The sequence below is a fragment of the Rosa chinensis genome, chromosome 7, assembly GCF_002994745.2.
Source record: "Rosa chinensis cultivar Old Blush chromosome 7, RchiOBHm-V2, whole genome shotgun sequence".
Classification (NCBI taxonomy): Eukaryota; Viridiplantae; Streptophyta; class Magnoliopsida; order Rosales; family Rosaceae; genus Rosa; species Rosa chinensis.
The window spans coordinates 44,643,518-44,787,696 of NC_037094.1; the positions used below are offsets into that span (position 1 = coordinate 44,643,518).

At 38.6% G+C, this 144,179-nt stretch overlaps 3 protein-coding genes, 4 long non-coding RNA genes and 1 pseudogene across 8 annotated transcripts; 3 read left to right on the forward strand and 5 right to left on the reverse strand.

Annotated features, from left to right (window-relative positions):
- Positions 1–23,643: 23,643 nt before the first annotated feature.
- Positions 23,644–27,988, reverse strand: LOC112180207. Its single transcript, XR_002928150.2, has 5 exons — positions 27,740–27,988; positions 25,478–25,645; positions 25,318–25,392; positions 24,907–24,943; positions 23,644–24,400 (listed from the first exon to the last, which is right to left on the reverse strand). It is a non-coding gene; the product is annotated as an uncharacterized LOC112180207 (long non-coding RNA).
- Positions 27,989–31,278: 3,290 nt separating this feature from the next.
- LOC112180095 (pyruvate decarboxylase 4) lies at positions 31,279–39,680 on the reverse strand. The gene is made up of 6 exons (XM_024318607.2): positions 38,811–39,680; positions 33,496–33,659; positions 32,302–32,952; positions 32,027–32,147; positions 31,708–31,896; positions 31,279–31,588 (listed from the first exon to the last, which is right to left on the reverse strand). Exons 1-6 carry the CDS (start codon positions 39,522–39,524, stop codon positions 31,424–31,426), a joined length of 2,004 nt encoding a protein of 667 aa, XP_024174375.1. The 5' UTR covers positions 39,525–39,680; the 3' UTR covers positions 31,279–31,423.
- Positions 36,149–46,275, forward strand: LOC121050396. The gene is made up of 3 exons (XR_005802849.1): positions 36,149–37,458; positions 45,813–45,898; positions 46,181–46,275. It is a non-coding gene; the product is annotated as an uncharacterized LOC121050396 (long non-coding RNA).
- A 12,747-nt stretch (positions 46,276–59,022) lies between these two features.
- Positions 59,023–62,119, forward strand: LOC112180877. Its single transcript, XR_002928541.2, has 3 exons — positions 59,023–59,310; positions 61,222–61,491; positions 62,008–62,119. It is a non-coding gene; the product is annotated as an uncharacterized LOC112180877 (long non-coding RNA).
- Positions 62,120–92,301: 30,182 nt separating this feature from the next.
- On the reverse strand, positions 92,302–95,614 carry LOC121050433. The gene is made up of 3 exons (XR_005802958.1): positions 95,365–95,614; positions 94,503–94,578; positions 92,302–92,671 (listed from the first exon to the last, which is right to left on the reverse strand). It is a non-coding gene; the product is annotated as an uncharacterized LOC121050433 (long non-coding RNA).
- Positions 95,615–101,043: 5,429 nt separating this feature from the next.
- LOC112180024 (phospholipid-transporting ATPase 2) lies at positions 101,044–118,852 on the reverse strand. Of its 2 annotated transcripts, XM_024318515.2 has the most exons (26): positions 117,030–117,140; positions 116,903–116,951; positions 116,606–116,809; positions 116,101–116,314; positions 113,844–113,960; positions 113,286–113,378; positions 112,958–113,132; positions 111,042–111,208; positions 110,615–110,719; positions 109,963–110,060; positions 109,717–109,859; positions 108,753–108,849; positions 108,503–108,612; positions 108,256–108,420; positions 107,793–107,947; positions 107,547–107,627; positions 107,283–107,403; positions 106,724–106,830; positions 105,659–105,790; positions 104,666–104,819; positions 103,767–103,884; positions 103,459–103,632; positions 103,264–103,315; positions 102,337–102,464; positions 101,936–102,086; positions 101,044–101,591 (listed from the first exon to the last, which is right to left on the reverse strand). In XM_024318515.2, the coding sequence occupies exons 3-26, from the start codon at positions 116,728–116,730 to the stop codon at positions 101,256–101,258; spliced, it is 3,318 nt and encodes a 1,105-aa protein (XP_024174283.1). In that variant the 5' UTR covers positions 116,731–116,809; positions 116,903–116,951; positions 117,030–117,140; the 3' UTR covers positions 101,044–101,255. The 2 variants fall into 2 exon arrangements, with proteins under 2 accessions (XP_024174283.1, XP_024174284.1); XM_024318516.2 differs by lacking the exons at positions 116,903–116,951; positions 117,030–117,140 and adding an exon at positions 118,800–118,852.
- Positions 118,853–121,057: 2,205 nt separating this feature from the next.
- On the forward strand, positions 121,058–126,760 carry LOC112177037 (annotated as a pseudogene).
- A 601-nt stretch (positions 126,761–127,361) lies between these two features.
- LOC112177038 (histidine biosynthesis bifunctional protein hisIE, chloroplastic) lies at positions 127,362–131,589 on the reverse strand. Its single transcript, XM_024315204.2, has 7 exons — positions 131,491–131,589; positions 131,020–131,073; positions 129,982–130,166; positions 128,454–128,699; positions 128,270–128,365; positions 128,011–128,162; positions 127,362–127,797 (listed from the first exon to the last, which is right to left on the reverse strand). Exons 3-7 carry the CDS (start codon positions 130,150–130,152, stop codon positions 127,593–127,595), a joined length of 870 nt encoding a protein of 289 aa, XP_024170972.1. The 5' UTR covers positions 130,153–130,166; positions 131,020–131,073; positions 131,491–131,589; the 3' UTR covers positions 127,362–127,592.
- Positions 131,590–144,179: the final 12,590 nt, after the last annotated feature.

Here is a 144,179-nt window from a genome sequence, read left to right on the forward strand (position 1 = left end):
GAACCGAGGAACCGAACTAGGACCCGAGGAACCGAAGAACTGAAGAACCGAACTAGGAATCGAAAACCGACCCGAATATAGTCGGTTCGGTTCTACCTCGGTTCTTGATCCCAAAAACAGCAAATCCGAACAGATAAGCAATAGTCGGTTTCGGTTCCGGGTTGAGTACTGCAAACTGCAGAACCGACCCGAGGCCAGCCCTACTCAAATTTGGCAAAACAAACGTCCATTTACTCTATTAAAATATTGAGTTTTTTACTTTAACAGTATCTCAACTCTTCGAAGACTTTTGAAATGATACTTGAATTTTCAAAGTGATCAAGGTGATACCTGGACTCAAGTTTTCTTATCAACATAGTACCTGCATCAAAATTTCGTCACAGAACCGTTAAATTTTGCACGTGTGACGCACGCGAGGCAGAAAAAACAGCAAAAAGACTGATTTGCCATAAATTTGTTATTTTTTTGTTTTTGTGTTTTTTGCTTCTTTTTTTTTCTCTCTCTCTCTCTCTCATTCCATTAAATTTTGCATGTGTGACGCACGCGAAGCAAAAAAACAGCAAAAAGACTTATTTGCCCTAAATTTGTTTTTTTGTTTTGTTTTTTTTTTGCTTTTTTGTCTCTCTCTCTCTCTCTCTCTCTCTCTCTCTCTCTCTCTCTCTCTCTCTCTCTCTCTCTCTCTCTCTCTCTCTCTCTCTCTCTCTCTCTCTCTCTCTCTCTCTCTCTCTCTCTCTTCTTCCTCACTAGTTTTGCTGAAGAGAATCATCTCCGAAGTTGAACAAGTTTCCTCTGTTGCCATGGCCGACCTGAAACCTATAGCCGAATGCATAATCTCCTCCGGTTAGGCCAAGGAGCGCGTTCATATTTAGAAAATCATTCGAAGCTCGAAGTGGAAGGATTCGCCTCTTCTCAGATCCATAAAGAGGTCCTTAAGCTTAGACGACGCTGCTGCTTTGGCTTTGGCTTTAGCTTTAGCTTCGACATACAGTCGATGGTTCTGACTTTTGCAAATACCAGCAAATAATTGTTTCAAATACGAACAAGCTCTAGATCTTGAGAATTAACTTATACAAATACAAACAAGTTCGGATTTTCAAGAGGACTGCTCCGAGTATGAACAACTTTGAATTTGGGGATGAATTGCTACATGAATGAATTGATTAACTCAGGAGTTGGTATGAAACAAAAGACAAAGGCTTTACCATATCAATAGCAAGTAGCATAAGATTCATTCTCTCCTTGGAAACACAAAGCCACCAGATATATCTATTCCTTTTCCTACCTCTCACCATCGAAGCCACCACTTCTCCATGATCATGGGCTACCTATTGATTAAAGACCAGTGTGAGAAGGAGATAATATCCAATCATCGGGTTCAGGTTGATTCTGGGGATATGGTGGTGTAGCCGAAGGAGGAGTAGTCGTCTAGGGTTTGGGTGGTGGCGGTGATGGAGAAGGTGGGGCTGAGAGGTTGAGGATTCGCGTTGTTTTCTTCTTGTAGTCGAGGAGGAGGAGGAGGAGAGTTTGCATTTGGATTTTTTTTTTTTCCGAAAAGAGAGAGAGAGAGAGAGAGAGAGTCCAATTTTCCTTTTATTTTATTTTCTAATAATAAGTTAGAGTCAAATGACAATTTTATCCTTCAAATTCCAGTCACATGCTCATATTTAACTGTTTTGTGACAGAATTTTGATGTAGGTACTTCGTTGATAAGAAAACTTGAGTCCAGGTATCACCTTGATCACTTTGAAAGTTCAGGTATCATTTCAAAAGTCCTCAAAGAGTTCAGACACTATTGAAGTAAAAAAACCCTAAAATATTTGTATCTCTACTTAATACTTACCCCATTTAAAAGTCATTGGAGACTTTGCCGAAATCTGGTCACCGGTCCATTATCAAAAACAGTTGTTGGTTGAATTTATATCAAAAGACGGATATTTTAAAAACATCATCTCAATAAATCAAAATCATTCAGACCACGGAAATGTGTGTGGCATCGTATAACTGGTGTTCTGTGTTTCGTTTTCTATAGTAGTGATACCAAGACAAAGGCAAAATTTTAACATATTAGCTAATTTCTTTGACTAGAGATTAGTCCAAGGACGATGATTACTATAAAGTCTATCAAGAGCAAAATAACAACATTTGCGTTTAAAAAAAAACCCTAGCCGCTCTGCGACTAGAGTCCCCAAAGACAGGAGTCGGTTTTTCTATAATTCCTTGCACATCGGGCCTCTAGCCTCGCCGACGTTGTGCTTTGCTGCCGGACGGGTGTTTTGGTGCTATGGCTCGAAGGAGGCTCGGTAGGGAGTGTCGTGCTCATAGTTAAATGGAATTGATTGGTGTCGGGCTTAGATGCAATTTCTCGAGGCACTGGGTCGTCTTCCATGTGCAACGCCAGCTCTTAGTTTCTACAACGTTTGGTTGTTCTAGTGATTCAACCTAGTTGGGTGCAGATCTACTGGAGGTTTCCACCGTTTGTGTTTTTGGTGGTCGATGGCATCTGGTTTAGCGATGGTGGGTCCGGGTTTCGCAGCGGCAACGGAGGAGAGAGCTGAGTAGGGTAATGCTACTGTGGTACGATGGTTTGTGCAGAGGGAACATGGCTGGGCCTCGTTTCAGGCCAGTTCTATTGAGCTGTGGGTTTGGGCTCTTCCTTATTAGGTTCCACTAAGCTACTAGTTTTTTAGTTGTTTTTTTTTTTCAATTGTTTATTGACAATAATTTCCTACCTTGTTAAGGAAAGCTATGCACTTTTGTGCACCTATGTCTTTTCATTTTTAGGCTTTCTATTTACTATGTCTTTTCATAGTTCATAGGTTTGCTTTACATAAGTGAGCCTGAATGTTTTTAATGAGTGGTGCTATCTTATATCCTGCCTTTTCTTATCTGCCTATCATGACAGTAGAAAGGTATGTAGCGTGCAGCTCTGACTTGAGATAATGAGAAATCGTTGTGATTCAATTAAAAAACAAACAACAGTTGCACACACACACACACACACACACACATATATATATATATATTCATGCTAATTCATCCCATGGGTTTTGGGAGTTTATGAAAAAATTGTGTTAATCAGTATATCCTTGATTCTGGTCTTACTTTAAAATAGTACTTTTTATACATTTGAGCATATTCTTCAAACTGACATAGTTAGTTAACTCAAGTTACTTTTTGTTAACCATAGTTACTTCTCAATTGTATATATAGGAGTGATGTAACTCATATCCATTTTTCTGGTGGTAGAGCATTAGGTGTGCATCTGCATGCACAGACTGTTGCTCATGTATCTATTAATGAACAAAGACTATATGGTTTATAGCCTGCAAATTCAAATTCTTCTAAGACATATGTACATCTGTTTTTCCCTTGGCTAGGGGCAAAAAGAATATCTTCATTCCCGATTGGAATGTAATACATATCTCAGTCTTTGTTCATTATATATATATATATATATATATATATATATATATGAGCCCAAAAGTAATTTTGGCGATATCCTTTAAGAGGATTCAGCATAGCGGGCCGATGCCTACGGCCCAAAAATAAGTCTACTTGGGTTTGGGTTATAGCTTCATCCATTCTGAAGTCCATAAGGAAAGCGAGCCCTTAAGGGATTCGAGTAGTAGAGACCGATTATGAAACTTCAATCAATAATCCTTCTATGGCAAGGAACCGTCGAAACCCTAGTGATAAATACAAGTTTTAAGGACAGAACAACACACAACTCAACGATTATCAAAGCCTCTCCGGAGTAAACCTACCTTTAACCTAGTTGAAAACCAGCGAAGCAAGGGTAAAGCCCTCACAACCTAGTGAAGCTAAAGTCACGCTTTAGCAAAACTCGTGCTTTCTCCTACTTCCCGGTGATTGCTCTGCTTAACCTACAACGTTAAGTATCAACTTGATGACGTAAGAGATCACACCACAAGTCCTTATCCATAAGGCAAGAAGTCCATTTCCGAAAGGCAGAGAAAAGAACCTGGTGACGAGCTTGATGCTTTCCTCGTCCACATCGTTTGAGAAGAAGTCAGGTCAAGGGATGCCCCGACAACTACACCGCAAGGTGTTGGCACGCTCACGCACTCAAAGGAGACAGTTTGCTACCCAGACTGGTTTTGGAGCCAAACATTTTGACACGCCTAGTGGGACCTAGCATTAGAGTTTCTTTGCGTTCGCCACCATTGGAAAGTCAAGCGGCAACCCTTACCAAAAGGTTTACATTAACTGCTTAAAGTATAAGACCTTCAGTTACAGGCCACACTTCCGTGTTGACTGTTGTGGTCTTTCTGAAGAACAGGTCATCCAAAGATTTTCTTTCAACCCACCATCATCCGAGATGTCGACTGAACAAGGAGGAAATCAACATCCTACCACTGAGAACGGGAACATTCCCACCACCCAGCCTAATGAGGTTGGAGATGCGTCTGACGCCACCAAGGTGGTTGAAGACGAGGTGATAACGGATAGCTTTGTACCCATCCCCATCCCCGAGAATGCGAGCATAGAGGAACGACTCGCCATCATGCAACAAAACAATACTGCATTTTGGGAGAAGTCTAACAAAGGATTCGAGAACAACGACAAGCCACTCTCGAAGCAATCTAGAAAATCGAGCGTGATACATGGCAAACGCATGGGTGTATGGAGCATATGATTCGACAAGCTCAGGATAACCACGAGCAACTCGTGGCCATGATAGCTGACCAGGCCGACCAGAGAAAAAATATCGCTACTGAGGTCGCGGCTATGCTCAAAGAGGGATCCAGCCTCGCTACTCAAGTTGCCATGCAGAAAGCTGACTTGGCTCAAGCTAAGGAGGTTATAAGCAAGACGTTGAGAGACCCTAACGCCATCCTTGGTGCCCTCGGCTAGCCTACCAAGTCCGGAAAGTATGTGCTGCCAAACGCTAGAGATAAAGCTAGTAGTAAATACTGCAATACCCCCCGCAGGTGCTGCTACTTCATCGGCCAAGAGTAAGGATAAGGCCCTAGTAATTGGCAGTAAAGATAAGTCTGTACCACAGGTCGCACAGAGAAGCAAGACCCTAAAATTCGGTGAAGGTACTCTACCTGATCCTGTCGTGTTTGCCCAATACGATAGCGATGGAGCGGAGAATGTGTACCAGGAGCTTCTAGGGAACTATTATGGAATCGACCAAGCAGGAAATCTAGTCAGGATAATGGCTTTAGCGAAGGATGTGTCTGCGCCGACTCCTACTCTTCAGCAGTCGCATACCCCTCGTGTTATCCGTCTAGGAGAAGGGACAATGGCTGCTAGTCAACCTGTGCCTACTTTGCAGACTAATTGCCAGACTGTGGCGACACCTCCTCCTCCAGGACCAGACTATGTGAGACGTGAAGAGGTAGAAGAGATGATCAGATTGGCTAATCCAAGGGCCAATTTTGATGAGGTATATGAAGGGCCTTTTCCGCCGAACATAATGCTCGCGCCCTTTCTCAGGGCTACAAGAACATCATATTCTCCACCTTTTCAAGAGAGGATACAGAGAATGCGGCGACTCACTTGGCCAGGTTCAAAGTGCAATGCGGCCAGTATCAGAACGATGACAGCCTCAAGTGCAAGATCTTTGGCACTTCTCTATCAGGGGCTGCTTTCACCTGGTTCTCCAAACTACGACTGGGGTCTGTTCCCAACTGGCCCTCGATGGAAAAGCTGTTTCAGGAGACCTTCGGAGCTATAGAACCTGAGGTTGATCTAGCCTCTCTTACCCAGATGGCTCAGCAGCCTACTGAGTCTGATGTAGCTTATCTTCAACGGTTCCAGATTCAAAAGGCCAAGCTGAACATGGTACTGCCTGAAAAAGAATTGGTCAAGTTGGCAATCAAGGGCCTAGAGCCACGCCAACAAAAGAAGCAACATGGCAAAATGTTCAAGTCCATAGGGGAGTTGATCACGGAAGTAAGCAGCTTCGAGCATTTCCTCAGGGAAACGGATGCCAGGAAGAATGCATCTAAGGGAACATACGTTCCTAGGAAACACCGGATAGTGGCTGCTCTAAACTATCAGCCAACCACATATGATCCCTATTATCACGGTGAAGAGGTGTTTCCAAAGGAGGATGAAGAGGAGGAGAACTATGTCTCTACCTTCGAGTTAACTGGAAGGAAGAGCTCTGCTCTTAAGCAGTTGAAGTTAACCAAGGAACCGGTTAAGCTTAAGTTTGTGGCTTTCACCAAACCAGAATTTGCGACCTATACATATGATGCAAACAAAGCGCATGAAATTTTGGATGAGATGATAGCTACAAAGATGGTGAAAACTGACTTTGGGCCCTTCCCCAGACTAGAGCAACTAAAAGGAAAGAAGTATTGCAAGTTTCACAATCTGTGGAACCATAACACAGCTGAGTGTGTCAAGTTGAAGGACCAGATCTAGGTTTGGCTGAATAATGGGAGTCTACAAGTCGAATCCCCAACCACGGCAGCTGCCTTAGTAGATCTAAACCCTTTCCCTGACACAGGGGTGAACATGGTTGATGTGGCCTGGAATAGAAAGGGCCAACGAAAGCCGACTCTCGACTTGACTACTGAGGGCAAAAGTGGTGAAGAGGAAGAAGCATCTGCGAAGAAGAAGCTTAAGCCTGTCAGCAAAGCATCACCAGTTGTCCTGTGCTCTCGATGCAAAGAGGAATGTGGCATCCAAGTGTCGCATGAGGAGGTTGAGCAGACATTTTGCTTTGGCTCATTCCCACCGATTAAGTGGGCTTCACCCTCGCGAAACTTCCAGCCTTCTAGCCCTAGAGGAAGAGATAAAGCTGAGGCTCCCTCTTCTCCAAAAGATTCCAACCTGTTCAGGAAATTGAGAGTCGCGGAAGAGGAAAAGAAGCAGGATGAGAAGGACAAATACGAGTGAAAAGATATTCTGACTAAGCCATACATCCCGCCTGCTTCAACCTCCGCCATCAAGGAAGGCAAGTGGTATACTAGGGAGAAAGGTAAGGCTATAGAGATCAGCCCCTCCAAGAAGAGAAAGCTGCAGCGCAGGTTCGGAGAAGCCAAGAGAACATTAGAGGCTCTTGATCTGGGCCTAATTAAACCGTCGCAATCGGTTAAATCTCTAGAGCAGTACCAGAAACAGATGGAGGCGCTAGCTGCCAAGCCATTAGTGGCTCCTTGTAATTTCCAAAAACAAGCAAGTTCAGCGCCTGGTGAACCAAAGCCCAGTGTCTTCTGCAGAATTACCAAAGAAAAGACGCCGCTACCTGTAAAGAAAGAAAGCTCACCAACCCTGAGACCTAGCATCAGGCGCAAGTTGTTTCGCGACGAGCCTAAAATCAAACCCTCAGTTTTTGAGAGACTGGAGGGCAAAGAACATAACTAGGAGAGCTTACAGTGGAGACCTAAGAAGATTTAGAGTATAGTGGTCACTGCTTCAGGGGATGCTCCAGCAGAGAAGCAGAGGCAAGACCCACCAAAGCAGGTTTTCACTCTCCGAGAACAAAAACAAGAGCAGGCGTTGGTCCCCATATAGGAGTCATTGGTCGAGTTCGTCGCTAAGCAGTTCAGCGCAGAAATTCCCGCTGATGAACCCAAACTGGACCTTGACGAGGACAGGGATGAGACAGAAGTGATGGACACCACCTGTAGCGTGGTTTACGTACTACCCGCCAAGTACGCTCTACCGGTCGAGGTGCAGGAATGTGTAGAAGCTGAAGAAGCTGGCGAACAGCCGCTGCAGATCACCTCAGCAGCCACGATCCTAGTGGAAGAAGCTGTTTTCCTAGAGACTGAAGACGCCAATAGTAGGGGTTTCTTCATGAGCTTCACTAGGCCAACACCGACCATGGTGCAACACATGAGGCCTTTGTATATCACAGCAGAAGTTAACGGCGTCAAAATTAGCAAGATCATGGTTGATACAGGTGCAGCTATAAATGTCATTACTACAAGAACCATGCAGCTGTTGGGAATCAAGAAGGAGAAGATCCAGTCCACCACCCTTACCCTCAAGAATTTCACAAGAACGGTGACTAAAACTTTGGGATTGCTTTTCTTGTAGATCAAGGTGGGCCTAGCTGAGGGCGTTTATGCTTTCTTTGTCACTGATTACTATGCAGCTTACAGCTCCATCTTGGGCAGAGACTGGATTCATCGGAGCTATTGTGTTCCGTCTACTCTTCACCAAGAACTGATCATGTGGAACAGGGTTACGGATAAGGCAGAAGTAATTAAGGCTGATCCCAGGCCTTTCCCTGTATTCGCGAATTACGTAGATGCCAGGTACTACTTGGAGCCAATCACTCCATTGCAAGTCAGTGGCATCGACAACAAAGGCCGCCCCACAGGGGTGACAGCCTCCAAATTGGCACAGTGGGGGCTTACGCTTGCGAAGGAAGACCTGGAAAGGCCTGGCCATGCTGTGTCTCAATCTTAGATTAATTAATGAATTACGATGTTCCAGAGGAAGGGGCAGAGGCCTTCCACTCTTTGTATGACAGGTTATCTTCATACTTGGTGAAGAAAGAGGCCTATGATCGAGTCACAACACTAGAGTGTGTCAACGAAGAGTTCTCTGACCATGAGGAGGAGGAAGAGGTAATTCAATTAGCTCCAGCCACATTGGATGATATTCCCCAAAGGTTAGGGACCCCATCGAGAAGGTCAATTTGGGAACGACCGCTGAGCCCATGAAAGTGGCTATTTGTGCAAAACTTAGAGCCTAGTAAAAAACATAGGCTTATTGACTTGTTGCAAGAATACAAGGATTGTTTTGCTGAGAAGTATGAAGATATGCCAGGCCTGTCACCTGACTTGGTTTGCCACCAGCTGCCAATGTTACCTGACAAGAGGCCGGTAAAGCAGGATCCTCGGCGAATGAACTTAGAGACCTAGGTTCTTGTCAAAGAGGAAGTTGAGAAGATGCACAAGTCAGGAATTATCAGGGTGGCCAAGTATAACCAGTGGCTATCCAACATAGTGCTTGTTCGCAAGAAGAATGGCAAAATGCAGGTCTGCGTGGACTACAGAGACCTCAATGCCGCTACTCCCAAAGACGTCTACCCCATGCCTGTTGCGGATATGTTAGTGGACGCAGTCGTAAAACACGAGCTGTTGTCCTTCATGGATGGGATAGCAAGCTATCACCAAATCCCGGTTGCAGAAGAGGACAGGCACAAGACTGCATTTCGCTGTCCTGACTTCTTGATAGTCTTTGAGTATGTGGTCATGCCCTTCGGTCTCAAGAATGCAGGGGTCACATACCAACGAGCCATGAACCTAATCTTTCATGACATAATAGGGAAGATTCTAGAAGTTTATATTGATGACTTGGTCGTTAAGTCTAAAAAGCGAGGAGACCATATCACGGACCTAAGAAAGGTCTTTAAATGCATGCGTCTGTACAAATTGAAGATGAACCCAGCAAAATACGTGTTTGGAGTCTAAGCTAGCGACTTCTTGGGTTTCATCGTCCATCAAAGGGGTATTAAAGTGCCCAAAAATAAGGTGAATGCAGTCATTAATGTGTCGCCCCGGCGGACGAAGAAGGAGTTGCAAAGGCTGTTGGGCAAGATCAACTTCCTGCGGTGGTTCATCTCTAACTCCGCTGGCAAGATTAAGCCTTTCTCTCCACTATTGAAACTGCAGGGGCAAAATGAGTTTGTTTGGGAACCTAAGCATCAAGAGGCCTTCGACAGAATTAAGGCCTACCTTGCGAGCCCACCAGTGCTCGTTCCTCCTAAGCCCGGTTTTCCACTCAAGCTTTACATCTCCGCGGCTGAGGCTTCCATTGGCAGCCTGCTCGCACAAGACAACAAAGAAGGAGTCAAACATGCTATCTTTTACCTCAGCAGGACATTGACGGATTGCGAAACGAGGTACTCACCAATGGAGAAGCTGTGTCTGACTCTATACTTTTCAGCGTGTAAGTTGCGACACTACATGCTATCCTTTACTACGTGTATTATAGCTCAGACGGACTTGGTCAAATATATGCTTTCGCGGCCTATCCTTAGAGGCCGCATCGGTAAGTGGGTGTTGGCTCTTTCAGAATTTTCCCTCTAGTATGTTCCCCATAAAGCGGTTAAGGGCCAAGATATCGCGAACTTCCTGGCACATCACCCTATGTTAGAGGTCCCAGGAGTTCGTGATTTGGAGGTCGCAATAGAAATGATAGATCAACGGGACTTGGCTTATTTACCTACGCACACCGCGTTATACCAGGCCACGGTTTCACTTCAGCCCTGGGTGCTATACTTTGATGGCTCCAGAACTGAAACAATGGTCTGGCTTGGAGTAGTTCTAGAAAATCCAGCTGAAGACTGTTTTTCATACTCTTTCCAGTTAGAATTCTGGTGCAACAACAACCAAGCCGAATATGAGGCCCTCATTATTAGCCTAGAGGTGTTACTGGAATTGGGAGTTCGGGATGTGCAGGTTCTAGGAGATTCACTGCTGGTCATCAACCAACTTAGCGAAAAGTTCTGGAGCACGAGTTTCTTGCTTGCCCCATATCTGGATCGAGCACTTGAACTGCTTGCCCAATTTGATGACGTAGACCTGGAACACATTCCTTGCGAGCACAATTCTGCTGCCAACGAGCTAGCCCAGCTAGCTACCGGCATAACCTTAAAATATGGCGTCCGCAAGCAGATTTTGAAGGTGGAGCTACGAACCTTACCTTCGTGGCTCGCCAGGGCTGACCTACCAGATGAACCCACGGTGGCGATCTTGGATCCTATAGATGTAGATTGGCACATTCCTCTGATAGAGTATCTCAAACACCCAGACCAACCCATAGACAAGAAAGTCTGTTTCCTCACACTTAACTTTTTTCTCAAGAACGATGAATTACTCAGGCGAGGAAAGGATGGCATCGACTTCAGATGTGTTTATGGTCGCGAAGCAAAGAGCCTAATGTGAGAGGCACATGCAAGTGTGTGCGGGGCTCATCAAGCGGGCCCAAAGATGCGTTGGCTCATCAGAAGACATGGTTATTATTGGCCAAGCATCCTGAAGGACTGTATCACGTTCGCGAAAGGTTGGCAGGATTGCTAGGCCCATGGGTCAGTCCAGCATGTTGTCAATATTCCTATGCAGCTTATCATTAAGCCCTGGCCTACACGAGGTTGGGCACTTGACTTGATTGGAATGATTCACCCCCACTCCTCTCTCCAACACAAGTTTATTATCGGCACCACTGACTTATTCACCAAATGGGTTTAGGCGGAGCCTTTGAAGGAAGCTTCTAGCGCTACAATCCGGCAATTTATCTTCCATAATATTGTTTGTAGGTTTGGTATCCCGGAGGTTTTGGTGTCTGACAGGGGGGCAGCTTTCATGGGTGGTGAAGTTGAAAAGCTCGTGAATGACTTGGGCATACAATTCGTTCATTCCACTCCCTAGTATGCTCAGTCTAATGGCGAAGCGGAGGCCAGTAACAAAATTGTCATCACTCTCATCAAGAAGATGCTCGCAGAAAATCCTCGCCAGTGGCATGAAACATTATATGAAACTCTTTGGGCCTATCACACATCCAAGCGCAATCCTACAGCCATGACGTAGGAGACCTGTACACACCCAAATGGTCTCGCGGAAACGACTACAATCGTATTCCGAAAATTGGTAATGCGCACCAATCTCCTTATATCCGCTTGGGGTGATGCAATATCGCATGCAACTATGCTAATTCGTCTACGACCCCCGCCACTCAATCTACCTCTGCGTTATAGCTAGTGACTGGGTACCAGTATCTTGTACTTACGCATATTTGAGTGTGCCATTTATGTGCCAATTGCGCCTCCACAACGCATTATGATGGGTCCTTACAGACGAATGGGCAACTAAGTTGGATTTGAGACTTCAACAATCGTTCGCCACTTAATGCCCTTGCTAGGCGATCTCTTTACTGCAAGATTTGCGGATTGTCACTTTGATGAGATAGTCTTCTAGTCGTTAGGGGGAGATAAGAACACGGATGTTCAACAGGAATGACATGAATTGTCGTGGTCTGTCCCCACTATTTCTCATCTCGATCCCCTCTAAAGTAACGAGATCATACATATCTGCTGCAAACATGCCTGCAAGGATGGACGTCCCTATGAGAGGATGTAGCACCACCCTACACGGAGGTAGGCATGGCGCCAACGCCATAGAGAGTGGCATTCTGACGTTACAGGCCATGGCCCTAGCTAGGATGCGTGGGAGGCTCGTAGGTTCGAAGGATACTTTGGCACAACCCAATCCTTGGATCATCAACACTCAAAATCTGTCTCATGAGAATCTTCCGGATTATGGTTATCGTTAGGGGATGCCTCAATGTCAGAACCTATTCCTAAGAATATAGAGCTCTATGAAAATTACACTAGTGTACATGGGACATGGGATAGAAACTCTATCATAATTGATGATGTAGTCGCGCATTTCATTGCGCATGAGTTTGTTGAGTCCGATGATATCGAACCACGCTCCGTTGATGAATGAATGTCAACGTAGAGAAATTTGGCCTAAATACGCATGAGTTTGTTGAGTCCGATGATATCGAACCATGCTCCGTTGATGAATGAATGTCAACATAGAGAAATTTGGCCTTAATGGAAAGATGCGATCCCGGTTTATTTGGATTCTCTAATGAAGAGGAAGGTTTATAGAGCCAGTATGCCAACACCTCCTAAAATAAAACCTATTGACTAATGGGTATTCATTAGAAAGCGTGATGAGAAAAGGAGATAGTAATCTCGCCTTATGGCACAAGGCTTCTTACAAAACGCCATGGAATCGACTATGATGAGATATATTCTCTCGCAATGGATGTCTTTGCACTCCACTACGCTGTTAGTTTGGTAGTTTTTGAATAACTGAACATGCAGCTTACGAATGTGGTCACTACGTATCTCTGTGGCGATATAGATACAGAATATACATGAAGGTTCATGGTGAACTTCATTTACAAGTCAAGTGGCTCTAGACCACAGAGCGCATTTGCAATGAGGTTGAAACGCTCACTAAGTGACTACCTGATTGGGAATGGATATGTAAATGCCCGCGCGTTTTCATAACAAGTTCCGGATTCTATCGCAGTTCATGTTGGTGACATGATCTTCATTGGAAACCCTAAAAGAGTTAAGGGAAACCGCTAAACACTTGAAATCCGAGTTTGAGATGAAGGATCTTGAGAGAACATGATTATGTCTTGGTTTGGAACTTGAGCATCGTGTTGATAGATTCTTAGGCATTTTGAAAAGGTCAAGCCTTCAAGCACCCCCATAATCGTCCGTAGTCTTGATCCTAAAAAGGATCCTCTTCATCCGAAGGATGATGACGAAGATGTGCTAGAAGCAAAGGTGCCCTACTTGAGTACAATAGGCGCATTATTGTACTTAATTAGCTCAATGCATAAGAGTAGACATCTCATTTGCCGTGAACTTGCTAGCTAGACATAGCTCTGCGCCAACATGACGCCATTGGACTGATTTTAAAAATATCTTTCGATACCTAAGTGGTATGATTGATATGGGCTTGTTCTATCCCTATAGAGAGATGATAGATTCGGACCCATCACATGATAGGGACGCCACCAATAGTGGTCTGCGTTCCCTCTCCCCATCCCAAAATGACATAAGTGTTTTGGAAGGTTTTGCTGATGCTGGGTATCTCTCTGACCCACACAAAGGTTGTTCCCAAACTGGTTATGTGTTCACCATGGGTAAGACCGCGATATCTTGGAGGTCCACTAAACAGACCCTAGTCGCTACTTCTTTAAACCATGCAGAGATTTTTGCTCTTCACGAAGTGGTTCGTGAATGTATATAGCTTAGATCCATAGTGACGCATGTTCGAAGCAATTGTGGTCTGAAGTCTACCACATATGAGCCTACCAGCATTTATGAGGATAATGCTACTTGCATTGAACAAATGAAGCAAGGCTACATCAAAGATGACAATACCAAGCACATATCACCCAAGTTCTTCTATAATCAGCAACAACAGAAGCTCCTTAAGATCAAAGTGAACCAGGTTCGATTTGTGGACAATGTGGCGGACTTGTTTACTAAGTCACTGCCTAAATCCACGTTTGAGAAACATGTTGCAAGCATTGGTTTGCGGAAGTTATCCGAACTCCCATGATCGTAGTCATCAGGGGGAGACGCAGACATCAAGGGGAGATGTCTACATGTTGATCTCGAAACATGAAGGGTGTGTTGTGCTCCTTTTCCCCTTCGACCGAGGTTATTTTTGTCCCACTAGGTTTTTGTTACTCATCAAGGTTTTTAATGAGGCAACGAGTGGAGCACCACATTTGGGCGACACAAGGGGGAGTGTTCAAGTAAATCCAGAATATGTGTCTGACCCAAACTCTAAGTTACTTGTGCAAGTTGTAATAGGGTTTATGTTAAAGATATTCTTAGAGACATTCGTAGATATCCAATTATGTGAGTGGTGGATATAAAAACGCATGTACAAGAATGAAACGTGAGAAACAAAGATCAAAACCAATTCCATATGATTAAACTCGATTCAAACCCTATAATTGATCATCTAAGTCATGAGAAAGAGGTTGATCATGTCAAACATTCGACCCAAGTGATTTCCCATATTTTACTTTCCTTTACTAATTAATCTAAGTGAAAGCACCTAGATCAATCCTATTAAATATGCAATCAAAGTCTAGAAAGCTAGCTAATCAAAACATGTTCAACGCAAGAAGCATAGAGACAGGCTATCAACTTAAGTGCACAACCTAGTATGAATAAGTTCACCTATTTGCAATCCTCTTCAATTGAATTAGACATTTGTCCAAAGCCTTTATGTGAGTGGTGAATGGCTCTCAGAAGGTGATATTGATGTAAATTTGGCATTGTTTGCAAGTGCAGATCCTGTACTTTTTGAAGAGGCTCTTGAGAGTGACAACTGGAGACAAGCAATGGACTCTGAAATCAAGTCTACAGAGAAGAATGGAACTTGGTTACTCACTGATCTACCTAAAGGAGCAAAGCGAATTGGAGTCAAGTGGGTTTATAAGACAAAGTTGAACGAACATGGGGAGGTAGAGAAGTATAAGGCTCGGTTGGTCGCAAAAGGTTATGCACAAAAGTATGGTGTTGATTATTTGGAGGTTTTTGCACCAGTGGCTCGTATGGACACAGTCAGAGTGATACTTGACCTTGCAGCGCATAGGAGCAGGAATGTATACCAGCTTAACGTCAAATCGGCCTTTTTGCATGGTGAGCTGATGGAAGATGTGTACGTTGAACAGCCTAAAGGTTATGAGAAGAAGTAGGAGCCTCACAAAGTGTACAAACTAAGAAAGGCCTTATACAGACTTAAACAAGCTCCTCGAGCTTGGTTCAGTCGAATTGAGGACTATTTCTTAAGGGAGGGCTTCGAGAAATGTCATAATGAGTAGACACTCTTCGTCAAAACAAACAATCGAGGTAAACTTTTGGTTGTGAGTTTGTATGTTGACGATTTGATCTATACTGGTGATGATGAGGCAATGATTAGTGATTTTAAGAGCTCAATGATGAAGGAGTTCGATATGTCTGACTTAGGAAAAATTAGATATTTTTTGGGAATTGAAGTGTAATAGTTGACATATGGGATTTTCATCAGTCAAAGGAAGTATGCAATGGATGTTTTAAGGAGGTTCGGGATGGAAGGAAGTAATGAAGTGCTAAATCCTATTGTTCCAGGGTTCAAAATTTCAAAAGATGAGAGTGGAGTGGAGGTTGATGGTACTTTCTGTAAGCAGCTCGTTGGAAGCTTAATGTACTTGACTTCTACACGTCCAGACTTGATGTATGCAGTAAGTCTAATCAACAAGTACATGTCACAACCTACAGAGCTTCATCTCATGGCAGCTAAGAGGGTGTTAAGGTATGTGAAAGGGACCGTTTGGCATTCTGTATAAGAAAGGAGGAAGTGGTGACTTGACTGCATATTCCGATAGTGATTATGCGGGGCATTTGGAGGATAGGAAGAGCACTTCGGGGTATGCATTCATGATGAGCTCAGGAGCGGTGACTTGGTCATCCAAGAAGCAGCCAATAGTCACCCTTTCTACAATTAAAGCCGAGTTCGTAGCTGCTACAGCATGTGATTGTCACGCAGTGTGGATGAAAAGGATTATGAAAAAGCTTGGTTATGAGGGTGATGAATGCACAACCATCTTCTGTGACAACAGCTCAGCGATCAAACTATCTAAGAATCCAGTAATGCATGGGAGGAGCAAGCATATTGATGTGCGTTTCCATTTCTTACGCGATCTGTCCAGGGAAGGAGTAGTACAGCTGGTTCATTGTGGATCACAGGAGCAAGTGGTTGATGTGTTAACCAAGCCACTCAAACTTAAAGTGTTTCAAAAGTTGTGTGGTCTCTTGGGAGTATGTGAGCTACCAGAATAAACTAACGTGCATGTGCGATTAGTTTAAGGGAGGGAATGATATGATTGAGGGTCCTTTAACTTAGGGTTTTAGTTTTGTGTTAATAAGCTGTCTATTATCTAGGGTAGTGCTATTAGTGTTTGAACGTTTCATGGTTTAGTTTACCACGTACTTTGTTGCTTACGTGGGCTGCAAGATTTTCTCATTCTGTTTTGTAAAGGCTATTAAATAGCCAAAGTTGTTTTACAATAAGATAAGTCATTCATTCCAACTTGTGTTGTGCTTGGTCTAAGAATTCATATTCTTGTTTATCCGTTCATAACAACTTTTTATGATAAGAACAATTTTTTGAGATTCAAACCTTGGCCAGTTAAAATTGAAAACACAAAACTTCTGCTGCACTAACATTGCATTTGAATTCTAATTGTGCAAAAGAATTAAACAACTGTATGTAAAAATTCTGTTCTCCACAGGCCGCCAAGAATGGCGGCCTAAGACGGTCGTCTCATATTGCATCCCACGGAACTGCCCTATCATGCTAAGAATGGGTGGCAAAGTCGAGAAAGGCATCTATCAATTTTTGTTGCATTCTCCCGTAAAGACATTACTGTGAGGTTAGACAAAATCTATTTTCACGATCTGAAACGAGAACGTCTTCCATGCTCCGAGCAAGTAATGCTCGGCCTTTTTGGGTCCACCCACATGACTTTCACGTGCCTCCTTATTAAGATGAAATTCACATGGGAAAGGCCAAGCCTGTTCCCGGTCAAGTTTCTCGATTGAGTTTTACCTAGGGTGAATCGATTTGGGTGAATTGGGTTTTACCCAGAGCAGACCCGAGTGTGAAATGATAAGCTAATCTCTACACCTGTGATTACCTCTAATGATAAAAGGTAGATCTTAGATCAAGTTATGTAGCCTGAAAGTGCTCATCACCGTGCTCGTCACCCATCACCACAACCCATTCTCTCTACCTACATTCTTGAAAACTTTTTCTCACCTTCAGCTCTTTAGTTTCTAGGACGCCATCTTCTCCGGGCAATCCATGTGTGGGAGACTTGGACGGGCAGGTTGATGGGGTTGAGATCCGGCATGAGGGGATTAAGGGCCGATCGATAAGGGCGAGGTTAGGTGGCCGAAGAGATCGACGCAGTCGATGGAAGGTGGTGGTTGGGTTGAGGATGGTGGGACGACGGCGGGAGAATTCCGGGCAAGCTGCTGGTCGTGCGTTCCTTGCAGACCTCAATCCTTCTAATTGAAGAAGAAGAAGCGTAAGGGAAATAAATAAATAAAATACACGGGTGCAGGGTGCGTTAGCTTTGTGCTTAAACGAATTTGGTTTTTTTTTTTTTTTTTTTTTTTACACCTTATTCTCTTTTCCTTTTTTTTTTCAACATATAATAAACTGAATTTGTTATGATTTATTAGTTATTGTTCTCGTTTCGACCACATTAGTGACATAGAAATAAAATAGAAAGAAAGATTAAAAAATTAAATTTTCTAATAGGACGTTGACTTGATTAAATTTTATTTATAAATTTAACATTTAAGTATTTAGAAGAACTAACCGCGAAGATCAAGTCCCTCGAATTTTTGAATATTATGGTTGACAGAGTGGATAGCTATTTAATCGAAGTCGAAAGAGGATAATATTTTGAAAATGGGCATAAAATATCTCAATCAATGCATCCAATGGTCGGTTTTCCCAAAGTCTTATGTCTTGATGGGGTTGCCCTTAGAGGAACGTAATAAACAAATATAGTGTTATTAAGGTGTCATTGCTTGACGATATGGATTGATTTATTAATTTTTAATTTCGATTTTTTAAATTGCACAAAATCCTTATATGTCTACTAATGTGGTCCAACTTATTTATTAGTTGTATAAGAAAATATACCGTCCATAAACAACAAGGTGGCGGAAATAGATTTTATCGAAATCGACTGTTGGATGTTAACACACTATAAATACATGGGTTGTCTCAATTTTTCAATTTCCATATTTCGAATATATTGGTTGCACAAAATCATTATATCCCTACTAATGTGGTTTTAACTTGTTTATTAGTGTATAAAAAAATATACCTTCTATGAGCAACAAGGTGGAGGAAATAGAATTTATCAAGATTGACCGTTGGATGTTATCATGATAAGAAGAAATGGTTATGGTCAAAATTTTAGCTATTTTTGTCGTCGTTTGGATCTCGATCTATTAGGTCAACCCTAAACCCTAAATACCCTATAAAATTAATATGCTCATAACTGCTCACTCACAACTTCTTTTTTTGATCCGTCAGTTCTCACACTCTCGTGGCTATGAGTTACATCAACTAATGTAAACATTTCAGAAAATTTATCTACTCGTGGTTAAGCTCCGCTTAGGGAGCTGTAAGTGCATAAATGGTTGACCGCTTTATTGGACATCTAAATAACAGTGGATCGGGTTAAATTTTTTATACAATACCTATCAATACACTACAAGTAGATGGGTAATGCCAAATTTATCAATTTTAAGTTTTAATTTTTTGGATCGCACGAAATCTTTATATCCCCACTAATGTGGTTTTAACTTACTAGTGCATGGAAAAATATACCTTCTATGATCAACAAGGTGAAGGAAATAGAATTTATCAAGATTGACCGTTGGATGTTATCATGATAAGAATAAATGGTTATGGTCAAAATTTCAGCTATTTTTGTCGTTGTTTGGGTCTCAATCCATTAGGTCAACCCTAAACCCTAAATACCCTATAAAACTAATATACTCATAACTGCTCACTCGCAACTTCTTTTTTTGATCTGTCAGCTCTCACACTCTCGTGGCTATGAGCTACATCAACTAATGTAAAAATTTCAGAAATTTTATCTACTCGTGGTTAAGCTCCCCTTAGGGAGCTATAAGTGCATAAATGGTTGACCGCTTTATTGGACATCTAAATAACAGTGGATCGAGTTAACTTTTTTATACAATACCTATCAATACACTACAAGTAGATGGGTAATGTCAAATTTATCAATTTTAAGTTTCAATTTTTTGGATCGCACGAAATCCTTATATCCCTACTAATGTGGTTTTAACTTTGTATATTAGTGTATGGAAAAATATACATTCTATGAGCAACAATGTGGCGGAAATAGATTTTATCAAGATTGACCGTTGGATGTTATCATGATAAGAATAAATGGTTATGGTCAAAATTTCAACTATTTTTGTCATCGTTTGGGTCTCGATCGAATAGGTCAACCCTAAACCCTAAATACCCTATAAAACTAATATGCTCATAACCGCTCACTCATAACTTCTTTTTTTGATCTGTCAGCTCTTACACTCTCGTGGCTATGAGCTACATCAACTAATATAAAAATTTCAGAAAGTTTATCTACTCGTGGTTAAGCTCCCCTTAGGGAGCTATAAGTGCATAAATTGTTGACCGCTTTATTGGACATCTAAATAACAGTGAATCGGGTTAACTTTTTTATACAATACCTATCAATACACTACAAGTAGATGGGTAATATCAAATTTATCGATTTTAAGTTTCAATTTTTTGGATCGCACGAAATCCTTATATCCCTACTAATGTGGTTTTAACTAGTTTATTAGTGTGGAAAAATTACCTTCTATGAGCAACAATGTGGAGGAAATAGAATTTATCAAGATTGACCGTTGGATGTTATCATGATAAGAAGAAATGGTTATGGTCAAAATTTCAACTATTTTTGTCGTCGTTTGGGTCTCGATCTATTAGGTCAACCCTAAACCCTAAATACCCTATAAAACTAATATGCTCATAACCACTCACTCACAACTTCTTTTTTTTTATCTGTCAGCTCTTACACTCTCGTGGCTATGAGCTACATCAACTAATATAAAAATTTCAGAAAGTTTATCTACTCGTGGTTAAGCTCCCCTTAGGGAGCTATAAGTGCATAAATGGTTGACCGCTTTATTGGACATCTAAATAACAGTGGATCGGGTTAACTTTTTTATACAATACCTATCAATACACTACAAGTAGATGGGTAATGTCAAATTTATCGATTTTAAGTTTCAATTTTTTGGATTGCACGAAATCCTTATATCCCTACTAATGTGGTTTTAACTAGTTTACTGGTGTATGGAAAAATTACCTTCTATGAGCAACAATGTGGAGGAAATAGAATTTATCAAGATTGACCGTTGGATGTTATCATGATAAGAAGAAATGGTAATGGTCAAAATTTCAGCTATTTTTGTTGTCGTTTGGGTCTCGATCTATTAGATCAACCCTAAACCCTAAATACCCTATAAAACTAATATGCTCATAACCGCTCACTCACAACTTCTTTTTTTGATCTGTCAGCTCTTACACTCTCGTGGCTATGAGCTACATCAACTAATATAAAAATTTCAGAAAGTTTATCTACTCATGGTTAAGCTCCCCTTAGGGAGCTATAAGTGCATAAATGGTTGACTGCTTTATTGGACATCTAAATAACAGTGGATCGGGTTAACTTTTTTATACAATACCTATCAATACACTACAAGTAGATGGGTAATGTCAAATTTATCGATTTTAAGTTTCAATTTTTTGGATCGCACGAAATCCTTATATCCCTACTAATGTGGTTTTAACTAGTTTATTAGTGTATGGAAAAATTACCTTCTATGAGCAACAATGTGAAGGAAATAGAATTTATCAAGATTGACCATTGGATGTTATCATGATAAGAAGAAATGGTAATGGTCAAAATTTCAGCTATTTTTGTTGTCGTTTGGGTCTCGATCTATTAGGTCAACCCTAAACCCTATAACCGCTCACTCACAACTTCTTTTTTTGATCTGTCAGCTCTCACACTCTCGTGGCTATGAGCTACATCAACTAATGTAAAAATTTCAGAAAGTTTATCTACTTGTGGTTAAGCACCCCTTAGGGAGCTATAAGTGCATAAATGGTTGACCGCTTTATTTGACATCTAAATAACAAAGGATCGGGTTAACTTCTTTCTACAATACCTATCAATACACTACAAGTAGATGGGTAATGTCAAATTTATCAATTTTCTGGAGCGCACAAAACCATAATTAAATTGGTTGAATTTTTTTATCACATCCTTAAAATAACGTAATACACTCATCTAACGGTCAGCTTCTCCAAATTAAGCTTTCATTGCTTTGTCACTTTTGAGAGTCCACATATTCTTATATGTAATGAACATGTTATACTACATTAGTAGACACATTGATATTACTTTCTAATAACCAAATTGATAAGTTTTATTTTTGACCTTTTAGATGTATCGACCGAGTAGTTACACATGTCGTTTGAAATTATTGGCATGGTTGTTGGCGAATACGGCATCGGTCAACCTAATAGTTACAAAATTAACACTTTAGTTACAAACTTAATAATAAGTCTCGACGAGGTTATCCTTCGAGTAATCTAATGTATAATTATAGTATTGTTATAAAATTATGATAGATTAAATTGATCGAAGTCGATCTGAAAACAAAATTAACTGAATTTTCCACAATAGACATAAGTATTACAATTATCTCATCTAGTGATCGGTAATCAACTAATTACTGACTGGAAACCAATGTACAATCAAAATCACATGTAGTGACAATCATAAGTCCCCGTTTGTCTAATATTCAGTACATATAGACGCTTTAATCTGGTCATATCAAGTACTTACACTAACTTTGAAGTTAGGATAAGCAAAATAATGAAAACAGCCATTTTCCTCTTTATACAATGTTTTTCTGTAACATGTACTAGAATTGAAGTTCTTTACCTCCAAATGCAATTACATATTATCTGCAAGTGTGCAAGTTCAACTCTCGGTCAAACTGTTACATTGAGTGTATACATATCTATGCAAGGAAGTGGTTTATACACAAGTTCTATACAATGAAGGTAATTTAAACATGATTTCTACAAGGAACTCTCACAAAATTTCTATTTACATGCAAGGAATAGATCCACAACAAGATCAAGGAATTCTATATATGGATTTCTGTACAAGGTTTATGCCTGTAAGCAAGGAAGTCTTGAACAACAATTAAACATGAACATGTCCCATCCACTTGCCCTCTTTGCTCCCCTATTAAGATGTATCCAGCAATTAGTACCCACTAAAAATTAAAATAAAGCAATGCTAGGAAAAACTTCAGAATTTCTGACATTTCCAAAAAATTTCCAACCAACATGGTAGCAAGATTTTGATAAAAAAAAAAATAAATAAATAAAACATTGCAGCAAGACATGTCAGAGACAAGAACGGTAGTAACAGCAAGAAAAGTAACAACAAAAAGCTAGTGCTCGAACATCATAAGCTAGTAGCATACTAAATACCTAGAACTCGAAGAAATCAAGGATTAAGACCATGTATGTATGAGCATTCATTATCATTAAAATACTGCTTTACTACTTATTTGTATAGTTTCTGCAAGACCCACATAATACACATATTGAACTAGTTAAAAAGAATATCCAAGAGAACTATTGTACCTGGATATAAATCACTCATGCTAGGAAAAGATGGATATAAACTCATTCACCATCATTAAAAGCTGTGACCTGTAAGTACCATTTCTTTTCTTGTTGGGATAATTATGGTTATTGCTTTTCAATTTCTGTTCAAAGAAAGAAAAGTCTGAATAGGAAAAGCAAACACGAATAAAATTACAAACAGATACCAAATCCTAAACAAGCATCAAAATCTGTAAAATTTCATCACCCTCAATGTTACAATGAAAAACAATTTTGAAGCAGATGATGAAATTTGGTTTGGCTGCATCAGATGAAATTTTACAACATACCAAATCCTAAACAGTTAAAATCTACTTTGTCTACAGCAGACATCTGGTTTGCAAGAGAAATACCAAAATCCTACTTCATGGAAAACAATCTATCCTCTCTTCTTACTAAATTCCATTGTTTGGTTGCAGCATGTTGATGCAATTTTTTTTCCCAGTTTTAAATTACTATGACATAAATACATCGATATCGGCTATGTAGAACCTCATATTGGAGATAGTGGTTTATGTTGCTCAGCTTTATGATCCTGTTGAAACCGGAAAAAATCACGAGTCCAGAAGTTATATGGTGATGGTCTTTCAAAATTAATTGAAAAAAGTGGGAGCCCATTACAACATTCCTACAAGCTGCTGTGAAAAAAAACAGACAAATACATTCACAAACCAATTTCACACATGAGATGAGTTTGTTACGTCTTTGACTATTTCAAACGGCAAACAAGGTGACTAATATCTTTAACACGTTCAAATGATGCCAAGTTAGAAGAGATAATATTCTGTTAGCCTTGATTCAAGTCTTGGTCAAGATATTTGATTAATTCAAAAGATAACAAGTGATGAAGTTGAGCTGTTATCCAAATTCAAATACAAGGCATCAGCTATCCAACCACTATTATATAAAAGTGGGCACGCTGAAGAGAAATACACAGAGGGAATAGAGAAAAGAAATAAGCAAGCAAACGGCTAAAGCTCTGCCAAAACCGAAGCAGGTCCATCAGCAATTCAAGCTCCAAAGACGAAGTTCAGGTATACAACACACTCACGCTATTCTCGTCTTCTTTGGCAGGGAAATATATCGTCCAGAAAGCTTGTTGTCAACAAAAGATAGGCTGTTCATGAACAACCTTCCTTCTTTTGTTGAAGCTCTCTCAACCCACCGAGAAATACATGGACCTTCATGGTGATCTGCTCCTGCGTTAAGACATATATGGTCGTTCAAGAACGACCTGAGTCTTAACACACTTGGCTGCTGCAGTTTCCAGCGTTGGAACATAGGGTCGTTCATGAACGGCCGAGTTCCAATGCTATTCACCTGCATAAGACGCCACATTCATTCCTCAGCAAAACCCATCACACAAAAAAGATTCCCATTCTGCCTCGTGTTCCTTCTTCCACCACAGCGGAAGCCTTGCACCACTGCTTCCAAGAAAACAAGCCATACAAAGCCAGGAGAGCAGAACTGTAGGCCACTATTTCTTTGCGATGCTTACCTCTGAAAGCTGACAGCAGGGCTTGGCGGTGGAGACACCACGATGCCTGCATAACACAAGAGCTTTGAAGTGAAAAGGCTAGACTAGCGTTCATGAATAAAGAAAAAAACAGTCAATGAATGTTTTGTGAAGCGGTGTTATTAACCAAGGCAGAAGTGGCAGTGTGTCCGGTTAATTGAGCAGCTATTGTGATGCCGTGATGTGATCAAATAAAGTCAAAATTGTAGTTGTTGTCTATACATGGTCAGAGGCAAAACTCTTTTGAAACGGTGGAGACCAAAAATAATGGAGGCCATATTAACTGTCTATATAAGCATTGAATCTTGAACACGCATGAACTAGAGGACAAATGATGGCAAAGTTTAATTATATGGTTTCTTTAAAACCGTGGATGCAAGCTGGGAACACATATAAACTCAATTGTTTTTGTTGTTTTTGGAATCATGCTAACAAGATGACAAAACCATGGCTTTCATGGTTCAATCTGGAACACGTGGTGGCAATTACAAACTCAAAGTGCAGCAAGGCAAAGTGTAGTGCAAATAGCTTCACCTTTCCAGAATTTTAATCAAGGAGAAACGTCCAAAACCTGCAGACAATGAAAAAAAGGCTTTAAATATAGGCCTTTCAAAATATACTCCAAAGCTGAGCCTTCAAATTACATAATTGAATATATGTGCTGCAAGATAAGCTTCTAAGCATATATAATTAATTATTGAGTCATGGTGTGCTGTAGGTCTCTTTAATATGCAAAAGACAAAGACCAGAATATTTGGCATATATGAAAAGAATGAAAGGCATGGCAGGAGTTTTCAAATATGTATATTGCATGATGATCAATTACAAACGGTGGTCAAATTGGTCTAATAAACAAGAAGACCAAGCTTATTGAACGTGTGAGGCGGTGGTACATGGTCAACAAAGGAAGACTAATATATTGGGGCATTCACAGGAGGGTCGTACCAGAAGTAGTGTGGCACCAACTTTTCGTTCTTGTTCACCAACTAATCGATCGAGTGCCATAATGGGGAATTGAACCTGCAGCGGCAGAGAATCAAATTTGAGAGTTTAGTCAGTGTTTTGATGGATCGTAATCCATTGAGAAGAAAGATAGAGGCCTTACCTAGTTCGTAACTACAGCATCACAGGCATGCAACCCGCTATTTATGCAGAGCCAAGCTTCAAGTTTCCCTCTCCTAGACGAATTGTAAGAATCCCACTTTTAGCTCGAGGATCACAGGCATACACGATCTCTGTTAGCTCGAGGCAATGACGAAGGATCCCACTTTTTCTGATGTGAGGATAGAGTTATCAGTTTAGTCTCATGGATGGAGTGGGCCTTACAATTGGGCCTAACACATATTAAAGCTGAAGGCTTGGAAAGGAAATTGGGTGTCCAAATCATTTGGGCCTGACTCAGCATGGAGCTAAAGGCCCAGAAATACAGATCATCTTTTAAGTCAGTTTATCTTGATGTTCAGGCCCGGCTAAATTTATTTGCCGACAACACAAAAGCCCATTTACACGACCCAGTAAAATATTCAACACATCAGGGTGCCCAAATTAAATTCCGGTGTCTGCAGAAGAAATACATTCGACGGATTCAAAATAAATATATGTACATCCGCCAACACAAAAATTCTCCTAACACCAGAAATACAAATTCTTCAAGAACTACAACGGTTTGATCCCTCCCCGAGGGTATGTAGGCAATCTAGCGACCCCCTAGATGCAACCGCAATTCCAAATAAAATCCATGACTCCCTGGTTCGTCCAATCCGAATCCCTGACCTCATTAGTCAAATTCTGCCAAACACCAGGAAACGTCACAGCCTTTCTAAATAAAATCCCTGACTCCCTGGTTCATCCAATCCGAATCCCTGACCGCATCAGTCAAATTCCGCCAAACACCAGGAAACATCATAGCCTCCCCAAACAAATCCAAAACAAATCGAATCCCTGGTTCACTCACACCAAATTCGTCCAAACACTATTCCTATTCCAAAAAGCAATACCCTCCAATGGGTCATTCACCCATTGGAAATCTTGAACTACGAGTGGCTTGATCCCTCTCCAAGGGTACTTAGGCAACCCATTCAAATATCCGGGTGCATCCGCAAAAACAAATAGACAAACACACATCCACAATTGGTTTCTTCATAAATGGAATCAAAGGGTGTTCCCTATAACAAGGGAATATAATTAAGAGACACATTCTGTCTTGAATGGGTCGAACCCGAAATAATTAAAACTCTATTCACTAAATGAATACGAGTGAAATTATGTTGGGTGACATTTACGCTCACAGTGTGCAGATTTTCTCTCAACAGATCCAAAGGTCCTGATGACTTAAAAGTCTACTCTAATTCTTGAAATCACCATACTTGAGTAGTGGAATTTTCTTCAAACTGATAGCTGATTAGAGTGAGCTATGAATTGAGGGACAAAAACAAAAATACCAATTGAGCCTAGCACCTCAAACAAAAAGAAAACAACTTAGTTTCTTCAAACAGCCTATACAGAAAATCTCATCACTTGCCCTGTAGCCACTGAACAGAGAGAAACCTTAATGTCATCCATGCATATCAATAACTAAATCCAGCACATAGCATATCAATAACTAATCCAGACATGATCAATTATTAAAGGATCAAGTGCAACAACTAAATAGATAAAGAATGAACAATAAAAAGTTAATTTCATTTAACAAAAACTGATTTACACTCTTGTAGTGCGTTACCAATTAATTGGTTTTGATATCAACAGATCGACAGGAATAACATAGAAACTAGCTAAAAGACCAAGCCAAAAGTTGAAATTCCGATTAGCATACAATACAGTTAAATTCAAATCAAATGTCTGAGAAAGATATGGAACACCAAAACTTTGTGTTGTCGAGAAGTTGCATCCCAAGAAAATACACCATCACTTATTGCAAAAGATTGTTGTTGCTGCATTATAAACCTCCAACAAAAGACAAAAAGAAAGAATGTTGGTCATAACTTAATGCCATTCTTTCCATTACAGAAACAGCAGAAAATATCAATTCATTGTATAAGCCAAAAACTGTAACTAGCAGTAAGACCAGTGCTATCAGATTGTAATTTTACACTCTCCATCTCCTGAAGAAACTCGAATGAATTCCATTGCATAAATAAATTTAAAGCATACCCATTTAGCAACAATCACACAAAACCCACAAAATTGTAAATCATTTGCAATGCCGATCTAAAAGATCTACTCTTTAGCAATCACACAAAATCCACAAAGTTGTAACGAGCGGAAAAATTAGATGAGATTTGTAAAATGTAGAGCAGAAAATTGAGGTAGATCGAGAGTCGTAAAACTAGAGAGTTGAAATTTATAGAAGTTAAGAAGAACTCACTAGGCTAGCTGCTGCTGCGAGTAGACACAAAACTGGGGCTCTGAGAAAGAGTTTCGCCGATGTCAACCAATTGGAGTTGAACCCATTGTGGAATTGAAATAGCCTAAAATAAATTTGGAGGAGGGAGATGAGAAGGATGCCGTTTCATTCGCTGGGATATCCATGGCTACCCCATCAGCGATGAAGAATGCCCAGTTACTGCATCAGTTCTCGTTCTAGGATTATCTTTGACAACGTGGATTCCCAAATCTTTTGATTGTTTACTAACAAGTTTAACTGTTTAAAACACAGTTATTTTCAACCAAAGAGAATAGAAGAAGCTAGTCACCCGGTTGATATTTTCAACCATTAGATTTTAAGCTTCATATCCAACGGTCCAGAATAGGCTGACGTGCCCAAGCATGGCAAGCTCGGAGCACGGAAGAATTTTCGATCTGAAACTCTTAAAGGAGAATATCTATAGATTTAGTGAAAAGCTTTGTACCTTTGTATAAAATATTTGTACGTACCCTTATTAAAGTGAATTTATTCCTTACCTCTTAGACATTTACTGGTTTCACCTTTAATCATTATCTTGTCACTCTCTTTGTATCACATGCAAAGATGTCTAGTGTTGTTATTGAATTGTAATTTAGATCAGATTTGTAGTTTGAATAAATTTTTGCTTACTCTATTATCATCCAAATATATATATATATATATTGCTTACTTTTGCAAATATATAGCTATAGAGTGCGTTATAGAAGTAATGTATTATACTTGTAATGACTTCAGAATGAGTTACTCTTAGGGGAGATGGTCGTGCCACGCGTGAAACATAAGTTGAACTGTTCGATCACATGATAACAGGGAATATTTATGTTGGGTATTGGAGATTTATGTACATGTACATGGCACGGCTCAATGCATGACCTTTTCCCTTCAAAAGTTTTTTTTTTTTTTTTTTTTTGGCTGAAGAGAACTTTCATAGATACCGAGAACCAGAGAGAACAAACAGAGGCTTCCCAGAACAAGGAAGCAAGGAGAAAACAAAACGAAAGAAACTAAAAGCAGAGAGAACAACAAAGGGAAAACTACAAAGGTTCCGCTTAAACAAGGCCTTAATGGGGACAAGGAAGGCCATCATACAGGAGAACATTTGAGAGAGAGGAAGGCGGATGTGACACCCAGTTCACAGGGCACTTCCCACTGTTAACAAGACCAGCAACAAGGTCTGCTGCACGGTTTGCTGTCCTGCTGGTCCAATGCCAGCTAACATGCCGGATTTGAGCGACGTACCGGGCTTGTGAGATTAGATTTGCAGCTTTCCAATCGCAAAGGGAGGCATGTGAGCATAAAGAAGAGACAAGGGTTTGGGAATCAGATTCCATCATGATTGGAACATCGGGAAGCGATAGAGCAACATTCAAACCCACACTGATGGCAAGGGCCTCAGCAACCAAAGGAGATAGCGCTTTTAAAATTCGGGAAGCACCGGCCACCAGCTTACCACAATGGTCTCTAACTAATGCTGCAACACCACATGAGAGGGAAGAAGCATGCCAAGAAGCATCAGTATTTATTTTTAGAGAGAGGGGAGGTGGGGGAGACCACCGGGGAGAAATGTGGGGAGGGGATGTGTCTGAAGGGGTATGGGAAGGGGGAGGGTGGGGACTTGATCGAGCATCCAAGAACTCTTGGGCAGCAGATGCTGCCGAATGAGCCACATGAATCGGGTTTGGGGGCTGGTGTTTGAAAACAGAAAGACAACGTTGTTTCCAAATTCGCCAGGGCAGGAAAGAAATGTGAGTATAGAACTCAGAAGATAGAGGAAGAGAGCTGAGATGAGAAAGCCATGAATCAAAAGTAGGAAGCTGGTTAAAAGGGATTTTGTAACTAAACATGTGGGCAAACCAGGAAGCTGCAGACCAAGGACATGTAAAGAGAACATGTTCAATCGTTTCTGGGAAAAGATTACAAATCGGGCATAGAGGAGATCTAGCAATATGCCGATGAAAAAGATTGGCCTTAGTGGATAGAATATTATGAGTTGCTTTCCAAAGAAACAACTTGATTTTTGGCAGAGTTTGAAGATTAGAAATCCATTTCCAAAGTAAGGGGGAAATGACATGAGAAGTTGAAGGATTGGAAGTGTGAACCTGATGTATTGGGCTCTCCATATTTCTTCTTCGGTCGACACTGGGCTGTCCATTGAGTTGAGTAGGTTTGGCACGGGCTGGGACCGCATGTCAATTTTCTAGGCCCGGGACAAAGCCCGAATAAACAAATTATTCATTGGCTAGGACCGTTGTAAGCCCAAAAATTTTCGGGTCGGGTCACTGGGCTTTCGAGCCCAAACTGGCCTTAAAAAAAATAATAAAATAAAAATAGAAAGCCTGAGAACGGAATCGCGACGAAACCTACGATCAGAAGCACAATCTGATAACAAATCCTACAATAACAACCCAGATTCTAAGGGTTTTGGGTTGTCTTTGAACTTCACGATCTGTTAAAGTTTAAACCTTTATTTGCTTCGATTAGCCGTCACCGAAGCTCAAAGACAACCTCCCCGTGATTCTGAAATCCCTAAGCCCTTTCAAGCTCAACCAAATTCAGCAGTGGCGAGGATGGGTATCGAGAATTCGAACCCCATGAGTTGGAAAGCATATTGAAAGAGCATAGCCAATTCAATCCTCGGAGAATTTGAGGGTGGATAATGAAAGAGAGGTGCTTTACCATGGAAATATGAGACCAATTAGGACTAGGGTTTTGGAGGGGAGAGACCCTCATGTGGGTGTTGATGTATCTGGGTTGTCGAAGATGGATATATTTGGGAAGAGAAGAACTGAAGAGAAGAAGAAAGGGCTTGAAGAGAAGAAAATCTGGAGGAGAAGACCTGTGGAGAGAGAAGGAGGAAAAGAAAAAAAGGTAGAAAGACTAATTAAAAATATTAAACAATATTTATTAACTACAAGTCGGGGCCAACGGGCTTTTATATATTTCAAAACCTAGGACCAGGACCGGACCGGAGCATTTTAACAAATTTTTTTTGAAAACCCAGACCAAACCGGACAAAACCGGCCAGTCCGGGCCGATTGTTCAGGCTTACGGGATTTTTTGCCCACCCCTAGAGTTGAGTAATAAGGGCTAGGGCTGTCAATGGGTCGTGTCGGGTCAAAGTATATGTTGTATCACAAGAGACAACCCTAAACTCAACCCATTTATTAATCGTGTCGAAAATTTAAACTCAAACCCAACCTATTTATTAAACGGGTTACCCGTTTCAAACCCGCTTAATCCATTTAATAAATAGTTCGTGTCGTGTTGGACAAAATGACTCATTCAAGGGTTAACACTGCGACCCATTTAACTAAAAACATGTATAAATTGATTAAATTCACTAAATATTTCATATGACGAAGAATATAAATAATTGTATATAATTCATAAATAATTAAATCCAATAATGATGAAGCAAAATATTGTCAAATCCTAGGATCAAATACTCCCAACGTCTAAAATTTCAAGAAGAAGTACAGCATAATTTGGTTATACGGGTTCACTTCGTGTTGGCGAGTGATCCGTGGCCGACCCGTTTATTAAATGGATCATGACGGGTTGACCCGCTTTTTAATCGTGCGGGTTCAACCCGCTTTATTTCTTGCGGGTTTCGAGTCGTGTCGAAATTGACAGCTCTGATAAGGGCTATCTAGGTGGGCGGCCATTGGCAGCAGCAAATCTAGTCCCGCATGCAAGCAGCTCTTTGCTAGTATCGTCCTTGTGAAGAATCACCTCAATGAAGCACAAACAATCCTTCTTGGCTCCAGTTGCTGTCTCTATCGCTTCAACCAATTCCTCTTCACACCGCACCTACGATAATAGAAAAATTTGATCCGTCATCGTCGACAATAATAGTTCATGCATGAGGAATGTAAATGACAATTAAAATATAACTGATCGATTCGTTAATTAACTAACTGATGAATCACCTTGGCTGTCCAGCACTTGCCCTCCTTATTGTGGATGGCATCAACTAATCCAGTGTAGTTCCAGTTCTTGATCACATTGTAAGGTCCATCATGAATCTCCACTTCCACGGTGTATCCACCATTGTTCATCAGAAAAATGATGTTCCTCTGCCCATTTCGCAGCATGGTCGACACGTCTTGGGCAGTCATCTATAAGACATGAATAATAAAATTAGAGCACATCAATAGATATATACTGTGCAAAGAGTTGTTCTTGGCTTCACTGCACATGTATACATTAGGTGCTAGAAAGAGAGAAAATGAGCCAAACTTAACGCACCTGGAAGCTCCCATCACCAACGAAAGCGATCACTCGCTTGGTAGGTGATGAGGCCTGAGCATAACCAAGAGTGGCTCCAACTGACCAACCAATCGATGCATATAACACCTGGAACTCACACCTGCAAACCCATTATCAAGCTTAAAACTACTCATCAACGTACTTCATTACCAAAACAATGGTACTAACGTAATTTTATTGTCATCTTTGAATTATAAGATACTAATTTCATTGAACTTCCTAAAGAAGAAGAAATCATCTCCATGAGTACTTACTGGCAACCTGGCGGCAATTTCAGTTTCACGCAATTCCACCAGGAATCCCCGGCTTCAGCAACCAATGTTGTTTGACTCGACAACATCTTCTGGATGTGTTGGAACAGAACGTTAACCCTCAAAGGCTCATTGGGAACACACTTCAGAGGTTTCCCCTCAGGAACAAAAATCCTATTATAGTTCTCATAGGAAGTGCCATTACACTTCAACCTTTTTGCTAGAGCTTTTAGGAAATCCTTCATGAGAACGGACCCGAATTCATGCCTGTTTGCTATTATAACGCGGTCGAGCTTCACGATGATGGATTTACTTTTATCAAGAGGAAGTGAGTTCCCGACAGTGGTGAGGTCGTCAAAAATTGGTCCAGCAAACAAGTATGCATCTGCGGACTCAACTATCTCAGAACAAAAGGCGCTGCTAGCAACACCCCAGTATGTACCAATAAATTGGGGGTAATTCTCCGGCACAAGCCCCTTTGCTGCTGGCAGAACAGCCATGGCATAACGAGAAGCTTCAGCCAGTTCAATAAAGGCATCGCCAGCCTTTGCAACTCGGAGTTCGGGACCACCTACCATAACTGGTTTCACTGCCTTGTTCAGGAACTCTGCTGCTGCCTCCACTGCAGCGTCTAAGGCCATCCGATTACTTAATCTGTATAATAGAGTTTATACGAATAAGAACATGATATCCAAGAGTTCTAGAGCTAGCGTATGACTTAATCAAATTTGGAGATTTTCTGGCTGCGAAAAAGTGGAATTGTTAACATGTCTTAGAGAAACTCCAACAACTTTCCTATATTTTGATTTTTCTCTAGTTTAGAGAAACATAAGTCTGTTTTGCTCTAAACAGATTTCCTATAACTATCCCCATTTTAGGGATAGTGAGGAAAGAGAAAACAAAATTTTCTAGATTTACAGCAATCTCTAAAATTTAAGAAAGAATTATGGAGATTTTAAAGATTGCTGTAAAATAGGGAATCTGTTAAAGTTAGAGAAGAAAAATTACTTAAAATTTTGACTTTTGATTCTCTATAATACAAAATTATAGAAAAGTTGTTGGAGTTGCTCTTAGAAACATTTACCTATTTCCTAGTTAACAAAAGTTTCTGTTTTACAATTGTAAGTTTTGATCTAAATCATTTGCAATCTTTCTAATAAAAGTTTCAAGTAGATGGGAAGGTCCAGAATTAATTACCTTGGAGGCAATGAAATTGGAAAAAGCTCACGGCTAAAACTAGGATGAGGAATCCCAACCAAGTTACAACTTATGCTGATATAAACTGGCTTGCTTTCTCTCAGGGCTGTTGAAATTGCTGTATCGATCCTTTGACGTGCATGTTCAAGATTGTTTATGACAGCCTAGTAATTAAGCCCACATACAAATCAGATTATTACAAACTCCTAAAAATTAAAAATTAAAAATATTCAATTGCAAAAGCCTTTACGTTAATTAGTTAAGCACTCCTTTATTTCTTTGAATGCTTTAAAACCTCACAGCTGTACATGTGTATGCATACTTAATCTATAAATCTCATCCGAGCGTTAATGACTCACCCAACTCTTATTACTCTAATGGGAGAATTCCACAAATGGTCACTCAACTATGACTCATTCGACACTTTGGTCACTGAAGTCTCAAATATATCACTTTGGTCACTCAACTATTACACTGTCAATCACTTAAGTCACCCAAATAGTATTTTTTATAATTTTTTTTAGCCAAAAAAATTAACAAAGTGACTTAAGTGATTGATTGTGTAATAGTTGAGTGACCAAAGTAATATATTTGAAACTTCAGTTACTAAAGTGTCTGAATGAGTTATAGTTGAGTGATATTTGTGAAATTTTTCCTACTCTAATATGTGTGGAAGAATCGTTAACAGACGGATGTTCTAAAGAGACAATTTAAGTTGACTATATACAACCGCAGGTGTGTGTGTATTAGTCACCCTCACCCAGATTGGCATGTTCCTATCCATTAACAACTAAAGCAGCCAGAAAGTGTCTCTCTCTCATGATGTGCATTATTTCTGTCTGCCCATTTTGCCCTTTTATGTCTTTTTCGTTGACCTTTCGTGCTTTTACTTTTCTACCATTAGCCACACTCGCGGTCACCGCCTCAAATCCCACAGACCCTACTTCGACCGCCTCCGCCTCCTCCGCGGAGCCCAAGCTCTGAGATCACTTGGACATCCACCTGGGATTTCTGGGACCAATTTTTGTTCTCTTCATCTCGATTGAGGAGGTATGGGAGGCCACGACCATTGACAGAAAAAGGAAAAAAAAAATAAAAAAATTATGGGCTTTCCTGTATGCATGGTTGGAATTTGAGTACTCCATCCATGGACATGGGGTTTTGCTGTGGAAGACCATATCTTATTGTCCTATTCTCTCCTGTCTCCTCACTTTCTTCTATTATCCATTCTCATCATCATCCATTGACGAACTCGATTGCTGTAATTGGCGGACGCACGTTGGGGCCCCCAGTGAAATTTTTGTTTTTGCTAACTTGGGCTTCATTTTAATACTGGTTTACTGTTTGGCCCCTAGTGAAATGTTTGGTTTTGCTAACTTGGGCTTCTTCTTCCCCCAAACCCACGCCAGTGACGCCATCACCTTCGTCCAGGCCGACTCCTCCAAGTCTCAACTTTGTCCAGGTCGTGGTTTCATTCCAAAACCAAATCCATTTTATCCTAATGCAAATTAATTGGACTGGCACAGATTTCCTTAAACCAAAACCAAACAAAACCATATATTGATGATTTTCAATCTAAAAACAAAACCCGCTAATTGATTCACAAACACTGGTGCTTTATCATGGGATAAATCAAGCACAGAACCCTTAAATGTCTTTGTTCAAATGTATTTAGTTCTCGATAACTCAATTATGGTAATGGTTGTTTGTCATGAAGATATATATATATATATATATATATATATATATATATAATGTGTGTGTGTGAGGTTTTGAGTTTATAGATTCTTTGGACAATGGATGAATGGCTGGGTTTGTGTAGAAGATGAGGAGGTAGCCGCAGGTCGTAATAGAATCATGATTCTGTATTTTTCTTGTTTCATGATTCTGTATTTTTCTTGTTTATTTTTTTTAAAAGGATTTAATGGAGTCATGCTTCAGTAATAGGACAGATTGACATCTTTTTGGTTGTTGACAGAATAGAAACAGGTAAAGTTGGAACATGTGATCTCCTCCTTGCGAAATGCATTGTCAAAAATTTATCTTTTTATTTGTTAGAAAATTTATTAATCGAAGTTTTCTTTCATTCATTGAAAATGTGTTTTGTGATTCTTCAAGGTTTTTTTTTCGCCCCTACGAACATAAATTCCTGCGTCCGCCACTGACCGTAATCAGGGAAAAGGCCATTTCACCTTCCGGGCTTTGTATCGAAGATTCATCGCTCCCTCCGGCGAATCATTTGACTTGGTATGCAATTGCTATGCCTAGGACGGCGCTGCGGGTTAAGAGCAAGTGCACCCGTAGTCAAGAAAAGTCAAAGTCGAGAAGTCAAGAATTCGACCAGTCAAGTTACTATTCACTGCCACTGGACATAGGTTTACACCCGTTATTTTTCTTGCCCGGTCAACACTGTTCATTATTATATAATTTTAGGGGGGTCTCGAAAATCGACTTTTTACACATACATAATTTGGGAAAACTTCCTTCATGAAAGTTATAGAGATCGTCGATACGATCTCGTGCATACATGGAACGCAATATTCGGAGTTTGTATGAATTTATTATGAATTTTTAAAATCTGAAAATTTTCTATAAATAACAACAAAAAAAAAAACTTTAAAGGACGAAAATTTTTCTTTTTTGCATTCCCCCCCCCGGTTCTCTCTCTCTCGCAGCTGCTCAGAAACAAAGACCCAACACATGAAAAAGGCCGAACAAGAACTTAATGTCTAACAAATCCTACTCTTGGTTTGTTTTATGAATCTTTCATCTCTTCCTTTTCACTCCCGTTCCTTAATCACAACCCTCATCCACTACAGTCGTCAAAAACACCTCCAAGACGGCAAAGCTGCACCAGACCTGTCGGGTTTCGTCCGACCCGACCCGGATTGTTCTCCGTTTTCCGGCGTCCTCCGGCCAAGGACCCGGCCCCCCCGAGGTCGCCTCACCTACTCCGGCCGCTCCGTGGCGTCAGCCCACGCAGACGCTGCCCCAGGCCAAGATCGAAGCAACCCAGGCGGGTTTGCTTGCTGTTACTGCTTCAGTTCCACGATGGTGCTGCCCCTGAGGTCGGCTCACCTCTTCTCTCTCCTCCTCCTGTCACCCACGTTTGGGTGTGGGTCGAGCTGGCACAAGCCTTGGCTGGGCAAGGAAAATGTCATGGGTATGACTATTTTCTTGGCTGTAGTCAAGAGGGGGTGGGTTTTGCCCGGTCAAAAAACCAACGGTGCAAGTAGGGAAATTGAGAGCAAGGTCACCACATCAGATTTTTCTTGACTATGACTATGACTATGACCTCCGGTGGACTTGCTCTAAGGTTCAAGGGACTGTACTGGCAGACCTCTGTGATGGCAGCCAACAATTGTTTTATCCATTGTAGACAGTTGATCGAGGACCAAAAATCAGTTTAATAAAAACATCTGTGCACTTGTTGTTTCAAACGGAAAAGACACAAAAAGGCAAAATGGGCAAAAACAAATATGCACATGATGTGAGAGGTACTTGCTGGCTGCTTTAGTTCTTAACTGATAAAACTATGCCACGGGGGTGAGTGTGGCTATTACACATGCACCTGCGGTTGTACATAGCATTGCCTTTATATTTATGATTTGCATGCCTGTGGGGCTGTGGGCAACTGGGCATGGGAGTAGATCACAGACCATGTCCCACGAATTACAATTTGACAACTATTAAACTAACCTAACACTCCTTAACTCTCATTAAAAAATAATAATAATAATAACAAAAATAAACCCAGATTGCTTCAAACCAGCCTTTTCTTCCGCTAGCTGTTATAATCATCTGATCGATCAAAATCGTCTTCTATTCTTTTGTAAAACTAGGCTTACCATTTCTTCCTACCCAGCGGATTGAATAGTGAATATTATGAATTTAAATGCTTCAAGACTATCCAAAAGGTGGGCAAAGTGTGAAACTTCAATCCCGGCCAGGTTACAATGAAAGGTACGCAATTGAATTGGTTTAAGATTGCGATTAGAGTGAGTAGTGGATTGTGGGTGATGGATACTCTCACTTTTAGTTTGCGAGAGATTACATAAAAGTGAAGTAGAGGATTGATTTGTACAGAATGAGAGAGCCAACTCTTTCAATTTCTCTGTTACTCATCTTTTCACACTTCGAATTGATTCGAGTTTGCCTGTCCATTCAGTTATTGAAATTGATACCTTTTGAAAGCTTAATTTAGGATTATGTAAAGGCTTCTGCTCTTCTATTCTTCACACTTTACCCACCTTTTGGATTATCTTGAAACTTTTGAATTCATAATATTCAGTGTTCAATCCTTAAACCTTGGATTTGGTTTATGTGATCTTGAAGAAAAAGAAAGAACAGATATGTAAGAACTTAAATTACATCCCTTCTACAAGTAAAACGTATTCTTTCATCTATGTCTAGATCTCGCGAATATAAGGAATGAATTACATTGAACTCAGATGATTTGGATATGAAAATTTTCTTCTGGGCTCGATCAAAATGAATAGAGAAAGAGAAAAATAATTTTTTTTAACGGGAGTTTAGTGGGGTGTTAGGTAGTGACTAGGTGTCAAATTGTGATTCATGTTCCTTCGGGTGAGTATTTTTTTTTTTTTGAAAGGATTTGATTTTATTAGATATCAAAGCCATGAAAAACAGGCCAGAGTCTAACAGAACTTACATAAGAAAGCCCGGGACAAACCGGATAACATATTTAAGCCACTCTAAACTCATTAAGATCTAAGGGACGCTCGATGAACAGCAAGTCTAAGCTAAGCAAGAGTAGTCTCGCTCTCTAAGGAAGAAATATTCATTTAGTCTAATCTGCCAGTCACACAGTTGTGGTACAAATATCAACTAGACACGTCTTAGGAAAGCTTATAGAAATTACCCCTACTTCAAAAGGCTTGAGTCCAGAATGATCAAAAGCCGAGAGAACTTAAGATAGCACTAGTTCCACACTTGCGGAGGCATGTTGAGAATATATAGATCCCACATGGGAAAAATAGGACCTTGCCTATGAGTTTATAAGGGTTTTGGTCACTCCATCCATTGTCAATTGGTTTTGGGTATGAACCCTAGATTACTTTATCAAACACAAGTTACAAAACATGTCCAACAGTCAAAACATGTGCAATGAAACAACTACAAGATGATGCCTAATAGTAAATTAAACAACTAAGCGAGTTTTTAATAGTATCACTTATGGAAAACGTACGGTTTCCTTATTAAAACCACAAGATCCTCTTTTTAGTAAGAAGACTAGGACGTCTTTAGAAATGACAGTCACAATTTCATGCATGGTTTTAGTTAATAGTACTAACCTGATAGCAAGTGACGGTCTGAAAACACCTAAGCTCTTGGCTGAAATCAGGTAACCCAATAGTATGGTGAAGAATATTGTTAGTCGACTCTCCATAGTCATTGGAATTTGGTCCTCCAACTATACAAATCACCGGTAAATTCTCACTGTACGCCCCGGCTACGGCATTTAGCAAACTGAGTCCGCCGACCGTGAAAGTAACGACACACGCGCCGATGCCTCGGGAGCGTGCGTAGCCATCAGCAGCGTAGCCAGCGTTGAGCTCATTGCAGCAGCCAATATTCGTTAGCCCAGGTTCGGCGATGAGATGATCTAGAAGGATCAAGTTAGAGTCACCGGGAACAGAGAACACGTCTGCAACACCGATTTGGACTAGTCGCCGAGCTAGGTATCCACCTAATGTGGCATTGGACAACATGATCGGGGAAGTGGAGGAGGAAGGGATGCTGTTTTGTGGGGCGCCAACAAAGACGTCACAGCTTGTTGCGAGTTTGGACAGTTCTATCACTTCATTTCCAATCTTGGTGTCCATGGATGATTGACTAGGAACATATTTGGAATTAACTGCCATACATCGAAGTTTAATTGAGATAGGATTTGGGTGTTGATAGAAGAAGGTTTTCAGTTTCGGCTTTGGTTGTTGTTGAGAAATGAGTTTGATGGGGTTTGGGAATAGAAGTGCAGAGGAGTGAGAGGACACCATTTTGATGTCCATCGATCTTGGAGACACTCGAAAATGGGGCTGTGATGAAAAACGTATGAAGCGTATAATGATGAACAAGAAGGCTGGGGGTTTATTTATATAAAAAAAAAATAAAAAATAAAAAACTCACTTACTAGAGTGGTTGCATGGTAGGGTGCCTTTTTTTCTCACGATATCCCTCATATGCATTTAACCATCTTGATATCTCATAGTCATGCACATTTATATAGGTCACACTAATATCTGACCATTATGCATATGTATATCTCATGTCTGACTATATTTATGTCCAACCATATGTCTTCCAACTACACATGTACCTTCCAACTCTAGTCATGCACATTTGTATAGGTCACACTTATATCTGACCCATTATGCACATTTATATCTCATATACCATTATGCACATTTATATCTCATATCTAACTATATGTACAACCATATGGCTTCTAACAACACATGTGCCTGCTTCCAACCATATGTCTTCCAACTCTAGTCATGCACATTTATATAGGTCACACTTACCATGACCATCAGCTTTATTAACCATATAACGATCAAATAATAATCATATATTAGAAACATAAAACCGTTAAACCATAAATAGAGTAATAATCACAAAATGAAAATAACTCCCAAAATAAATAATGAAATAAATAAAATACATTTCAATTTTAAATCATAAAATTTCCAACAATCTCCTACTGATTTAAATTAAAATAAATTCATTTAAGACAAAATCAGTGAGTGCTTTTACTGTGCAATCGGTATAGGTACCTTTCAGGTTTGAACCTAGCTTAGTGTTGATAGTCTTCATTTGAGGAACCTAGCTTAGTGTGCAAAGTATTGAACTCAACACCTTTTACCAAACTTAAACATATCACACACACAATACAAGTAACTATACAGGTAGAGTGCTTCTTTGTAACGCCCCAAGCTGCACCTCACCAGCTTAAGCACGTCACAGTGGCGCGAGTCTCTAAAACATAAACCGAACGCTCGATTTACATCCTAGAGAACCGGTAGGCATTTTGTTTGAAATTTTTTTTTTTTTTTTGTACAAACATAGCGGAAGCTACAAATGTTTCTGAGGTGAAAAACTTGAGTTGCTGAAATCTATTTCATTAGTCCAGAATTTGGATAAAGGCTAACACGAGGTACGAATCCCAATGAAGAAGAATTCAACTAAATTTGACTCGAGACTAAATATCAACAAGTTTCGGGACACGAGGTTTGAGAAATAGAATTTAGAATAATGTTCACACGGTAATTTACCGAACTTGTTCTGCACACCCAGCTCCTTCCGCTATTGTCCCGTCACCAGTGCACAGTACCTGCATCCATACTGTTGTAAGGGTGAGCTTTCGTTCTCGCTGCTCAACAGAAACTCTACCTCAACTAGGTTTGAAAATCGATCAATAAATTTTTGAGGCCTCAGTATGAAAACATGCTTAAACCAGGTATTTAAAGGAACGACAAACTTTAATGTTATTCAACTTGAAAACTGATGCATGATGCTTAAATAAACGGCAAAATACTGTTTAGTCCATGTAGTTATAGGGTCTCAACGTTTCAGTCCCTGATGTTTCAATTTCACCTAAAAACTTCCTAAACTCTTAAATTTCATCCAATTGGTCATTGCCGTCAACTTTCAGTCAAAAACTCTGTCATTTTGCTGACGTGGCACACATTCTACAGTAAAATGACTATTTTACCCTCACTGACCAAAAAAAAAATCTTTTTTTTTTTACTCTCTTTTCATTTTTTTACTCTTTTTTCTCTTTTTTTTTTAACTCTTTTTTTTTTTCTCTCTTTTTTTTTTAATTCTCTTTTCTTTCTTTTTTTAACTCGTTTTCCTCAATTTTTTAATTTTTTTTTTCCTACTATTTTGTTAACTCTTTTTTCTAAACTTTCTTCTCTCTCTCTCTCTCTCTCTCTGTTTTTTTTGGTTTTCTCTTTTTTTTGCCTACTCTTTTTTTTGACAAAATATTTCAAACAGTACCCGAACTTAGGCCGACTCCTAACTTTAGTACCCGACTATGCAAAACTATCACTTTGGTACCCCAAATTTGAAGCCCGACCCAACAATGGTACACGGCGTCCATGTCGGCGTTAACTAACTAACCACGTGGCATATTTTGAGGGGTAATTCGGTCCAACTCTTTTTTTTTTTTTTTAATTAAAAAAAATTTTGAGACCAATTTTTTGGTCTCACCACTTGTCCCTATGCGAGCTCTGGCCAAGAGCGAAGAAGCCATTACAGCCAACCTCCAAGGCCTCTCCAACAAGGAGATCGGGAGACCAAAAACAGAGAGAGAGAGAGAGAGAGAGAGAGAGAGAGAGAGAGAGAGAGAGAGAGCTAGTTGCTCTCTGACCCGGACACCAGCCGCGTCTCGAGAAAGAAATCCGACTGGAGGGACAATGTCCGGCCACCCCACGATGGAGCACAACCACCATTTCCTTCGTCTCTGCGTCACCTATGTCCCTGTGCCTTTGGATCACTCATGCATTGAACGTAGAAGGAGCAACGACGACTGGAAGCTCTGAGACTTCTCCGCTAGCTCTGCAATTCCCGGCGATTCCGACCACCATTTTGGCTACCTATGGTATGAAATCTCATCTCCTCGTCATGCCCAACAAGCCTGTGCAATTATTTTTTGAATTTGATCGGGTTTTAATGACTTGGTTTCTGGGTTTGGTCTCGGGCAGCCGTGTTCTTGGACACCGGCGACATTTCCGGCTGTTCTCGACTCATTCCTGCCTAGTTTCTGGTTCAACTGCTTCTCTGGACGAGGCCTGACCCTGTGTGGGAATTAAACTCCGAAGATTTCTGGGTTGTGGTTATTGAGGCTTGAATACCAGTTCATCATGAACTTCCTCATGAACTTCCAATCACAAGCTGACAAAACCCAAATGAAGGAGACGAGGAGAAGAAGAAGGGATCTGCTAAAGAGGCAGCCATTTGGTCACTGATGTGTGCTTGTGTGATACGAAGATTTACCAGAATCAAAAAGGACTATCTCTCTCTCTCTCCCTCTCTGTGCAACATGGTTTACGAATTTCACAGAGAAATTGATAAAGCCATGAAGGATTTGGTTGTGTATTGTGTTTGTGAACTGTGATTTGGTTGTGTATTGTGTTTGTGAACTGCGATTCCATGGATGTTGGGATTTCTTAGGTTATGGTTTGAGTTAGTGGGTGGTGGAGGAGGCGGAGGAAGTGGAGGAGTTGGTACCAGTGATGTGATTTGGGTGGAATTCTTGAATTTCGGTTTGACTGAGAGAGTGAGAGTGAATTTGGGTTGAAATTACCCAATTACCCTTCAGATATTGCCACGTGGCTGGGCTCTTAACACTATTATGGACGGCGTGTACCGTTCTTGGGTCGGGCTTCAAACTTGGGGTACCAAAGTGATAGTTTTGCATAGTTGGGTACTGAAGTTAGGAGTCGGCCTAAGTTCGAGTACTGTTTGAAATATTTTCTCCTTTTTTTTTTAACTCTCCTCTCTCTCTCTCTCTCTCTCTCTCTCTCTCTCTCTCTCTCTCTCTCTCTCTCTCTCTCTTTTTAACTCTCTTTTCTCTTTAACCTCTTCTTCTTCCCCTCTCTCGTCTCCATCCTCGTCTTCACTGCAAACCCAAGCCAAGAGTGCAGACTATTGTGATCTTCCTGCCACCATCTCGCAAGCCAAAACCTTACCGGCCCGCCACCATTGGCGTGCTCGCCGCTCCGAGCAAGTGCTAGCCATTCCACAATCCATCCATCATCTCCGTCATGCCAGCAAGCACCACCACCCCTCCCAATCACCCTTTTTTGCAGTTGTTTTAATATTTTATTTATATCTTATGAGGTATCATGATATAAATTTAATATTACTATAAAAATTTTAAAACATTTGAAATTAATAAACGGGTCGGATTAGCGGATCGGGTATCCGTTAAGCCGGCGGATACGGATTTGGATCGAGCTATCAATGATCCACCGGGTTAACCAAGCGGGTTTGGATCGAATTTTTTTTTTAAGTAAACGGATTTGGATTTAGGTCGATCCGATCCAAAGCCGGTCCATTTACAGGTCTACCGAAGAGGAGAGAGGTGGAAGAGGAAGAAGAGGTAAAAAGAAAAGAGAAAGAAATATAATAAAAAAAAGAAAAAGAGAACAAATAAAAAAAAAGAGAAAAGAAAGTTGAGAAAAAGAGTTAACAAAATAGTAGGGAAAAAAAAAAACAAATTAAAAAATTGAGAAAAAAGAGTTAAAAAAAGAGAGAACAAATTAAAAAAAATTGAGAAAAGAGAGTTAAAAAAAGAAGAGAAGAGAAAAGGGAGTTAAAAAAAAAATTTTTTTTTTTTTTTGGTCAGTGTGCATAAAATAGTCATTTTACTGTAGAAGGAGTGCCACGTCAGCAAGATGACGGAGTTTTGACGGAAAGTTGACGGCAAGGACCAATTGGGTGAAATTTAAGAGTTTAGAGAGTTTTTAGGTGAAATTGAAACGTCAGGGACTGAAACGTTGAGACCCTATAACTACAGGGACTAAATAGTATTTTGCCCTTAAATAAATACGGCGCCAAAACCAAGTATTACCTGATGGCCGGTCCATAGACCCACTACACGACCTTACCTCAAATAAATTTATAACCAGGTAAGCGTAGCGAGAGCGTCCGCTACCTAGCTATACACACGTACCGAGTCTGTGATTGCGGATACTCAGACGACTGACATAGCCAAACCTCCGGAGGTTTAGGGAATCGAACCCAAGGAAGTAAGTGACCCTTTTGCTCTCAAGCCATCACATTAATCACGATTTGATTAGTATGCATTGCATTTCAACATAGCCAAACCATACCACCAACCATTCATCATTTTAACATAATATATAGGGAAACAACTAACCGAGGAGAGTCATAAATCCCTATCTGGATTTCGATGCTTTCCCTCATGTACTCCGAGAGTCGGGAACCTTCCATTCATCGGGTAACTGGAGTCCTAGATTCTGACATTTCGACTGTTAATATCTCATTGAACAATTATATGAAATATCGACGATTAATAAATCGTCCAACCAACCTTTTATGGTTTGACCAGGAGTTGACCAATTTGACCAATCACAACAAATTCGATAATTATCCCAATTACCGAGCATTTTGCTTCCAATTGCAATATCGACGAAGTATACGTATATATATATTGAGTGTACCCAAATTAATAAGGCCACCCAATATACTCAATGTGGGTGTACCTAATTTACTTTGGACTCCCATAATTTAAAACTTGATCTTTTCCAACCTTTTCACAAACATCTAAATTCTCATCTACACAACCATTTCAATATCACCAACAGATCCATCCAGTGGCGGAAGGACGTGGTAGGCTGTATGGGCTCAAGCCTAGACAACATTTTGGGCTAAAAACCCTTAAGTAAACATATATCTCTACCTCCAGCCCATACCAGCCCATACCAGCCCAAAGAAAAAAAAAATTATATGTAGAAGTCCCATGTATTCGTCTGCTCCCAGCTTCCACAGTAGCTCATAGAGTCATAGTCATAGCCTCACTGCCTCAGTCTACTCTAGTGTTTCGATGGAGGTTATGGACTTATCGATTGAAACAAGGTATGAATCTCAGGCTCTATCGATCTCCTATGTTCTTCACTTCTTCTTCCTGCTCTGTTTTTCCCAATGGAGTTTCCTCAAAGAAATCCCAGATCTCCTTTTACCTAATGTCGATTTTGTTTGCTACCACTGATTGTGAGTTGGGCTTTTGTGTATGCGTTGAGGTTTGGGGAGAGAGAGAGAGAGATTCCATGTTAGATTGTTAGCTGAGGTCGGAGGTCCTGAGGATCTTGATTCTTGATCATGGATTCATGGTCGGTGAGGATCTTGTTAGCTGAGGTCCTGACTCCTGAGGATCTTGTTAGCTGAGGTCCTGACTCCTGAGGATCTTGATTCATGGTCGGTGAGGTCGTGAGGATCTTGTTAGCTGAGGTGAGTGAGGTCCTGAGGATCTTGATTCCATGTCAGTCGGTGGATGGCTATCTCATATGCTAATCCCAATAAATCGATAATAGGCTATGATTCATGAATCATGAATGTATTTTTAGTTAGAATTACCGACTGATGTAGTGATGTAGTGATGTCTTTGACTCTTTGTTGATCATGGTCTGATGGTCGGTGATGTAAGTATGTAACAATAAGTGAATGAGCTTTTGTTGGGCTTTGGGATTTCTTGATGCTTTCTTTGGCTTCTGATCATGTTGTGAACTTGTGATTATTTTTTATTTAAAGATGTGCATTTTATGTTGTAGATTGGAGAGTTTTTATTTTGATTTTTGGTGATAGTGTCTGGGGTTATGCAGAATACTGAGATTGCTGTTGATGCCCTTTCCATCTGGTTAGTGTTACTAACTTGATTTTCTTTAGCCTGTCTTATTTAATAAGTGAGTGTTCCTTTCACAAACCTATTAGAATTATATATATATATATATATATATATGTGTGTGTGTGTGTGTGTGTGTTAAGGAGACACATATTAAATCCATTAGACATTAATGTCTGCTGCTAGTTAGTAACTAGTAATAATGTATAATTAGTTGTAGTTGCGTTATGTATGAAATGTACATATATATATATATATAAATATAATTCTAATGGTGGTATCTATATAATACTATAGGTATTGAATATAATGACAGATCACCGGAAACCCAAGAGGTACAAAAATCTTTTGTCATGGTTTACAAGTGGTGCTCCATCAAGTGATAGTGTCGGTGAGATTAGAAGTGAGAGTGGGAGTGGGAGTAGAAATATGACTGAGAATTCTGTTAATGATGTCCATTTAAACCCTTCTCCATCTATTCCACTAGAAGAGTGTCATAATGAAAGAATTGAGAGAGAAGAAAGTTTTGATGTTAGTTCTCTTCAACGTGATCCAGGAATAAGGCGTCCAATATGCAAGTACCCTTTGAATGAGCGTGCAAGTATCCTTTGGATAGTAGATTTATAGATAATTCATTGGAGATCCTTATTCTTAGTGCTACATTTGATCCACGCGATAATTTTCGATCATTTAAATGTGAAGATGTTTGCAACCTTGCTTTGAGGTTTTATCCTCAAGATTTTACATCATATGATATGCTTGCTCTAGATATGGAGTGTGGGTATTTTCTAACAGATATTAAGAATGATTTAAGATTTGCCAACACAACTACTGTGTCTGATTTGTGTCGGCGGTTAGTTGAATCAAGAAAGTCAGCATTCTTTCCTATGATTTATAGATTGATTTGTCTTGTGCTGACTGCCAGTTTCTACAGCAACAACAGAGAGAGCATTTTCATCTATGACCATCATAAAAAACAAACTTCGAAATAAGATGGAAGATGAGTTTTTTGATGATTTGATGGTTCTCTACATCGAAAAAGAATTTGCCGATAGCATTGATAATGATTCTGTGATTGCTGAGTTTGAACTCAGTGGGTCTAGAGGGTACGATTTAGTTAGTTTATTGTTATTTTACAACAAATGTATGCTTGTAGTTTTTAATTTATGGGGTTTGGTTTTATGTCCCCTCCGTTGTATGTTTTGATCCAAAATAATAAAGGCGTGAGGATGAGCCTCCCACTGGGTTTCAAATCTCAAAAAACAAAAATTATTGTGCCCTTCTAATTAGCTTAGACAGGAATTTGATCCTGGTTCCGCCACTGGATCCATCAACAATATTCAAACTCCAAACGAAACAATACAATGGAATTCTTACCAATAACTTACCCATCACCAACACCCAATTTCATTCAATATCCCATTCAACACTGCTCGAATAATTTCTCAAGCCAGACACAAAACAAGAAACAATTCATTCTAGAACTTCGAATTTACCTTCAGTAGTGCAACCTGCAGGAAAGAACCCAAACTTCCAATTCAACTCGGCAGTAGTTTTCCCGAGAATCGATGATGATGAACTGAGGATTCGATGCTTCTCCAAACTAGTACTTCTAGAAGTTAGTTCGAGTCTGAGTTGACACGCATCTACACACGCAGGTTAGGCAGGAACCAAGCCGAGAAGAGCTAGAACAGTCGCCGGCAACGGGAATCAAGAAGGAGGCCGAAGCAACCCAGAGACCAAGTCATTAAAACCCGATCAAATTGCAAAACTAAGTATGCTGGGGTGTAGAGCATGACGAGGAGAGGAAGTTTCATACCACAGACGGCCCAAACGGTCGCCGAAGTCGCCGAGAACTGTATAATTCACCGGAGAAGTCTCGGAGATTCCAGGAGTCGAGTCTCCTTCTCCATTCAGTGCATGGATGATCTAAGGATGCAAGGAGGTAGGCGACGCAGAGACGAAGAAGTGGGTTCCCGCGCGCGCTGGTGGGGTGGCTGGAAGTGGAAGTTCCGGTCGGGTATCTCCCTCGGGTAGTGCTACGTCTCGGGTCAAAGAGCACCGAGCACTCCCTCTCTCTCGATTCTTCTGGTTCTTCGCACTGTTCATAGCCTTATATAGACTTGTCCAAATAACTATGGACGGCTAGGATCAAGCGGTGGGGGAAATGGAAGGCTAGGATCGCTCCACTTATTTTCCATTTCTTTAATTAATTTCTAAAATCCCAAAACTTCGGAAAGTCACGATAAATAGCTCCAAAATCCCAAAACTTCGGAAAGTCACGATAAATAACTCGAGTATCCGAAAACTTCTCCGAAAATTTCCACGAACTCGTCATGTAGTGTACTTTATTATCCAACTCCTAAATTGAGGATTTCACTTTGTGAAAATTTCTGAAAATACTCTCGAGCATCTTAACATTTATCAAGATCGTTAAACAATTTGTCACACGATCCCCCCTAAGCTCGACACATTTTTCCGGGGCTCACATTCTTATTCTCACGAAATCCCTCATATGCATCCGACCATCTCGATATCTCATATCCGACTATATGTCCAATCATATGTCTTCCAACAACACATGTGCCTTCCAACCATATGTCTTCCAACTCTAGTCATGCATATTTATATAGGTCCCACTTACTCTGACCATTATTAGTCTCATTAACCATATAATGGTAAAATAATAATCATATATTAGAAACATAAAACCGTTAAAGAGCTGTCAATTTCGACACGACCCGATAACAAGACTCGAAACCCGTACGAAATAAAGCGGGTTGAACCCGCACGATTAAAAAGCGGGTCGGCCGTGGGTCAACCCGCCATGACCCATTTAATAAATGGGTCGGCCACGGGTCAACCCGCTAACACGAAGTGAACCCGTATAACCCGATTATGCTATACTTCTTATTGAAATTTTGGACGTTGGGAGTATTTGATCATATGATTAGACAATTTGAAATATTTTGCTTTATAATTATTGGATTTAATTATTTATATTCTTCATTTTTTGGAGTTTTAGTGAATTTAATCAATTTATGCTTTTTTTTTTTGTTAAATGGGTCGCATTGTTAACCCTTAAATGGGTCATTTTGTCTAACACGACACGACATATTTGTTAAATGGGTTAAGCAGGTTGGAAACGATTATTAAATGGGTTGGGTTTGGGTTTAAATTTTTGACACGATTATTAAATGGGTTGGGTTTGGGTTTGTATCTTGCGACACGACAAATACCTTGACCCGACACGACCCATTGACAGCCTTTAAACCCTAAAAAGAGTAATAATCACAAAATGAATTCAACTCCCAAAATAAATAATGAAATAAATAAAATACATTTTAATTTTAAATCATAAAATTTCTAACAATCTCCCATTGATTTAAGTTAAAATAAATTCATTTAAGACAAAATTAGCGAGTGCTTTTACTGTGCAATCGGTACAGGTACCTTTCAGGTTTGAACCTAGCTTAGTGTTGATAGTCTCCATTTGAGGAACCTAGCTTAGTGTGCAAAGTATTGAACTCAACACCTTTTACCAAATTTAAACATATCTCACACACATTACAAGTAATTAAATAGGTGGAGTGCCTCTTATCAGGATATCCCCCATATGCATCCGACCATCTCGATATCTCATATCTGACTATATGTCCAAGCATATGTCTTCCAACAACACGTGTGCCTTCTGATTTTCCAACTCTAGTCATGCACATTTATATAGGTCACACTTATATCTGACCAATATGCACATTTATATCTCATATCTAACTATATGTCCAACCATATGTCCTCAAACAACACATGTGCTTTCCAACCATATGCCTTCCAACTCTAGTCATGCACATTTATATAGGTCACACTTACGTACCATGACCATTATCAGCTTTATTAACCATATAACGATCAAATAATAATCACATACTAGAAACAGAAAACTGTTAAACCATAAATAGAGTAATAATCACAAAAAGAAAATAACTCCCAAAATAAATAATGAAATAAATAAAATACATTTTAATTTTAAATCATAAAATTTCTAACAATCTCCCACTGATTTAAGTTAAAATAAATTCATTTAAGACAAAATTAGCGAGTGCTTTTACTGTGCAATCGGTACAGGTACCTTTTAGGTTTGAACCTAGCTTAGTGTTGATAGTCTCCATTTGAGGAACCTAGCTTAGTGTGCAAAGTATTGAACTCAACACCTTTTACCAAACTTAAACATATCTCACACACAGTACAGGTGATTAAATAGGTGGAGTACCTCTTCTTAGGATGTCCCCCATATGCATCCGACCATCTCGATATCTCATATCTGACTATATGTCCAACCATATGTCTTCCAACAACACGTGTGCCTTCCAACAATTGATCTTCCAACTCTAGTCATGCACATTTATATAGTTCACACTTATATCTGACCATTATGCACATTTATATCTCATATCTAACTATATGTCCAACCATATGCCTTCAAAAACCACATGTGCCTTCCAACCATATGCCTTCCAACTCTAGTCATGCACATTTATATAGGTCACACTTACGTACCATGACCATTATCAGCTTTATTAACCTTATAACGATCAAATAATAATCATATATTAGAAACAGAAAACCGTTAAACCATAAAAAGAGTAATAATCACAAAATGAAAATAACCCCCAAAATAAATAATAAAATAAATAAAATACATTTTAATTTTAAATCATAAAATTTCCAACAATCTCCCACTAATTTAAAATTAAAATAAAGTCATTTAAGACAAAATCAGTGAGTGCTTTTACTGTGCAATCGGTATAGGTACCTTTCAAGTTTGAACCTAGCTTAGTGTTGATAGTCTCCATTTGAGGAACCTAGCTTAGTGTGCAAAGTATTGAACTCAACACCTTTTACCAAACTTAAACATATCTCACACACAGTACAGGTGATTAAATAGGTGGAGTGGCTCTTCTCAAGATATCCCCCATATGCATCCGACCATCTCGATATCTCATATCTGACTATATGTCCAACCATATGTCTTCCAACTCTAGTTATGCACATTTATATAGGTCACACTTATATCTGACCATTATGCACATTTATATCTCATATCTAACTATATGTCCAACCATATGTCTTCAAACAACACATGTGCCTTCCAACCATATGCCTTCCAACTCTAGTCATGCACATTTATATAGGTCACACTTACGTACCATGACCATTATCAGCTTTATTAACCATATAACGATCAAATAATAATCATATATTAGAAACAGAAAACTGTTAAACCGTAAATAGAGTAATAATCACAAAATGAAAGTAACTCCCAAAATAAATAATAAAATAAATAAAATACATTTTAATTTTAAGTCATAAAATTTCCAACAATGTCCCACTAATTTAAAATTAAAATAAAGTCATTTAAGACAAAATCAGTGAGTGCTTTTACTGTACAATCGGTATAGGTACCTTTCAGGTTTGAACCTAGCTTAGTGTTGATAGTCTCCATTTGAGGAACCACTACAACAGAAAGTCTTTTTAGCGACCAAGTTTTTTTCGAGGAATTTATTTTCCTCAATAAATGTCACCTTTTACGAGGAATATTTCAATTCCTCATTAAATGCTATTAAGTCTTCGACGAGGAATATATTTTCCTTACTATATATCACTTTCTACGACGAATATTTCAGTTCATCACTAAATGTGATCATAAGTTGGTCCCCTGAAGCGTCATGTTATTAGCGAGGAAAATATGAGACTTGGGTGACGAATTTTTTCATCGATAAAATGACATTCAGCGAGGAAATAACGATTTCATCGTTATTTTTTTGGCAGAAAATTGTCTAAGACCCGCCAAATTCTATGGCGATAAAACTAGCGTTTCCTCGCTAAAAATCTGTGTTCTACGAGGAACAATTTCCTCGTCAAAAGAAGTCATTAATGAGGAAATAACACTTTCCTCGTTAATAGTTTGGAGGAATATTGTGTAAGACCCGCTAAATTCAACGGCGACAAAATTATAGTTTCCTCGTTAAAAGTACATGTTCTACGAGGAACCATTTCCTCCTCAAAAGAAGCAATTAGAGAGGAAAAAAAAATACTTTTCTCGTTATTAATTTGGCGGAAAATTGTGTAACACCCGCCAAATTCAACGGCGATAAAACTATAGTTTCCTCGCTAAAAGTATGTGTTCTACGAGGAACCATTTCCTTGTCAAAAGAACCAATTAGCGAGGAAATAACGATTTCATCGTTATTAGTTTGATGAAAAGTTCTATAAGACCCCCCAAATTTAATAGCGATGAATTTGAGCATTCCTCACTCAAAGTCTTACTTGAGCAATAAATGATTTCCTTCCCCCTGATACATTTAGCGAGGATCTAATTATTTTGTCATTGTAGGTTTTGCAGGGCAAAAAAAATTAAAGGGAAAAAAAATTGGCGATATTAAAAAAAAAAAAAAAAAAAACGTGCACATCATTTTTTTTAGCGGGCACTAAAAAAAAAATCATAGAATTGTAGTAAAATATCAATAAAAAAGAGAAAAAGGATGACAAAATCATTGCTACCATTTACTTAGAATTATTATTTTGATGTCAAGTATAAAAATGTTCATTTTTTTGTCAAAAGAAAATTTTGCATTAATATACATTGCAGGACAACAAAAAAGTGAAAGGCGAAGTCACAAACAACAAAGCAAAAAAAAAAAAAATTTGAGTTTGCAAATTCGTAGAAATTAAGGACTCAAACCTAAGATAGCCGCGACAATACCCAATGGCTTAACCAAGTCCCCTAAAATCTTTATGTTGTTTTTATAAAACTTTTTGTCTTATTTATGAGTACTCGACTATTTACGGGACCGAAGACCTGTTGTGACTGCACTGCTCGAACCACCCAAAGGACCCTGCTAATAATAAATCAAAAAATTTGAGATGAAGAAATAGATCCATAAATAATAAAGATTTTAATAATTTTATACCACAAGTAAGACTACCAATGAATGACATGTGCTAGGTGTATTTGTCTTAATCATTTTTCCTTTTTCTTTTTGAGTGTGGAATGCGCTACTGACGTATTTGATTTCATAATCATTATTCATTTACACAAGTAGCATATGAATATTTGTTCTTTTAAAAGTATGATTAAATATCATGAAGCTCTCATCTCTGTGAGTAAGATTAGATTCATCTTTCTTTCTCCCTATATCATTAATTCTTGTATAGCTTGATTAATCAACGTCTTTTTATCATCTGCTAAATCTAAATGTGAGATGTAGTAGTTTATATAATTGGGGTAATTTCAATTAAACGCATTCTAATGGAATGCCCGATTCGATTTGAACTCAACCTGTATTTTGATTTTATTGTGAGTCCAGGACAAGGGGTTGTCAATCCCAGGTCAATTCAAGCTTTTAAAGTCGCTGCACTACCAATTGCTCTCTTATTCTGGGTTCGAAATGGGTTTTCATTATTTTTCGTTGCAGTCCAAAAATTTTGGATCTCTAGGCATGTTTTCATCCCTATGGACTTTTGTTGTTTCAATTTTGGATTCTTCTCTCATTTTGAGCAATTGGTAATCATTATTCAATCTCATCCTAGGTACCTGTATATAATTTACGTAATAAGATGCAATTGTTATTATTGGTTTGCTTTGTGATCCTATCCCTCTTTTATTCAGTTATTAGTTTTGGTTTATTGGTGCTGACCTCTTTGGTTTATTCATTTTACAAGTATAAACAGAATGAGCTAATCAAGTCAATGGGTGGGAAAAAGAAGTCTGGCAGTTCTTGGTTCATATTATATATATGGAGGTCTAATTTCATTTTAGTTTTTGTTATGTGCAGTGCATGCAATTCTCTTATTCTACTCTATCAATTTGTATACATCCTATCTTCTTCTTCTGTATTTTTGTATTTGCCATTACTGTAATTTATTTTTGTTTTTGTTTTTGTTTTTTTTTACTTCAGTGTACTTCTATCTGACCAGATGGCATTGGATATGGAGTTAAGGACGTTGTGTACTGGAGCTAACCCAGAATAAACATGGAGAATCCTGTGACTTAAAGAATACAGACTAATTGGAAGACCTCTCGAAAGGCCTTGTGGTTGCATTCTAGACTTAGCTCAATCTAATTTCTGACTTGGTAAGTGTCTCTTCTAAAGTGTATGTTCTGGTTCTCTAAAATGATTCTGAAGAGTCTTGGTTGGTACTATAAGAGCCTTCCCTTGATTCCATGCCATTTGAAGTCATTGTTACTTCTGATATCCTTTTCTTATGAATGGTTGTCTTTTTTTTGATGTGCATAGCTATTGGATACTATGATCGGTAGGGAACAATGAATCATTGCATTTCATTTTGTTCTAATTTAGCATTGCTATTATTAGCAAGCTTTGACCAATCTCCGAATCTAGTTTGTGCTGTAGCTATTGCAAGTGTTTATGCTTTTCATAACCCCTTGCCTCTTTTGTTTGCATGAACTATCTGTTGGCCCTTATAATGAATTTGCTTATAAGAAAATGGTGAAAGGATTAGCTTTGACTAATCTCTGAATCTAGTTTTTGTTGTAGCTGTTGCAAGCGCCCTGCCACTTTTTGTTGTTGCATTCTCCTTCACAGTAAATCATATTGTTTTATGCTTTTCATTTGCAGAATGGTGTTGGGTGGTCAATTCAGAAGTGCAGCACTGCAGCATCTCTCAAATAGTTGTTCTGCAAAGATGGTTTCTTTTATTGTTCTAGACTGTTATTTTGTATTTCACAATTTTGATGGGTATTCATCACAAATGTTCAAGTGTAATGGAGATCCAAAATTAAAAAGCATATAAAGGTTATTTATTTAATTATTCGCAGATTTATATTTAATTTTCGATGATCAATGTTGTGGTGGTCTGTCGACATGGTCACTAATATATGCCTGTGACTGAAGTTTATTCATGACCAAAAAGTCAAAAACCTGAAATTTTGTGGTGGCTGTAGGCTAGAATCTACAGCAACAAAACTAAGTTTCCTCACTATAGATTAGAACCTACAATGACAAAACTCAATTTCCTCGCTATAGATCACAGTACTTATATTGACAAATTTAAAGTTTCTCGTCATTGAGCACCTTTGGTGAGAAATAATTTTCTCGCTAAAAAGATATATATTGGGGATGAAAATAAATTTCCTTGTTGAAGATAGCTTATAGCGAGTGATACGTGCAAAAGCAATCACCAATTTAAACCCTGAAAAATGTAGTTGTTAGTATAGAATAAACAGGGATCATTCAAGCCGGGGATTGAGGGTATTTACATGTGAAACGAAAATAAGAGAAAAAGAATTTACAAGACAAACGAAAATAACAAGTATATTTAGACAATTCGAAATTTACAAAGAATCCAAGTTAGAGTTAAATTAGAAATCCATACATAACACAAATACAAACAACAAATCCTAATTAAATTCTAACTACACAAATCCATATTCAACTCAAACTCTAACAAGTTAACATCACAGTTACAAATCCTAAAACACTATTCACGAAAATACTATTCACGAATTTAATTAATCATTTTCAGATTATATACTAAGATATTTACGTGACATGCTATCTAAAAACCTAAAATCAATACATATACAAGAACAAGAAAACATAAAGATAGGGGGTTTTGAAGATCAAACTATAAATTTTCAAAAAACAAATAAAAGAAAAATTGTTTTTATTTACAAAGGTGGGAAAAGAAGAATTTTTGGAAAACAACTTATCAAGAACCATTCAAGAGCAATCTATTCATGCAATCTTTTAATCTTTTAGTTACCATGGAACGATATCAACCAAGAAACAAAGTTACAAGCGCCCAATGTCCCTTATATGACTTCCCTTTACACAATTGATTAGAACAAGCGCCTAAACAATATATTTCAAATGCAAGTATCACACAATCGAAGCGACTCATAATCTCATGCATTCGAATCATTAAGAGCAAGTGAAAGTTTAGTCAATAAACATGCAAATTTAAGTACTCAAAGCAAGTCTTTTCATTACATGCATAATCTGATTTCGACCTTTGTCCAAAGCCTTTACTACCATATTGAATTAGGATCAACAAGCGTTCACCTAATTACTAGCTCCAATTACATGCAATCATCCTAAGTTGACCACCAAAGAACAAGAACATGCAAAAGTTTTCTATAAAACAAAACCAGATTATCATTCCATATATTCATCAACTAACAAGAATCAAACACACATAAACAAATCAAACATTGAAAAGAACATCAAAATAGCATCCAAAAATAAATAGCATACTCAAAAGTTTCGGTTCACACATAGAAAATCCAAAGCAGAAATTTTATCTAACAAATACACCAAACCGTAAATAAATGTATGGTAAAGCATATGAACAACCCTTAATTATGTCCCAAAGACCCAAAGCAGCTCCAAGGTATCGCAACAAGTGAAGAACACGGTGGTGGAGGAAGGTGGCACGGCTTAGATCTTTGAAGATTGTGAAAACCTGAAAACTAGAGAGAAAACAAGTGAGAAACGAATTTGTGGAGAAAAGTTGTTCACACCTCTGGACGTCTAATACACTAGGTATATATAGAAGGGCGTCCAAAGCACTCCCAATTCATTTCTACTTGACTTCTCTTAGTTTGTGTTGATCTAGGACTTCTTTGATACAAAACAGATTTCCGGTAGTATTGACTGCAGTTCACTAAAACGACCATAACTTCCTCTATAAAATAGATATTGACAAACCGTAAAAATTTATGGAAATTAGACATCCGTAGCTTTCCAACCATATAAAGATCATAATTTTCTAAGCTCTGAGAGATTTTTGACACTCCGTTGAAGTTGACTGATCTGTACAGGCAGATTTTCGAATCTGTAATGGATTTGACTTTTAATGCATAACTTGAGTCCAATTCGGTTTTCCTTCATATCACATGCCTCTCACATGTCTTCCATGCCTTGTTGAAGAATGAAACATTTTCAAGAACCTTCAAGAATCTTCAAGAATCTCACGGAAATTCCTCAATCCTTTTCCACTTCGAATTCTAATTCCATGTTTCTCTCAAAACCGAATTCAAAGTATACTCCTCTTCCATGTGCACGGCATATGATCTTCTTGAGACTTCTAGATGCTTCATGAACGTTCCAAGGCTCTCCTAGTATGAGTAGAACTCCATATGCAAGTAGGTTTCCTAGTTGAATACAAACTTCTTTTCCGAGATGCTTCTACACTCTTCCGGAACCTTCTTGAGTAATCCTTATCCAATAGGGACTCCTTGTCACACTAGTATTCCTTATCTGAGTAGAATTGGGTTTCCTTGTCCAAGTAGAACTTCTAATTCCGCGACTTAAGAGTTTGAATCCAAGTCAGCTTCTAATTCCTACTCCAACTAGGATTCCTTTTCCTAGTCAAACTGGGAGAACTTCTATTTCTTCATTTCTTTCCATTTTTGCGCCACTTGTGCCTTCCTTAGTCATTTTTGGACCTTGAGACTCCATTTTCACCTGTAAAATACTAAGTTAAATTAATCAAGATAAAGGAAATAACTTAGCAAAATATAGGGTTTAAACATTATAAACGTCTCATTTTATGCTCTTATCAGCGAGGAAATACTTCCATGTGGAAAGATATCTATAACGACGAAATATTATCAGCGAGGAAATCAAACATTTAACGATGAATTCTATTTTGTTAGGAAATATATATAACGACTATTTTTCAACACTGAAACTTTTTTAACGAGGAAAAAGTATGAGTTTAGGCGAGTAAAAAAATTGTAGCTAAAGAATAACGGCGAGAAAATAATATATTCATCTCGAAAAGGGTTTAGCGAGGAAATAATATTTTCCTCGCAGAAACTTTTCTTGACCACCCTACTGCGAGGAACTGACGACCAAAATATTTTCCTGCGAGGAAATTTTGATTTTCAGCGACAAACTTGTTCACCGCAAATTAGCTTTTTTGTTGCTTAGTGTGCAAAGTATTGAACTCAACACCTTTTACCAAACTTAAACATATCTCACACACAGTACAGGTAATTAAATAGGTGGAGTGCCTCTTCTCACGATATCCTTCATATGCATCCGACCATCTCGATATCTCATATCTGACTATATGTCTAACCATATGTCTTCCAACAACACATGTGCCTTCCAACCATTGGTCTTCCAACTCTAATCATGCACATTTATACAGGTCACACTTATATCTGACCATTATGCACATTTATATCTCATATCTAACTATATGTCCAACCATATGTCTTCCAACAACACATGTGCCTTCCAACTCTAGTCATGCACATTGATATAGGTCACACTTACCATGACCATTATCAGCTTTATTAACCACATAATGATCAAATAATAATCATATATTAGAAACATAAAACCGTTAAACCATAAATAGAGTAATAATCACAAAATGAAAATAACTCCCAAAATAAATAATAAAATAAATAAAATACATTTTAATTTTAAATCTAATTTTAAATCATAAAATTTCCAACAATCTCCCACTAATTTAAAATTAAAATAAATTCATTTAAGACAAAATCAGTGAGTGCTTTTACTGTACAATCGGTATAGGTACCTTTCAGGTTTGAACCTAGCTTAGTGTTGATAGTCTCCATTTGAGGAACCTGAGTGTGCAAAGTATTGAACTCAACACTTCTTACCAAACTCAAACATATCACACACACAGTACAGGTAATTAAACAGGTAGAGTGCCTCTTCTTCTCACGATATCCCTCATATCTGACCATTTCGATATCTCACATCCGACTATATGTCCAACCGTATGTCTTCCAACAACACACACTATGCCAATAATGCCTTCAGACGACACATTTCAGACGACAGAAAACTTGTTGTCTGACATGTTTCAAGTTTTTTAGACGACAAAACAAACTAATTGTGTTGTCTGAATAGCATGAAAATCCATAATAATTCATTTTTTCCAGCTTTGAAAAATTCAGACAACAGATAACTGTTGTATGAACAAACCAAGAAGTTCTCACTTTCAATTGAAAAAATAAGACAACAGATTTATGTTGTCTGAATGAAACAGATAAATTACTTCTCATAGTGTGTCCAAAAATTATTTTTTGTTACAACATAAACTAATCAAATTGATCCCCCCGTGTTTTTCTTGGTCAAAAACTCAAAAACATCAAAAACACATTCTCTCGCGCCTAGCTCTTTCTCGACCCAGCAGCAACCCTAAGCAACCAAGAGCAACAAACCTAGCAACAACCCAGAGAAACATCCCGTCCATTACCAACAACCCAACCCAGATTCCCTTGATTCCTCTCTATCAGAAGAGACAGAAGATTCCTTTTCACTCCTCGAGCTAGAAGAGACAGATCAGATTCCTTTCGCAGAACTGGAGTTCTTTGATTTCAAGAGCTGGAGTCCGAAGTATTCAATATTGTTAATTGCATGGTAAGCTCGTTCTTCCTCTTAGGGTTTTGATGCGGCTTAAATAGCCTCACAATTTAACCATGCAAAATGTAGTTGTCAGTATAGGATAAGCAGGGATCGTTCAGTCTGGGGATTGTAGGGTACACCTACACAAAAAGGTCAATTAACAAATAAAAGAATAAAATGGGGGTTTTGAAATTTGGTTCCTAATCTACCTAAAATAAAAACAAAACAAATAAACCTATATACAATGATCAACTTCCCTAACCTAGACCAATACCACTCGGAAATTACTAAGTGTAAAAATAGAAAATCCATTTCAACATACTACAAAAATGTGCCCATCTTAAATGCCTAGATAAGAGCCCAAATGAAAAGCCTCAGCGGATCAATCCATTTATCTGATTCGTTCTAATGTAGGCTTGGATCGGAAAAGTCCTTACCAAGCCTAATACTACTAATTTTCGAAAACGCTCAGCGTAATTCTCTTAACTAGTAGTATTATCTAACCCTCGAATCAACTCACACGTGCAAATTAACCAATACACATAGAATTTAACACGTAATTTTCAGAATCGTTTAATCATTAGAGCATGATTTTTACCACTCGTTAGAACTAATTACTACTTGTTTAACTCAGCGTCTTAACAAATAACAATTACTCTGGGCAAATTAAGCAAACACACAAGAACTCTCACCGTTATTCTAGCATGCAAATTTATGAACCTAACTCTGAAAATTACCTAAACACATAAAAGGGCACAAGATTGTAACATGCATCATAAAAGAATTCTCGAAATTAACTCAATAATAAACTGAAAATCTAAAAAATATTAATAAAAATATTCTGAAAATTTCATATCTCCAATTACACAACTCGCAAATCTAAACACACAAAACCGAAACAAAAATTGTAAATAGAGTCATAGTTACACTTTGAAGCTTTCCTCAGCGGCTTGGCAACAAGGTGATGAACTCGTCTCTACTATGGTGATGGAGCGTCCTTGACTCAGTGCCTAAGAACTTCGTAGATTGATGAATGGATGGTGGTCACAGTCTTGTAGGTGTTGGAGGTTTGAGGAGTGAGTTGGGCAGAGTCTTGGAATAGTTTTTGGCCAGGAAGTGATAGGCAAGGAAATGATCGGCTAGGAAGCGATCGGCCAAAAAGAGATAGGCCAGGAAGCGATGCAAATTCTGTTCTGGACGTTGCCTATTTATAGGGGAGCATTGGTTGACTTTTGTCGATCATACCCTTCATCATTGGACGGATGGGATTGCATCATAATTCCTTTAATTTCCCAACTGAAACGGCTCCTTTATGGCCTTAACTCCTCTCATAATGGAGCAATTCCTTTAATTTCCAAGCTGAAACATCTTTCTTTTATTTATTCCCCAACTGAAAACGTCTTTCTCCTTTATTTCCCTTCTTCATTGCTTGGTCAAATATCTTAAATGCTTTATTTTATGACTCCATCGTGGTTGTTTCCAAGAGTTCCACCGGGCAAGGTTTCCTACAACAAGCAATAGAATATCATATTTTTTTAGAGAAAATAAAAGGGAATTAAATTGTAAAGACAGCAAAAACGTCAACGGTGAGGAATCCTGATCCAACTAGGATTTTTCATGAATTTTGCATTTTCCTCTTATTTCATGCCAAACACTCTACAAGACTCTGAAAACGACTCGATGACGCAAAACACGAAACTAAGAGAGAAACAACGCTAAAATGGGGCATATACTCAATAATATTGTCGCACTTTTTGCTCCTATCAGGTTTCGACTTCGATTCATTTTGGATTTTGGGGTTTTGTTGGGATATCTATTTGGGGGTTTTGCTCGATTGGGGTGTTATGGCTTATTCTTTTTGGGTATTTCAATTTGGCTTTCTCTTCGGTCGTTCTTCTTATTCTCGTTGAATTCGATTAATCTCAGATGCTTCCAATTCAGCCGCTGTCGTCTCGCACACTAACCCCATGAACCCAAGACACCCATTTCTCCAAAACGCACTCAACTTCTTCTTCACCAATCATTCACTGCTGCTTTAGGGCTCGCTGTCCCTTAATGATACTTCGGCTTCCGTCGTCGATTCCAAGAGCGGTGTGTTGTTTCCGTCGGTCCTGGGCGGGACTCGGTGACTTCTGGGAATTGGGTTGAGGAGAAAACGCGTGTTGGGGTTGTAGAACATCGATTTGTATTCGTATGGTATCATATTTCTCTTCCCTCCTAAATTTCGTTTCTTTTTGTTGTTGAATTTTTCAAAGTTCTGTTGGGTAAGCTACACTATCAGCTCAGTCATTCAGTGTGTAAAGTAGTCAAATTTTGCTTGCTTATTGACTGTGTATATATAATATATGTGATTTTAGCTTGTGCTAACTATGTGCATAATTGGGGAATGTCAGTACAAATCTGTACTAGCTTTAGATTAGTTAAAGTAATGTAATGGGTTGGATCAGAGAAGGTTATTTGTTATGTTTGGCTTAGAAATCACAACTTCATGACCAGGAGGTGTATTTTAGTGTCTTGATTAAATAGCAGGTTGGTTTTTGAATTCACTTATGTTGTTGACCTTCTTTGCTAACACTATATGCAATATTAGTTCTTAGAGAGAAACATTGAATGCAGTTGGATTGAAATTGAAGTTCTCTATCAAGATGATAGCCTTAGCTTGTTAGATATCTACTCTTGTACTCCGTTTTTAAACATTTGTTTTGATTATAGGAGAGCAAAGAGCAGCTTGGAACCAATGTTAGCTTTACTACATCTTGTTTCTCTATTATTGTTAACTTCGATCTTGCTGCAGAGCATTTTGACTACCCTATGGCTTTAGGTAAATAGTTGATTTGGTTATTAGCTCTCACTCTGATCTAGTATCATTGAGGAATCAGGGCACTTAAGATTATTTTTGTTTTCTTTTCCCTCTTGTAGATATCAGGGAGCAGGTTAAGTTGGATGATGTTATGGAGGAAGTTGGACTGGGTCCCAATGGTGGACTTATGTACTGCATGGAGTACCCTTTTTTTTGACATTTTTCTTTGCTTTTTTTAAGAATGGTTTTATAATAATTGCCATTTATAAAGGGCTTGCAGATGTGAAAAAATCAATTGATAAATATGTCACTTGTCCTGGTGTTCTCTTCTCTTTAAATTTTTTTTGATTTCTAAGGTGAATGGCCTTAATCTCGATAACTAGACACCTTGAAGATAATCTGGATGATTGGCTTGCAGAGGGATTGGAGGATTACCTGGATGATGACTACTTGGTTTTTGACTGCCCAGGTATGCATAAGAGCATACGTGTTCCGTTGTCTGTGTCTATTATCATGCATCAGCTCTTGAAAGGTTAGGTATGCAATGCTAGTTGTTACATTGCAACAAAAATACCAAACTACTGGCTGATTGGTAGTTCATATGCTTTCCATAATACCCGACAGGGGTGGTAACCAGTAACATTATATGCAATTCCTATTTAGCTCACTTTTGTCCTCAGCTACTCCAATCTCTCATCTTTTCAATGACTTCATTTTCATCTATACTGTTATATAACCTATAATGCTATAATTTTCGGGGGGACAATTAGCTCAATAGGTGGAAATCCACTCATCAATTGTGATTCATTGTTCTAGTGCTGATTTGGAGATAAGAGATTGAGACAACTTGTTTTGGTGAGCATAGTTTGTTGCTTTTGGATTTTACTTGATTAGCTGGAATTTTTGAATTAGGTAGAAGAGGGTGCAAAAATCGATCGGTTGAAATGCGCAGGATGTTTGAGCTAATAACTCTTGCTGTCGGGTATGTACTTAAGTGCTGTATAACCAAAGGAAAATCCTCTTATTTAAACCATCTTTTCTTTTGACTGTCCATCATTTTATTTATTTTTATAGGAAGAATTAAATAAATGCTGTCATTGTTTTCACAATTTGATATAACATTGAACTCGTCATCTACCAAATGGTAAAGTTATTCCTAAGGTGGGCCCCATTGGGCCACCTCTGATTTCAGGGTGAAATTTGGGGCGGGTCATGTCATCCGGGGTATTACATTCTACCCTCAAAGAAATTTCGTTCCGAAATTTAAGAGCACTTCCCAAAAATCCGGTACAGTTAACTCATTATCAAATCCAGTCCTAGCTCTCCTGTAAGTAATGCTCTCGTCAATAAGCCTCCACAAGATATTGAACAAGTCAATTTCCCCCGATTAAAGTCCTCTGTAGTCCATACAGAATACCATATGAAGCATACTTACATGAACATTTGCCTAAACATAATCAGCTATAATGAGCCATGCTCACACCGCTGCCAGCAATACCAACATCACCAACGGTGTTACCTACGGAAACACCGCCATGTGGGCTATCGCTCGAGCCCCAGCTCAGCCCAGGACCCCCGCTGACATGCCGCCACGCGCTGCGCCAACATCGCCTCGCTGAGGTATCAGAAACTGAGAACTGAAGCATATCAGTCCTACATCGAAAGCAAGGAAGAAATCTATCTCTCCCACACCTATAAAAGGTCCACTCCTCTCTCCTCATTTACTTCGCATTTATTACTTACCTAACGTTATTCTGTCAACATAAATACATTGACTGACTTAGGCATCGGAGTATAGAAGACCGCCAACCGCGGTCTCTCTTTGACGCCCTTTGTATTTTACTTGACAGGTGACGCTAGCGCTACAACTTCTTCAGTAGCGGTCCAGAGTTGGACCAGCGTTAACAAGATTTAGCTACTGCTGAATCTTAGACATTAACATTGGTGCCGTCTGTGGAAATCCTGGAGCAAAAGGTCATCCCATCATAATCCACAATGACTAACGGTAGCGGGGAAATCGCCGATGAGCAAGCGGCCTAGTCCGGCAATCCCCAACCCACTAATCCCACGGTCACCGTTTGTACACATTTCAATTAAAGCTCAAACCGACAAAAACCTCTCTTCTTTCAGATTTCGTTACATCACATCGCACAACAAAAGTGAACAACAAGCCCAATTCTACAAAGATATATATTTTCACGTAAATATATATATATATATACACACACACACACACACGTAGTCATCCACTCAGGGATGTCACTAATACAAACTATAGTTCACACATCACGAAAATTGAGAAATTCATTTTTATACTTAAAACCCATTTTCCATACCTGTGAACCGTAGTCGATTGAGTTCATATCATTTAAAACAAATATTCATTTTCGAAAACGATTTACAATTTATCAATTAATTCTGAATAATAAATAAATCCGTTCGTAAATGAACCACGTGAGATTTACTCACCTCTAAATTCCCGCTCATCTTCACAAAATTAGGTAATTTACGAAACGTACTCTGCCAAGTACCTAAGAAAAATATAGCCTCGATTCAGTACACGAATCACAATAACAATTAAATATTGAATCTCCTAATTTGATCCAAAAATCCGAAAGTGACGCCAATCGAGGCGAAACCTCATCCGAGACCATCCAAAGTCTCCAAAACGCTTCTACGGTCAATATATCAAAACTACAAGTCGATCGAATGGCCGAATCCTCATGGATTGAAAACCGATTGAACCTAAAACCCTAAAAAAATCATAACTTGCTCATACGATTTACAAACTATATATCAAAATGCTCGTATCGACGAGTAGATCGCAATGAGGAACAAAAACTGTCCCTGAGGTGGCATAAAGCAGCCACAAAGAGCCGCCACAGACGGTGGCAGAGCTGCCACCAACATTTGGTGGCGAAACCTATGCTACAATCTTGCCCACAACATGTACATCAACTTTCACAACTACACTGAAGTCAAATTGTAAGCCAATTGGCTGGAATTTTCCTTGGAATTTCAATTCCAAAATTCGATCTCCACGCTTTGAATCATTGCAAGCCACCTTAGGAGAAAACTTCTACGTCCTCTGGGCTTCAAAAGCCCTCAAGAATCACCGGCTATGGTGGCCGGAGTTGAGAGTTCCATCAAACCCAAGATGCAGCACCGCCGCTGGTCTTCTCTTCCTTGCTGCTCTGCCACAGCTCGTTTCGTGCTCAGATGCTACCACAGATTTCAAGAGGAAGGTGAGATGAAGAGATTGCAGCTCGTGGCATGGCCAATGGTGGCCGGACGAAGTCTGAGGCGATATTCCAGCTAGGGAGAGAAGAGAGAGAAATGGGTTTCCGAAAATGGAAATATGTCCGTTTTTGCAATTTTCAGAAATTTTCGTCCTTTATACAAAAATAGAAATTTTTTCCGAATGCCATAACTTCTTCATACGAACACCGATTTTCACGTTTCACATATGCACGAACTCGTATCGATGTGCTCTACAACTTTTGTGAAGGAAGTTTTCACAGAATCCTAACATATAAAAATAAATTCTTGAATCAAAGCGTTTCAAGCGAATAATAGTCTGAAATACTTCCACCTCAACCTCGAACTACGTACTCGTGCCAACGATCACCAAATAAATTCCGGGAAATCCTCATAAAATAATAATGAATTTTTGGGGTATTACATTACTATTCCGGGTAAGTGTGGATATATTCATGTTGGGGGTTTGCACTTTTGGAAGAGAGAGAGAGTTTCCTTTTTGGTCAACCACACACCCACAAACCTGATCCTTTCTTTTTCTCCTTCGTTTTGGCCGTACGGACCCGGAGACTGATTTCCAGCGATTTCTTTGCCGTTAGACTACCGCCAGACGCTCCACCTATTAGAAAAGAATCCTCTCTTCCTCCTCTTCCAATCCATGTAAGTATTTCACATTGGGTAGCTTTGATTTAAGCAAATCGAAGAGAGAAAGGCAGTTCGGCATTTCGTCGATTTTTCATTGGGTTTCCAATTTCCGGCGGTTTTCAGCCAGAAATCTTCCGGGCTTTGGTTGCTGGAGAGACGCTGACCACCGTGGTACCTTTCTTGCATCTTGGATCGACCGGAGGAGGAAGAATCGAAGGTGAATAGTGGGCATCGCCGAATTTCTTGTTTTTGGGCCAATTTCTGGCCAAATGGGTTGTTGGGTATGTTGTGGAGATTGTTTTGGTGTAAGTGGGGTGGCCAGATTTAGGTGTTGGTGTGGTGGCGCGTGAGGCCCAAGCGCAGCCACAACAAGTGGCACGTGGAGGCGCGTGCAGCCACCCAAAGTGCTTAGTTTAAGTCTATAAATTATACCTTGTGTATGGGAGTCTTTGGTTACCCTTGATTTCATGGAAATTCGACGTTTAGTTATTGCTCAAGAATGTTAAGATTGAAATTTTTGGTTAAGGTAATCGTTGTTGTGGTATTGAATTGGGTTGTAATCGTTGAGGAATTTGAGAAGTTGAAAAGGGATTAGAGAATGTTAAGAGAGAATTCGGGAGTAGTCAAATCGTTAAGAATTATGGATTTCGAGTAACCTAAATCCTAAATTGGAAAAGCCGGGTTTAAGGGAAACTATAAGTAAATTGAGTTATTATTATTTCGAGGAAGTAATTGTCGATTTTACATTGTTCCCTCTATTATTATTTATACGTTGCCAAATTGTACAGGACGTACTGAGCCCTCAAGCAAGGAGGACCCCAGCGGGCAGTAAGCATAGCTGTGAGGCTTACCTGTGAGTGGACTTTTGCTTTTAAATTAAACTATGCATGCAGTATTGAATCTTCGTTTATGATTTCAACTTGAGATTTAAATGATTTGACAAATGTGAATTATGTTGAAAGAAAATGAGTTTTAAGTTGTGGCTTGATAAGGAGGCTATCATGGTCGCATGCATGCATTACCTGGTCGGCAGTCCCCTCCAGGTGATAGTCTGGTCAGGAGTCCCCTCCAGACTATATTCCAGTCGACAGTACCCTCCGATGCGTCATCTAGTTAGCAGTCCCCTCTAAATGGCATGAGATAGTTAGCCGGCAGTACCCTCTAACTATCTGTGATTAGTCGGCAGCACCCTCTAACCATCACCTCCTAAATTCCTGTCGGCAGTACCCTCCAATGCGACATCTGGTCGGTAGTCCCCTCCATATGGCATGAGATGACTAGTCGGCAGCACCCTCTAGTCATCGAACATTTTACACTGAAAGATTGGTTTTAAAGAAGCGGATTTAAAATGTTTCTTATATTGTGCTGCATGCCGGAGTTAAAGAAGAGGGATATTGGGAAAGCATTCAATAAGTTTGTTTTAGTAAGTTACTTTATTTTTGTCCACTTACTCTAACGGTTTTTAATGTTTTTCTCTGGGCCCTTCGGTTTCTAACTGCCCAGATTTCAAATTGCCGAGGTCGTGCATTTAGGAACTTGAGGTTTAGGATCCACCGCTTCTGTTTTGATGGTAGGTTACTATTTAACCTACGTATGTAAGATATCGGCTAAATTTTTGTAGTATTGCTCTAATAACCGAACTTAAGTTGAAGGAATGTCTAATATTTGAGAGTTTAAATGTTATGGCTATGCCAAGGTGAATTTGTATCCAGAATGTAAATTATTCCTGGAATGTAAATATTTGGAATGTATAAATGTGTGGAGATGTTAGTTTAAGCTTTATGTCCAGGTTATGCTAAATTTTGGGTAGTTCATTTTAGGGGAAGTTCTGCCGAATTTTCAGTAAAACTTTACCTAAGATGGGCCCCACAGGCTCTGTTCGGATTCTATCAAAAACCTCCATACCTCAGGCCTTTCGACCCTCAGAACATAACATTTAAAAAGGTCCCACTGGACCCAAAAATGTTACACCAATCTCTATAAGAGATTCACTTGGTACGAAGACCAAAACGTTTAAAGATGTCCCACTCAACCCAAAATGTTACACCTCAATTCCAAGTACCTTTCAAAATAATATAAATCAACATTCTCAAAGTATATTGTCTTCCCTCGAAAATCAGGACACAAAACCAACAATGGACGCCATAATGAAATTCTACTCTTTACAATAACCGGTTTTATAATCTAAAACCAAATCAAAACAATATAATTGATTGCAACCAAAATATTGTTTTCACACCTTAATACCCAGCACGAATTGACACATATAACTCTCATATATAGTAAGTTTTATTTGTCTAAATTTAGGGAGATTAGTTCCCGTTCTGGCGACTGAAAGTTCTATTAGGGGCAACAAACGTCTATTAGGGGGCAATACAGGTCTATTTGGGGCAATAAACCTTTCCGACGACTATGAGATCTCCGACCACCTCTTTAGGGACCTCCGGTGAAGTTTTTAGAGAAGTCTGGTGGATGGCGGCAGGTGACAGGAATCCGACGGCTGGTGGCCGAATTCCTGTGACCTGTGACTGGATTCTGGCAGTTGATGACGGGACTCCGGCGAAGTCTCCTATGGCTTCTCTCGCTTCCATTTTTTCTCTTTCTCTATATAACAAATGAGTGAGGGTGAAATAGTCTTAAAAAAAATTAAAAAATAAACATAATTGGGTATTGGGAAAGACCTTATTAGAGTCTTCATGGGTAAGAGGGAATTAAAAAAAAAAGGACCAAAACCCATTAAAAAAAACAAATAAGATTCAAATTTCAAATAAAAAATAAAAAATAAAAACTAAACAACTAATTAAAAAATAAAAGAAAAATTCCAATAAAAAAATAAATAAAAGAAAAATAAAGAGCAATGAATTGCAAAACCGTGTGGCTGATCGAAGCGCGTGAATCGCCGTAACGCGCAACGGTCACATTTCCTCCGTCTATAAAAGCGCGTGAAACCCTCCTGCCTTGCAATTTCTCTCCTTCTCTCAACTCTCTGTTTCCTACCCACAAACCCTAACCCTTCTTGCTCTCTTATATATTCTTCACGAGCAATAGTTGCCGGCGGCTTGCGCGGGAATTGGTTTAATAGATGATAATGTGATTGATGTTATAAAACTGTTATACAAATTTTTTTACAAAACTGATAATTTCATATCAAACTTGATATATATAGTTTAATGAAGCTATAAATTGAATACAATGTTCATTTGGTGTTGGTGTTGCTTGCTGAAGAGTAATGCTAGTCAATAGCTGGTCTATTAATTTGATCGATGAATTCTGCCTTAAATTTTTTGTAATGAATTTTTATGCATTGCAAGATGAATACAGAAATACCAAAGCCTTTTGTAAAGCTCTTTGTGCCAATATTAGATAATAAATATTGGCTTTGCTGCGGGCAAATTTTAGTAAGTTGGGTGATCTTTCTGTCTTTTTTGCGTTGGAAAATTTTATTAATATATTTAAATAAATATTTAATTAACATAGATTGAGAACATCTATAAAGAAAAGCCAATAAAATTCTTGCTCCATATGTTAATTGCCCAATCACTTTTTTGTTACGAACAGATCCATCCACAGAGCTTTACGAAATCACTCAAGTATGTATGTATGTATGTGTGTGTGTGTGTATATATATATATATATATTATTATTTTATTATTATTATTATTTTTTATGGAAGCGGAGAAAGAGCTAACTCATCGCTCTAACCCCAAATTTATTAATAATCAAGAAAAAGGAAACATAGCAAGGGGGACCAGACCAAACCTTGCCAAGTGAAATACAAAAGTGCAAAGTACAGAAAAGAAATCCCAAAGAGATGGGAGTACAAAGATCGTAGAGAAGCGGGGGACTAGGCCAAAACCGCTTCCAAAACAAACAAGGAAGAACAAGAAAAAAGTTTTCAAAGAACTATGATCGATACATTGTGCACAATGACGCGTCATGACAATATAATTCCTTATAAAGGATGGAGGTAGAAAAAGCACCTATAAACTGACTGTTTGCATCCCTAAAAATACCCCCCAAACCGGCTTCATTCGAGTTAACAAATGAACCATCAGTATTAACTTTTATCCAATTCAGAGGAGGCGGGCACCAGGTTACCGGTGTGAAGCTACTTGCTGTGCGTTTCAGTGGTGATAACCCCAAGAAATTAAAAATGAGAAGAACATTCACCGAAGAAGGATAGCTATGGAAGCTCAATTGTGCTGATTCCTTGAGAGAGAGAATAAAGCCATGCTTAAAACGGTCAAGATTGAAACTTATGCCATCATTTCTGATCTTGTTTCGCTCCTGCCATATGTACCAAAGAAGAGTACAGACGGCCAGGCGCCAGAGTTGTTTTGAGGCAGGTGTGAAATGATTCATAACTTGGGGTGAAAGCAGGGAAAGCAGTTCAGGAACTTGAGAGGCCTGAATTCGGAACAAAGAGCAAATCCAACACCAAACTGCATGTGTAATTGTGCAGCCCATAAATAAGTGTGACAGAGATTCTGTACTGACCTTACAGAAAGAGCATTGAGAGCATAAGTGGACCCCAATCTTTTGGAGATACATATCATCTTTGATTCTTCCATGAAACACATGCCAAGCAAGTAGGCTTCTACGAGGTGGCAAAGCTTTGTGCCAAATATCAATTTACCCCAGTGCACAGGAACAACAGTGGGAGAGAGAAAAGCAAAAGCATCTTTGGAAGATAATGTACCAGATTTGGTGTGCGGCCAGATAACCTTGTCAACCTCCGGGTATAATGGTAACTCTGTGGCCAACATAAGAGCAGTAGTAGCCGGGAAGAGAGAAGAGAAAATTGTTGGTAGGAACCAATGACTATCATAAATAAATTTACTAACCCGATCATGGAGGAGAGAGCGAAAATCTGGAGCAAGATTGTACAAAGTACATATGGGAACCCCCAGCCAATTATCATTCCAAAAAGAAACATTTTCACCATCTCCAAACAACCAACGCACATTAGAAAGGATAGTTGGCCATAACTTCTCTAGCCCAGTCCAAACTGAGGATTTCTTATAGTAAGAAGAAGGAATTAGGCCTGTCTTCATAAACCTATTTCTGAGAAAAACTGCCGAAATACTACTGCTAGAAGCTACCTCCCAGCAACGCTTTAAGAGGAGGGCCCTATTTAAAGTTTTTAGGTTTTGAAGACCCAAGCCACGTTGTATCTTTGGTGTACAACATTGCGACCAGGCAATAAGAGTAGCACCCTTCTTTAAAGGATCACCTGTCCAAAAGAAGTTATGTGTCCAACTTTGAACTTTTGAGAGCAAAGAACTTGGCCATTCATAAACTTGGAAGCTGTAGATTAGTAGGCTCTGAATAGTTGAAGAGATGAGCTGCAACCTGGCTGCTTGAGATAGTTGGACACCCTTTCAAGCAGAAAGTACATCTTACTTTATCTGCAATAGCGTGAAAATAGGTAGACTTTGGACAACCTTGAAAAACTGGCACACCAAGGTACGTAAATGGCAAAGCACCCTCGTGAATACCTAACAGATGTTGTATAATAGTCTGCCTAGAGCGAGCATATCGACCAAGGAAGACTGAAGACTTTGCCTTATTTATAACTTGTCCTGAGTTTAAAGCATATTCTTCCAGAAAATTCATTAGAGCTCGCAAGCCCTGAGAAGTTCCTTGCATGAAAACCATTACGTCATCCGCAAATAAAACATGAGAAGGAGGGATGAGCTTACTTGGACAAGCGATGCGATTAATCTTTCCACGTTCAACCAGGCCTGTTAAACCTCGACTAAGTACCTCCTCGGCTAGATAAAAAAGTAAAGGGGAGAGTGGGTCACCCTGCCTAACCCCTCTAGAGCAATTAAAGAAACCACATGACTGCCCATTAATAGAGACAGATAAGTAAGCTGATATCAAGATGGCGTGAATCCAGCTAATGAAATTAGGAGCAAAACCAAAAGAGCTGAGAACACGAAGCAAGAAGTCCCAATCTAAGGTGTCAAAGGCCTTACTGATGTCCAACTTGATAGCAATATTACCGCCCTTGCAATTGTTGTCCAGAAGATTAATACATTCAGAGGTTAGAATTATCGGGTCCATAATAGATCTTCCTTTTATAAAGGCACTCTGGTTGGCAGAAATGATTCGAGATGCTACTGAGCTTAGACGATCAGCCACAATTTTGGTGATTGTCTTAAAGACAAAGTTGGCCAAAGCAATTGGTCTGAAATCTGAAATAGTATCAGCTTCCAGCTTCTTCGGGAAGAGAACTATCAAACTAGAATTAAAATGATGTGGAATAAACCCTGTTGTAAAAAAGCTTTGAATTGTGATAGGAGCATTTTTATGCAATGTTTTAATAATTATTTCCTCATATTTTTCTTAGTTATTTCCTTTACTTAATCATTTTTAATTTAGTTTTTATTTTTTAGGTACATTGGAATAAATGACAAGGAAATGAGCTGAAATGAAGAAATGGAGTTTTCCTGGTCCGACTAGGAATCCCAGTCAATGTAGGAATCATGATGAGGCTAGGAAACCTGAAGGCATTAGGAGACCACAGGGCTTGAAGATGACGTTGGAGATATTTTTGGGAGAATAAATCTTTAATTGCCGTGAATTATCAAGAGAAGATTATGGAGACAACGTGAAAATCAAGGGAGAGTCATAAGAAGATTACATTGGAGATATTATTGGGGAATTAAATCTGATTTTGCCATGGGAAATTATGGAGTTAATGTCAAAATCAAGAGAGGATCAAGGATAATGATGCCATGGAGAGATTTAAGGGAGAAAAGGTCCAAAACAAGTCCAGATTCATTCCTATTTTCACTCAAGATTATTTTGGCCGAAAATTAAGAAAAAATCAGATAAAATCTTGGGAAAATCAGCAATAATATATTTGGAAAGATTATGGACTTATTTTGGAGCTTTTTGATTGGTTGAGTGACATGGCAGAGCTGACGTGGCATTAATTCATTGGTTGAAGCTGTGTGGTGCAACCAGAAAATACTTTGGAAATTAAATTTATGAAGTCTTGCCTTCCCCTATATATAGCCTCCTCTCTACACAACAATACCACACCATCACACCATCACACCACCACACCACAACACACCACACCACCACACAACAACACAACACACCTCTCTCCATTAGAAAATAAACATTAGAAAAATTCTCTCCATTCTCTAGTCTTCAGAAGCTCTGCGTCTCAACCAAGGAGGAGAAGAAGTCATGCAATACATTAAGATCCTATCCGCCATCCACCCTTGTGTCGTCCCTAGAAGATTGCTTGCTTTCAAGGATCTTCGAGTTCTTCGTCTCAAGGCCATGTCATCCATCTTTCACTGTGTATTTCATACTTTCTTTTGTTTTCCTTTGTTTGATTTCGTAGAGTCATGAATTCTAGTTAACATGACGTTAAGGGTAAAGTTTAAAGCCCGTTTATATGTTTTGAAATAAAATTGTGATTTTTATATGTTGATTTATATGTTGCTTATGTGAGATTGCTTGATTGATTTTGGATTACAGAAAACTTTTGCATGTTTGTGTTCTTTGGTGGCCAACTTAGGATATATTCATGTAATTGGAGCTAGATTTAAGTAGTGAAGGCTTTGGACAAAGTCGAAATCAATTAAGGAGGATTGCAAATAGGTGAACTTATTCATAACTAGGTTGTGCACTTTGGTTAACAACCTTTCTCTATGCTTCATGCGTTGAATGTGTTCTTGATTAGCTAGCTTTCTAGACTATGATTGCATGTTCAATAGGATTGATTTAGGTGCTTTCACTTAGATTAATTATTCAAGGAAAGTAAAAAATGGGAAATCGTTTGCTTTCTAACGTTTCACATGGTCAACTTCTTTCTCATGACATAGAAGATCAACTATAGGAATTGTGATTGGATTTCATTCATATGGATGTGGTTTTGATCTTTATTCCTTGCGTTCCACTCTTGTATATGTGTTTGTATATTTTCTTTCTTTTATTTATTTTAATTTTCAAAACTCTAATTCTTAAATCCCCCTTTTTTTTAGTTATTTGTATATATTTTGTAAATATTATACTTTGTATTTATTTTAATTCTTTATTTGTTTTACAATAACAGGTATACCCTCAATCGCCGGTTAGAACGATCCCTATTTACCATATACTAACGATGACATTTTCAGGGTTAAATTATGCGCTTGCTTTTAGCGTATCAAATTGCCGATTCTACATCTGGAGCAATAACTGACCAGCAATGCCGAAAGAAGGAACCTGAGTAGCCATCGGGGCCTGGAGCACTAAGCTCATCCAAGGATTGCACAGATGCAAGAATTTCCTCAGCAGAAGGTATTGACATCAGTGCCGAGTTCTCAGCCTCTGTAACCAAACAAGGGATCACCTTTTCCACTAACCCTGTATTGCGGACATTATCATATTTTTTAAAAGTAGCTTTGAAATGGTCAACAATATGGCTAGCAATCTGGTCCTGCTCAAAAAGAAGATAATTTTCTGCACGTACTGAGGATAATGATCTATGCAGACGACGTATTTTGACCATATTATGAAGAAAGGAGGTGTTTCTATCTCCATCAGTAAGCCACTTTATTCTTACTTTATCACGAAGAAAGACATCCTGCATAGAGAGAGATAGTTGGAAGTGTGAGTGTGCAGCAGTTTCTCTTTGAATAAGATCATCAGAAGGGCCTAAATTTGAAATTTCTAATTGAATCCCATCAAGTGCAGCTTGGGCAGAATTAACCATGTGGTGGATGTTGCCGAATCTGGAAGTGTTCCAATCCCTGAGCATGGACTTCAAAGCCCGCTTTGAGGCAAGCTTAAACAAAGGGCAACCTTCAAAACTAAGGGCATTTCAGAAGTTTCTGACCATGTCTAAGAAGCCTGGTTGCTGCAGCCACATTCGCTGCAAGCGAAAGGGTGAAGAGGGTTGAGTAGAAACTCTTGAGCAGGACAACAAAATGGGGCAGTGGTCAGAAGTAGCTTTAGTTAGGGTGCGGCATTCAAAGTTTCTCCATGCCTCCAACCAATTCATGTTGCCAAGGGAGCGGTCAAGCCTTTCATACGACCTTCTGTTGGTCCAGGTGTATGTTAAACCTTTGGTTTGTACGTCCAAAAGTTGACAGGTTGTAAGCATTTGTTGAAACTCTTGACACGATGTAATACTTGGGGGATTGCCCCCACGCTTCTCATGTGCCCCAGGAAGACAATTAAAGTCCCCGAAAACAAGCCAAGGACCATCAACCCAATTGGAATGTATATGCATAAGGTCTTGCCAAAGGAATCGACGATATATATATATATATATATATATATATATATATCCTTGCTGCGGCCAAATTTTAGTAAGTTTTTTTTTTGATCATATCAACAACTAGTTTTTTTTGTGAGTCGAACTCACAACCTCCCACTTAAAATTTTAGTAAGTATTTAACAATACTTAGTAAGTATTTTCATTAGTTGGAATTATCGAGATTTCCGGAGCCAATAAATTTTGCTGAGCATAAATTTAATAGAGCAAATGAGAGGAGACAAAGACCCAAATTCTATGTTAGCACAAAATTTTGTGCTATTGGAGCCAATAAATTTTGTGCTATATAAATCACAATAACATCACAAAATTTTGTGCTAGATGGAATAATTTCACAAAATTTTGGAATTAAAAAGGCTCCAATAGATGTATAATTTCACCAAATTCTATGTTAGCACAAAATTTTGTGCTATTGGAGCCAATAAATTTTGTGCTCTTAATCTCATCACTATACTCCTTGTTGAACATGATAATATGAGAACTCGTCCACGATTTTACGGGCATACATGACTTAAGGCTTAGTTTGGTATTACTGTGAAAAAAATCAGTTGTAAAAAAACACAATTGTAAAAATAATCAGCTGTAAAATAAATTAGCTAAATGTTTGGTAAAATATATTTATAAAGGTGTGATGATTAAAAAAACCCATATCAATGTGTTTGGTAAACTAAATGAAATGTACTATGATTATATCTAAAGACTAAAATGTACATGATTCTGGAAAATTCTATTGATTCACTTTCACATTGCAAAATATTTTCTTAATCCTCACTTGGCAAGAAATTAGAAAATACAGACAAATATCGACAATTATATATACACATACATATAATCTGCAGGTGCATCTGCAAATTGTATTTACCGTAGATTTGCAGCTGGTTTATCATATTTCTTACTGTATTCATTATCATTTTACATATATTGAGAACAAGTGTCCTAGGAGATCGACACCACATACTTGCAGAACAACCAAAATTCTACAAATATTCCTACCTATCATTGACGCAGGGATAGCTCTTCCCTGAAAAATATATAAGATCTCATGGTAGAGATGAAATCCAATCGGTCACTCCTCCTTACAATATATCTCAAGAGTGAGATGAAACCCAATCTATCGACTAGGATCAGGGAGGAAATTACAATTATAAATACAATTGATGAACCCTAGAAATAAAAGTCAGTTTTGAGATAGATATATAGGTAGACGAAGAGATCAGGATGTGGACACGCCAATTGTGAAATTTACTAGGGTAATTGAAGAATTCACAATAATTAATTAAATCACTATGCGTTCTCTAAACGTGGATATAAAAAAGCAACCCAGTCCCTGCTTTTTATTTTTCCTGGTTTTTAGCCGTGATTTCTCAAAAACCCACTTATTGTTAAAGGAAAAACAGATTATGTGCCTTCGTCAAAGAAAAGAGCCGGTCCAAAGAATGTGAACCACGCTCTGTTGCAGAATGTGAACAAAGAGCAGATTGGCCTAAATGGAATGAAACAGTCCAGGCAGAATTAGATTCTCTGACAAAGAGATAGGTATTCGGTCCAGTAGTGCTAACCCCACCAAGTGTAAAGCCTGTAGGACATAAATGGGTCTTTGTCAGAAAGCATAATGAGAAGAATGAAGTCCTGAGGTACAAGGCTCGCCTTGTGGCGCAAGGTTTCTCATAACGCTCTGGAATTGACTACGAGGAGACATACTCTCCCGTAATGGACGTTATAACGTTCCGCTACTTAGTTAGCTTAGTAGTTTCCGAAGGACTGGAAATGCAGCTTATGGATGTGGTTACTACATATCTCTATGGGGATCTAGATTCAGAGATATATATGAAAGTGCCTAATGGCCTTACATTACCCAAGTCAAGTGACTCTAAACCACGGAGTGCTTTTGCAATTAGGTTGAAACGCTCACTTTACGGATTGAAACAATCCGGGCGGATGTGGTATACCCGTCTAAGTGACTACTTGATTGGGAAGGGATATAAGAATGATGAATTATGCCCCTGCGTATTCATAAAGAAAACAAGTTCCGGATTTGCAATTGTAGCAGTATATGTCAATGATATGAACATAATAGGTACTCTTGATGAAATCAGAGAAACCGCGAGCTACTTGAAATCCGAATTTGAGATGAAGGATCTTGGGAAAACTCGATTCTGTCTAGGCCTTGAACTAGAACACCGAGTTTGTGGAATACTAATCCACCAGTCTGCATATGTCCAAAAGTCAGGCAATTTAACATGGACAAAGCGCATCCTGCTAGCACTCCCATGATTGGTCGAAGTTTGGATGCAAGGAAAGATCCATTTCGTCCAAAGGAAGATGACGAAGAGGTGTTGGGAGCTGAAATTCCCTATCTAAGTGCAATATGCGCATTATTGTACTTAGCCCAATGTACTCGACCAGACATTGCATTCTCAGTGAACTTGTTAGCTAGATTTAGCTCAGCGCCAACGCAACGTCACTGGAATGGTATCAAGAACAATTTGCGATAACTAAAAGGAACCATTGACTTGGGACTGTTCTTTCCCTACAGAGAGACAAGAGGGACCATAGATGGAACTGCAATCCCTAAAGGAAATGTTGATGGCGAAAGCGCCACTCACTACACCGAAACACCAAATGACGTTTTGGTTGGTTTTGCTGATGCTGGGTACCTCTCTGACCCACATAAAGGTCATTCCCAAATTGGTTATGTATTTACCATTGGGAACACGGCAATATCTTGGCGATCAATCAAGCAAACCCTTGTGGCTACCTCCTCGAACCACTCAGAGATCATTGCTCTATATGAGGCGGTTCGTGAGTGTATATGGTTAAGAGCTATCATTACACATATTTGAGGGACTAATGGTTTGAGTTCTACCACTGAAGAGCCTACTTGCATTTATAAAGATAATGCAGCTTGCATCGAACAGATGAAGCTAGGATATATCAAGGGTGATAATACAAAACACATATTGCCAAAGTTTTCCTACAATCAGCAACAACAGGCCCTCCTCAAGATTCAAGTGAATTAAGTAAGGTCTGAGGAGAATGTGGCAGATTTGTTCACCAAATCACTGCCTAAGGCCACACTTGAGAAACATGTGAAAAGCATAGGAATGCAAAGACTTTCCAAGCTCCCTTGATTAATGTAAAGATCAGGGGGAGGTGTAGACGTCAGGGGGAGTCTAACACACACATGTCATTCTTAAATGTAGAAGGTGCGTTGTGCTCTTTTCCTTAGACCAAGGTTTATTTTTTTGTCCCACAGGGTTTTTATTGTTACTTGGCAAGGTTTTTAGTGAGGCAACAACTCATGCACCATTTCGTCTTTGATTTGGCACAAGGGGGAGAGTTAAAGGAAAAACGGATTATGTGCATTCGTCAAAGCGACTGACGGAGAGGGAATCAAGGAATCAGTGATTACCATCAAATCAGCGCAATTACGGATCAATCAGCATTTAGTATCATTAATGTAATCGATCTTTCCGTTGTAATTCTATTCCTATATAAAGGGACTATGAAATGAAATGAGTAGATCAATTCCAATTGTCATTTTACTTTAACACTTATCAAAATTTAACCAAACAGAGTTAAAGCACAAAATGGTGAAAAAAGCAGAAATTGCCTAGAAAACTCAATACCAAACGGGTTAGAGCTCTCAAACTTGAGAAACTGCAAAAAAATAAGTGCTATATGTGAATTCAGTTTCAGGTAGTTTTGATCAAATACACAGATTGCACAATTCACATCGTCAACCACTTATTTTTCTGATTACTTACCTTAGATAACATTCTGATTGATCGTCAACGTAAAGAAATGAATCCAATAAATGAGAACATTATGTGGAATGTCACTGTCAAGTCTCTAATAAAGCTAACTAAAACAATTTTTCTTTTTAAGTGACTAATCTACTTTGCTTTGCTAATTCTTTACCTCTCGGAACCAAAGAATCAGGTAGAGAAGGGTTTCTTTCAGTCTCCCTCCCTAACTTTTTCTTTTCTGCTCTTTTCTTTACTTCTCTTGGCTTCAATGCTCACCAAGTAATCAAGCATATACTCTTCTGTGCATATACACATGCATAAAGGATGCTTTGGATTTGACCATTGTGTTATTCATTACTTCTCTCAACTGCAAAGAGTCCAATGAATGCTTTGGGTTCTTTGATTCCTTGTATTTTTTTCTCTAATCAGAAAAAACAGGAAGTTAAAAGGTTATGCATTTAGTGTAAATAAGAGATAAAAATGATGACAATATATAAACATCCACCAAAACTTTGATAGTAAATTACCTGAAGGCAAGTAATATCACACAAAGAAGAATGTTCAGCTTGAATGTTATGATTTATGCTCTAGTTCTATTCAAAAAACTCATGTTTAGTTGTTGGATTGTTAACACACTAAGAATTAAATAAGGGTATCTCCTCATCTATGAATACAAAGTTTGCACCACACATAGCCAGTAACTTCTTTAATTCTCTTCAAGCCTTTCAATATCAGTAGAAATGCTACTCTTTCTCCAGTTAAACACATTACCATTACCAAACCACAGAAATCCATACTCCAACAATAAGCAAGTTTCACTAACTTGACTCTAAAAATAGACCAAATTCAGAAGTCACAAAACAACATATGGCTGTTCGATTCTTTCAAATTCCCTTCAAGCCTCTCAATTTACATGAGAAAAAAGACTCAATTTTTGGTTAGCCAGACACACAGCCCAATCCAAAAACCAACCCAAAAGGTACCCAACAGAATTATCCAATTGATTCGTCCACCCCTCTTTTGACCTCACTATCGATATAGTTCTGTCAACAAAATAACTCTCGATTAGTTTGATAAGATTAATCGACAATTCTGGAATTTTTGTTTACTTTAGTTGCTCCAATTATGCTGTTGTTATTTTGATGTTATCAAGTATCGGACCTTGTTAAATCAGATCTCAATCATGACTCTCGATTAGTTTGATAAGATTAATTGTATCATTGTTGATTTCAAGTCTTCTGAACTCTTCCCGAAGGTCCAAAACGTACTTATATTAAGATTTCTAAGCCCTTGGCTGCATGTGTTTTTACACTGAAAGAAGGTATAGTTAATCAGTCTAAACTCAAGAATCAATTTATTCAGAACATCATGGAACCATTTTTTGAAAACATGTGTAAGAGAAAAGAAAAACAAACAATTATTCACACAAAGAATAGAAAAATTTTAAAGCTCAATGCCAATTTCATTTCTACTATGATTCTTGTTCCACTCTTAATACATTATCAAATTCCAAAATTCAATAAACACAACCCAAAGAATTTCAGTATAAATCTGAAATCATTATATCATATTCTCAAAAATTTTAACTTCAGCTGAAACTGTGACACAAAGTTAAAAGCTAAGTTGTGCTAACAATTTGCCAACAGCTTGCAAATTATTTTCCAAAATGCATGAAAGTGACACCCAAAATTGCTTAGCCACTAATTAAATTGAAAACTGTAAAGCGAAATTGATTCATGACAATGACAAATTGAGGATTGCTCTTACCTCTTTTCAAATTTTTAAGGTGCTGATCACAAAGCTCCTTCAAGTGAAACCAAGTAGTCCAAAACAAATAACAGAAGTTGCATTAGAAGATAATTACAAAATTTGAATTAGAAAATCTGATGAGTAGAATAGCTTACTAAATGATAACGAACATAAATTAGATTATTTCAATCAAATACATATATCTTACTATTACAGATATCAATTACTAAATATCAATCACAAAAGTAAAAAAGAGAAAGAGACACCTTTAATAAAGTGGACAACAATCAATTTAGAACAACGAACAATACTTTCACCCAAAAAAATAAAAATAAAAAAACAAAACACAGGCAATGAGAACATATAAACATGACACATATTAACAGCCAAATTCAATACCTTTCAATTGATAGAGCTCTGTCAACAAAGAAACTCTGGTTTGCAACTGGACTGCAACGTGAATGCACTACACCAAAAACGTTAATAGATAACACTTTTTGCACAACGAAAAAAAAAAGTGTTGTGTGATGAAGAAAAGTGAATCAGACAACATGTTTAGTAAACTTACGTTGTATAAGGTGGTTAAAATTCTGAAGTTTTTGTTTAGAAGGCCATTGCACAACGGTTATAAGAATAGTTCGTTGTGTGAATGAAAAAAAAAATACCGGCAGATTTCCCTCCTAGATCGACCCCAAATTTGGCTCCAAATTGGTACTTCATTGTACAACAGAATAGTTATATCTGTTGTATGAGTGTAGTTTGCAAATTGTCACACAACAGTTTTTGTTTTTGTGTTGTATGATCAAGGAAAATATATTAGAGGTTTCGATGCGTCTCCATACCCCACTCATTCCTTCGCTCCCAAACTGAAATTTACTTACACATAGCGGGAACTTTCCCTCCTTGCTGCCACAACTCAAATTTAATGTGTGCGGAATCAGACAACACATAGCAAAGTTATGTTGTCTGATACATGAATACAAAATGAAAATAGCCAACAACCGGTGCGTTTGACAACTTAATTGGCTAGGGCTAGTGACTTTTGTCTCCCACTTTGTTCATTTCCAACACCCAGACAGATCACCATCACTCTCACTATTTCTTCATCACTCTTCTTCTCTCCCGGAAAGACAAGTACCTTCATCTTCATCCACAACCAACCTCCGTGTCCGACTCTAATGAAAATCGGGGTTCCAATCAAAGCGCCCAGTGGATTTCACTATCTTTCCACTGAAACCTGCATCCCTAATCTCTGATCATCAACCCCTTAGCTCTTGACCCAAAATTTCGTCAACCATTAAAATCCTAACTCGCTCTCTCCAACTTATTACCCATGCGGGGTCCCATCACTCTGAGCGCAAGGTCAGTGAAGCAGCAAAAACAAAATCAAAGCTCTAGAGGCGGAGAAGGACTCCCTCATCAACAGCGAAGCTCTTGAGGCTGAAAGCCATCTATAGCGAAGCCCTACTTCCCCAATCGGTACGCTCTCACTACTTTGGTCTCTTTCGCATTTGGGTTTAGGGATTTAGGGAATCGGGGTCCGATTGGTTTTTGTTATTTGATTTGTTTCAATGCATTTTTGCAGCAATGAAAGAGGATTCCAAATCTACCGAAGCTAAATTTGTGGCCTCCATTCTCTCGAAGAAGCAAAAGCAGTAGCAGAAAACCACCAAGCTCGGAAGCTCCGGAACCCACATCAACAACCTCCCCAAGCTCCTCTCCTACATCACCCTAACCTCACCACCTTAGTACTTCAACACTTTGTCAAAATAGCTGTTTCCTTAACTCGCTTTCTTCGAGCAGCTCTCTCAGCATCATCAAAGCACTATGGGTCTCTCATCAAAACACCATCTTCTAACCATCTTTTAAAAGTCTGGATTAGGGTTCTTGGAGGTGGTAAATTGGGGGTTTTTCTTTCTGTTGAAATTAGGGTATTCGATTTGGGGGCTTGATGGGTAAATTGAAGGAGGAGGCACCCAAGAACATTGAGTATGAAATCGGAGGGATCCAGAACGATGGCTCCGTTATGGTCTTAACAGCGTCAAGAGCAACCTTGTTGGCTCTCACCCAATCGAATCTGCTCACCAATCGGTACTTGTTTCCTCTTCTCTTTCTCTATGTGTTTCGGTTTGTTTAAATCGAAGGCATGCTGTTAATCGGTTAATTTTTCCAGGGTTTTGAGCTTGTTCCTGGGTTTCAGACGAAGATGCAAGATGCAGGCCAACACTTACGGACCTACGTTTCTGATGAGGATGGATTGCCAACACTTACGATGGCTTCTGCTTGTGGCCCACTGAGTACACCAACTATTGGATGAGCTCCAGCCGGTGGAGGAACGGCGGTGGTGACGTGGTGGGTGAGCACGCTGAGGCTGCTAGGGACGCAAGTATTGGATTGAGGCTTTACCTTTTGTCATGGGATTGACATTGGAGTATAATGAATTCTATATGGCCCAAATGACAGAGTTTCTCACAAGGTATTCTTTGGTTCAATTTTGTAGCTTTTATGAATTGGGTTTTAGTCATAAGTTCCTAACCATTTCAATTGGTTTGGTTTGCTGTATTTTTTTCTTCTTTCTTTCTTTATTTTTTTTTCTTTCTCTGTTTGCGTGTGTGGATTTTTGTTTGGTTTTATTGAACCTGATTAGTTTTCTCAAGTTCTTATTAATCTTGAATCGGTGAGTATTTTCTGCTATCGGTTTGAAGTCACTCCAATTTAATTCCTTTGGTGGTTGAGTCTATTTTATTATAAGCAACTTATAGCTCCTTATATCACCACTTGATTAATGTTTAAAATCTTTTCTCTTGAGAATCAATCTTTTGGATGTCAAAAGTGTGTAGTGCTTTATTTAGTTATCTGCACCGCACCTTGGTATTCCATTAAATGGGCTTTGTTTTTGAATTCCATGTTCTGTGTAAGTTGGGCATAGTACATATATATAGTTGGGAGGTTTAATAATGAATATGTTTTCTGAATGGTTCATTATCCAGGCAAATTACTAGTTGGCAAAAGATTGTGTTATATATAGTATGAACACACCAGAAGAAGAACCACAATGCCGCATGTGTGGGTGGTATTTTACGAGGCAGGAGATAGAACATTGTTCTCCATCTCGGAGGGATGGGATTAGCATGAAGAAAGAGACAGAATTGCGCGATTTATGTTGCTCGTATCTTAAAGAGCTTGGCATGAGGCTTGAATTGTAAGTTGAGATCATACTTGTATTGATATCGTCTCAGATTAGTTATGGAAACTTTATCGTTTCTCTGACTGTATGTTGGATTTGTGTAAGTTGGATTTATCAATTGTGAAATATATGTGGCTGAGAGTTTCACCAATTGATAAAGATGTAAGTAGCAGCATATCCCCTTTGATTCTCTTTTGTAGTTATGTATTTGTTTCCTGTTATAAATCCTCTTTGTCTCTCTCTCTCTCACAGATTCATTTGTTAATTCTATCTAAACATTTCATTACTTGTTTTCATGTTTTGTGTCTTTTTTCTTTCCACACAGCTTTTTTATTTAAATATGGTGTTACTAAGTTAATTGTTTTGCTACTTAAGACAGAATTGAGTTGGGTGCTCTCAGTTTGTTTTACTACTTAATGTTGGAAATTTTGATTGTGTATTTCAAAATACTTTGTGTAACTCCCAATTCATTGAAAAATTATTTACTATACATTTATTCTAAAATGTTACTAATTCATTATGGTCATAATATTAGGGCATATTAAGGTTATGGAGTTACGATATTCCAATAATTATCTTATTAAATTTGCATAATATCTCTAAGCCTTTTCATCTACTATATATACCTATCACTTCTTGGTCTTACACACACAATGAAATTCATTATCTCTTCTATATTTCTCTCCGTAGCCATTTCTCTAGTGAGTTTTTTTGTTCTTGTTTTTCCATAATGCCAAAGGGAAAAATCAAGCATTTCTAGGATCCAAGTTTGTGAGTGTACGCTTGCAAGGATTAACGGTTGTTGTACCCTGGAAGGTAAGACGCCACAAACCTGCTACACCGAGACATTGTCTCCGAGGGGCGAAATCTACTCTTAAGGGCAGTGTTTACACGCCTCAACCTTAAACTCCTTTTGAAGTAATCATTGGGTGACGGCTAGCAAATCGAAAAGATAAGTGTTGATCTTCTATTTTCAGCTTATTATGGCATTAATGTGATTATATTTATTTACTAATAAAATATTATATTTGTGGAATTTTGTAGGAAACGAAATCTGATGACGAAAATAACATCCATCGACCAAATTTTCCAACAATCTTAAGAGTAGAAATCGTTGGTGGATGTTTCCTTGTGAAAAGCTTGTACATAAAGATAAGTCTGGTATTCATTTAGTTGTTGCGAGTATAACTCTTTCTCATTAAACATATTGCCTTTCTACTCCAAAAATTTGAAAAGAATATATTGTGAGTTGTTTTGAGAATGAAGTCAATACTATATCTTGAGATATATCTATGAATGAGTTTGTTCTTCCAGATTTAGAATTATTAGTATGGCAGTTAGCTTCCTACAGATTGCAAAATGTCCGTTGCATTTTAATCATACGTTAAGCTTCAATTTTTATTTTATTTTGGCTTATGATTATAAGGTGTGTGCTTAACATTTCAATTAAGATCTCAATATGCCTAGATTATTATTAATCTATTGCATTCATTCCTTTCCTTGAGGTCTTAATGGTTGTCCGTTGAAAAACAAAACAGTTTTGCAGTCTTACATTATTGTTTTGCTCCAATAAGATTTTCTTGTAATACTATTTATTTTGCACAGTTACGGTTACAAGTACATACATGATTTTATTATAATTTATCGTCTTTTAATATATGTTACGATAGTAAAGTGTATATATTTTAGTTACTAATGGGTTTTCTTTTGCATTTGAATGTTGATAATGTGCATTTTTTGGTTAGTAATGCATGGAGCATGTGGTACCATTAATTTTAGTTTAATTTGCATTCACCTCATTATTCAATGTATTGTGTTTGTAACTTAAAAACTAACCGTTTTTGCACATTTATTTTTCTATATTAATAGCTGTATATAATTGTTGTAATTATTTTACTATTTTCGTACTATTTATTGTGTCTTATGGTTTTCTATGCATTAAAATATTATTTACCGTTATAACTCGAAAAGTTATTTCTATGCATTAAAATATTCTTTACCGTTATAACTCGAAAAGTTATCCATTGGTGTTGCCTTCGGAATATGTCCCTTCAAAAGTTTAAATGTTGCCTTCGGATTATTGTTTCTTCAGAAATAATAAAGTTGTTGCCTCTCAATATTTCCAGTGCCTCTTGATTAAGATGATGCCTCGGTTGCCTGAAAAATAAATGTGTTATCATGCATTGAGAAACTATTTTGTCAATTTTACATTGACGGTTGCCTATGGCAATTTGATGCCTCGGAAGATTAATGTCCCTACGGTTGATGTCCTCGAAAAGAAAAATAATAATAATAATAATAATGTTGCCTTAAAGTTTGGTCACAAGTAATAAAGATTGCCTCATTTACATCTTGAATGATGAATCGGATCCTATCCTATGGATTAGATATAACGGTTTCCTCGATACTTTAATGGTAATGAACATGGTACGTTGCCTTGAGAATTTGGTTACCAAGAAAATAGTTGCCTGATTCTATATTATCGGTGCTTCCCGTTATAATGCAGAGACAACAAGTCTCCAAACATGGTTCCCTAGCCATATTTGCTCAGATAGAGCATATGCTGCCTTAAGGTTTTGGGTTGCCTTTTGAATTTTAGTTGCCTTTCGGTCAATGTTGCCTCAAAAGTTTTTATTCACTGACGCCTCGATATTGTCCCTTATGCTGACGCCTTGAAAAACTATCTCGTTGATTGCTGCCTTCGGTTTATGCTTTGAGAAAATAGACATTCAATGTATCTCCATGATCAAATTTAATTTTGATCAAGAATTAAGAGACACTTGATGGCTACAAATGTGGGGGTGGCTAAAGTATCCAAAGTCACGAAATCGGATACATAATGTTGCCTATTAAATTCTCTAAGTCCTTGATCGGTGAAGATTCATTGTGTAAATATATATGGCTTGATATAATCTTGCCTATATAAGCCTGAGGTCAATTGAGACAAACTCAAAAAATGTGGGGGTCAAGGAAAGACAAGAAAAAATGGGCTCTTATATCTAAGTGAGATTGGATAACTAAAAATCCAATGAAGATTACTTATTGTTGAGATTATTCAACAAGCGATGTAGGTCAGAGTTAATTTTGGCCAATACTCTGACAAAACCACTAGGCTAAAGGCCGAAGCTGGTGGTTAATACATCGAGGGGGATGAGATTATGCCTATAACAAAGGTCAAGAGTGATGGTAACCCAACCTATGTGAATGGCGATACCAGGAAGTAGGTTCATATGGGTAATAACAAGTCACTTGTTGATCAGGGACACACTATCAAATTAAACTTTGAGTACATCCCTATGATGCATAGATAGTGCTTTAACTGGAACGTACAAGGATGAACTTTGTTCTTAATAAATACCATAGCCCTTAAACATGGGTGGTGTGTTTGATTCCAGTACACACTTGATGGACTTACCTATATCAGTGTGGAAGTGGGGCCGCTTCCTATGAAACTTGGGCAAGTCTTCTAGAGCACTCATGAATATCCAGGTACGGGTGCATGGCCTATTCGTACCCACCCGCGGAAAATGCTTGATTTCGAGAGTTCAGTGTGGATGGTAGTTCTCTGATTCATATTAAGAAATTTTGGTTCATAGAAAATTTAATTTTCACCAAATTTCTATGGATCACAATTATTTATCCTATGGCTGGTTCATAGTCCAAAAGACACCAGTTCAGAAGCATTGGATTCTCATTTTCCTTTGGCACTCTATAATTTCCTTTTTCATTTAGCAGCTTCCGTATTTTGAAATATGTGGGGGATTGTTGGAAATTTCGTATTTTGAAATATGTGGGGGATTGTTGGAAATTTTGATTGTGTATTTCAAAATACTTTGTGTAACTCCCAATTCATTGAAAAATTATTTACTATACATTTATTCTAAAATGTTACTAATTCATTATGGTCATAATATTAGGGCATATTAAGGTTACGGAGTTACAATATTCCAATAATTATCTTATTAAATTTTCATAATATCTCTATGCCTTTTCATCTACTATATATACCTATCACTTCTTGGTCTTACACACACAATGAAATTCATTATCTCTTCTATATTTCTCTCCGTAGCCATTTCTCTAGTGAGTTTTTTTGTTCTTGTTTTTCCATAATGCCAAAGGGAAAAATCAAGCATTTCTAGGATCCAAGTTTGTGAGTATACGATTGCAAGGATTAACGGTTGTTGTACCCTGGAAGGTAAGACGCCACAAACCTGCTACACCGAGACATTGTCTCCGAGGGGCGAAATCTACTCTTAAGGGCAGTGTTTACACGCCTCAACCTTAAACTCCTTTTGAAGTAATCATTGGGTGACGGCTAGCAAATCGAAAAGATAAGTGTTGATCTTCTATTTTCAGCTTATTATGGCATTAATGTGATTATATTTATTTACTAATAAAATATTATATTTGTGGAATTTTGTAGCAAACGAAATCTGATGACGAAAATAACATCCATCGACCAAATTTTCCAACACTTAAGTAGCTAGTTCTCCTTAGTATGTACCAATGCATTCATCGAGCCCCTTATGGGTCTTCCTCTATTTGTTATTTCAATTTTAACAAAAAGTCCATGCAAGCAGAAAGAACTGCCTTAGTGTATTTGTGGCTACCTTAATATTACTCTATTACATGTTAATTTTTATATGGGATTCACCATTGAGAGCTTTACCGCAAAAGGTCGAATATCAATGTGGGAGAATTGGTTGGTCAAATATCAGCTGTTTTAGGAATATGTTGGTTTCTAGTTGATATATGGTATTAAAATTTCCTTTTTGCCTTTTGGAATTCTAATATTGTGTTGCTTATAGTATGACTAATTACTTTCTGTATTTTTTTGGGCACCATTGAATAGGTTCCTAAGGGGCATGTTGGATTCAGGGAGACAACACTTAGTCCTCCTTTGATTCACTGTCATATGGACATGTGCCTTACAGTCTTACTCAAGGCAGAGTGTTTTTCAGGGTAATGCTATTTCTCCTTTCTAAAAGGGAAAATTTCAAAAACAGTACATGAACCGTTGGCCATTCCGAAGTTTGGTGTATCAGGTTTCAAAGAATTAACTTCAGTACATGACGTTACAATCCCGACCCAAAATCAGTGTATACCGTTACGGCTCCCGTTAGTCAATCTGACTTTAGTCAAATTTGTAAGGGCAAATATGCCTCTTCATGAATTAACAAAAAAAAAATTGCAGCAGAAGAAGAAGGAAGAAGAAGGAGAAGGAAGAGGAGGAAGAAGAAAAAGAAGAAGAAGAAGGAGAAGGAAGCAGAAAAAGGAGAAGGAAGAAGAAAAAGAAGAGGGAAGAAGGAAGAGAAGAAGAAAATCAGATTTGGGTGTCCAAATCAAATCGGGGAGGAAGGGAGGAAGAAGAACAAAGAAGAAAAAGAAAAAGGAAGAAAAAGGAGAAGGAGGAAGAAGAAGAAGAAAATTAGATTTGGGTGTCCAAATAAAACTTAATATCGGAGGGGGAGGGAGGAAGGAAGGAAGGAAGAAGGAGGAGGAGGGGAAGGAAGAAGGAAGAAGAATAAGGAGGAGGAAAAATCAGATAATCTGGGTATCCAAATCAAATTGAGGAGGAAGAAGAAGGAAGAAGAAGAAGAAGAAGAAGGAGGAGGAAGAAGAAGAAGAAGAAAGGAGAAAGATACCCAGAATTGGGTGTTCGTATGTGAGAGAGAGAGGTAAAAACCCAAAATTACTCTTTGAAAATTAAATAATTGCATAGGTTTAACGGTGTTATTGACGTTATGTACTAAAAGTGGGTCGGGATTGAATTTCATGTACCAAAGTTAATTCTTTGAAACCAAATACACCGAACTTCAGAATAGTTTATACTTCAAGTACTATTCTTAAAATTTTTCCTTTTTAAAATATATAAAAGTTCATGAATTATTAGATATTCAGTATTTTTTTTTTTTTTTTGAATTCTATCCCTGGCTATAATAAGGGTGTAGTTTATGTGATGAAATATATGCTTTCTGTAATATCTTTATTTGATATAATCTCACCCCAGGGTTGATAGGATTGTGTGAGATATTTATGCCCTTAGCCTATTCTATTTTTGGATGTTGTCTCTGAGCAATGTCTTCAATATTGTTACGGCTACTTCATTGCTAGTTTTACTAATGTTATATATTCATGATGTAGGATATTAACCGTATACTTAATTGACAATAGCTATGTAATGTGACTAAGATATTGGTTGATGTTGCTAAATAATCACTTTTGAACGAACAAGGTCAGATTTTATGATTGTACTTTTCATATTTCTTAAAGTTAGGAGTTTCAGTGATAGTTCTATATGATTTTTAAGAAGAGCATTTGCTTGTATGTACATTTATATTACTAGTCGTGACTTTGGCTAATTGTTTTTAAAGTACTCATGCAATTCACTTTTGTTTCATACATAAATGATCACTATATCGATTCGAAGTTTGTAAGTAACATTGGTTGGTATATATTAGCATGTATCTATTAAATCATATTAAGAGTGTAGCAAATGACTACTAGACAGCTCAGAGATGTATATGACTTCTATTTGGACAACTTGACTTGCAACTTTCAATATTTAAATCATAAGCATAACAATTGGATATATGCACTTTTGGATGGCATGCAGAAGGTTGTGTTCTGATTGATAGAAAGGAATTTCAACTTTCTGAAGCTTATTTGTTTGTGTATAGGTTCTGGACTAGCTTTTTTGGCTGAGGTGTCTTTGGTTGGACATTTGGACAGAAATTGCAAACCACTTGCTTCAACTTTAAAGGTTTGACACCATGGCTGCAGAGACTAGTTCCTGGAATAGTGGGAAGACAAGAGTTTGTATCAATATGTTGGCTATTGAAACTAAGTTCCTACACAAACTCTATATGTGGCATGTTTTACGTAGTTGTATCAGCTTTTGGGAAATGCTTTTAACATTAAGAGATATATGGAATAGGTTTGATTACTCATTTGAGCATTTGCAATGTGTTTTCTTTCCAATTGATCAACGATCTAGACGTACCATTATTTAGGTAATAATGGAGCATTAATTTTGCCTAATTCTGATTACACAATGATCAAGTAACAAAAATAGGACAAAAACACATTGTAATCAATCATATCACACATCGGTTTTTAACAAATCAGTGTCTTCTAATTTATACTCAGACAACAGAATTAATTGAATTCTGTTATCCTAAAAGTTAATCACACAACAGAATTAATTGAACTCTGTTGTCGTAAAAGTTAATCACACAACAGAATCAATTGAACTCTGTTGTCCTAAAGTTAATCACACAACAGATATAGTCCAAGAACTGAAGTTTGAAGATCAATCAGACTTTGACACCATGGCTGCATAGACTAGTTCCTGGAATAGTGGGAAGACAAGAGTTTGTATCAATGTTGGCTATTGAAACCAAGTTCCTGCACAAACTCTATATGTGGCATGTTTTACGTAGTTGTATCAGCTTTTGGGAAATGCTTTTAACATTAAGAGATATATGGAATAGGTTTGATTACTCATTTGAGCATTTGCAATGTGTTTTCTTTCCAATTGATCAACGATCTAGACATACCATTATTTAGGTAATAATGGAGCATTAATTTTGCCTAATTCTGATTACACAATGATCAGTAACAAAAATAGGACAAAAACACATTGTAATCAATCATATCACACATCGGTTTTTAACAAATCAATGTCTTCTAATTTATACTCAGACAACATAATTAATTGAATTCTGTTATCCTAAAAGTTAATCACACAACAGAATTAATTGAACTCTGTTGTCGTAAAAGTTAATCACACAACAGAATCAATTGAACTCTGTTGTCCTAAAGTTAATCACACAACAGATATAGTACAAGAACTGAAGTTTGAAGATCAATCAGACAACAGACAAAATAAAAATATGTTGTCTGACACGTTTAACATACAACAGCTTAAAACTGGCACTGTTGTCTGAAGACAGTGCCTCAACTGCTGTGCAGCCAGTGGCGGAGCCAGAATTTCTTATTAAATGGGGCACAAAATTAGAATTTAAATATATACCAAAATTTTAATAAAAAATAATAAGTAAAATAAAATTAAGGTAATATAAATATTTTTCTCTAAATTACATATTTTATTAATAAACTTTATAGCTTTAGATATTAGATAATTTTTCATTAAGGAGACATAATTTATTTTTAACTTTTAAAACTATAAGGAAAAATTGTATTATTGTTCTCAAAAGGCAAAAAAAAAAATTGAAAAAAGTAACATTTCCTGCATCCATGACTCGAACTTGGGACCAATTACAAAACCAATGCACACCTTACCACTACACTGAGTTGGTTAGTGCTAATATTAACATACTCTAGATTATTTAAGCAAGTTTTCATGTACAGAAATTGAAAAAAAATATATAAGTCAGTGGGGCACGGGACCCACTGGGTCCCCATGTGGCTCCGCCCCTGTGTGCAGCTGCGCTTGGAATATGCCGAGCCAGCTGCCAAGCTATCACACAACAGTTATAACACATACCTGTTGTCTATGTGTTTCTTACACAACTGTGTTCTACCGTTGTCTGAATTTTCATCAGACAACGGCTCGGTCTACAACGGTAGCCCTCCAAATCTCACAACGGTTTTCTACCGTTCTCTGATAAGATTTTTGGTGTAGTGATGCCAACCTATTTGTGAAGTTTGGAAACAGTCAGTCTGAAACCATCTTGCTGCCAATTAAGGGGAAAAAAAAAAAAGAAAAAAAAAAAACAGAAGTGAACATTAAATAGAAAACTGAGACATGAGAATAATGAAAAACATGATTAGCATATTGCCATTAAATGTAAAGTCTTCAACAGGTCAAAATTAAAATCTATACCATCAACACAAACCGTGCTTTTGTTTCCAAATTTCAATTAAGAGTAAGAAACATGAGGACGCTGGAATCCTACTTGAAAGACGTTGGACATGCATGTAAGAGACTGAGCAAAAAGATTCTGTATAAACATGACAGCATCTTCCTTCATGTTTAATTGGACTGCAATTTCGAAGGCCTTTCATTGCAGACCAAACTCTTTGCAGCAGTTCAGCTGCAATTAACAATTGGCAGCAAGATGGTTCTAGACTAAAAACAGAAACAAAGGTGGGTTTTTGGAATTTAACTATCATCAAAAACTATTATATTCAATTGATTATGAAGACCAAAAACAGAAACAAAGGTGGGTTTCTGGAATTTAACTATCATCAAAACTATTATATTCAACTGCTTATGGAATTTAAGTACCATCAAAAACTTCAACCAGTTACAACACTAAATCACTGCGATCCCAACAATCCTTGAGAAATGCCCACAAAAAACAACTATCTTAATTAACTGATAATCAAATTTCTTTGCTTATTTAATTCCCACATTATCATTCACTACAGCATTGGATACAGCATTACATGCAAAAATAAATCCATGTGACATATATCACTCAGTACTACCAAAAACACTCGCAGTCTATTTTTACCATCTAAATTTCTTTACATTAACAGGTTAAAGCCAATCAGAAAAGGTGGTAAACACAAAAAAAAATAGAGCAAATTAAAGTTGAAAAAAAAAATAGCAAAAAATCAAAAGCAAACAGATGGAAAAAAAAAACCGACTCTCTCAATGCAACTATAGAAGAAAGAAGGAATCAACTGATGATACAAATTGAAGTCAGAAAAGATGCGGATTTGTCTAGCAAGAATCACGTCACGCTTCTTCTAACCATTATATGTATAAACCCAACAAAACACAAAATTCCTAAAACCCCTAATTTTCTCAACTCATCAAACCCTCAAAATTGTGAGACAAAAAATGCAGATTCCTGAAATGAAAGCCTAAATAAGGAAATCATGATCATGATGGAGTATATTTACTATATACTTTGTTTATGATCACAGAGTCATAAAGAGTGTGAGAAGCAAAGCATGGCCTATTCGAATGTCACACATATAAACTGATCACATGATCAAAGCACTGGAATTAAATCACAATTGATAATGTTCAAAGCGAGGAAAACAATGCAGATAACATATTCCAAATTCATTTGACATTAAACCCAAAAGCACTTTCATTTCAGAGACATTCCCAAACACACACTTACTACCTCTGTGGTACAAAACAATTAAATCCACCTAAACCAATCTGACTACTGAGTTTAGACCATAACTAAACTCAAGAATTTTAGGACCTTCTGTGTTCTAATACACCCCAAAGGTCTGCATAGAGAAAGTGAAACCCAACAGGTTTGCGATCTTGCTTCAGCCCTTGAAGGTTTGTCTCTAAATCTCTATATAGAGAAAGAAAAAAAATACAAGCCCTTACAGAATATAATTCCAGAAAAATTTCATTAAAGTGATTCCATTACATGATTTTGATGAATGAATGACATGAGTATTTGAATAACAGAACTATTAAAAGCAACATGATGCTTCACTGAATTGATAAACATATTGAAGAGATTCATCTAACGGCATCTAGTCTTGACCAAAATTCAACTATAATCAGTAAATAATCAAAATTTGACTCACAATTTTGCAGAGGTTAGGCTCCAAAATTGAGGCAAATCCTTGCAAGCTAACCACCTTCAGGGATTCCACAATCACACTGCATAAAATGAAGCATGTATATAAACAATAGACACATAACATCCGACACTAAGACAAATCTCAGTTATCACATATAATTATGATTGATGGCAAGTTATCTTACAAACAGAATGCAAATATATAAAAACCGTTTCAAATTGATTTTTGTGAGATATTGTTGCCTTTATATACTTGTTTATGAGTTATGACTTAACCATTTCTAGATATAAATAGAACACTAATTCAGTTCCAACCAAACTAAACAACAATTTCAAAGCAACATCAAGTACTGGCCAAGATGTTCCATTCCAATTAAGATTTGGCTAGCAGAAAAGCTAATGCTTCTTTCGGTTACTAACATTGTGAAACTGGACTAAAAGTCAACTCCAATGTTTCCAGTTAGGTCTAAAGTGATATTGAAAGAAATGTGTAAGTCATGCTATTCTTTGTTCAAATTTAACAGTGAAACACAAAAATAGTCAAATACATAAATGGAGGGTGTAGTTTACAATGAAAATTAATAAAGTCTACATCTTTGTGTTTTAATGATTTCAATTGAAACATTTGTGTTATCACAGATGAAGTTTGGACCTTAGGTTATGTTAGAGCTCTACTTGGCTGGACACGATGACTGTTATCACTTAATAATGACATTAGATATATGGTTATCATATTATGCAAGCTGATAGTATTCTTGGATTATAGAGTTTTACAATCTAAACAAAATTGAAGATCCCAAATTCATTAAAGCCACCCAAAACTGCATGTACCAAAATTTAAAACCAATAAACGATAAGAATCTTACCCGGAGCTCAATCCTTCAAAGATCTTTGATTGCTCAATCAAATCCCCCAATTTGATCAAATGGGTGCCAGCTCAATCGGATATTCCTATTTGTTCAAGTTAGCTCAATTTCTCAAAGTAATACTATCACCAGCTCCTTCGTCTTTGTGAAAAGGAAAAACCATTTTTATTATCTGAAGCAACATTTATCCATCTTTATTCACCTCAGGAAAGCAAGCAGCAGGCCTACTATTTCAGTCAAAATATGAAATGGAAAGGAAGAGATATTTGTGAGTGATGAATTTTCTCATATTGATTCAATGGTGTAAATGGGGTTATATATACAAGCCCTACACTACTACATTACACATCTTGATCTCCAAGTAAACTTGTTCTCCAAGTGTACTTGTCCTCCAAGTTTCCTTCTACAAGATTATATGCAAGCAAACTTGTTTTACACAACATGACTCACAAGTCAACACTCCCCCTCAAGTTGGAGCATAAATGTCACGAAGATCCAACTTGCTTAGTGAGTCATGGAACAACTTGCTAGATACAGCTTTGGTAAGTATATCCGCTAATTGCTCCTCGGTTGGAACAAAAGGAAAGGAGATTAACTTTGCATCCATCTTTTCCTTAATGAAGTGTCGATCAACTTCCACATGTTTCGTTCGGTCATGTTGTACAGGATTATGTGATATGTCAATAGATGCTTTGTTATCACAGTACAATTGCATTGCTGACTTAGGCTTAAAACTCAAATCTCGAAGTAAATTTCGCAGCCACAGAAGTTCACACACTCCATGTGTCATACCTCTATATCCAGAAGCGCTGGATTAGATACCGCCCTGGAGCAGGATTGTTGTGACGATGAGCAACTAAAACCAATTAGTCCAACACAGCCTGAACACCTAACAACAGGATTGCTGTAAATTACTTGTTAGAGCTTCTTATTTAGAGAGCAGACATCAAAATAGAATTCAAAATGTCCTAAAAGAAAAAGAAAGTGGAAGACAAGAGGAAACTACTTTTTAAAAATAAATTAACTTTACTTTTTAAAGTAAAGTCATTCGTCTTATTGCGTTGGCAACCGCTCATTTCTCCATCATGTTAGTGATATTGTTGAGTTATTCGTCAATAAAGGTAGCTGATGACCCTGGACCATTGTTTCCCACAATAGCAGGTCTACCCTAGATAGGGCCTTTAATTATCCTAACATGCTAGTATATAGAAAAATGTAATTTACCTGTCCTTTCACCATTGTCTACTATGGTGGGAGTTGATACAAATTTTAGTCTCAAAATGCACCCGCAGCTCAAATATATCTAACAACGAATTAAAAAAAATAAAAGAAAAATAAAAAAAAGTAACGTATTGCGAAACCGCGTGGCAGATGGAAGCGCGTGAACCGCCGTAACGCGCAACGGTCTCATTTCCTCCGTCTATAAAAGCGCGTGCAATTTCTCTGCTTCTCTCAACTCTCTCTCTCTCTCTCTTTCCTGGGTCTCTCTCTCTTTCTTTCCTACCCAGAAACCCTAACTCTCTCTCTCAATTTCTCTGCAATCTTCATTCTCGCTCTCACTTCTTGCCCTAACCCTAACCATAATTGTGCGCTCAATTCTTGCCTTGCCCATCAAATTGATAGCCAAGGGTTTCGATCAATTGGAAAATAGGATCAAATGGCCCTCCCAGTGAAGCTTGAGAGTTCTTCTTTCTCTTTGGTGCCCTCAGATTCAAAGCATGTGATCAGAGTCACGTTAAATCGAATCCCAGAAAACCCACTATTCCCAGATTCTCTGTGCACGCTCATGGTCTGCCAGAAGAAGTTTCACCAGAAAAGACTCCAAATTCCGGGGCTTACTGCTATTCTTCAACACCGCAAAATCGGTCCACACAATCCTGGGCTCCTTGATCACCTGAATTTCACTAGTCTGGACCAATTCATTGATCTCCCTCAACTTCGTGCGCATCTAGGCACTCTCTCGTCTTCCCTCAAGCCCGAGATTCCGACTCTGTATGAGGATCTGGCCCCCCAGATTTCGGCTCTTGCGACTCGTTCGGCGGCAATGCCCTTCTGCATCAGTGCTGAAATCGACATCTTCTTCACTGATTATGTTGGTCAAAACGGTGACCTTGATTCGAGTAGTACTGACTTGGATGCTCTGTTTGAGAGAATTGCATCTACTGCTGAAGGTTCAACTGTTCTGGACAAATTCATGGCTAGTAGCTTTGTGGCCGGGAAGGATTCGGATAAGTGCACTATTTGTATGGAGGAGGAGTTTGATGGGACTTCTAATCTCATTCGAACCCCGTGCGCTCATGCCTTTCACAAATCATGCGTTGTTCGGTGGTTGATCATGAACAAGAACACATGTCCCTTGTGCCGCAGTCAACTCCTCGATTGTCTCCATCCAACCACCATATCTCTTTACTGATCTTCATTCATTCAATTCATTCTTTACTTGTTATTAGTGTTGTGCATTTCTCTGTATAATTGATTGTGCATACTTGTTTGTTGCAAGCTGCGCGCTGACTGTGTATGCTTAGTTGTTGTTTTTTTTGGCAGGGTACTCCGGAAACTAGTGTCATCTGTTGGGTGACCGTGCCAATACTCAACCCGGTTTCAAAAGCTATCGGGTAATGCAAGCTATTTTCCCTCTCATTTATATTGGAATGGCTGGCTTATTGCTAGTGTATGTGAGATTTTTAAGCAAATGCATGGTTTTCTTTTTGATTGGGGCTGGTGGTGTCGGAAGGAATGATTTGGTGAATGGGTTAATGCTTTCATGTACACTATTGGTAGTGGAGAAGTTCTGCTGGCTGAAGGGCTTGGGGATTATTATTTACTGGTTTGAAGCTTGCCATGAGCTCTGTATTCTTAAACGTGAAAGTGGAGTTAGATTCAGCAGTCTTATAAATCTAATGTGGAGATGCTAATGTTTATCCTGGCGTGCCAAATTTGCATATTTACGTGTTGAAACATTCCTCGGGATTGATATCAGCAGGACTGTTGCAAGCTGGAACAATAGCAAATTCACGAAAAGTAAGATAAGCATGTAAAGTCTCCAACTTCAACCAAAGAGGAACCACACTCAAGACTCAGAAACTCTTGTTCAAACAGAGAAAATGAGGATAGAAGCACACTCAGTTTCAAGAAATTGTTTGGCAAGGGAAATAGGAATATATATGCAGATCATCAGTGGCCTAAGACCAAAGAAATCAGCATGGTAACAGTCAAGTATGGGGTTATTTATCATGACCCTTTTTCTGTTTCCACCAAGTGAACCCTGCCAAAATGCAAAATTGAACCCAGAGGGAGGTTTGATTTCATTTGTCTGAAGCATATTATTCACAGGGAAAGAAGATCTGTTGCTCATATTCTTGCCTAGTCCAGCTCGGTTAATTCTTGGGACTCTACCTATACTTCTCCAGACCCGCTCCTGAAGTCACTCAAGCTCTCGTAGGTCATAGCTGATATTGCTCTTGGCCAGGCCTAGAGTTATTAGTTTTAGCCAATTTTGCTAGGCTGTTGGTTTTGCTTCTTTTCTAGGCTATTCATTGTACCCAAAAAAAAAAAAAAACCTTATGTATACTTAGTTAATGATCGATGATCATGATTCATGAACTTGAGCTTTATTTACAAAAATTAAAGTGATATATGTTTCCTATCTTTTGGTATTACAATATTACCTTCATGTCATCATGTGATTGGTTTTGAATATTGATTGTTAATATTCCTATCATTTTGAATTCTTCTACTGAATCTGTAACAGAAACATTGATTTTCTCAGCATCTTGATGTCTGATTGATCGAGGTTGCACCAAAGAGCATTAAGCCTCAGGTAAAAAACCACAAGTGAGAAAATGACACAGTTGAAAGAATTGAAAACCTATATTGGTTACTCTGTTTAACTTTTTCTGATGACTGGCCTTATGAGAAATCATTTCACTGTGAGATCAGGCTACCATCAACTGCATGAGGTTAGCACTATGGCTTCTCTCCACCCTTATTGTTCTCATTCTATTGACTGCAGTTTGGAAATTGATATGGAACATTAAGTCTTTACCAAAATATTGCATTTTATGTGGAGAGCATGTTTAAATAATATGCGTGCTATGACTGGTCTGTTTTTGAAGAAAGTTGTTAATTCTCCTCTATGTCCAATATGCTAGGAGTTCCCCGAATCAGTTGAGCATTTATTGTTTCTTTTCCCTTCGGCGGTGGGTGTTTCCTTTGGGATTCCTTTGGGTTACAAAGCGTATTTGCAGGAGATTATTACTCTAGATGATTGGTTGATTGGCAGTGAACAAAAGCTTGACGACTGGTTTTATTTCCAAGATAGAGGTATGGGGTTGGGTTCCATTTACATTGTGGACAGTTCGGAAAGCCAGATGTGAGATCATATATGAACATGTAACTCCTAATCCTATCACAGTGGTTCTTAGAATTGAGGCTGCAGTGACTGAATTCCTTGGTGTTATGCTCTTTCCTAATGTTGCTGATCTTGGCTTGGTATTTAGATTCTTGGAAAAGGAAGAATGGTTCTGCACCAAATCCTAGCATGATTAAAGTGAATTGTGATGGTGCTTGGGACTCAAACTCAAGAACACGCAAAGCTGGAATAGGTCCATAGGTGGGAATGATAAAGGACAGATGGTATCTGGAATTTTTCTACCCTCTTTTGCTATTTCTGCTGTTATGGCTGAGGCTTTGGCTGCCTTGGAGGGCCTGAGATAGGTAGATTTCAAGGTTTCCAAAATGTTGAATTTGAAGTTGATTCTGAATGAGTTGTTTCTATCTGTTAAGACTTGAGAGTAATTGTCATGGTGCATTTAGGAAATCTATCCTCTGCTCAAGGAAATCAGAAGGCTTTAAAATCATTTTCAGAAATGCAGCTGGAAGTTGGTTAAGAGAGGAGCTAATTCCGCGGCTCATTGGCTTGCTGGTCAAGCAAAAATGAGGATGGATCTTGGTAATTGGGTTTTCTGCCCTCCATCTTCATTGGTTCATGTGTTGAAGAATGATGGATTACCATCTCCACCCATAGATTAGCTTTGATCTTTCTTTTGTGTTGCATCTAGGTTCTGTTGTGTCTATTTTTGAGTTGTTTGTTGCTACTCTAGTTGTGGCATTAATAAAGTTTTCTTTGCCTTGATCATATTCCATGAAGGTTCCATCCCCACCCAAAGGGAGTATACTTGAAACAAAATTGTCCCTGTAACAGTATAATCTGTAAGCCTGTATTCTTTTCGAGAAATGCCGCCATATATAAAAAAAGGTATCGATAACGTAGCTCAAATGTAAACATAATACATACATTGTTCCAGCTAGCAACTCAATAACTCAGAATAACTCAATGAATCTATAGTCAATTTTAACCAAGAGCACATCATCCAGAATCGTTCTTACCAATATCTTCATCATTTCTGGAATGTCAGAGTTTTACGAGCCAAATAATTAGACTTTAAGCTCGTTCCACTCCATATTTCTATCAAGCTTATGCTGCTCCATTCCATTTTTTGACCCAATGCAAGCGTATTATTATGTCATGAGGAATTCACTTTTGTCGAGCCAGCCATGGCGAGTTCCTTTATAATATTACCACTATGTAATTGAGCTATCTTTCTCACTATAAAAATGTGTGGTGTATGCACAAATGAAAAAACCAGAATGTAAACTTAAAGCAAGCAAAAGCCAGAATTTCCAGTGGTAAAATTAATAACTTGCGCTATTAGACCACAAGAAAGGAAAATCCACTTGTCTAATTTTGCATAAACAAGGTACATTAACAGCCTATTCCTGCTACATACAATGCTTGATTTACAAAAAAATTTATATATAGTACAGTTCAAATGTGGCACCGACGTATAATGTGTTCTGTTAGCTTTTCCCAGCTAAAATTATTGGGAACCTCAGTTGTCCTTGTTTCTTGAGTAGTTAGACATGGACAATCTGGACTGTGATTGAAAGAAATCAAAAGGTGTTCCTGAACCAAAAGATCTTCGTGTAGCATTGGGTGAATCTGATAATAGAGGTTCGAAAATCGGATTTCTGTTCTTGGGTTGAGTAATTGATAATGGAGAAACTTCCTTTTCTACACCTCTTGTTTGTGGCTCAATGCTCCCAATAGACAGGATAGGCCCACCCAAACGTTCAGCCTGCTGTAGTGTATTGATTTTGCTTGGTCTGTATGTATACCTGAAGTACTTCAAAGCTAGAATCGGGCCCATTCCTGCTGCAACTATGAGCTGTAATGGACGTAAGGTTGGACAAGAGGAAATCTAGTTAGACGAGATCATGAATTGTCAACTTCTTTTATATTGTTTCATTTCTTTAGAGTTGAGAACAAAGGCTTCAAACGAGGGGCAAATGCCATCAATTAACTAGAAACAGACCACGAAACTAATCCCACATTACGTTATTGTTCTATGTTCCATTTGGTGCTTCATACTGTACTAGCGTTCCTAAGAGATTACAGATGCACCAATACAACTTTACTCCAATTACTGTAACCACCTACCCAGAAAACCAACGATGACATATAGAAGCCATACGCTAAACTATCAATGAAAAGAATGGCAAGGAAACTTACCAAGATTGTTATCCAGTAAGAAGGCTCTCTACACAAGCGAAACATAATTGTATACATCCCTGATCCTGGAATGGCACTGAAGATCCAGTTGATGATGTAGAAGGCAGCTAAATTCCCCCATATAGCAAGATGTTGCAATATAGTAAAGGAGCTGTGCAGAATTAAACAAACTCAAGCAGTCAGTGACTGAGAGAAAACTCAAAATCATTTTCTTCTGCAATTTTAAGGCTAACTTACCAAGCATCTAGTCAACAAATCAACTGGGTTTCACTCTGAGAGTTCAAATTTTTTAAACCATGAAATAACATAGCTCTAGCACATGGGAGTATCTTTTTTTCTCTCGTAGTTATTGAAAAAAAAAAAGTTGAAACCCTATTACAGTGAGTTACCATTAAACTTACTTCGTCTCTAATGTCATTACAAAAGCCTGCAACCAAATACATCCAGAGAGCGCCACCATTGAAACCTCCTCCATTTCACTTTTTTCATAAGCATAAGCATGTATGCTGATCACAAATACAACAATTGCCTGCAAGTAATACCCATTAGAATCATTGAAGAAAAGCAACCGGTAGAAACTGTAAACAAAAATAGGCTGAACTATTCATATAGGAACTTGATTAAATATAAGTTAAAAATCCTTCCATTGGCATCCTTAGGTGTCTTGGGGAAACATAGCTTTATATAAATCAGTTTTAAGCTCTAAATAACAGAATATGCTCTAATCACAAGCATGAACTTTATCACCCACTAAATCATCAACTTGGGACTTATGAATTGTGATTGTGAACAAATTTCGAAGTCTGACAAGCATTAAGACTACTTAGCTGCACAAGAAGAATCTCTTCAAATGCATTTCTTACACAACTGATTGCCTTTGGAATTCTAACCGTTAATTCAATACCAAATTGAACACTGACCCATACCTTTTAACAACCAATGACTAACGCTCAGCTCGAACTTTTTTCTTTTGTTCTTTTTCTTAGAAGAAACACAAATTTTACTGAAAAAGATCAAAGTACAAGGGAGAACAAGAAATCCCCAAAGCCTAAATTTTCAAAACAAGAACAGTAATCGTGACTCTGCAAGCTTATTTGTAGTAAGGCTGAAAGAGAGTAATTTCTAAACTCTAAGGTGACTGATGCCCATAGAGCAGACCAGAAACAAACTCAATCCCGAAGTTCTTCCACACACACACACACACATTGAGCTCAAACTATTAACAACAGAATACTTGACTTACACTAGGTTTAACTTTCTGGGACTGAAAGAAAGAGAGGGAAAATAATCACACAAAGAAAGGAACTCTGATAACAAATAGCACTCACGTGGAAAAGGGATCGCCCAAACCATCCAGCAAACGTGCTAGGATTCAGAAGCCTGTTTCAAGAACAATACAAAGTTCATTTACATTTACCAATAATAAGTATAACATAGCTGACCACTGAACAATCCACATGAAAAGAAAGTCAAGCACATATGAACTATAAATAGGACAACAACAATTAAGCTTCAAATCAAACCTTCCCGCTTGGCAATAGAATAGAATCTGTGGATGCTGCATAATAGTTTCCTCACTAAGATCTTTATCAAGGACGCTGGCTAGAACAGGAACACTGGTGTAGAAGACATTATAAGCCATCAAGCTAACAGAATTGAAAAGACTGGTTCCAGAGACCCCTGAAATAAAAGAGAAACTGACATTGTACCGAAGTCAGTATACTAGATATAGTGATCATGATGAAAACACATACAGAAAGTTCAACTGACAAATAAAAACAAAATTCAGAATAAACTGTCAATTGAGTATCCTATGGTCAATGAAACTCACAAAATCTGGATGAAACACACGACCAATGACTTATAAAAAGAATACTGAGACAGAAACGCTGTGCGGTTGTATGAGTAACGCCCATGAACAAGTATCAATCTTTTCAGGAACATGAACTCTGCAAACGAGATGAAGCAGTCAAATAAGACTTGCAGCAAAAGAATTAATATAAGCATTAAATAAGATGAAAAGACGTTTTTAATGCTCTCTATTCATAGGCCAGTTTGTTTGTTTCTTAGGATTCTATTCGAAAAACTTAAAATGCATAAAATCCTTAATTTTGAAAAACCAAAAACAATACTATAAAGACCAAAACTGCATATTGCTAAATTTTAACAGAACTGATGGTTATAGATTTTAAAGGTTTGACCAAAAATTATAGAGTTTGAAGAATTTAAGATGTCATAACTATCCCCTTTATCAAGTTCAACTGTCAATGAATGGTAATTTGCATATTCTCAATCCAACTGAAAAAGGGGTGCCTTGGGGAGTTGCTTCAGATTCGTAATAAAAAAACTCCAATCTTGAAAACGGATCTTTTGAAAGAAAAGTTGTTTGTAAGTCCCAAATCTCTCTCTCTCTAAAATATCAACTGTAGGTTCAGAATTGACAAGCTCTTCTGGCTGATACTGAGCACTTCTGACACAGATGTATCATCATATGGAAGCTAGCATACAGATTTATAAGCTAAACAGAAACTCGAAACTTTGCATTTCAAGATTTCATATAAGAAAAGTTTTTTTTTTTTTTTTTTTTTTTGGGGTGGGGTTGGGTAGGGGCGGCGGCGAGGAACACCATCATCCAGGTTCACTTATACCATCAACCAGTAAAGAAAATTATAAACAATTTCTGATATGTTTACAGTCGCGTGCACACACAACTGATATTAACCAACTTACTCCCAATACTATAATCAGCGGCCCTAGCTGCCTGCAGTCCTTCTCTCCCGCTAATGCCAACACCAATGTCAGCTTGTTGTATCATTCTCACATCATTCCCACCATCCCCAATGGCCAACGTTCTATAGTCACACGATTTTAAAATCTCCACAAGCTGCAAGTTATAAACACTACATAAATATATTTTTCAAATATTTATTTCCAGCAGAAAATAAAGGATCATAAACAGATATCGTAAACGAGTAACAGCCGTACTTTTAAAGTACATAAATTGCTCAGATGACAGATTGCACCATATAAAATCCACCACCTCCCAAATGGGGAAAAGAGATTGATATTTTTAAGAAGTCTTGTATTTAATTTTTGAAAAACCACTAAATGGCATGTACAGAAGATGCTATAGCAAGATAAGGGAAATAATACGGTAAAATTAATAGAAACATCCTACAATTCTTCAGGAACCTCATTACTTGCCGAGAAGTAACAGGTCAGGATGATATAATAGGCCCCCGAAACTGGTTACCCGATTCTGACTCAGTATACTGAGTTGTTACTTTACTAGACAGGGCTTCTGATTAGGGTAAGCATATGAACGATGAAAGGATAACTAAGAGAAAGATCAACTCTTTGGAACCTTCTAGATTCTTGTACAAGGTTTGGATGATGATGCCATGTGAATCCTAGAAAAATGCAAGTATATTGGAACAAGAGCAGGCCACCATAAGAAACAAGATCTTTCCAAAAAGTCTCTTGGAACAGTTATATGTCCAAAGGTTCAAAAGGCTAAATCTTCTCCCTCTTTTCTTTTCTACACCCTCATTGTGAAGGCCTTCTCGGTGCATAGAAAACTTCCCTATAAGGATTATGGAAAACTAGATACATATCTAACTTTGAAAAGACTAATAGCTACTGAACGCACGACAAAATACAGTACTTCAAAGTAAATTTGATACAAGCAAAAAATTCCAACAAAAAAATAAAGTTAAAGGACACCTGAGCTTTCTGTGATGGTGTCACACGACAACATATAGCAGTCCTTGACAATATTGCCAACTCTGTAAAAGATTTCCGATAATGCTTCAGTGCAATTTCAAGAGACCAGCCATCAATGACAAACGCCACATCCTGTTAAGAAAAGGAAAAGGTAACTAAATATTTAATTAAAAAGTGGAAAAGAAGAATTCTCAATGTCCTTCAGAAAACATGTCACATAAGTCTAATGTTCAACTACCTGTGTAGCACACTATACATAATAGATTGTAACAAAAATAAAAATCGAACATACACGAAATGTAAAGCATGCCTTTTGCAATGAGTTTGAATGACAAAAAGACAATCACCAAAAGACATCGATTTGTACCAGACCATAAACATCACCAGAATTCTAGTATGGACAAACTAACTACAAAGTCACTGGTTAGATTATATCTGCAATACAAGAACAACACCAACAGATAAGGAGGACTTATATTGCAAATATAAGAACTTTTTTTTTTTTTTGCCCCAATATATACTCACAGCTGGGCTACAGTGGAGAATCTCAGACCTACGGCACACAAAAAAAGAACCAAGCACAACCTTCCTAATACTTGATATTCAATTCAAGGAGACACTAATATCTATCATTTACCCGCTCAATTGGTGTTCCCAATTCCCACTTTAAGAATACATCGCAATATCTTTTACAAACAGTCAACAATTCTAATATAATTACGACATTCACCAAGAATATTGTGAAACACAACAATCTGTCAATAAAACTCTGGTGACATTCAATTTCAATCATTCAATAAATCAGTAAAATTATTATCAATATTTTTATACAAAATTGCTTTTGTGGTTCACATAAAGGGACTGGATCCCGTGAGTAATCGCCTATGTGATCAGTGAAGCACACAAGCTGTAAATAAACTCTGCTGATATTCAATTTCAATCATTCAATAAATCAGTAAAATTGTTATCAATATTTTTATACAGAATTGCTTTTGTGGTTCACATGAAGGGACTGGATCCCGTGAGTAAATTGCCTATGTGATGGGTGAAGCACACAAGCTGTACCTTAGGTTCTGAAGTTGTTATCCGCATTGTGAGTAAAACTCTCTCTAAACTTCTCCGAACTTCATCTTCAGTTTTCCCATCAAGTAACAAAAGCTGGCCTTTTGGCTCTGTTCACAGACAGAGAGAGAGAGAGAGAGAGAGAGAGAGAGAGAGAGAGAGGATTAGTGGTGCATAAAATCTGTAAAGTGGTTGGACAACATTCATTGAAAGCTCAATGAAAATTCATCAAACTAAATATAACATCAAGGTATGGCACAGCACAACCAATTTAAAAAAAATGAACGAACACAAGGAAATTTAGTCATGGATTAAGAAAAAGAAGCTAGCAGACATTTGCTACTCCATCAGTGAAAGTAGATGCAAGACGAGGCATTAAATATGAGTCAGGAAGCCAAGCCTCATGAAAAGAGAGTCATACACCTTTTAATTCATTGAATCGATATAAACATCATCACTATTTCACGCACAGTTTCTTCATAAATTGTGAAGTACGAATAATCTCTCTGAAACAAGTGTGGAATTAAATATACAGTGATTCAACGGAGAAAACTTTAACTACCTGGGGAAATGAAATTGCATGAAAGAGCTATCTGTATGGCAGTGTTCTGCTTGTCTCCAGTAAGCATCCAAAAGTTTATGCCAGCTTTCCTCAGCGTCTCAATTGTCTCTGGTACGCCATCCTGGAAAATAATAAGCCAACAACAAGCCAAAGTTAAAGTACTTGAAAACAAACAGCAAATAAATTAACATTAACAAAGAAGCAAATTCCATTATTTGGCTCTCAGTAGAAAGGTAGGTTTCAGTGCGCTATGGTATAATTCACCTGTAGGCGATCCTCTATAGCAGTAACTCCAAGTATTTCAAAATCATGTTCTAATCTTTGACAGACCTCCGCTAGCCTCCACTGCAAAAGATAGTTCAAGGGCAAATGGTAAGAATAAATTAGATCACATGTCTGTATCTGTAACACATTGGACACGGATAACCACACTTCTTGATTCATGCATCACTATTTACATGTGCACGCCAATAAGTACATGTTAGAGACACATTCAGATGTGTACTTCACCTCTCTATCAACCAATGTGCTGCTAGCCTCTTTATACATCAAAGACCATTCTCGATATTCCTCTTCTTTTAGTTCACGCCAAGCTAGACACAGTGTCCGTAGTCCCAACTGAGCATATTGCTCAACAGCTTCAATAATAGTCCTTGTTTGCTGTCCTGAAGTATATAATTGCGATTATTGAATGCAAAGTAGTTGCTATGACCAAATTTTTCTTTTCAAGTACCCAATAGGGGACTATCTTAAGCACTGTAGTTAACAATACATATTGACAACCCAACCTCAAAACCTCTAGACTATTATACGCAATACCTAACTGTAAATTCCATCAAATTCTGAACCTCAGTTTGGAAAAATATCCCTATTAATTAACGTTATTCGATTACCATACTTTTGGTGAAAGCAATGAATAGCAGCAGGTATTAACGTTCTCTTATACCTAAAATAAACAAATAATATTAATTACCAGCACATGCATAAGGAAGAATTGATTCATCTGCTCCCTTTGATAAAAGAATAAACCTTCCATTGTGACAATCCTTTACCACTACTGACATTCTTTTTCTATCAGAAGTGAACTCCAGAATATCCAAGGCTTCATACTGAACTGTAGAACCGTTGAATTTGATCTCTGCAATTTATCAGTGGAAACTATATCATGTTTCCTACCACCAGAACCAATCTTATGATAGTGAAAGGAAAATGTAGCTTACCAAGAATGTTAGCATTTTTATTGACAAAAACCATATGTAGCTGGGCAGCAGCATGAACAAGAGCATCCTCATCTTGAGATTGTGCCTTGTACACAATACTTCCATTTTTGCTACAAGAAGATAGAAGAAACATAAAAAAATATTATTATAAAGGTGCATATCATTCAGCAGTTAAAAAGAGTTCATACATTGTGTTTCAGTGGGAAATTGTCAAAATCCCAACACCCAATGTAAAAGAAAGAAATGAGACCTTTGAATGGGTATGACTGTATTACATATCGCCATAACTGTAAGGAAACGTATAACATCAGAAGACCCACTGGAAATAGCATCAATGAGCTCCTCATCTGCATGTCAAATGATTGAATGCATTAGAAATTGAACTTCATAAAATGTTATCTGAAAGAGATCCTACATTTGTCAGTAAACAAATCAATCTAGATAATAAGTTCATGCTTAGAATACTGATAGAGCACCGATAAATGCCTAGTATTTGTAACAGTCCAACAGATTATGCTTCACTGAACTTTGTGGAGATTCAGATAGATAAAAGCCTAAAAAAATAGACAGTTATTTCAAAATCAAAACTAGAATCAAGAAGAAATAAAAAAAAAAATAGTGAAAAATAAAATCTCTACATAAAAAAATTGTTTTTTTCTTTTCTTTTCATGAAAAAAAAAACAATTTTACTAATTTTTATTTTTTAAATAACAGAAAGTCCACCACAACAGTCATTACGTAACACTATAACTCCTAAAGATATCCAAAGGCTATCTAATAGATTTGCATAGCAATGCTCATTGGGATTATAATAATAGAGATGGCTGCTAGGCTTATTCTTTTCCAATATTTGTCCCAGCTTCTACTACCAGATACACACAGTTAAAGAGAGAAGACCATGTTTTTAAAGTAAAAGTACTGTCAAGCACTCATCCCAGATAACTGATATATAATTATTGCATGAAATACCAACTTTCAGGCAGGAACCAATACATATGAATCATCTGTAAAGGCGTCTCCAAGTGACCCATATTTGAAAGTTATTTGCATATTCAGATAGTTAAATCAAGTCTTGGAAATAAGAATTCTGTATTTATATTTTTTTGGTAATTTCATGTCATATGATATATATTTAAAACAGGGTTAGTACAAAAATTTCATGCCATGTGATAAACAGACAGCAATGACATAAGTTCCAAAATTTAGAAACAAACCTTTTAAGGCATTTCCATTCTCATTCCCATAGTAAATGCCATTGATACAACACCTTCTAAATATCATTTTATTTTCCGTTAGGGTACCAGTTTTATCAGTCAGAATGTACTCAACTTGTCCCAGGTCCTCACTTATTGCTGTACTGCCACATATAAGAGAGATCTCTTGTAATATTAACAATATTACTTTATTCTTTCAGGAATAAAATGATTAGCCATGACTATTCTGATACCAAATCAACTTACTTTGTTGCATGGGCTGGAGTAGCTGTTTCTCGGTCAATCATTTTACTATCCCAATCGATAAACTTTGCGTACAAGCTCTTGACAAGGTCGAGAGATACCTGACAGAGATAACGATTTCAGTATCTTAACAGCTAGGAAAGCAGTATTGAATTGACCTGAAAAAAGTTACATTTATAATCTGCAGTGCCTATACATTCAAACATTAAAAAGCTCAAAAATTGAGGTTATGATTGCACTAAGTATCATTATCACCTGACTAGTTAAGATATCTAGACTAAATATGACAAAAACAGCTGCCACAGGCCTCATCATATTCAATTATTGCAGGAACTCTAAAAACTACCTATCCACCATCTTTATTGAGGTTAGATTGCAATTTGAATTTTTTGGAATGTTATTCGGTACATTATATAAGTGAATGCTGGATTTACTATCAATTACTGCAGTGTCAAGGATTTAACTCATGATTCTTTAAAAAATACTCCGATTCTTACAAGTTTAAATAAAAATTTAAATGGAAGTGGAAAAAAAAAAAGGAAAGAAAAAGCTAGTTCTTAAATCGAAAAGATATTAAAAGATGTTGATCATATGAAACCATGGGACAACAATGTAGACAACCTAAAACTATCAAAAGAAATCTTCAAAAGCTTACCTTAATTGATATGGGTATCATGATGGAACAAAGTAGTTCAAAGCGAAGAGGGATTACTAATAGTTCGTACCAAGGACCTTCCTCTGGATATAGAACATACCATTGCTACAAAGAAAAGAAAAAGGTTAAAAAACAAATAAATAAATAAAATAATCAGTGCATATGTCTTTTCATGTAAAGTCACGTAAAATGTTGGCTAAAAGATAGAACGGGAAAAAAATGCATGAAAAGATGAAAACGACTGTCCACACAAATACTAACTCTAAGCCCTACAGATAATCGAAATCAGCTTACAATATTGGTGCTGACATGTAATTAAGATGTTATCTATTTAATTATCAGCCATAGCTACAATTCAGAAATAAATTTTTGATATGACTAATTCCACAATATTAAGCTCCGCCATTAACCTAAATTTGAGGCATACCTTCCTTGCTTCTGTATCCTTCCAGACATTACCGGCAACGCCTAGAACCATAACCACCACTACTTGGAAAACAAATATAGCTCCTGTCAACTTGTCAATCATAGCATCAACAGCTGTAAGCTTTGGCTCAGGAATGCCCCTAGTCATACCAAGCTTGGTTTCATTGCCTAAAGAAAAAGAAAATACAAGTTATGAACATTGATTACACAAAGTGAAACCATCACAGCCATACCCATAGGCAAATTTGTTATCTATCTATGGCTCACATACTTAAGTATATAGATTAGAAAAGACAAGCAGAAACAAAAAGGGAAAGAAACCATCACCATGATACATATTGTGAATTCTGAGGTTAACATCACTTTAGGTTCTGTTTTATTTTCACGAAAATATGGAAAAATATATTTATCAAGGAGACTGAATGATAAGAAAGATAAGTAAAAGAAAATACTTTTATTGCATTTGGTTGAGCTATAAAAGTATGTTCGGTCAGTCAAAAACATTAGTAACACATGTATTCTATAAAATATTGTTCTATTTGTCCAAAGAAATATCTTATATTATCTCCATTATAAGATTTCTGCGAAAGCGAGGTCGTGTAGTGACATCTTTAGTCTATTGTATGGGGCCCAACACTTTCCTGTTAAACAAATATAAATATTACTGGTAACTCAATTTTCCACAGGAAGAAAAGATTATATATTTCACCATGTACCAAGTAGTGAATGGCTTAACGAAATCTAGAGTCTGGAAACTTCATATCCAAAAGGAGCAATATACATCCTGAACCCGTTCAGTATTTCACACAGTCAATTATCTTTTCTTCAACAACTAAACTTGAGAGTTTTTTATGACTGTAAGAAGGCCACAGGAAGAAAAGATTATATATATATTAACTACTCATTTTCAAATGACATCCACTGTTCACAAATATTCATTTTGGATTTTAAAAATTTCTTATAATTTAATACATAACAAATTTCGCATTGAATCCACAAATACCTGTATTTTTGAGTTACATTAAATTATTATATCTTATACCATCTTTGCTAGTTTTGATACTGGAACTCCCGCATATATATATATATATATATATATATATATATATATATATATACACACAGATCCTATCTAGAGCGGAGCTCGGCTTTGAAATTAATGTGTGAAGTTCGAGTTTTGGGTCACTTTTCGGTCTCACATCCACATCTCGACCGTTCAGTTTTTAGGTACTAGTGTATAGATCATCTCTGCAAATTTTCAGCGAAAATGATGATCGTTAAGGCATTGATAACTGCCTTAAAGCTAGTACTGTTCAGGTTGACAGATTCAATCCGTTCATTGGTTTAAGCGAGTTGGATACATTAACGACGATCATCAATTTGGCTGAAAATTTGCAGAGATGATCTGTACACTAGTACCTAAAAACTGAACGGTCGAGATATGGATATGCGACCGAAAAGCGACCCAAAACTCAAACTTCATACATTAATTTCAAAGCGGAGCTCCGCTCTGTATAAAATCTGTATGTGTGTGCATATATATATATATATATATATATATATATATATATATATATTATCACTGGCACCATGTACCAAGTAATGAATGGCATAACAAAATCTAGAGTCTGGAAACTTCATATCCAAAAGGAGCAACATACATCCTGAATCCTTTCATTATTTCAGAGTCAATTATCCTTTCTTCAACAACTAAACTTATCTTTTTGGCAATATATCAAACTATCAACATCAAGATTATATATACACGCTACCCAGATATTAAGAACTCAATCACAAAATAACAAAGCATTTGTCTACACTCAATATCTTCACCAACTTCATGACTAAAGTTCAGATTGTAATATATAAAATAAAATAAACAAACTAGAATAGAATCTGAAAAGTTCAAGTACTTACCAGTGTAAACTGCTACTCCACAGGCCCACTCTGTATTTCGCAAGTAACATGACTGAAGAATAGTATTCTTTATGGTTAATGGGCAGAGGTCATTATCAATAAATGGGGGAAACAACCGCATATTTGCATCAAATCTTCGAATGTCCTTATCAGGATTAGGGCACTCAATTACACCCTGTAGGGCAGAAAGTATTAAAAAATAAATTATCACCAATATGATAAGAAATGAATAACTGAATATGAGCAGAACTTCCCACTTTGTTTTCTGTCTTGCCACCTTGGCAATAAATCTTTTAATTTTCATTATGATTAACTTTGAAAATCTTGCCTTAATTTTGTGCAACAGTTCAAGATCTATCCCCATACAAGCTGGTGGTATGACCCTGGTCTTCAGATCAGTTTCTCCATCTAGGGCTGCAGTCTGGAAATCATGTAATCTGATTAGGTCCTACAAATGCTCAATGATCCCATAGTAATGAGGAACAAAAGAAGAAGGAAAAAAATGAAGTAATGACTAAGATAGCAGAGTTGTAATGATACTTGGACCTGCTTAAATCATAATTAAGCATAAATAAAACTAAAAAATGCCAACATCAGCTCTTTTAGAACTTCTTCCAATTATGTTTCTCAAGCATAATTGAATATTAGTACGGTTCCGAAAACTCCTGTCCTCTTAGCTTCCTCTAGTAGTCTTTTAACTCACGTTTAGGAAGCCAGCATATAGGAGACAGATAGACTCAAAGCGAGATATATCGTACTCCAGCTTGGTAGTAATTTCCACAGCTTTTTAAGGGTTGAACCCTGGGATTTGACGGTGGACTAAAACAGCCTACTTCATATTTGGGAAAATTCATAATCAGAAGGAGATGATAGTTTGGTTTATTACCTCTATATAGCATAGGCCTTGTGCTTCTGAGGTACCAATTAAAACTAGGTCACATGGCACTTCATCATTCTCCCGCAGCCAAACTATGTTACCAAGACGAATATCTTGCGCTTGTATCTAAAACAGATGCCACCAATGCCAAAATAAAATAAAAGAATAATAAGATACATTAAGCAAGTAGTTCAGCAAAGTAAAAATAAAAAATAAAAAAGTAAGTAGAGATCAAGTATCTAATCCACCATATCATCAACCAGATAACCTTGAGAACCATTGTTTCTGTGGGGAAATTTATTGAAAAATGTATGGAGTAGTGGATAAGAAAACCACTGAACTTAGAGAGCTACAACTAAAACAGCCGGTCAAAACTAAGATAACCACAGCTATAACAAACCGTATTTCTAAGAAGCTAAAGAACAGCTGCACTCCAATTTGGACAATTAGCAAAGGAATAATCAATCTCTGAACAGCCCATAAAGAAACCAGGGATTGAATCCTATCCCACAAATTATACAGCTCCTTCAACCCCCCCCCCCCAACAAACAAACAAAAAACACACACACACACACAGAGACATTATGAGAAAGTCATCTAATTCTTTCCATCCAAATAACTGAAATAAGCCATCAAAGCACATGTTAGTACAACTTTCCCACCAGATAATTTGTACCTGTCGCTCAATAACGACACATAAGTAGCTGGATTGACCCAATTCAACATAACCTTCCAAAATAATACCGTGCATCCAGAGGGCATCAGCAATTGGAAAGTGAAAAAGGTAAGTTCTTTTGTTCTATATACACATATAATCCTAGTTAATTTTTCTTTAAAGATTTTTTTTTTTTTTGGGCAAAGAAATAGTGTTTAGAAAAAAAAAAGTACAAAAGAGAACAAGAAACAAGTGTATTAATCATGTCACTGCAGGTTTCCAACCTAGCAGTAAGACTGAAAGGGAGTAATTTCTGAACTCCAAGGTGACCGACGCCCATAGAGCAAACCAGAAACAAACTCGATCTCAAAGCTCTTCCACATACAAACTGTGAATTTTTCTCTATAGAATAATGTGAGTATTTCTTTCTTTTCTTTTGAGTAAGTAACCACATAACCATTGTCTATCTGCATTTCTTACAGGAAACTGATCAGCTTATGAAACCCTACGCTCCCTACCATCCTAAAATTTAACAATTCCATCATGGTCATTACGAGATCATCTTTCTGAGCTTCAGGTCTGTTGAAACTCTACGCTATTTGTTTTCAGCTTTAGTCATGAGAGGATATCAGCTGTTGAAGATGAAGCTTTTGGTCTGTTAATTCACTGCCTAATCCTAGCCCTACTGATCTTATTGACTACTACAAAGTGTAAGCTCTTTTCATGTCCCCAAATCCTCTCTAGTGAAACCTGATAGACTACTTTTCTAAATAAGTACACACATTAACATTCCTTTTTTATATTTATTTAAGTTTTCAACTGTACGAAGCTTAAAGTAGGGCCATTCCTCTGACTACCATCTTAACTAAGTTCAGACCTTACATTGTATTAATGAATGTTTAAACACTAATGTTTATGGCTCCAATAAAAATAAGAAAATAATAAAAAGTTGTATATTCTTCAATCACACAGAAAAAGAATCTACATGTAAAATGAAAAGTAGGTTACAGTAATTTGTAAAAGGAGATGAAATTAGCACCCCCTTTTTTTCAAACCACACAACCTTTCCATTTGTCATGCACATGTTGTTGTGTGAAATACTCATGGAAAAAGGAAGAGGGGGTGTGATTGCAAAAAACCGGTGTGCCAAATTCACTCCCCATTTGTAGATTAAGAGGGAGCTTGCTCTATTTTTAATAAAGTCTAAACCCTAGGCAGTGAGTACCTAAAGTCCTCAAAAACATAGCATGTCAATTAATTGTTTGTGCATGTAGATATGCAAATAGTTGGACAAATATATAAACAGGATGCCTATACACATATGGAAAAAGAGACCGTAAGCCCTAATGTGTATGATTGTATTAGCCATCCTTGAATCATTATATTATACCCTCCTTCTTTTAAGTCAAATTCATTGAACAAAACTAAGGAAATAATAGTTGTAATTTCATGAAGCAAATTACAAGACTTCTTCAGTGATAAGCAAGTTAATTCACCTAGTTTGTTGACTAGTTGACAATAAATGGGAATTAACTCTATTACTCTATTTTAATCGGCAAACAATATGAACTAAAGAAATGGAAAAGAGAATTGAGAAGAAGTTTGAAGTACATGTTTTTTGATGCCATGCCTGACGACCCAAACTTCTTTCTCATTTGCCTTCTTGTCTGAGAGATATCGGTTGTAATCATCCCAGGCCTCTTTTGATGCAGAGACTGCAAAAATGAAGATAAGTGGACCCCATGTGCTGGCAGGATTTACTGGAGTAATAAGTGACCATAGCTGAAGGCAAGCAATCAACAAAAAGTACTGATTCATGAAGCGGCTGAAAACAGAGATAAAAATTTGTTAGAGAAGAGTATGGATAGTTCTTATATTTTCACATTCAGGCTGTAAGCTTTATGCAGCCTCTATTATATGAGATTGATTCATGCTCCCGAACAATAATGGAACATTGAAAATCATAAATAATGTGGAGTATTTTGACGATAGATTTTACGACAAACACAGTAATCCAACAAATCGAAAACTAAATGAAGTAAATGAAGCCAAATGTTGCGAGACGTGTATGGAAGATATAAGAAAAAGCAAGAGATCAGGTGATGAATGAGTTCACCTGAATTGTTCCCATAAATTCTTGGGGAGAAAGTTCAACACAGTGTACTTTCTATTCGATATACGATTGTCACAGTAAGGATAGTGCGATGAATCGTCATCGTTTATGTAGATGAAGCGCTTCATTGCTCAATTTGATGCTCAAATGCCAACTTCACTGCAATGCCACACAAGAAGCTCCATACAAGAAACCAAACCCAAGGCACTGAAAAATCACGAAACAAACAAATCCGATAGTGAGTAAGGCCCCAGATTCCAGTACGATTTCGATTGCAGAAGGGAGGGAGCATCACGTTACCTGGATTCGAAATTGAGTGGCGGCCGAGCTCCTCCGGCGGTCAACTCAACTGAGGCGTGTGACCAGAATGATCAGATCATTGGGAAAATTGCAATTCGATGAATGCGAAATTGAAATCTCTGCTTACCCCGACTACTGAAAGCTTGGTCTCTCTCGCTCTCTGAGACTCTGACCCTGTAAATGATACGCCGAGTCTTCGTTTAGGGCCAAATACCCCAGCGAACGCAGTCACGTATTTCTCATTTCGTTTAATATATGCCATTATGCCAATAATTTTTTTTTTTTTTTTATCGAAAATAGACTTTCATTAATAATACAATGTCAATACACTCATCGGAATTAAGGTGTCCAGTGAACGCAATTACGTATTTCACATAACACACAGATTTCGTTTAATATGTCAATAATTATTTTATTTTATAATAAATTACATATAAGTTATTAACGAAATATGACCTAACAAATACATCCTTTAAAAATTAAACATATAAGGACTAAATCTTATCAAGGACAATGTGTTTTCTACTTGCCACATGTCATAAGTTAATTTACTATTTTTACCTTTAATTACTTCTTTTGACTTCTAATCCCTTTATAAGAATTAAATCTTATAAATAAGGACAATTTAATCTCCACTTGCTATATGTCATGAGCTAATTTACTTTTTCACTACTACAAAAACTGCATCACACAACTATGGAAATCTGTTGTGTGATGTGGACCATGTATGTCGTCTATCTCGATGTTGTGTGATGAGAACACAACGGTGAAACACCGTTGTGTGAATATCATAGACACAACGCACTGCTTAAAATCGTTGCACCAGTTCTACGCATGCCAATGCCAGAAATTGGATACGACGCATTCAATTGTTGTGTTGATGTGGTCAGACAACAGAAGTAAGTAGAGACCGTTGTTGTTAACTTCTCACATAACAAAAAAATTGACACTCAGACAACGAAAGTAATACTATAATGTTGTTGGTTAACTTATCATACAACAGAAAAATATGGAACCTATTGTGTGAGTACTAATGAGACAACAAAATTTTATAGGGACCGATGTGTGATTTAGCATTGGGCAACTGATACCAATTTGTTCTATTGTGTGAGTACTAATGAGACAACAAAATTTTATAGGGACCGTTGTGTGATTTAACATTGAATAGCTGATATATCTTTGTCCTGTTGTGTGAGTATTAATGAGACGACAAAATTTTACAGGTACCGTTATGTGATTAAAATTGATTTGTTGTGTGATACGATATATGCGTATTCATACTACGTAATATAATTGATTGTTATTTGGTTATTTTTGGTTCTTTACCTGAAATGTTTGCACAAAAGTAATGCACAATATAAGATTTAGGCATTAAAATACTCTAATTCAACCATCTAATGTACCAAAAGAGGTAGCATTCATGGATCCATCCATACCATAAAACCAAAAAGAAGACATTCTAGCTAGCTTGAAGGCTGTTGCATCCTAGCTAATTACAATGAAAGATAGCAAAAGCGAATACAATATCATTATTCCAAAAAATACACATGCCGACACTATTGCATTCAAGTGCCTTCTTCCCACTCGCTGGCACTAATGCAGCTACACCATCACTGTCCAACAGAACAACAAAACCCCTTATTCACTGTTAGAAATATGAGACCAATATGAGAAGTACCCAGGCAGACACACACATATATCATTACAATAGAAGCATTGCCAGCAATAACTAACCCCCATAATATAAAGTAAAAAATAAAAGAGATACTCAAACGAAAACATACAAGAAACCAAACTCAAGGCACTGAAAAATCACGAAACAAACAAATCCGATAGTGAGTAAGGCCCCAAATTCCAGTACGATTTCAATTGCAGAAGGGAGGGAGCATCACGTTACCTGGATTCGAAATTGAGTGGCGGCCGAGCTCCTCTGGCGGTCAACTCAACTGAATGATCAAATCATTGGGAAAATTGCAATTCGATGAATGCGAAATTGAAATATCTGCTTACCGACTACTGAAAGCTTGGTCTCTCTCGCTCTCTGAGACTCTGACCCTGTAAATGATACGCTGAGTCTTCGTTTAGGGCCAAATACCCTAGCAAACGCAATCACGTATTTCTCATTTCGTTTAACATATGCCATTATGCCAATAACTTTTTCTTTTCTTTTTTTATCGAAAATAGACTTTCATTAATAATACAAGGTCAGTACACTCATCGGAATTAAGATGTCTAGTGAACGCAATCACGTATTTCTCATAACACAAAGATTTCGTTTAATATGTCAATAACTATTTTATTTTATAAAAAATTACATATAAGTTATTGACAAAATATGACCTAACAAATACATCATTTAAAAATTAAAGACTAAATCTTATTTAGAAGAACAATGTGCTTTCCACTTGTTACATGTCATAAGTTAATTTACTTTTTTACCTTTAATTACTTCTTTTGACTTCTAATCCCTTTATAAGGATTAAATCTTACAAATAAGGACAATTTAATCTCCACTTGCCACATGTTATGAGCTTATTTACCACATATCTCACCTCATCTGCCTCTTCTGCTCCGCTAATCCCAACAACAAATCCCAACCCCCAAACCGGATCCACTTCTAACGCTCCATTTGACCTATAAAATGGATGATGTTGGTTTCCTTCTCAGCCCAAACGGTGATGTCGGCCATAACGACCTCGACCCGGAGAACTCAGAGTACAACTTGGAGCTTGAATTCGATGATGCCCACCAACCCAATTTTGAGTTTCTCAGATTTTGCTTTGCTACGATGATGGAGGTTGCTGTGATGGTGAGTCGTATGAGCTCACAGCTCAACCTGCAACCCAGGATTCAAGATCGGAAAGAAGAAGAAGGAACTTACTCGAAGGAGGCTGAGGAGCGCGATTCTGGCAAAATCCTCGATGGTGAGGCATTTGTGATGAGTTGGGGAATTGGAGCAACTCCAGTGACGACGATGGTGCAATTGTTGCTTCAGGTGAGACCGACGGGATCCTCCTCCTCCTCCATATCCTCCTTCTTTGGAGGATGACTCTGAAGTTGAAGAAACACCAGTGTCTTCTTTGGGGCTTCCCTACCTCATTGTGCTCTTGCCTTGAGTTGCGTGCAGAGAGAGAGAATAAACAAATAAAAGAGAGAAAAATTAGAAAAAGAGAGAGGACCAAAAAAAAAAGTGAGGGGTATAATAGTCATTTTGGACTTGTTGTGTGAGAATTTGAGAGAATAAAGATTAAATTGTTTAATTTAAAAGGTGAGGAACTGAACTGTTTTTTGGAGCAAAGTACAGGGAGTAACAAGCATTTAATCCTAATATAAAAGTACATTAAACACAATAGGGTGAATGGGCTCGTTCATCCAAGATGTGAATCTAAAAATCATCCTCTCTCTTACATATTTTGTATATTTACATTTAGATTCTATATATAGTTAACTCTGTTATCAGCTTCACTACTATGAAATTCATACAAGCCACAAACTAGGTGAATATTATTGCCGAAAGGTAAAAGAGTAAGGTTGAGAATTGGGCACAAGTCAGGATTGTCGGCTTTGTAATTGAGTTTTTTAGCATCAACCGAAATCGAACCGAAAGTGTTCGGTTTGCTCAGATTTGTAACCATGATCCTACACAAACTTTTCAGTTACTTCAGTTACTAAAAGTTTGGTTTACCGAGTTAAATGATAGTTTCGATATTTGAAAACTCCGATCATTAGAATGTAGAGGCGAAAAACGATTGTAGAAAAAAATTCAGCGATACTTCAGCCATGAAATAAAATATGTAGAGGTTTATTAGCCTCTTGATCTATAGATGGTGAGGTTCATAAACCTCATATCTGTAAGTCAAGTGAGAAGATAGAGGATTGTAGTATGAGGAGGAAGAAAAAACGAAAAAAAGTAGAACAAGAAAGAGAACAGAACGAAGAAGAACAAACATAAAATAGAGATTGAAGAAGAAAAAATAAATAAAGAAAGGTCGTGTAGGCTTCTAGCCTTTTAATTTATTTTGAATTAAATAACCCTAGTTTAGTTGGTTCGGTCGAAGCCGAATTTATACTTAACATAAATTGGAACTATACCAAGTTGAGCCATTTGGTTCGGTTGTGCCGAGCTGAAGATCTACCCGGTAAAAAAAAAAAAAAAACTGCCCTAACACAAGTAGGAGGGGCAGGCTGGGATGGCAAGGCGCTCGCTTGAACAGAAATATCTCCCAAGTTCGAGTCCCAACATTCACAAGTTCCTAATTGATATGTCGAGTATTGGGGTCTTACAGGACTCATGTGACGCTGGTAAAAATGCCGCATCCAAAATACCCGTTGAAAACCACGTGCCTTGTTTTTCACCTTTGCAGCCTTCTTCTCCGTCTCGCTCTTCCACACACACTGTGTACTGTAGTCTCTAGGCAAATTATATTTACGGGGGATTCGTTCCACAGCTACATATTGATCAGTTGATCCGATCCTCTCATCTTTCATACCTTCTCCTGAGAATCCAAGGTAGTCTATGACTTGATATTGTAGAGCTTTTCCTTTTCCAGTTACATGTCACATTCTTCTGGTTTGATTCAGCTCTAGGTGTGTTGTCTATGTCTATTTCTTAAACCTTGGTGAATTGTTCATCTGCTGCTTTTGTTTCCAGAGGGGTATCTGTGTTTTTGATATGGGTTTTGGTGTAAAGTGTAAACCGCTTGTGGGTTTAGATTTCTTTTCATATTTTGGATTCTGGGTTAGCTTCAATTCCTTCTTATCTCTCCATGTGCATATCCACAATGAGTTAAGAGTTGTACCTAATGGAAGAGAGACCCACCCTGTTTCTTGATTTATCTGATTGTTTGTTGATCAAATGCAATTAATTTTGTGTGGTTATAGAAAGGTCTAATTTGAATGGTTATTGTGGTTGTTGATTTGGGAGAAGATCAACCTTTATGTAGTTTGTTGAAATGACCAAAACAATTCCTTTTTGTGTTTTAGTTTTGTAATGTTGTGTAATTTAAGAGAAACAGTGTTGAGCCTGCAGACCTGTAATGATTTGCAGGTGTATTATCATACATTTCGGAGAGCATTGCTCCATTCCATAGCTGTAGTGCTTCTCCCAGTCTCCCTAAAATAATTTCTTTCCGTTTTGTTTCTTCATTTGCTTTTCTGTTGAGCTTTTGATATGTCTATGCTGTGTGTTGATCTGTTAGATGATGAAACTTCACGTTTGGATGATTTGAGATAGGATTCTCTTGTTTTATAAAATTTCATTATATTAGAGTCGTTTATCTAACTGAGCTTTAATTTTCTTTTTTTTGTTCTGTTTGTCACTTCAGTTTTCTTGCTGAAAAGCCATACGGTATACAGACACCTACCAAATTAGCAAGTTCAATAGTACAGAATTCGGTGTTTCTCACCTTTTGGTAATTGCTCAGTTATCAGTAATATGATTTCTCTTCGTGGACATTGCTGCAGAAATAGTTGCACGCTCAAAAACCTCAATAGCAAGCACTTTTGTGAAAACCCTTTCCATCAACACTTGTCCAACCTGAAGAGCATGGATGCTCATTCATATAGTTTGAATCCCATTAATAGTACTCTGAGGCCAATACACTATTTGACTCAACCCCACTTTGACATAGTACCCAAAGTTGCTTCCAGTGGATTTCTTGGTATATACGAGCGATTTTCATTGCATAAGTTTTACTCATCACCATCTCAATCTTTTAGAAGGAGAGAAAATAAAAGATTAGAATCCAGTAGAAAACCAACCCTTAATGAAGCCCAATTTCAAAGGTCTGTATCCCAGTTGTTGCCTAGATTTACACCTGAAGAACTGTGCGATGTTATAACTAAGCAAGATGATCCTCTTGTGTGTTTAGAGCTGTTCAACTGGGCATCGCAACAGTCGCGGTTCAAACATGATGTTAACAGCTATCATATTACAATAAAGAAACTTGGTGTAGCTAAGATGTACGAATAGATGGATGACATTGTCAACCAAGTGCTTGCTATCTCTCACATGGGTTCTGTGGCGCTTTTCAATTCCATTATCTACTTTTTCACAGAAGCTCGGAAGTTGACTAGAGCTGTCAATATATTTAAACACATGAAGAATAGTAGAAACATGGACTGTAGGCCTTCTGTTAGGACATACAATATTCTGTTTACTGCCTTTTTGAGTAGGGGATGTAATACCTACATAAATCACATGTATATGGAAACCATAAGATGTCTGTTTAGGCAAATGGTGAATGATGGGATTGAACCCGATATTTATACTTTGAATTCAATGATTAAGGGGTATGTTCTTTCCCTTCATGTGAATGATGCACTTAGAGTATTCCATCAGATGGGTGTGGTCTATAACTGCCTGCCAAACACATTTTCCTATGATTATCTCATCCATGGATTATGTGCTCAAGGCCGAACAAACAATGCTAAGCAGTTGTGCAACGAAATGAAGACTAAAGGGTTTATCCCGAGTAGTAAATCCTACAACTCACTTGTGAATGCTTTGGCTCTTTGTGGAGAGATTGAGGAGGCAGTGAAGTATTTGTGGGAGATGATTGAGAAGCGAAGGTCAACTGAATTCATTACTTATAAGACAGTACTTGATGAAATGTGCAGACAAGGACAGGTTGGACAAGCAATGAAGTTGCTAAAAGAATTTCAAAAGAAAGACATTCTGAGTGGGCATGCTTACAGGAAGCTCCGATATGTGCTTGAAGATGACTATGGAGATTCTGTCTCCCATACTCGATTGAGGTAGTATTATTGATCATATATGAACACATCTTCAATTTACTTTGACATTTATATAACTTCTGGACTACCAGTATCTTTAGTCTGGGCTACTGGCTCAAGGAGTATATGTGGTTAGAAACTGGTTTTCAGTTAAAATTTCTTGTTTGGTTTGTGTCAATAATATCGCCAATTTGGTTAGGATAATAGTATGAATTTTGTTGTTTCTTATTTACCTGTACTGGTATGCAGTTCTTGGATTATAATTTATAAGCCATAACTATATTATCATCACTTGTAGCCTAGTTGACGATAAAATTGATAAACAAAGTCTGAATGAAACTTTCTCACTTACCGAATAAACATTTGTCTGTTAGAACAGGTTGATACTCTGCTACCTGTTTGAACCTTTCTTATTAAGGATTGTATGGGAAGCCTGCTACCTTGGAGTGATCTCTAGTTATTAGTTTGCATCTTATTTGATTTGCTTAGTTGGTTTGAACAAAGTCTGATTCCGTGGCTCCTTTGTTGTTTTGCAGATAAACAGAGTCTAAAGATTACACAGTTTTTTATGGCTGAAGTTTGATGATCACAGAAAGGGTTGCGATTTGGTTGAAAATCATTCTTAGGCAATAATACAGCTTAGCCCACCAAAACACAATGCTGTTAACAAATCAGCACAGCTCTTGCTGCCAGGCATGTATTCAGCCGCCCCTCTTCCACTGGCACATGCTCATGTGGCATCATCATCAGGTGTTTTAGGAGCACCATCAGACCTCTGTTCGACTCCATGGACTCACCGGTCAGTGTACCCAACATTCAATCTGGGGTATGTATTTTATGTTGTGAAAATCTTTAATGTTGAGATGAGTAATTACTGAACTCTGAGTGATCATGGCAGAGAAGGCGAAAAATGATGCAATGAAGAAGGTGGCATGTGTGGCTGAGCTTCTGGTCGAAGCAGTGAATGGTGGGGTGAAGGAGTTGTTTATAAACGAGAAGCGAATTGAGCTTGAAATCCAAGCATGGGCTGCCACCATTGTGCGCTTCATCAAGCAGACTGATAAGTGGTTATCAGTCGCACACATCTCGGAGGAATGATCAGGGGTGACCTCTTATGATCTGAGCATCTGGACACCATACGATTGTTAAACTACTTTTGAATTGACATTAAGACACATTTACTTGGGCAATTAATGACATCCGGAAGGAGTATGAGGTGGAGAAGCTGGAGATAGTAGACATGGAAAAGCAAAAGGTTTGCTCATTACTATCTCCTATGTTAGAGATAAATCATGTTCTTGAATTGACTTCGTTTAATTAAAACTTCAGGCAGAAAAACTTGTTTGAGAAAGGGAGGTAGAATGTGAGAAAAGCTTGAAGAATGCGAAGAAGAATCTAGGCAGCACTTAATGCGTGTTCAGGAGGAACATACTGCGCTGGTATGTGTGGGAAAGTGGTGCATGCTATTAAACACAAAACTGATAAATCACTTTTTGCAGAAAATACATTTGTTTGATAACAACACGATGGTTTTTTTTTTTCGTTACACATTCTCTGACATTATCAAACATTTACATTTAGTAGAGGAGTAATTATTTTCCACATGTTAAATACCTCTCAGCATATATTGCATTGAACAAATTCTTCGTTCCTCAGCATTCACCATTAGTCTATATGTAAATTATAAGCTGAAAAAACAACAAAAGCAGAAAAAAAATTGTTTTGTACACAAGTCTGTTTGCACCAGTAATAATTCTACTATATAACCTACCTGCAATTTTGTTAGCGACTGGGCAACTCTTTTCATAAAATTAATCCTAATTTTACCCTTGGCCCTGTTCTAAGTAGCTCAGTTTTGATTTGGGAAGTTTCTGAGGCATTTCTGTTGCATGCTTCTGACTATGTTCTTAACTACACTAACTAGTTTGCCACATATGGAGGAGAACATTATTGACTTTCATTTGTGGGTCTACTTTTCAGCAGGAACATGACAAAATGGAACAAAGTCTAAAAGTTAAACACAGTGAAGAGCTAAGGCAGATCCAACTTCAAGCTGAAAACAAGTTGAGAGATAGTTGGAAGAGGCAATCAGGGAGATTGAGCAACTGAAGAACGAGAGAGAAAGAGTTTGCGTGCAGAACTGAGGGTATTGTGGGAATTTGCAGACTCAATTGACACAAGCACAAGAAGACGTTCAGCTATTGAGAACCAGTGTTGGGACTTTGGGAACTCAATTGACACAATTACAAGAAATCATTCAGGAATGGAACACCGAAGTTGGGAATTTGCACACACATTTTTTAATGCTTTCTTGTACCTGTTCCCAACACTAGTTCTCAATACCTGAATGTCTTCTTGTGCTTGTGTCAGCTGAGTCTGCAAATTCCCAAAATGCCTCGGTTCTGCATGCATACTATCTCTCCTTCAGTTGGTCAATCTTCCTGACTGCCTCTTCATGCAGCTTTAAGCTCAAACTTGGGTTGGGTCTAATATGTCTAAGTTACTAGACTGAGAGCTTTGAGGCTTCAGCACGAAGATGAGATTAAGACGCTTCAGGAGGACTTGGATCTTCCAAAGTACTTATCTTCCCCATGTTCTTTCTGAATTTTTTTTTTTGGCACATTTTTTACATATTCTTGTTATCCCAGGAGGAGAAGCAGAGGGCATTACTGCAATTGCACAGGGTCTTCATCAAGAGGGTTTACCTACAGTTTTAGTTGTGCTTTTGGTTGGGTTTGTTGGTTCTTAGCTTGTTGAGTCTCCTACTGGTCATGTTCGGGATTTGGCTTGCAGTTAATTAAACTGCAAAAAAGTTTAAGTACAAAACTGAGAAGGAATCTTTACCATGTACTTTTACCTGCTTTATTTCTTTTTACAGATGTCTTGGTCTAGTCTATTGAAGTTTCAACTATAAATCATCAAGAAATAAAAATGGAGCTGAAGAGATCAGATTTGGGAAGGAGTTCTTTCTGAAGGTTCAGAAAAAGATTTAAGAATTATTGTAATTATTCATCTTTCCTATCTGGATTTATAATGCATGGATTATTTACATTGCATGAATTATAGGTTTGATCCCCCCAATGTAATAAAAAAAAAAAGCACTCTTGTGTTGCTTTTAAGTGCGATAGGCGTACTCGTAGTTGGAAAGGAAATTTTGGAGTATCATGAACAATCAGAGAATCCTATGTGCAGATTAGTGATGTTTGTGTAATTTTCCTAATTTTATCACCAATAGAAATGAAAGCAAATCTGCAGATTCATGATATCAAGGGTTTCTAGGAGATAACAATACCATAAAGAACGTTATTTACGCTTCAATTTACTGCGTGACACCTAACTTAGGTCAATATTTTCATTTTGAGTTTCATTCATGTAGTTATGGGTAGTTGTTTATGTTCAACAATCCACATTCAATATTCAATAAATATAAGCAAACTACCGATCAGCTCTCTTTTGGACACCACTATTTCTGAAGACATGTATATTACAAACTCTCACAAACCTAATTTAATAAAATCTGTCTTTCAGTACAAGGGCAGGGAGCCTTGGAATTGAAATAATCAAGTTCTTTTTCAATTTAGTAGGGAGCCGAGAGCCCTAACGATTTTACTAGACTCTGATTTAGCAACTTTTTTGTCCCAGCCCTGGAATCCACTATTCATAATCTCAAGAGATCATAATTTGCAAAATGTGGTGAAGAATATAAATTTCGGGCTCTGAAACATATTCCCTTCTCAAGTGATCCTTCATTCTGGGTAGATCTGGAAACAGGTTTATCACAATACTTTAGAATTTGATGATTTTCAATCCAAACAGTATCAAAGTAACGGCATCAGTACAAAACTACCAACTTAGGTGCAAAAATACCACCGACGGTGGTGAAGAATGTTAAATCATAACAAACAGACTATCTAAACTTTGAATGTCTCAAAACTTGATAGAATACAGTCTGTGTCTAGCCTTGTGTCTTGCGACTTCTCTTTTCCTCGATACCTGACTGAGAAAATCTACGTCGTAGAATTTCTAGAACATCTTCCATTTTTCCATCTTTAAGGGCCAGCAGAACCATGGAATGATAGAGCACATCTCCCATCTCTGAGGCAGTACGTGACTTATCCTCATTCTCCTCTAATGTTCGACATAGCTCATCTGCCTCTTCCCTAGAGTGAGAGAAGAAAACAAACAGCTCGTGAAAATACAGAACATAGATTATGTATTAGCATAGTGTTCCAAGTATATACACATACATTGCCAGTATACATATTACTTCTCTAATTCCTTTAATAACTTGTTGATTTCTTGAATAAATTTTGAGTACTATCTTCAGAAAGTAGAAAGAATATGCATTCATTAAAACTCGCATAACATCATACCTGATTTTTGAACACAACAATTTCTCATCAAGTAGTAGTCGTCTCGTCCATGAGGGCTTTCCAGATTGTGGGACTTCTAGTTCTCCTTTTCGCTTTGCAATTGTAGATTCTAAAGAGTTCAGAGTGGTCAAAGGGAATTTATCTCCTCCGCTCTGTCACAGATTATCTGAATCACTTACAAAACAGTGTAATTTGACCTGCGTAATGAAGAATAATATAAGACATAGTAATCTTATTCTAATTGTTTAAGGCTGAAAACCTGCTGATCTTCTAACAAATCAATCACCGAGGTGTAATAGCAAGTCTCTGCTCCCGTGTGGCAAGTAGGGCCATCAGGCTTCCCTAGGTATATTATCTGAGAAAAAGTACCAAGTCAAGGTAATACGAGCACGAAAAGCAAATATTAGCAAATATGTTTCAACAAGACTGGGCCAACAACATACAGAGTCTCGATCACAATCAAGGAAGATGTCATGGACATTAATGAAATTATTGGAGGTCTCTCCCTTTGTCCAGAGTGTTGATCGCGACCGACTGTAGAATGTGGCCTTCTGGGAGGAGATTGTTGCAGCCACTGCTTCCCTGTTTGCAAAACCTTGCATTAAGATGGCTCCTGTGTCAACATTTTGAGCTATTGCAACCGCTAAACCTTTGTCATCCCATTTTACACTGTCTAACACTGTTTCGACCTGAAAGCATTCCCAAAGTTTTTATGAAGAAAGAGGAAAGAGAGGACAAAAGATGACTAACAAATGAGATTAACACAACTCATTTGCATGGGAGTAGTCATGGCTGACAAAAACACAAGCCAACTTCTATGAGTTTGACATAGACTAAACAGCTTATTCAAACGAAGGTGGAAAAATAAAGTGCATGTTAATATGAAAACAAGAAACTTCATCCAAAGCAAAAAAGGACAATGATAAACTAAAATCAGTAAAATTTAATAAATTGCATCTGTGTGATTGAAAATGATAAACTAAAATCAGTAAAAACTAATAAATTGCGTCTGTGGTAAATCACACATATTGAATAGGGCATAGGTGGTAAATCGCCACAGATGAGGTTCTTACAAAACTAAGAAAAAAATATATGTACAAACAGGATCTATATAAACATGATGAATGGGAAAAAAAAAAAAAGAAAAAAAGAAGAAGAATAAGTATAAACTCATGGATTACAAAATTGAAACTAGTTGAGTGTCATCAGATAGAGTGCTGAATTATGAACACACTAAGACAAATACATGGTAACCAAGACTTCACTAGAGAAAATTTTGTTCTTTCTTTTGCCAAACTTTGTAATGCTTCGACCTACGCCCTAATCAATATATGGTAGACAATGTATTGACATGTCGACGGTATTGTAATTTTATGATTTAAAAGTGCACTCGGATAAGAAGTCTGAAAAGTAAGTTTAGATTCTAACATGGCAATTATCTAACTACATTTGTGACGATACCTGGTTGGCCAAGGAAAAGGAAACTCACAAGTATATGGTTTGTGAATAACACGTACAGTTAAGGAAAAGGGGTCGGTATGAAAAGGCCAGAGGTAGCTCAATATAGCTATTCATCAACTAAAAGGCAATGATGGATACTTTGAAGAGAAAACTTTGTTATAATGAGAAACTCCATTGCATTTGCTTCTGTATCAAATGTTTTTCAGACATGTAACAGTCCCTACCACATTAGGCTTTGGTAGACACAATACATTAGACACTATCACTAGTTAAAGAGTGGGAGTCTCATTGAACTAGAAGAAGAAATAATCATGTGTGATAAATGATTTATGTTGTTTTATGTTATGGTTGACAGGTTCAGGATCTGCTGAGTAAAAGAAAACCAACCATTTAATATCATTCACAGGTTTTTTGTTTTAGACAAGTGCCAGTCCCTACCACATCACAGTGAACAAGGCATACACCTGACAAAATTGACAATCAATATGGAATTACTACATAAATAGGCACCTTTGATTGAAGGTGAAGGTCGCTGTTGAAGTTGTTGGTGGAAGCATAAACAAGACAATTTCCCTTTCTTTGGAAACTCACTCTACCATGATCAAATGAAGTAGATATGGAAAGCGGAGACGGGGAAGAAACTCTGACCGATTGCAGATAGTGGAACTGTGAACTTGCCATTCATATGAACCTTCCTGTGACAACGAAAGCAAGATGAAATTATTCTCACCAATACAAAAAAAAATAATAAAAAAAAAAATAAATAAATAAAAAAATAATAATAATAATAATAAGAAAACAAAAAGAGAGAAGAGCATCTATATCCGGAACAGATACTACAAAATCAAAGTAAAACACGAGGCACTCTCAAAAATAAAATCTTCAGAGGAAATGAGGCAGAGACAAAAAAAAAAAAAAGCGTGCAAATAATCAGATAAACCTGATAGTAAAGATAGGGATTTATGATAATAATTTTTAAAGTTCCATCCTGACATACCAACATCAAATGTTGATGTCTAAATCTTGCAAAGAAAGAAAACGGTTCACGCAGTATTCAGACATGAAAATGTAAGAACTAACAATAGATTATGCACTGACCTAACATCTAATTGAGAGACATCTACTAAATTTTGTCATGATTTCACACCAGAGTCAAGTAAGAGTAAGTTTTTATTACATGAACCGGATTGAATAAGTTGGTCATCAATCTGTCACTGACTATTTGTGATTGCATGGCACCGTTATCTGATTCGAGTGTTTTTACTCCATGTAAAACTCCTACGAAATAGGCTTGATTAAACCCCTTCCCTCTTATTGTTATCTCTACTAAAACACATTTTCCCCATATTTCCTTCAAACCCTACCAGAAACACACAAAACCATGCATATGTAGTAAAAAGTTGTAGACTAAACCTCAACCGACAAAGCAGAAGCTCTAGACACCAATCAAAACAGCTATTCCCAAAATATAAAAGAAGCTTATGGTATTGAAATTCAGTCAAGCATGAAAGCAAAGCAAAACTCTTTATAAGTGATGGAGAGGCTTGCCTGCTACTGCTGAGTGGTGCTGTTGGGATTTGAAGAGGGACCCAAAAACAATGCCTGAACAAAAATACAAGCCGAGAACAGCCAGTGTTATAGATTCTCTTATACATAAATTCATAATATTATGGATCTGGGTAGCCTCTCTATTTGGGTCTAATAATATGCCGACGACACTGGGTAAGCCAAGCCCATCTTGAATCTTGAGGAAGATGACAAAGAAGAAGAAGAGTGTCCAAGCAGAGGAGAAACAAAAAACAACGTCAGATCTTAATCAAACTAGTAACCCCATCTTGAATCTTGAGAAAGAAAGCACATCCTCAGGATTCAAGATGGCTTACTAGTTTGATTACGATACCTTTGTTGTTTGTCCTCTCTACTTGAACATTCTTCTTCTTCTTTGTCATCCTACAATTGCCATTTACTTCAACTCTAACTCTGAAACGAAAGAGGAGGAGTAGAAAGAGGTTATCTTACCCTTTTCTCTGGCTCAGTCCCTACTTCCACCACCGGCTTCTGCCCAACACTGGTATCAGTGTTGTCGGCATTTTCATCCCCATTTAGGGTTTAAATGCCAAGATAACCCAGGAGACCCAATTGTAGGTGCTCGACCCGAAACCAGCCCGACCCAAAAAAACCAATTTTTGGCCCTATTGTTATTTAACTTGGTTTTTTTATTTTTTTTTATTTTTATTTTTTTTAGGGTTAAATACTGTTTACTCCCTGAATTTTTAGGGAAAAAACAGTTCAGTCGCCTTTTTAATTTCACACGTTTACTCCCTCATCTCTCAATTTTAGACCAATAGGTCCAATTTGTTATTCTCCAACCAAAAATGTCTATTCTACCCTCAAATTTTTTAATGAATTAAAAATTTTTTTTTGAAAAGATTTTTTTTCTCTTTTGTTTTGGTTTTTTTCTTTCCTTTTTTTGATTGAGCAGATGAAGAGAGGTTTTGTGTTTCGGATTGATTTGGTCGCTTTAGAAATTTTGGTGTTGAAGGAGAAGAGAGGTGGAAGAAGAAGAGATAAACAGAAAAGGAAAAAAAATAAAAATAAATAAATTAAGAAAAAGAAAAAAGATGAACTCAGGGTATAATAGACATTTTAATAGAGTTTTTTTACGGAATGGACCTATTGGTTCAAAATTAAGAGATGAGGGAGTAAACGTGTGAAATTGAAAAGGCAGAGACTGAACTGTTTTTTCCTTGAAATTTCAGGGAATAAATAGTATTTAACCATTTTTTTTATTATGTTTACACACACCAAGGGGAGCTAGGATACCGGTATTTTTCCCTCCCTGGATCCGAGTCTTCAGGATCAAGCACCGAGACCGAGACTGAGAAAAGAGAGGCTGGACACATAAATAAGGTAGCTTGCTTACTTAGTGTGAAACGCTCAGGCCAATTACGTTAAGTATAGCTCCGCTTTCACAGGGCTTTTTTTTAGATTAGATCAAATAGGAGGCCATAGAAATTCACTCATAACAGAAACTAGAGGAAAGTATTCGTAAATCTTCTGGTGTGTGTAAACATTTTGTAATAAAAAAAACAAAAAAAAAAACCAAGTTAAATAACAATAGGGCCAAAAATTGATTTTTTTGGTCGGGCTGAATTCGGATCGAGCACCTACAATTGGACCTCTTGGGTCATCTTGACATTTAGGGAATGAAAAAACCGACAACACTGGCTGAGGCATGACTACTCGGATGGAATTAGGATATGTACCCTATATTCACGGAAAGCCCCGTGTGTCTAGTTTCTGATAAATTTTACGGTTTGCAATTCCGACTTTTCTAAAAGGAGTTATAGCAATTTAAATGAAGACAGTTCTGCTTGGACGGAAATCTGCAACATCTTTTACAAGTTCATGTCTAGAACCGAACTTCGCTGAATTACTGAGAACTTCTCGGATAGAATTAGGAGTTGTACCCTATATGCACGAAAAGCCCCATGTGTCTAGTTTCTGAAGAATTTTACGGTTTGCGATTCCGACTTTTCTAGAGGGAGTTATGGCAATTTAAGTGAAGGCAGTTCAGTTTTGATGGGAATCTAGAAGGCCCAGCACATATATTTGGAAATCTTCAGTGTGCCACATCATCATTATATGTGTGTGTGTCTCTTTGTATGAGTGTGAATTTGTTGTAATTTGACTTATGATGAAATAGGACGTTCTCATACTTTTATATAAAATATGTGCATATATATTTTACATGTTATGACAACGGTTGACCGATTCGATCAGATTAGAAAATATAGTGAAATTAGCTAAATTTTTCACAACACTTATAATTTATTATAATAATCTCATCCAATAGTCAGTTTTTCCATTTTATTTGAATTGATAGAGATTGCTTTTTGGAGTGTATGATATATAAATATAGGCTTATAAGAGTAATTAAGTTTGACCTAGTTGATCGAATTCGAAACGAGAACTAAATTGGCTGAAATTTTTACAACCACCATAAAACATTACAATCTCTCAATCAAGCGGTTGGTTTCTCCAAATTCATTTTTTACTTCATGTTTGCTTTAGAATGAACCTCAACAATTTAAATACAATGCATAAGTTCTACAACTTTAGGAGGCAAATTGGTATAGGCCAACGTCTTTGTAATTAAAATTGAAGTTTTTATCTTATGTTCACGCATATCCATTTATGAAATATTTATAGACGTGATGTGAAAAAATAAACATGTTTCGCGGTCGTTGTGCCATCTGTCAACTAAGAAAGTATACAAGTGATGATGGTTGACCAATTCGATCGGATTCGAAAATATGGTGAAATTAGCTGAGTAGAAGGAGGTTATCTTATCCTTTTCTCTGGCCGAAAGCAAGACCGGTTGGCAACCGAGCACGGCAGGCTTTCAGGGAAAGATGAGACCATTCACTGCCCGAATACAGGCTGAGAAGCGCCCACCGGAGGCCAAACCCTTCAAGATCGAGAAATATAACGGCACCCGAGACCCTTACCACCACTTAGAAGTGTTTTAATCCATCCTACATGGTACCCGATACACGGACGCAATGGCATGTCATGCGTTCGAGGAAACCCTAACTGATGAGGCCCTACGGTGGTTCCTTAATCTTCCTCCCAACTCCATCGATAGCTTCCAGGAGCTCAGGGACAAATTTCTCTAGCAATATCGCACTCTCGCCACGGGCGCTAACACCATTGAGGTCTACGGGTAGATCCTAACGATACATGGTGGTGCTCCAAGAGCACCTGAGACCCACCATGCGCAAAAGCGCCAATGCCCTCGGGGTCAGGAGATATTGGGACTCAGCCACAGCTGCCACACCCCACAAGTGGAATGGAACTTGATAGCCTTCAATCGCAGCGAGGACACTATAAAAAAGCACCATAACTACCCCTTCTTGATCACCATGGTCATCGATCACTATCGCTGCCATCGAGTCCTGGTTGATAGCGGCGGGGCGGTCAGCGTCATGTTCGGTAGCTGCTACGAAGGCCTCAACCGGGACAAGAACAAACTGAGTCAAGATCACGAGCCCCTGATTAGCTTTGCAGGGGAAATGATGCAACCCTTGGGATCCGACAACCTGCGGATCACACTCGGGGGAGGAAGCACTATCGCCACTATGACCACACATTTTATCGTTGTCGACTGACCCTCCTCCTACAACGTCATCCTAGGGCGAGATGCCATCTGGGGACTCCAATGCTTTGTGGCGGGATATATGCTTATGATGAAGATACCTACCCCGGGTGACATCCTCACAGTCAGAGGCGATCAAGAGCTCGCGAGACAATGCAACTCCTTGACAGTCGCCAGAGGAAACGGCAGACGAGAGGTACTCCTAACTTCAAACCTGCCCTTTCCTTCTGACAAACCCGATGATCCAAGGGAGGATCCCGAGACCCCCGATGCCCACGACACACGCAGAAAAAAGAAGGACGATAGGCGCAAGCTAAAACACCCGAGACCAGATGCCTTGGAAGACCTGATATCGGTCTCCATATCCGATGTACACCTGGAAAGGAAAGTTAAGATCGGGTCCAAAACGGATCCATAGTTCCAAGCGGAGTTGATCGCCTTCCTCAAGACCAGACAGGAAGTGTTCGCATGGTCGTACACCGATATGCCAGGAATATCGCCAGACCTGCAGACCCACAAAATCACCATCTCACCAGATGTTTCCCCTGTCCGATAGAAGAGACGGGCGTTCACCGAAGAAAAATACAAAGCCATCCAGGCCGAGGTCAAGAAGCTCCTAGACATCGGGTTTGTCAGGGAAGTCTCCTACCCGACATGGCTCTCCAATGTTGTAATGGTAAAGAAGCCCAATGGAAAATGGCGCATGTGTGTCGATTACACCAACCTGAACAAGGCTTGCCCAAAGGAAAGCTTTCCTCTATTGCCAATCGACCAGTTGGTTAACTCCACTACCGGCCACAAGCTCCTCAACTTCATGGACGCCTTTTCTGGTTACAATCAAATCACCATGGAACCCTCCGATCAGGAGCACACATCTTTTTACTACCGATAAGGGTTTGTACTGTTACAAGGTAATGCCATTTGGCCTAAAGAACGCCGGGGCCACATACCAGAGACTGGTTCACGACATGTTCGCAGATCATATCGGTAAGATAATGGAGGTATATGTGGACGACATGCTCATCAAAAGGGTCACCATTGAAGGTCACATCAAAAACTTGGGCATCGTTTTCGACATCCTACTCCAATACGGTATGCGACTCAACCCACACAAGTGCGTATTTGGCGTAGTGGGCGGAAAATTCTTGGGTTTTATAGTCAGCGAGAGGGGCATCTAGGTCAATCCTGAGAAGGTGCATGCAATCCTCGATATGGCACCACCAAAGATGAGGAATGAAGTCTAGTTCGTCATTGGGAAGGTTGTCGCTCTTGCTCGATTCATATCGCGCCTAACCGACAAGTGCGCCCCATTCTTCAAGCTCCTCAAAACTCACAATACCGAAACGATAAATTGGAGACCCGAGCATGACAAGGCTTTCCGAGGCCTCCGAAACTATCTGGCATCAATACCTACTCTTTCCAAACCCATCCCAGGAGAGGTCCTGTACATTTACCTCGCAGTATCAGTTACTGCGATCATCGTTGGCCTGGTCAGAAGAGAGGACAAAAATGAACTGCCAGTCTATTACACCGGCAAGGGGTTCAACGATGCCGAATCCAGGAACTCTAATATCGAGAAATTAGCCCTTGCACTCCTCACAGCTGCCCGACGATTACGGCAATATTTCCAGGCACACACCATACATGTTTTGACCAACCAGCCTTTGAAACAAGTTCTCTAGAAATCGAAATCTTCAGGAAGGTTGGTAAAATGGTCCATTGAACTTGGGGAGTTCGACATTCGTTACACATCGCGTATGGCCATCAAAGGGCAAGCCTCCGCAGATTTCATTGCTGAATTCATACCTCGAGAGGATGTCGAATCCTTGGGCGAGACTGTCTCGGATCGCAACACCAACCCCGTATGGACTCTTCATGTCGATGGATCCTCCAACAGTATGCTCAGTAGCGCCGGGGTAGTCTTGACTAACCCATAAGGGAACACATACAAGTATGCACTACAATTCAAGTTCAAGGCCTCAAACAACGCAGCCGAGTACGAAGCACTGATCGCTGGCATCCAGTTGGCCAAAGAGTTAGGAGTCACGAGACTGGCAATCTTTAGTGATTCCCAACTCATCGTCAACCAAGTCGGCAGCGATTTCCATGCCAAGGAGCCACATCTATCCCACTACCAATCCCTCGCCAAGGCTTTACTCCAGCGATGTCGCACCAACCATACAATCGCTCTGATCCCCCGGGCATAGAACAGCAAGGCTAATGCTGTCGCCAGGTTGGCAATATCGCTCCCAAACACCAATATGGGAGATCTCAAGCTAGAAATCCTGGACAAGTCAGGTATCGATAAGCCATTCTCGGAAATATTCTTGACCGAGAGCGAGCGTCCGCCTTCATGGATGGACCTATTTATCGACTACCTCTCCAAGAGTATTGAGCCCCAGGACAAGAATATCGCCACCAGGCTCCGCAGAAGAGTAATGCTGTACACGGTCCAGGAGGGCAAACTATACAGGAAGGGAAGGTCCTTCCCCCCTGTTGAAGTGCATCTTACTCGAAGAGGGGCAACGAGTCCTGCTATCGCTGCATAGTGGAGTTTGTGACAACCATGCAGGCGCGAGAAACCTAGCGTTTAAGGCACTGCATACGGGATACTATTGGCCTATAATCAAACAAGATGCGAAACGTATTGCTAGCGCCTGCCTTAAGAGCCACCAGTTCGCCAACTCCCCTTTGGAACCATCGGCACCGCTCTCGATCATCATCGTCCCTTGGGCATACTGCCAGTGGGGTCTGGATTTCATTGGCAAATTCCCAACAGCACCTGGACAGCTAAAATTAGCCATTGTCGCAGTGGACTACAACACCAAGTGGGTTGAGACCGAGGCTTTAGCCACTATCACAGTTTCCAAGGTAATTAACTTCCTGTGGAAGAACATCTACTGCCACTTCGAAATCCCTGAGACAATCATCACTGATAATAGTGCCCAGTTTGATAACGATATGCTCAGGGACTTTGTTGGCCAGTACGGCACACAGATCCGATACGCCTCCTCTGCACACATGCAAACAAACAACCAAGTTAAAGCTGTCAATAAGATAATCAAGCAAAACTTGAAGAAGAGGCTCGACGATGCCAAGGGCTTATGGGCCGAAAAACTCCCCGAGGTGCTATGGGCGATAAGAACGACCTCAACAGAGGCCAATGGCGAGTCCCCTTTCTGCTTATCATTTGGAACCGAGGCCGTGATCCCTGTCAAGCAGGAGGTTCATAGCGAGAAGGTCGCATGCTTCGACCCACTCACCAACTGGGAAAGGTTGAACCTCGACTCTGACCTCTTGGAAGAACTTCGCGAGCGAGCCCATCTCTGAAATATCAACAACAAGCAGCGTATCGCTCGCTACTATAACGCCAAAGTCATGCCTCGCCTCCTCTCTGTCAGGGACTGGGTGATGAAGGAGAAAATGCCAACCCCAACAAGACTCAAGGCCACCTGGGAGGGGCCTTACGAAATCACTGGGGCCGTCGGGCCCGCTACCTTCTACTTGAGGGGAGCATATGGTATCGCCCTCCCACATCCTTGGAATGCCCAGCAGCTCCGCTACTATCCCAGGTAGAGCAAGGAATTTAGACTAGTCTCCGCAATGTTATCACCCCCCCCCCCCCCCCCCCCCCCCAAAAAAAAAATGCTTGTAAGCATCAATACTATATCCTTTTACCTTTCTTAGTCAAATATATTTTGCAGCTGCCTTCACGCAGTATTGAATGATACGATATTACCTATGCATTGAATACTATCACAACGAACACAACACTCCTATTCGCCACACCCACCCACTGTATCAAACGAATGCTAACGATTATCGCCTTTCGATCTAGGATCAGTCAAACATTTCTCCTGTCATTATCGCCATAGGCCTTACTTTGGCCATCATAACACGCCACAGGCAAGGGCACGCTGTATAGCAATCCCAACTTATTGCCTACGCGCTTTCTAATGTCAATGCGATATCGCTCACGGCCGGTTCCGTCGATACAGCACAATGCTGTCCCTCCCTTGTGCCGCCTGTCGCGATCAACTGACTGAATGAATGTTAACGATATACAATACTCCGCCATCAACGTGCTCCTATCAATGAATGAATGTTAATGTCAATGCGATATCGCTCAAGGCCGGTTCCGTCGATACAACACAATACTGTCCCTCGCGAACCCTTGCGCCGCCAGTCGCAATCAACTGAATGAATGAATGTTAACGATACACGATACTTCGCCATCAATGTGCTCCTATCAATGCATGAATGTTAACGATACGCGATACTTCGCCATCAATGAATGAATGCTAACGATATGCGCTACTTCACCATCAATGAATGAATGATAACGATATGTGACACTTCGCCATCGACGCATGCTGAAACGAACAAATGTTAACAATAGGAGATCCAGCGCCATCAATGAATGCTCCTATGCTTGAATAACATAAGCGCCATGCGATACATCGCCACGATCAATGTTATCACCACACGACACATTGCGATTAATGGGCCCCGTACATGAAAGGCAGCAATGGCTAACACTGACGAGATACCACGCCAAATGAAATCGCCCAACGTCAAAGGCTTGCCACTCGCTATCGCCCCAAGTATCGATATCATACTATGCCTTTTGCCCTAAAATGCGACTCCAGCTCACACTTCACTGCGGCAACGAACGATACCCAATGAAAGACCCATATAGAAATAAAAAAGCGATAGTACAATGAAAGACGATCCATACTCCAAAGGGGATGTTTGTTGTAAAAGGATTTGCGGCCAATAGCGATACAACAATTGATACTTCATACAAACTGCGATACACAACATATTACATATTCATACAAATGCGATACACATGCAACTATGCTCGCTTGTCCTCCCGAGTCCGGTACAAGCTCGCTCCAACCAAGTTTGATTCTTTGGAAAATGAGGAGCCCCGGAAGATCACTGAATTGGAAGATTGATAGGCTGGTCGGGTTCCGGTGGGAAAGACTGGGGGGCAGTTGCACCGCACCACTCTCTGCCGTATCGCCACCCGATCTCCATCGTTGTAGGCCGCCGCCCCTCCAGCGATCTTAGTCCTTGGGTTTCTCACTTGGTTCGGTTTTCAGTTCCGCAGGGGCATAGATTGCTCAATCCCCAAGCGGGTGATGATGCCGAATCCTCATGAGATTAGGCTATAAAGCCTATAACCCAAGGTGAGATTAAGCTATAAAGCCCAGAAATCTGGAAACACACACCACCCAAAGGAAGAGAAGATTTTAGAAGCAGGAGCACAATGATAAACAAGAAAAACGCCATGTTGAAAATATGATCAACATACCTCCCCCCCTCTACCTATTTATAGTGGCAACCACCCCCATCAACCGCCTCCAGAAGACCAATCGTCGCGTCGCTTTAATGGCCTGCAATAATGACAAGGCAACCAATCAACAAGGCAATAAATGTGTTCAACGCACATGGGACTATCACCCAACAATGTCTGTTCCCCATTAACTTTTTGCGTCCCAATACTAAGCGGACATTTCAAAAAGAAGACCACTCGGTCAAATGTCTCAACAAAATCCAAAGCATTTACAAAGAAAAACCTATCGCTGGCACAAAACGAAGAAATAAAGAAGCTAAGTCTCACCCTCGGCACTACGTGTCTTCTTCTCTACTCGATCTCGCTCCTCCACCCCATCTTGCTCTCCAACATTTTCACCTTGCACTTCGCCCTCGGTATCCACGAGGGCATCCCGCTCGCCAGCAGCACTCTCAGTCTCGCGATCGCCAGCTTGGTCCGACACTTGCCCCGACACAGCCTACTCCCGGATCACGATCCCAGTACCCCGACCACCACTTGCCTTACTTGCTTGCGATCTCGCTGCCTTTTTGGCCTGCATAGCCGACACCATCTTCTCCTGGTCAATCCAATCGGCAGCGATACCATCTGGAATCGAGTGCAAGGCCCCATCCGAGAAGGCTTTGTTCATCTTCTCTTGAAAGTGGGCCTACCGGAGATAGCGATCAACTGCCTTGTCCGCGCCATCCCGCGTAGCCTTCTAAAGCTTGTCAAAATGTGTCTCGGCAGCGGCACGTAAGTGAATACAATCCTCGACAAAGTTACTGGCCCGAGACTGTTGCTCAGCTAACTCCTTTCCTGAGCCGCTCCATCTCTGCCTCCCTCTCACCTGCCTTGAGCTCAATGTCTCGCAAACGGTCCACCTTCCTTTGCAGAGTACCAACCTGCCCCTCCAAGTCCACCACGCGATCGGGATACGGAGCCAAACTCTCCAAAGCTGCGGCGCGAAGCTCCAACTCGGCATTGCATTCTCAAACTTACCTTTCCAAATCTTGCAAGCGCTCTTCCGCCTCGCTAACCCTAGCTCTAACTTGATCTACCAACCTCAGGCCATCCTCCACCCGTTGTAGCCCCCCGGACAGATCCAGATTGGACTCCCTCAGCGGAGCAATAGCATCCTCGGCTTCTTGGCGGCGAGCCTCCTCCACTACGAGCGACTGCTCCAAATCCATCCGCCTCGCGATCCCTTCATCAATTACTCGCCTCATATCCTCGCATTCCACCTGGCCTTGGTCCACTACACTCTGAAGCTCACGCGCCCGCTCCCACTCTCTCTCAGCATTCAGCTCCCTCTGCAGCCGGGCTATCTCCCGGTCAAAATGAGCTACCAACTCGCTGGAGGCAAGGTAATTCATGTTCACAGCCTGCGTCACACACCAATGTCAGTATACCTACGTTAAGGAAATAAGGAACAAACGAACAAACCATAATGATACATACCCTTATCAACCTCTCCTGAGCCTCCCGACACCCCAGGCGTGGATCTTCGGCATTCACGCGACTGCGATCGCGATGACAGTTCTGCAAGTCGGCAACCATATGAAGAATGGCGCCATCAGTAATTTTAATCTCGCCCAGGGTGAGCGCGAGGCCCCTGGCAACCTCATCGTGAGAACCTCGCGAGCCCCCACTCGTAGATCTCGAGCGCGATACATTTTCAACCCGAGACCTCTTTCCACCATGAGTATCGATGCCGACACCAACTGGGGGACTCCCGAGACGTAGCTGAGAGGCAGCCCTTTTCTTCGACCCAACCCCATCCGTACGAGCGCACGTGTCCAATACTCGGATTCCATCCCCCAGGCCATTCTGGCCAAGGGTCCCCGCCTCATTAACTTGGGCAACCTCAACCACGCCTTCTCCAGACTCAGGTGGCACCTCAGGAGCTTCGGCCATTGGACCTATCTCGCCAGCGGCCTAGCTGGTCACCTCATCCTCCCCACTGTCAACTGTAATGACCTCCTGCGAGACTGAAGCGCGAACGTCCTCGCCAAAGACATCATTTAGCTGTTCCAACACTACATCTTGCACCAGCAGCGCACGGGAGCTGGTATTGCTTTGATGCCGCTCCACCTCTTCTAGCAACTCCTCAACGGAGATCTCCTCTTCAACCGTTGGCTCCGAGGCCTGAGCCACGTCACCAAGATCCACCCATCCTGCCGAGACCCAGGGGGATTGTCTCGCCACCTCCCACGTCTCGGGGGATTGGTGCTCGCCAATATGTACTTGAGGGCGCTCACCGGCTTCACCTACCTGCATTGGCGGCCCCTGGAGATTTTGCGCTGGTTCCCGAGTATGTTCAACCTCATAACCCTCGGCACCGGCCTCTTCCTTAGCTCGTTGATTGAGATACTCCAGAACAGTATTAGGAAACCTCAGATACATCTCGTTGGGCAACAGCATGTTCACCCGATGATCAGTTACGCGCACCTTGTCCGGCAGCTCAACATCAACTCGCCTCACCATCTCTGATTCTCGTAACAACCCCTGAATAATAATATCGAGATCGACATCAGTGTACGGGGCGTCACTTTTGCTAGGGGCCTTGCTCGGCATATCGGCTGTAAAATAAGCCTACAGCGTCAGCAAGGACACAACACAGCATACGATCAAACACCAAACAAAAAGAGCAACCCCTCACCCGGACGCCTCCCTAAACCAAACCTCTCGTAAACTGGGAGCCTACACAAGCGATATAACCCCTTCGCTCCCTTGGGAAACACTCCCATCGCCCTCGCCACATGCTTCTGCTCAAGCGTGGTCAAGTCAACCTCCTGCCTCACTACGATGTAAAGACACACTATTAGTACACACCAAAGGCAAAATCCACCAAAAATGCAATCACGATACTCACAGATGGGTTGGAAACTGGTCGATGCCCGATGCACTATATCCGGATTCTGCCACCAGCCTCCTACCAAGCAAGGCCTTCCCCGTCAACGAGCGTAAATGTTTGACGGCAAGTCCTCAATGATCGCGTGGCCGCGTTTTGGTCGAATATTGCATCTTGAACATAGAATTAAACTCGCCAATTCTGGGACATATCAGTTTGCTAATCTTCCATAGCAGCAACACTCCCATTATTTGCCTCAATGCGTTGGGCGATAGCTGTCCTAATGATATAATCAGGCAGGACAGTAGGTACTGCAGTTCCTCCGGTATCGGGAACGTCAATCCACATTTGAGCTGGTACTCGTAAAAGCATGCCCACCCCACCTCGGGATGGCTAAAGTTTTCACCATCCCTCAAAGGGCGCGACAAGATATTGTCCGGAATCGCCCAGGTGGTCCTCATCTCAGCGATCTGCTCCTCCATCATACTCGGACCAGGTTGATTCATGGGCATATCACCAAGGAGCAACCGCCCCCGCGGCGAACGCAGTACCTATAATACTTTGATATCCTCCACATCAGGTCTATCGGAAACCACGGGTTGCCCAACCCTACTCGAAACTCCACGAGACGAACCCTCGCCATTTCCTCGGGATGTACCCTCACCGCCACCTCGGGAACTCCCTGCGATACTCCCACGCGGACCGTCTTCACTGCGACCTTGAGAAGCGCCCTCACCACCATCGCGCGAAGCACCGACGCCACCACGAGAGGCTCCTTCCCCTCCGCGTGAGGAACCCTCTTGCCTACCGCGACTGCGATTCTCTCGCGCCATACTACGAGCGATACAAATAACTGGTCAGTCGTTTCTTGTCTATCACCGCCCTCGACCCTCCCCCGCAAAAGTTCAAATCTTAAAAAAAAAAAAAAAAAAAAAAAAAAAAACCTACTCGGAACAAAAACAACAAACTCAGCTCTACCCAAAATTCAACCTCTCCGAAACCTCGCCAGACCTAATCCAACCTAGAACCCGCCGGTAAATCTCACTCTTGGAATGACCCCTTAACAAGACCCACGTACACCAATACCTCCAGATGAACCCAGAAAGGTCAAGAAACAGTGTGCTTGTTCACTCCTCAGATCGGAACACAGAGGCAACGACGCCTACAACATGACAATTCCGACCACCACACTAAAGTTCCAAGCTATCTGCACACCAGAGGCTCCAACTTCACCTAGTCCTTATCTCAATCTCCAACATGAATGCAGGAACAGTAACCATCTCCATATCTCTCCTCTGCCCTTATAAAGGGACCTCGAGAATATAGGGACCGTTGGACGAGCAAGGACGACGACCCCAGATCTCACCATGTGTCTG

What these genes read in the sequence shown, in the direction of transcription:
- LOC112180095 (XM_024318607.2), bottom strand. Translation starts at nt 39,524, where the DNA reads ATGGACATCAAAATGGTGTCCTCTCACTCCTCTGCACTTCTATTCCCA. An exon ending in AGACCGTCACTTGCTATCAG is followed by an intron (nt 33,660 to 38,810) that starts GTTAGTACTATT and finishes CTTAATTACTAG; the next exon opens with GCTGTCATAAACAATCTTGA. An exon ending in AAATTGCCGCCAGGTTGCCA is followed by an intron (nt 32,148 to 32,301) that starts GTAAGTACTCAT and finishes ATGGGTTTGCAG; the next exon opens with GTGTGAGTTCCAGGTGTTAT.
- LOC112180024 (XM_024318516.2), bottom strand. Translation starts at nt 116,730, where the DNA reads ATGAAGCGCTTCATCTACATAAACGATGACGATTCATCGCACTATCCT. An exon ending in TGATACCCATATCAATTAAG is followed by an intron (nt 110,061 to 110,614) that starts GTAAGCTTTTGA and finishes TATCTCTGTCAG; the next exon opens with GTATCTCTCGACCTTGTCAA. An exon ending in ATGCAATTTCATTTCCCCAG is followed by an intron (nt 106,831 to 107,282) that starts GTAGTTAAAGTT and finishes GTCTGTGAACAG; the next exon opens with AGCCAAAAGGCCAGCTTTTG.
- LOC112177038 (XM_024315204.2), bottom strand. Translation starts at nt 130,152, where the DNA reads ATGGCAAGTTCACAGTTCCACTATCTGCAATCGGTCAGAGTTTCTTCC. An exon ending in ACCTTCACCTTCAATCAAAG is followed by an intron (nt 128,700 to 129,981) that starts GTGCCTATTTAT and finishes GAATGCTTTCAG; the next exon opens with GTCGAAACAGTGTTAGACAG. An exon ending in TTGATTGTGATCGAGACTCT is followed by an intron (nt 128,366 to 128,453) that starts GTATGTTGTTGG and finishes ACTTTTTCTCAG; the next exon opens with ATAATATACCTAGGGAAGCC.